Source organism: Candoia aspera, chromosome 2 (assembly GCF_035149785.1).
Source record: "Candoia aspera isolate rCanAsp1 chromosome 2, rCanAsp1.hap2, whole genome shotgun sequence".
Classification (NCBI taxonomy): Eukaryota; Metazoa; Chordata; class Lepidosauria; order Squamata; family Boidae; genus Candoia; species Candoia aspera.
Genome location: NC_086154.1, coordinates 237,213,552 through 237,357,730, shown reverse-complemented (window position 1 = coordinate 237,357,730; position 144,179 = coordinate 237,213,552). Strand labels below are relative to the sequence as shown.

Below are 144,179 nucleotides of genomic sequence, written 5' to 3'. Positions count from 1 at the left end.
TCAAGCTAGAGGCCCTCGGGGATTCCGGAGCTTCAACCAATTTTATTGATGCACAGACCGTACAAGACTTCAACATTCCGACCATAGAATTGCCACATCCTATAGAAGTGGAGACCATTGACGGCCAGCCCCTCAAGGCAGGGCCGATTAGAAGGTTCACAGAACCTGTGCAACTAACAACGGGGGACCACATTGAGTGGATCCAACTTTATGTTACGGCATCACTTAATGTGCCTATAGTCCTGGGCACACCTTGGCTGAAGATCCACAACCCATTGTTGAACTGGACTATGGGAGCAATCTCCTTCCCAGCTAAGGAATGCCAGCACCACAAGATTCAAGCCGCTCTCCTCCCTCCAGCAACCAACGAAGCCATGGAAGCAGGGGGGTCCAGTTGCCAGCCAAGTATGCAGATTTCGCAGACATTTTCAGCGAACAAGAGGCCACAGCACTACCCCCCCATAGGGACTGTGATTGCACCATTGAGTTGATACCAGGAGCCAAGATTCCAGCGAGGAAACAATATCCCATGTCCCCCAAAGAACTAGCCACCTTAAAGGATTACTTGGATTCTAATCTCCAAAAGGGGTTCATCCGACCATCTACTTCCCCAGCGTCTGCTCCTACCTTCTTCGTACCAAAGAAACCTGACCCATTGGCACTGGCAAACCAGGAGGCACGCATGAGATTGGTCCACGATTTCAGTTTTTTAAATAAACTCACAATAAAAGAAAATTATCCCATGCTGTTAATATCTGATCTGCTGGATCGCTTACAGAAAGCACGCATTTTTACAAGGCTGGACCTCAGGAATGCGTACAATCTGATCCGGATGAAAGAGGGGCATGAATATCTGACTGCCATTGACACCAGGTTTGGTAAATTTGAGTACCTTGTTTTGCCCTTTGGCTTGTCTAATGCAGGAGCCATATTTTCCTGATTTATGAATCAAATTTTCTGATTTACTAGATAAGTATCTGGTCATTTATCTAGATGACATATTAATTTTCTCTGAGGATGCTACAACTCATGTAACCCATGTATATAATGTCTTACAAAGACCGAGAGAGAACAAGCTGTTTGCCAAGCTAGAGAAGTGTGCCTTTGATTTAACTGAATTACATTTCCTGGGCTATAAGGTATCAACAGAAGGCATATCCATGGATCCTTCTAAGGTCCAGGCAATTCTCTCTTGGCCACCTCCCCGAAATGTTAAAGAAGTACAAAGATATCTAGGATTTTGCAATTTCTACAGGCGGTTCATAAAAAAATTTAGTGACAGGGCTAGACACCTCACACAGCTTTTGAAGAAAGGATCAAAATTCATTTGGGGGGAGAGGGAGCAAGCAGCATTCCGAGAATTCAAGCAACTCTTTGCATCCCAGCCGCTGTTAAAACACCCTGATCCCACGAAGCAATTCATAATGCATTCAGATGCTTCCGATATTGCCATTGGGGCGGTGTTATTGCAATATACAAACAAGACCGAGAATACATTACTTCCTTGTGCCTTTTTTTCACGCACACTCTCACCAGCAGAGAGAAACTATGATGTTTTTAACAAGGAGTTGCTAGCAATTAAAGCAGCATTCCAAGAGTGGAGGCACTGGCTAGAAGGTGCAGCCTTTCCTGTGAAAGTTTGCACTGATCACAAGAATTTACAGCTTCTACAAAACACCAGATCCCTCACCCCATGCCAAATCAGATGGAGCCAGTTTTTCTCCCGTTTCAATTTTGTTATTTCTTATGTGCCCGGGGCGCAAAACTGCTTGGCAGACACCCTGTCTCGATCCATTCAGGCAACCCCCGCCACTCACCAGGAGGTACAGGCTACTATATTACAACCTCACATCTTTGATCAGTCTATGAGGGGGAACCAAACAGAGATTTTAGCAGCAGGCAGACAAGCAGAAGACCTATTTACAAGAGTCAGAGCTCAGCAGCAACAAGACCTGTATGCCAGGGCCAGGATGGATGACCTCCAGAGGGACCCGCAAGACACTGCCTCACCATTCAATGTGGAGGCAGGAATCCTCTGGCATAGCGGGCGATTATACATTCCCCCCTCATCGAGGGAAGAAGTACTGAGACTGTGTCATGACCACCAAACGGCAGGCCACGGAGGTGTTTTCAAAACTCTCCATAGAGCTCTGAGAGACTACTGGTGGCCTAAGATGACTGCAGACATAAAGGGCTACGTGGCTTCTTGTCATACCTGTAGACGAGTCAAGCCTCTCTCAGGGAAGCCCACAGGACTCTTGCAACCCCTACCCACCCCCAGTCAGCCTTGGGATACAATCTCCATGGATTTCATCACTGATTTACCCCCGGTCCAGGGGCTGACTTCCATACTAGTGGTGGTGGACCTTTTCACAAAAATGGCGCATTTTATTCCGTGCAAGGGCCTCCCATCTGCGCAAGCCACAGCGCAGTTGTTCATGGACCATGTTTTTAGGTATAGAGGCATGGTAAATCACTTGGTGAGTGACAGAGGCCCTCAGTTCACTTCCAGGTTCTGGAGGGCACTTTTCCAGTCATTAGGGGTCCAGATCCACCTATCATCATCGCATCATCCGGCTAGTAACGGGCAAGCTGAGAAAATTAACCAATGGTTACAGCAGTATCTCAGGTGTTACACCACTTATCAGCAAGACAATTGGCCAGCCCTACTCCCCATGGCAGAATTTACATATAATAATTCTGTACAGTCCTCTACCAAGATGACTCCTTTCCAAGCACTCTACGGGGTTAACCCTCGGGTGTTGCCCACCTCCTCCCAGCAGGGAACTGTTCCAGCCACGGCTGATTTTCTTAAAGAGCAACAAGCCGCACAGGAGTTGTTAAAGGAGCAGCTGTCATGTTCCCCGTTGCAAGGCATCCATGCATCACAACGGGGAACATGCCTTTCAGGAAGGAGGAAGGGATAGCCCTAATCCTTTAAGCACTCAACCACCAAAAGCAATCAAGGGACAAAGGAGGTACACCTTTGCCAGAACCAGAAGGGCCATCAAACAGATCGGCGGAACTCCCACACATTACCCCGGGGCATGCACCTGCAATGGATAAGGAAGAGGAGACAGAAGAAACCAGCGGTGATCACCCTAATCACCCATCAGCAGACCGGTATCGCTTCCAGATCGCCCATCAGGGATCCGGATCCAACTCGTGGGACAATAGGGGGTGAAGGGAGACAAGGTCCGCCACGCGGGTATAAACGGGGTACCCCGCTGCCACGCCCGCATTCCCGGCTTTTTGCGCGTATGCACTCTGTATTCAATAAACGGAAATCCTTAGCCCGCCTAAGTGAGTCCGCGTCTTATTGGATAACGAGGCAACCATTACAGCAGCTGAACAGGGCAAAGAGTACTTACAAGAGAGCTGCAGATGCTCACAGACAAGAGGGGTCAGCGATTGCAGTAGGAGACAAAGTGTGGCTCTCTACCAAGTTTTTGACCTCTACCAGACCCTCCAAGAAGTTGGACTCTAAGTTTGTGGGCCCTTTCACTGTGGTACAGCAGATAAATCTAGTGGCTTATCGCTTAAAGCTGCCAGCATCCATGAAAATCCATCCAGTCTTTCACAGAGCCTTGCTAGCCAAGGACCCTCCCCCAAGTGCCTTACGATCGCAACTGCCCCCCCCACCTCTGGTAATTGTGGAGGGGGAGGAGGAATACGAAGTTGAGGAAATTCTGGACTCTAGGAGGAGGGGAAGGGGCATCCAATATTTAATACACTGGAAAGGGTACCCTGAGGAAGAGCGCACGTGGGAGAATGCCAGAGATGTGCATGCACCAACGCTGGTTCATCAATTCCATCAGCTTTTCCCTCACAAACCCAAGCCTCGCACTCTACCAGAGATTCCTCACTTGGCTGAGCAAGCAGAGGAATCCCAAGCAGAGGAGTTTGTAAGTTTGCACCTTCCACCCCTGCCTGAAGCCTTGACACCAGTAACAGAGGAGGGGGAGGGAACCGCAGTCCTCCACCTCGGCATTTCCCAGGGGGGAGGGGGGACGACTCTTCTAATTAACTAGCTATTTTCCAGCAGCAGCCACCTGGGCCAGAAGAGTTATCAGACCTGGAGAGCAGCACTGATTCGTCCTTGGAGGAGTTTTCCTTTGAAGACTTTCCATCGTTGCCCAGTTCCCATGGGAGCTTAGAAGGAGACATAGACTCTTATCAAACCTCTGGAAGGGAGGGGGCAGAAATGGAATGTGAATCTGGAGTGGAGAGTGATGTCATGAGCACTGATGGCAAGCAGGAGGGAGCCTCTATCCAGGGGGGAAAACGCATGCGTAGTACTGAGGAATTAAGCAGCCATTCAAAGAGACACAGATCAGACCCACCTTAACTTTGGGGGTTTATCTGTCTGGGTTTTCCCACGCTTCTTCAGTTTGTTAGGATTCTGTTTTATGTAGCAGTAATAAACACTAGAGACCTACTCCTCGTCTCAGTGTGATTTCTGACTGTTAGGACAGGTGTAGTCTGGCAAGATTCTGTCTATACGTGTAAGCAAAGAAAGAACTGAACTTGGCTGGATTGATTCTATGTCGTTCTTGGGCTAGGCCTGACAGTTGCTGAACTATGATGCTCAGAATCTCTCACCACTGACGGTGCTGGCTAGGGCTGCTAGAGTTATAACTGAGCAACATGTAGAAAGCCACAGGTTCCACACTCCTGTTCAAAGGTGGTAACAGCATTTTCAAATCATCCTGGAAATGAAATTAAAAGCCAAAATGGCTGATACAAAACGGATGCAATATAGTCACATTTTCTGGCAGCCACATTTTGCATCAACTGGAGTTTCTAAGATAGGATCAAGGCAACCCAACCAAAAGACATTGCAACAATCCAGTTCTAAGGTAAGATTATTAAATAATGAGTTACTGTGACTACGTTTTAACACTTTTATATGGGGCCGCCACTAGAACGTTACCTTTACCTAATATAAGGCATTCCTTGTGATCTCTCCAGTAACAGATAGTTTTCAATTTAACTACAGGTAGTCCTCAACCTACAACCATTCATTCAGCGACCATCTGAAATTACAACAGCGCTGAATGGTTATGACCGGTCCTTGGAGTTCCGGCCACCCCAGCACCCCTGCATTCATGTGATCGTGATCTGGGTGCTTGGCAACTGCTTCACACTTACGACTGGTTGCAGCTCCCTGCAATCACATGATCACCATTTGCAACCCTCCCTGCCAGCTTCCCCACAAAGTCAATCAACTGATCAGATTTCTTCCAAGATTCTGTTAATGTAGCCTAACAATAAAGTAGCTCATCTGGTCATGTTTCCTGTCTGGTTTACCTGGGAGGGCTGACACCCGTGTTTCTCACGCACCCTCACACCCTCTTCTCGACCTGTGCCTCTCGTGCACCCCCTCCCCAACTCATGCCTCTTGCGCACCCTCTCATACCTTTGTGCACTGTCCCTGACCCTCCCTGCACCCCCGTGCACTCCCTGGCTCCTGACTGCTGGCCTGGGACTTGCAACTTCCTGCCAACTTTCCCACTGACTTTGGCTGTGGGAAGCAGGCAGGAAGTTGCCTTGCCTAAAAACCATGGGATTCGAGTGATGGCAACCGGGACTGCAGGAATTGCTACTGCTAAGTGATGCGGCGGCTGCGCTTTACAACATTGCTTAGTGATGGAAATTTCAATCCCAACTGCCGTCGTAAGTTGAGGACTACCTGTCCATGGTTAGTGTCAGGCCCAGCCCAAGAATGACATTCAGCAATCCAGCCAAAGTCCAGTTCTTTATTTGCTTACACCGTATAGAGAGAATCTTGCCAGACTAAATCTGTATTTGCTAACCTAGTGGATATACCCTGGGAAATTCTAGGGAGTGGCTATTCTAATTCTCTTCCTCTTTCCATGATCCAGTTCAGGACTGTATTGTCTCTTGTCTTACCCCCCTCCTTGGAATGTGCTTCCTCCTTCCTGAGAACCTGCGGTGTTACTGTAGTCCATCACAGTTAGCAATATCAAATAGCCATTTTTGAATTAGAACTACCCAGGTGACAAGCACCTAGTATTCTCCAGATAGTTTAGACTATATTTCCATAAATCCTAACCCCTTGAACTGACATAGGAATTGTAAGGTGACCAATAAAGTAGATAGCTTCTGCCTTTTAGGATCAACTACCAAGAGTAAAGGAACCAGTAAGCAAGAATAGTATTTTGGCCACATTATGCAAAGACCCATCTCCCTCAAGAAGTCCATAATGCTGGGAAAAGTGGAAGGAAAGAGAAAAAGAGGATGACCAACAGCCATGTGGATGGACTCAATTACAGTGGTGATGGGTGCACTACTAGAAAACCTGAAGGGCCTGGTTGGGGAGAAATCATCCTGAAGAAAGTATCTATGTGCTCACTAGGGCTGACATTGACTTGATTGCACTCAATCAATCAATGTAACAATCAAATAAATCAAGGTATCTGAAGGGTACTAGTTGCTTACACTTCTCTGAATGTGACAATAAAAAAATAAATGAAATGAATTACTATTACCTCTCCAGATAGGCCAATGGTTTCTTCAATTGTTCCACATGGACCACCCAATCCATTCTGCAATCGCTCCAGGAGTTCCAACAAAGCAAAGTTTTTTTTCAATCCCCATACACCAGAATCACCTAGTTTGGGAAAAAAAGATAGAAATCACCACATGTTGTCACTGAAGCAAAGGAAGTCAGAACATTCATCCATAATTATTATCTTCTGATTATTACAGTCCTGTATTTTTATTAATTTAATCAATTTATATGGTCCACATCTTGCAATAGTGACTCTAGCTGGCTAGCATTGGGTTAAAAAGTCAATACAAATGAACAATAATATAAAAACAAATAATGGCAAATGAGGACAACACAAACCATCAATAAATGCACATCAATCTCATGAGTTCAATTAACCTCCTGACCCCCATGCCCAGGAAAACAATGATTTATAGAATGTTTTCTTTCCTTCTGCCCTAATTATCCAATTAATCTATCAATAAAAGTAATTATTCTCCAGAATTTAAAATATTACTCAATTTCTTAAATACTCATAGATAACATTTTAGGTATACAAAGCAACTTCATACTGATTAAGTCTAGCAAGTTTGACATTTGAATTTCAGGCTACATGGATCACATGTATAAAAATGATCACTTTTGTGAAAATTAGTAGTGATTTTAACTACAGGGGAAGCAAGAATAACAACAACATATATGACGGTATTGTTGAAGTAATTAATTTAACTAAAACTCTTCCATGACATTTTAAATGCTAAAAAATATTCCAACTAGCTGTTTATTTATTTAAATGATTTATATAGCCAACCATCTGAGGGGGTTCAAGCCCATGCATAACAGAAGTGGGGACAGTGCATCACTTTGGTATACGCCACAGTTGATGTCCATTTGGTGAGCTGTCTTGAGTTGACTTCCAGTGTTGTCTTCCACAGTCCCACTGAGTTCTTGAGGAAGGTCCTTAGTGTCCTGTGACAGGCATTTACAGATCCATGGGTCTGGCACTGAGTCATAAGCTTTCCTGTAGTCAATCCAGGCTGTGCTCAGATTTGTCTGCCTAGACCTTGAGTCTCAGGCGATTGCTCTATATATGAGCAACTGGTGTGTTGAGCCTCTGGTGTTGTTCCCAATGCCCTTCTGAGCTGTGCTCATGTACTGGCTCATATGGTCCTGTAGCTTAGCAGCTACGATGCCTGATAGGACTTGCCATGTTGTGCGGAGGAAGGTTATTGGCCTTGTGGGGGTCTTTCATGATCAGCACTGTCCTTCTATTCTCTTTTCTTCCTTTAAGTTCAGTTTGTATTAGATTTTACTATTATAATCAAAGTTCTAAATATATAGTATTTCAAAACAACGTCCACTTTGATCAAGTTTATGTGAATTTATTCTGTTGTAGTAACAGATTCCTGCACTGGGCAAGGGGTTGACCAGATGATCTCCAAGGCTCCTTGAAGGACAGAAGGAAGAGCCACTATCAAGGTATCGATCATACCAGTGCAGCTTGAGCCCTTTCCAAGAAACTAATATAAGTAAATGTCTCAGACAGACCCCTTACCTAATTCACGCAAAGATAAAGTGAGGGTGGGGAAGCAAGATTCTGTTACTGTAGCTGTTATAACAGAGTAGTTCTAGACCTGTATGTCATTGTTTTCTTAGTCTGGTCTATAGGGCTGAAAATTCCTTCCAACTTTTACTTCCTCGGATTCTATGCAATTTAGAATGATTTAAGATCCTAGCTGGTTTCAAAACTCGTCATGGGAGGTTACAATTATACACTTACTGATGTAACAGTTGCACGCGATCAGGGGAAAGAGAAGGAATTGTTTGTGTAAAAAAAACATTTATGTAAATCTTAGCTGGGATGATGTAATAGTTGCTGTTGAGACTAGCATGAAAATAAAGAAAATAACAGTTCAATCAATAACGAATTTACTGCATTCCTATCATAAAGAACACTTAAGGCTATTGATGGATGTGAATAACCACTGACGGAGTAGTATTCTGTCTCTAGAACACAGCACGAACAATACTTTAGACATCCTAGAGCTTCTTCCTCTTTCAATTAGACAAATGTATAATTAAAAGAAGTGGTTTTTAAGCAGTTCCCTTCCTTGATAACGAATTAAAATAGAAGCTATTCAGACTGAACAATCTTATCTTTGAAATGAAAACACTGACAACAATCTCTTCTGCTTCACTCTTGCATATATACCCAATTATTTTCCACCTTCTGTTATATAAATACCTTCTGTTTGATAAATACACTATAGTCAATAATCACACCATTTCTTGTTGCATTTGGAATTTCTTCCCATTTTATGATAGCCTCGGTCTTACCAGGATTTTATAGTGCCACTTCAAATAGGACTAAATCACATAATAATTATGACCAATATATATATTTTTTCATAATTAAGAACTTCCAAAGTTTATTTATTCATGTGGTTCCCTTGAGCAAAATATTCTGGCAGCAGCAAAAGTTGCCAAGCCTGATATGCGAAGTGTCAATCAGGCCTTGATTTTCTTTTCTCCATTTTATTCAGCAAGTATTGTAGAATGAAAAATACTGATTTAAATTCTAAGTTGTCTGACAAGTCTGAACAAATGTAATTCTATTTTGGAGCTTGCATGTAGGCAAAATATAAGAATAGCTGCACTGTGCCGGGGTTGGACATGATGGTGTAAATGGTCCCTTCCACATTTGATTCTATAGATATTCCTGACTACTTTTCTCCAGTTCTGTGGAGAAATTGTAAAAAGGTCTCAACTTCCATAGAACCTAGAATATTTTCTGGAAAACTGCAAACAGCTGCCTTGTGGAAGGCCAGGTCGGGTGCACCTCAGTAGTGGGAGGAAGAAGATGGCAAAGGTCAGCTGGGGTGGCATAGCCAGGAGAGGTGGTGGAGTACATGGCGGCCAAAAGGGCAGAAATGGGGGGGGGGAATAGGCAGGTGGGGGAAGTTGAAGCACCCCTGCAGTCATAAGAGCAGGCAGGCTGCTAAGCGCCTGCATTTTGATCACGTTTCTGCGGGGACACTGCAATGGTTGTAACTTAGGGAACCAGGCATAATTACCATTCGTTCAGCACCACTGTAATGTCAAATGATCTCTGAACAAATGGTTGTTAAGCGAGGACTACCTGTACTATTCAAATCTAATTCCCAAGGACAGAAAACTGTCCTTTTTCATGTTATTCATGTATTATTTGTAGTGATTCCATCTTAGAAGAACATTCATAGCACTAACTTGCTATAGAGTCCCCCTTTTAGGGGAAGATGGGTGGTGATAGAAATGTGAATAAATAAATAATGAACTTTAATTTGTCCTTGTTACCAGTTATTTTGCATTATGAAATTCAGCACAAAATACCTAAGATAACCCCGTAAGCAACAAAATTACAAGATCACTATGGATGTTTCTGTAGCAGCAAGGCAAAGCCTGTAGAATTGGAAAGCTAAAAGTCTCAAACCTCCTCATGTATAAGAGACATATAGCTCTCTCATCCATACTGCTTTTCTGGCAAATAAAAATAAAAATGGAAAAAAGTGAAATAATTTCTAGACTGCTAGCCATGTAGCCCAGAGGAATGTGGTTAGAGATTTCAGCTTTTTCTCCCACCACCCCTTTTGGAAGATAATTCAATCTCTCAAGAGATAAGCAAAATCAAACTTTATTAAAAAGAAAATAATGATAATATCAAGTTAAAACTTTTTAAACTTTATCCAAAATGCAAACATTTATAGTGAAGGAAAACAATTACAAAGCTGTTAGACTGTGGGAAACGGCAGCTTGATTAATAAAGGAAAATACAATAGACATAATACTCTGACTAAACCAAGGGAAGACAATGGTCTGTTACAAATCTGGATGATTCTAAGTAGTGGTAGAGCCAATAACTCCACTTGCCTGCATACACTGACAGCCTCTCAGACCCTAAAGTTCAGTAAGCAGAGACATGTGATAAAGATTCAACAATAGAGATCAGAACTCCGTAGATCTGAGAGATTGTCATGAGTAAGGATGGCGAGCAGGGGGCTCCCACCCAGACTGTCAAGCGCATGCGTAGCACTGAGGAACTGTTCAGCCATTCAAAGAGACACAGATCAGGACCGCCTTAACCTTTGGGGTTTATATGGCTGGATTTTTCCCACGCTTCCTCAGTTTGTTAGGATTCTTGTTAAGTACTAGTAATAAATATTAGAGACCAAGTCATTGTCTCAGTGTGTTTCCTGGTAGTCAGGACAGAGATTTGTCAAAAAACAGGCCAATGCCGAGGAGTAAACTGCTGCAGCTGAGTATTGGTGGAGGCTCAGCGTGGATGATTTATTGGCCTAAGTCTCTGAGGGCAGATGCTGAGAACAACTTTCCAAGCCTCAGCTGTGCATAGATTGCTGCACCGTACTTAGAACTCTGGATTCTACCTCACTGGATCTTCTGTCTTTTCCGTTGGATTGCTTGTTTACTGGATTCCTGTACCTGTGACTATGTTCACCGCTGCCATCTTAAGATACTGCTAAAAAGAACACTTTTCCTGTAAAAGCTCTGCCTGTGTTTTGCCTATCACTGGACTGTGGCAGACAATCAGCATGCTATCTTGTTGACTGGTAACCACCAAGGTTGGCACAGAAAACCCCATTTATAGAAAAGGCAATTGGAATCTTTCAATTATTAACTCCTCAGCAACATATATACTAAACACCTTGCAGTTAAGTTCCTGGGTTGGTTGGATTCAGAGAACATATTGGCTGAGGAACAAATTGGATTTAGAAGAGGCCAACCCATCCTTGACCATGGTCTATTTCTACAACATCTGGCAGAAGTGTACACTTCCAAACCACAGGCTTCACTATCTACAGTCTTTAGAGACTTTAAAGCAGCTTTCAATCTAATTTCCAGGCCTAATCTGTGGCACAAATTCCAAAACTTCTCTCTAGAGAGAAGGCTGCTAGTCTATAACCTCTGCAAGAAAAATCAGATGTACAGTGCCTCTCAAGGACACTATACCAACAAGATCTCTGTTAATAATACAGTTATTATACAGTTACAGCTAAGGCTGTATTCTTGTCCTGCTATTAATTACTGTACTATATTAGTGCACTAACTGCTGCAATGAATGACCTAGCAGAGAAATATATTTCAATCCTATTATATACAGATCATGCAGTTATACTTTTCCAGACTCCGAGTGGCCTCAGAAGGCCATTGCATGCATTGGCTGACTACTTACAAATCTCTGGAAATCAACTACAGTAAGATCAAGATGGTAGTCTTAATTAAATGTCCTAAAAGACATACCTGGATGGTTAATAATCATCCTATTGAGCAGATTACGTCATTTAAATATTAATGCATAGTTTTTCATGTCACAACCTCAGGCAGAACGCACAGAAAACATGTAGTACAAAATGCTCAGAGAGCTGCATTTTTCTATATTAAAGGCAATTTATCCCTGCTGCACTCCCAGGATACTCAGCTAAAGATAGACCACAGATGTTATGTGGTGCCCTATATTAGGCCCATATAGTTGCTTTGTTCCTCTAGAAAGAGTTCAGATCAGTTTTCTTAGGAACATACTCCAAGCCCCCTCTTTGTTTCAAATGCAATTCTTCGCAATTTATATGATAAAGTAGTATTGAGACTGATGCTTTATCATATATTTTTACATACTGGACCAAAATATACTTTGTGTAGGCTCTTGTAGGCCTAGCATCTTGGATTCTTTCTGAAATTTTGTTTCGTTCTGACCCAAAGCAATAGGCAAAAAAAAATGGAGCTCCTTGGATTTTCCTTAACCCAACTTGGCACACTTGTATATGAGTATGAAATACAGTTTTGAGGAAAAGGATTAAAGACCCTGATATCAAATTAAATCTGGCATTTCTTCTTAAGGATATACGCCTGATTAGTTCTTTTATCCTCCTTAGACCTGCTAGATACCTCAATCAAATAATAATCCCTAAATATAGGAGGGCATTCTGCTGGCTTGATTAAATACTCTTCCTAGAGTGGATTTAGAAAGGAGATACAAGGGCATCCCATTTGGCTATGGTTTTGCCCATGCAACAAAGGGGCTACTAAAACTGTAAAACATATTATATTGCTCATTTTATGCTGGCACATGCTCAGAGTTGATAACCTCACATTTAAGCAAATTTCCCAGTCACTCTGACCACTTTTATTTACAATTTTTATTGTCAGATATATATTCTCCTGTCACTGTAAATGTAGCAAAATTCTGTTACATCTTGTGTAAAAATGTGGAATCAATTGATTGATATGTCCAATTAATTTCCATATATATGTAACCTACTTTACAGTATTGAGTTTTATTATGGTTATGACCTCAATAAAACTTTTCATTTCATTTCAGAATATAAATATATTTGGAAAATAAAATGCTTAAATAATTATGACTAAACCAATTATGAGAAATTTGCTTATTACTTAATTACTGACCAGAGAGAAGAATTCTTTACTAATTCAATAATTGCAACCTTGCAATTATTTTTTTTAGTATACTAAGATTTCCTAATAGAAAGTGTTCTTGCAATCCAATTTCAACTTATTTCATCTGTGTATGTGTATATATATACACACACACACACATACACACACAATCTGAATAAAATATGAATTCAACTTACTCTTTCACTTTTTTTTTTTAATCCATTCAGTCGTGTCTGATTCTCACAGACTGCTTGGACAAGTCCCTGCAATTTTCTTGGCAAGGTTTTTCAGAAGTGGTTTGCCATTGCCTTCTTCCTTGCACTGAGAGGGAGGGACTGGCCCAAGGTCACCCAGCTGGCTTCATGCCTAAGGCGAGACTAGAACTCCCAGTCTCCTGGTTTCTAGCCTGATGCCTTAATCACCACACCAAACTGGCTCTCACTCTTCCCCTTATTAAATAGCAAAATCTTAGCCATGTATCAAGCTTTAAAAGTATCTTACCCAACTCAGTAACTTGTCGATCAAAAGGACACCGAACTGCTCTGCCATGGAGAGGAAGACGAGTAAGACAGTCATGACAGACAGTATGGCCACATAAAAGAAGTCTGGGAACTTTGTCTCCTTGCAATGAAAATACATCTTCACAGACTCCACATTCCAAAACCTATAATTGACAGAAGAGTAGATTCAGTTATGAATGAGTAAGGATATCTATGTGGTTTAAAACCAAGAAATGCAACTAAGAGTAGAAAATGGAGACATCACCAATTTCCTCTTAGTTTAAATTGCATGATTCAATCTCAGACCACAACAATAATTCTGTACGCCAATCAATCTGGGTGATACAGTTTACACCTCATATCTTAAAGCACATCAGATAAAGTGCCCTTACCAGTGTTCATGTGTTTCCTCAACAACCTTATACTGAGAACCTATATGTCTATTCAGAAGTAATTTTACATGGGGCTTAGTCTCAGGTAGGAGAGTATACACAGGATTGCAACTATAGCCTCAGTTCACTTTTCCCTCAAACCAAGAGAACATCCTGAGACCTCTTTTAAAAAGAGAGAGATAAATCTACTATCCTCTGGAGATATTTAAGTGGAATGATATTCAGGTTTTAAAAGGTTTTATTTCACAAAGGGGAAAAGCTCAATTTATTAAGGGGGTTGACTCTCTTCATGTACTCTTAGTTCAAATGACTTGAGATGAGCACTACAGTATATCTACCACATTTTGGGGGGGGACGGCTTTTTATGCTTTCAAGAACTACATGCCAAGAATAATTCAAACTGAAAAGGGCTGTTGGTGTTACTGTCACCATCACTGCATCTTCCTAAAGAGTTTCTCTCATTTAATTTTTACCCAGCACGTCGCCCAGAAAGCACAGGATCCCTCCCTGGCAACAAGGATACTCATGATTCTCCCCTACTCAATTTATGAAGGACATATAAAAAGTCCTGTGGGAGATTCTCTTACTTTAACAACACTCATTTTACCCAGAAGGGAGAAAGAATGTGAACAAATCAGATTTGAGGGGGGAGGCAGAACAGGGAATCAGGATTGCCCCCCTTTGTTCCAACACCGCCCGCGAGAATCTACCCGGAGAAGGTTGCAATGACTCTCGGGGAATGCTAGTGAAAAGAGAGAAGCGCCGGCGGGGTAAAAGGACGGACCCTCTCGGTTTTCCATCATCAGCCCCTGAAGAAACCAAAATCAAGGACCCGCCCTCTCAGGTTCACTGTCCTCACCTTCACAGCAGGCCCCGCCGAACTTCGGCTGTGCCTGTTCCCGGCGTCCATCCCAGAGCCAGACCCGATTTTGTTTACACTAAGTGCTGCCATCATGGACAAGGAAGAACAACGACCGAGCGAAAGCGGCCCCCGCGCTAGGCCTGCAGCGGAGGTCCCCCTGGAGACGGAGGAGGGATAGGAATGCGCGAAGACGTCACTAACGAGAGCCGGAGGTAAGGCTACTGTAGGGACGTAATTAAAAGGCGTTTAACTTGGGCCTATGGGTTTCTAACCATTGCGCATGTCTGTTTCTTCTCAGTAGGCCACGGAACGCCATAATTAAAAAGTCAAGGTTCACCGGGACTACAACTACCAGAATGCATCATATTGACAGTCCGCGTTGTTCTCGTAGCAGTGTTCCTTGGGCTTACGGAAACGAATCGCACAGCATATCGCAAGACATGTCGGGAATTGTAGTTTCGGAAGAAACTACGGCAATGTCTTCCGGGAAACGCTGCTGACAGGCAGAAGCAGGCGCAATTTTTCGTTTTTTTTAGAGTGGGTGATGCGGCGGGAGCCTACTTCTAATCTTGACTGAAGAAAGGGAAGACCCAGGGTGGCGGGGCTGAGGCAATGGATGTGAACCAGACCAAGCAGGAGCATCTCTTGGCCTTGAAAGGTACTAAGCCTTCGCCTCCTTACTACCATTAAGCTTCTTGCCTCGCCTGGTGCTTCTTGTTCTCTGGTTTTCATCTAGTTAGAGAGAAAGGCCTACGCTTAGTAGAAAAATGTTATCCTACAAATGCGGGATCAGTTTTCCTCTTCTGGGGCAGGGACAGAAGTGATGTGCTTCTTCGCACTTTTTACAATCTCTTATTTGGGGCAGGTGGTGGTGGTGGGAGGGATGATTTGGTAAAAATTGGGAGGCAGCAATGAAAATAAGACAAAACCAGATAACAAAGTAATTCCCTTGTTTTAAAAATTACTTTTAAATTGAAATATCTTAATTAATAAATTGTTAGGGGGTATATATATATTTAATTTATACTTACTAACGTTTTGGGCTCACACTACCTAGGTAACAAATGTATTAATATAGTAATAGTGGAGTGAATGCTATATTAATGTGCTATATTAATATATCACGGCTAATGTGATATATTTTATTAGTTGGTTGTTTATTATTGTATTTCTTTGTTTTACTTTGTTTTTCTCCTTTTAAATTTTGCTGGTAATTGACCAAATAAATATTATTGATTGGGAAGCATGTGGGGCTGCAGTTCATTAAGCCTGTTTCATCCCCTCCCTCCAATTTGATCAGTGGGAAGAATCATGCCTCCTATGTGGCTGTGCATATTCTGCAGATGAGGCAGAAATTGGTTCTTGGCCCTTATTTTCACTTAGTCATACAGGAACAAATCTTATAAAAAGCAGTTATAGTACAGCTAGTTTATGAAAAAAAAGCCAGGTATTTTGTATCATCTTGGTTGGTTCTTCTAATAAAGAAATTATCTAATTAGGGACTTTGGATAAGCAACCCTGAGTAAGGAACTTGATAACTCTGTTCTGTCAAGCAAGAATCAAACACATGCCTTCCACGGAAGGACTTTATTCTCTGACCAAAGCTTTGTACCGGGCTAGAATAATACATGTTAACTTACAGATATTTCCCAGGTTACTACTCTCGAATAAAATAAATTGCTTTCATGGTTTTGAAATGCATAATTATTTATTTATGTTAGCATTACAATAATACATATTATGTGATAATATTAATACTATTACTACAGTAATATAACTAAGCTGTATAATGCAAAAAACAGTGTTAATAATTAGGCAAATACTTTTTTCTTTAAAGTGTTTACATCCTGCAGAGTGTCCTATCCAGAAGGTAGTTTCCTGATGGGAGAACAATATAATTTGTGATGACAAAAAGCTTATTTTGTAGAGCACAAGTATGGAAAAATTAGTTCTTTATTTGAGCTGTGCAGGTACTTCTGTGTCAAATGGAGAACTGGAAAATTGCAAATTAGAGGAAGGAGCTAAGGAGGAGAAAGTGATATGTAACTGATTAAATTTCAGTTGGAGGACTGAATCAAAGGAAAAGCAATACTGTACGCAAGAGCTGTAAATAAAAATTGAATGAATATATATGTGAAAGAATGTGTGTGTGTGTGTGTGTTTGTGTGTGTTTTAATTATATAAAATTCAAATTTGTTCAGTTTTATATAACTCATAATTTTAAGAAGATTGTATCTACTATATTGCAAAAATCAGTTATTTATTGGTTTATTTAAAACCCAGCTAAATGTTAGCTGACTTAGGGAGATCTAAAAAGATAAGCAGGGTCAGACCTGATTAGTTTTTTAGTTAGGGATCACCAGGAAATCCCAAATCTATAGATTAGATTGAGATATTGAAAAAACATCTTGGAAAAAGGCCATGTGTCCATGAAGCCATTAGGCACCGAGTGCACATAATAGTTTTGCCTTTATAAAACATAAATGGTTTATTCAAAATCAACAAATAATCCTATATGATAGACCAGAGTGCTGTTTATCAGTGCCTGAAGGAATACTATAGTATTATAGACAATTGCTGAGAGCCAGTTTGGTCCAGTGGTTAAGGTTCTGGGCTAAAAACCAGGAGTCTGTGAGTTCTAGTCCTGCCTTAGGCATAAAAGCCAGCTGGGTGACCTTGGGCCAGTCACTGTCTCTCAGCCCAGCTTGGTGCAATGTAGACTAGCCTCCTTGTGGTGCACCACGGGGAACATGATTTGTCACGGCTAAATAGTCTACACATCTGGCTGCTGGACCTCACAAGAATTTCCCAGCAAGAAAAAGCAGCATGAACATCTAACTGCTATGCCATACGATTAAAAAAAAAAAAGACAATTGCCAAATATTAGAGGGTAGAAAGTTCTAGGTGTATTCTTTTCATGCATATTTTATATGCGTGGAAGTAAATAACGCAAAAGAAGCTTTTGAAAAATGTTGCTGCTGCTATTTTGATGACTACCCTATCTGATGCAACAGTAATCATTTTTGTGAGCTAATAAGTTTGTGGAGAGAATTTATGGAAAAACAAATTTCTTTAAATGTCCATTCTAAATGCCTATTTTCAAATTAATTTTTATGTGAAGCCATCAGCTTTTGTGACATTGTATTTAAGGCCAGAATCACTTTTTCAGGGTTGTTGCCTCCAAAACCCTTCTGCTCAAAAGCTGAGATATTTGGTACTGAATCATTTGAAACATGGTGCAAACAGATTGTATTTTTTTAATGTGACTCTACTAATAGATTAAAGCAGTCTTCCTTAGTCTGATGTTTTTCAGATGGACTGGAACTACAACTCCCAGAATTCAAAGCCAGCATAAATAGAAAATCTGGGAATTCTCCCAGGCTGGGAGAAAGGTGGCATGGAGAGGACATGTATGGGGAAAATATAAGACATGAAGTTTAGTTTCACACAACATATGAAGCTAAAGTTCAGTCCGGATTAGCATGATATATAAACCCAGCTACTGTATTGCTTTGGTCATCTAGGAAATATCTGAACATTAAAAACAAAATCTGATGCTATAGTTCCATCTCACTTGTTTAATATCTGTATCATAGAAACTCTTGTACTGTGGTTTGAATGACAAATAACAGAACTGGGAAGAAACTGTTAATAATGAAATTTGAAATATAAATAAATAAATAAAACAGGTATTTTTTCCAATGGTATATACTTACTGTAAATTAAATTAGTACAACATTTTCTAACAAAATCTCAGTGAATTTGATGGTAAAGCTGCTAGAATGTCTTATTACTTCTGCTCTAGGTCCTGTTCTGAGCTGCACAGCACATGGGATAAGATTCTTTTAAGCAATAACATCTTGTTTGTTGAGAAGCTCCTGTCCAGAAAACTTTTAAAATAAGACATGGATTCCTATTGTACAAGGATGGAAATGGTTCTGCACTATCGAGCATGGGAAAAGGACCCTGCAGCATTGCAAAAACTTGCAGAAGAAGCCCTGAAGAAATTTCCTAGGCGGCAGCTGCCAGTCTTCATACCCTGGTTTCCAAAAAATTTATGTAAACTGCCTGTTAAACCTAGAAAAGCCCCTCCAGTTATTTCTGTTAGAGAAGTAGAACAAGTGAAACAATATATTGCTGCTTCAGAAACTATTTGCAGCTACTCCTTACGTTATGACTGTACAGAAGGGCTTAAGGAATTTCAACCTAATACAAAAGCTGGACAGACTTTACAAATTGAGCATGGAGAAACTGATTTGGGTAATTTGGAAAAACAATCAGCAGATGGCAGGTACAAGCTGAGGAGAACTTGGAGTGTTTCTCTACCCAACTCTAAACTTAAAGACAGCATTCTTCCTTTATCCCTAGAATTGGAGAGCACTTTAAAAAAATTAAAGCTGCATGCATTCTATAGAGCATGGTGGATAATAGAACCATCCATTTGTAATAATCAAGTTTTGGAAGATATTTGGATAAACCTCAGTGGCATGATCAAACACAATGAACTGCCATCTTGTAATGCTACAATCCAGAGATGTGAAGGCCAGATTTTGATTTTTTGTGATATATTATACTGTGAATATGTTGCAAACAACCTTCGAAAAAAGTTAAATATTAAGGGAAAGATGAATCTACTTGTGCACAAATATGGGATTATACATAGTTTATAATTTTTAGCTAAAGCAAGCAGTAGCCCACTTGGGATTCAATAACCCAGAATGAGCATAAGTGCTGGTGTATATTTTCCAGTCACACTAAACCACCTGCTTGTTGGGAAGAGTGGTTTAGTGTGACTGAAAAATATACACCAGCACATATGCTCATTTTGGTTTATTGAATAAATAAACCAGAATGAGCATATAATATTCAACTAACCATGAATAATAATAATATAGTAACTAACTGAGTCCCCTTTTGGGAGAGATGGGCGGTGATAGAAATTTGAAGAATGAATGAACGAATAAATAACCATGAATAATATTCAACTAACTATGCACAAAGGCTATCTACCAATAGCCTTTGTGCATGGTTAGTAGAATATTAGGCCCAAAGGGATCTCTTTATCCTATTCTCCTATGAAGCTAAAATCTAAATCCTGAATTTTTGTGCAAGCAACAGGCAAGGGATCTTTGTTTAAATATAGTGCTAAATAAACTACAGATGGAGTTTGTGAATTTATTAGCTGTGCCTGCTGGCAGAAAGAGTCAAGCAGAAGTAATCATGAAGCATATGCTGGTATGAACCAGTTTAATACTACATTTGGTGAACCATACTTTCTTATAATATACCAGACTATCTGTGCTAAATGTTTCTAATTAATTCTGTAGGACTAAAATTGCCAATGTTTTGTTTGAGTGCTAGAAATCCTTCTTAGAGTATTTCCTCACATCACCTCTGGATTTAATCTTTGATTGAAGATTTTTTTTTATATATATGGATTCAGTCTATATGGTCAAGTGGAGGTGAAACTTATTTGCAAATGAATTAATTTCTACAAGATAGATTGCACTATAAGTTTTCCAGAGATGTACAATTATTTCAGAAGGTGACATTTGGAAGAATTATTCTGCATGTAAATGTTTATCTTTGTCATTACATCATTAAATTATTTGTGTATAAGTATTAAATAATAAATACAAAGGATATTTGTACCAATATTTCTGATTTTTTAAACATTTCTGTTTGGAATACATTTGATTCTAGGATTGGATTATTATTACTGTTAGGGTGGGTGAGACAGTTGCCTTAGGCAATGGGAGGTGGCAGTAAAGTGACAGAGGACAGAGATGTATGTTGTGAGCTGTGCTTTGAGCTTCCTTGAATGTTCCTTTTTTTGTCCTAATTATTGTTGGAGAGTTTTGACTTCATTTTTATTTATGTTTTAAGTTTTAGAAAGAAGTGCGCCTCAATTTATTGCATGTTGTTATTTTTTCTTTTTCCTTGGGCCAAGCATGTGTTGATCTTTGTTTATAAAATATACAGTGTTTATGTCTAAATGAATACTTTATTGCAATTAGGCTACAAGCTAAAGCACAATATATAACACATATTAATAAATAAAAGGATTGTAATAGAATAATAAGAACTTAGTACTTAGGCTTTAAAAACTTAAGTCAAAATTCACATGACTAATTCACATAAATCCTGCAGAGGTTATAAGAGTGCAATGAGTCTCTGTAGCTGTAAAACAACATTTTGCAACCTAATATATACTTTTGCAGTTTCTGCATGCTAATAGGTACTGAATGTAAAATTCCTTTGGGTAGTCTGGGTAACTTTAATAAAGGCCTTTGCCAAGAGTCAGAATAAAAAAGTCTCAACATAAAACATGGACAGCTGCCTCAGTCTTACCTGAGTTGCAGGGGTGGAGCCTCTAGGGAGCTGGGATGTTACGGCATCTACCCTCTAAAAGTGCTGAGAGTAGAGCATTCAGATGAGCTCAAGAAAATGCCCATCAATACTCGGGATAAGTGAGAATGTAATAGGCTGCATGAAAGCGTACCTGGGTTTCTTTGATAGGTCAATAGATGTTAGAAATTTGGCTTAGGTCATTCTGCGACTCTGTATTCCAAATCCACTGTCAGATTACATTTTGCTTTTACTATCACTGGGAAATGATAATAGGTGAGAGTCTGTAGGAGAGATGTTCACTTGCAGTGCTTTTACTATTTTGACTTATAGTTGTCTGGTGATATTAATGAGGACAGCCCGTTAAGCCTTATACGAGCAAATAAAATAACTAGCCAATCTGGATTTGATTCACTTGAACTTCTAATCTCAGACTCACATTACGGACATATATAGTGGTCAAAAAAAAAAAAAAACCTTAAAAAGACTGATAGTACTGTTACAAGGGATCCACGGTTAGAATAAAAGCCCTAGTTGCGCACTATATAGGTTGTGATGGTTTTTGCTACAAATAATATGATGGCAGCTGGAATATAATTTCCCCCCTGTATCCAGAGAAATCTTCAATTTGCTGAGACATTTTTTAGGTCACAGAACAGGCATGATTGACACGTGCAGCTTTCCTATTAGAGGCTTGAAATACTGTACAACTCCTAAGTATTTGAAACATTTTAACTGCTCTGTGCCATGGTTATTTATGCAGGGTACCTTAAACTACTGTAGCATAATTATTTCAAGACATTTAATACACAGCAAGAAGAATTTGGGCTGCTTATATCTGCTGAATGGAAGTTTATTAAATTAACATGTCTTTTGACTGCTCAATTTGCACTGGATGCACTAGCATCCACTGTAACTCTCAGATTAATAGTTTTATTGGAAAGTTTTTTAGAAAATTCAAAATCTACAGCTTATTTTTATTGATGGCTGAAAAGTAAGACACTATAAGCTGGGTAATGGTAATTTGCAAGAGTTTTAGAATAAAGTGGGAATAGCCTTTTTAAAAGTAATTGTCCTATGTCTTAAAGAATGTCAGATGAGACTAATTCAACAAAATATTCTTTTTCATGTTTATTAGACACCTTAGGTGATGTTTAAGAAGGGTTGGGCATCTACTTTTTTTATACTAGAGATGTATTTGAGGAGACTTTGTCACCTATTATTTGGGCTTGTGTTACAGTAGCTCAGATATCCCAACTATCATTAATACGATTTTGTAAAAAAAAAAAAAGGCTTAAAGATGTTAATGTGATATTGAACCACCTACCCTGAACATGGTATTTATTGGTATTTACTGAGCTTGGAGCATAGCCAAGAAGATGGTTTTGTTTTGTTGGAATGAAACTGGAGTGGTTTGAAGGGAACCTGCTTTTCTAATCTATGGAATATGTAGCCATCGGAATATATATTTACATATTCAGACCCAAAACCGTTTTGGAGAACTTGGAAATGTTCATGTAAGTATGTGATTGAGATCATTATTTGTTGGGACTTCTGCTACAAAACTCAGTAGAAACAAATATTTTTAGTAAGACTGCAGTTCGTACCTTTAACAGTTGTAAAATAAGTAAGTCTTGTTCAGTGAGACTAAATTGACTTTATAAAAGCAAATATAAAGAGTATTTGAAATGAAAACTCATGTAAACAGCAGTTGAACCATTGGATATAAGTTCATCTGCCTAGCATAATTACTTCATCATTTATAATGAGTTCTTCCTCCTTGGCCATTCAATGTGTTACATTCTGTTTTGGCAGAAAATGCTATCAGCTGAAATAATAGTGATTTGTGAATAAAAATATTTGTAGATTTTTCTACAACTGGTCAGATTTTGCTCTATGTATGTACATTTGAGTGAATGAATTATTGACAGTGCTCCAGTATCTGCCCTGAACAAGAAAAGCAATTTCCATGGGATTAGCATTTCTTTGAGCGAAGTGCCTCTGCCAAAGATATTCTAAACAAGTGGCTGGACTGGATTATGAATATAATTGTTATATTATCCATCCCTACAATTAAGAACAAGACTCAATTATCTTCTTCACAGTTTAGAGCCATTAACAAAAATGCCAGGAGCTGCTAGAAATGTTCACCCCAATTTAAACTACATAGTGAGAACTTCTGTAGCATTAATTTAGAGCACTGATTTAGCATTATTGGATTAAAAAAAAAACTTGGCATATGCATGATTTGTCTTATGTTTTCCTAGTCAGTTACATGAATGAATAGCTGCTGCATTTCTAGATGCTTGTACCATATTCAATTTTCTTCCTTCTTCTTGAACTTGATACCAATATTAAGTAGAAACTGAAAACTTGTTAAAATATTATACGTTCTGTATTTTGATCTAACATTTGATTATAGAAATGTTTATTGCTGTTCCTTTGATTATCTCTGTTAAAAAAATATATTGATGTTTTAAGGCATTCTAATTTCCAAGGGATAGGATTTACATAAAAATAAAATTTCCCAAGTCTCATTGTGATGACAGGCATTGAAAGATGACTTAATCAGATGCATATATTAATACAACCATGAATCACAACTAACTCATGATGACTCTGGGTGTTTCTCATCATCAACTTCAGCAAAGAAAGCTGAGAAATATTAGGCTTTCTTAGGGCTTCAATTATACCCCATTTTCCCTATTTACATGATTGTAATCTGGAAACACAGAAGTATGTGAATTATCACAGAGCACATGCCCTGAACTGTGGTATCTGAAGGGTGGCTGCTCCTATATTAACTTATATGAAATTTAAGGTCTTGGACAGAGATCTTGCTATGCTTATTTTTGCCTACTCTGGTAATTGGGAAATGGAACCCTGGTGCCCTAATTGATAGAATGGTATTAACAGTGAAGACAATTTTGTTCTCTCAATTTTTAAGTAATTATGCTGCGTTTTATATTTATGTTAATATTTTCATCATTCATTATTGACTGGCCTTGAATACTATTCTGAAAGATGGAGTTTTTTCAAATAGATTTTTATATAAAAAAATGGGCAACATATTTTCTATAGTCACATACTGTGTGTGTGTGTGTGTGTTTTCCATGCTTATTCTTGGATCTTGTTTATAATTCTTCTATTTAGTTGGTTTTAGAAATTATTTTGAAGGGTGAGAAATGGCCGATGTTAGATAAACACAGTATCCACTTCTCTTCAATTTTCAGAAGATAGTACACATACTTATCTAACCCTAGCCATACTCTATAAAATGCCAAAATAGATAATAACTGATCAGTCTTATATTTAAATTAAGAGTTAAGATTCTTATAATACTTATATACTATATTAAATTGAATTTGCTTTCTAAATTCACAGTAATGAGATTGACCAAGCCTACATTATTCACCAATATTCCAGTGACTTGTGAAGAAAGAGATTTGCCAGGTAAAGTTATCTTTAAAAATAGTTAAAAACTGTTAGTATTAATTGATTAATTATTTTGATTTTTATGCTACCTTAAATTCTGAAAAAGTGGTTTGGTTTTTTTTAAACCAGTAAGTGTCTGAAGTATTCAAATTTTAATTGAAAGGAGGATATATGAAATGTTGAAAAAATCAATTACAAATAATATATTTAATTTAAAGCTTAGAGACTGTAACTAGTAATTCGGTTATATGAGCCATGTTCTCTCTCAATGGCTGGCAACTCAGCATTGATAGGTTCTAGGATACTTGCTTGTGAATGCTGACACTTTATAGAATCCCATTTGAATATTGTCTGTGATGTTCAAGATTTCATTAGATTTTGACAATTGCATGTAGAATCATTGTTTGGTCCTTGTGTGAGAATGCATGAAGATGCTAAAGCAAGAAAAAATTGCTGATTCCCGTTCTGTCTAGATCATATATTTATTTAAAACGCTTATGCCCCATTTTTCAGACACCCTGTTTGGCTTATTGTCTAAAAAGATATAACACAATGGAAAAAGAAAGAAAGGGAAAGAAAACAATGGAGGGGTAAAATGTGTAATAAGACGACTCAGGCAATAATTTTTAATGAGATATTAATAGGCCCACCAGGAATGGTTGTAAGGCAATCAGAAGTTATTAGGCTTCTGAGATAGGATCTTGGCTTTCTCAGGTTTTGCTGGAATATGTGCTGTATGGCATGGGTCCAGGTTACCTAAGGGACTGTCTCCTCCCCATCACATCAGCCCGTCCCACCCGGTCGTGTAGAGAGGGCAAGAGAATTCCATCTGGCCCGCCTCCTGGACCCCGTCTGCAAGAGAATTCCATCTGGTGGGGTCCAGGAGGTGGGCCTTCTCTGCAATAGCACCGGCCCTTTGGAATATCCTTCCCCCGGAAGTGAGATTAGCTCCCTCCCTCCTGGACTTTAGGAAACAGCTAAAGACCTGGTTCTGTAATTAAGCCTGGGACGGGAGGGAGAGTAGCCATTTCTGGGGATGGTTAGTTTCTTAGAAGGACCCAGTTCTGCCTGCAAATCATAAAGAACTTTTAACCATTGAGGTTTTTATTATATTTATTGTATCTGTATTATAGGGTTTTATAGTTCTATATTTTTATCTATCTTTTATTGTAAACCTCCCAGAGTCCCTTTTGGGAGATGGACGGTGATAAATTTGATTAATAAATAAATAGTGGCTGTTACAGTCCTTACACTGTATGTTGTAGATGACTCCTGTTTTTTCCTTCTTGGGCTACTGCATCTTTTGGATTACTTAAGATGTTTTGGAGGGCTTTAGTTGGGTTGTGCGCTACGGTGATGCCCTGTGGTTGTAACAGTCTGTTGGTTGTTTCTGAGATGTTTTTGGTGTATGGTAGTGTTATTCTTTTCATTGCTTGTGTGTTTCATAGCTTCAACACATAAATGATGATGTTATCTAGTTGGGTGATGAGATGCCTGCAAGCAAACAAGGCTCAGAGAGCACCAAGCACTCCACAGTTCAACCCTGAGCTACAGATATTCTCTTCTATTGATATACATATATATAAAAAATCTTTAATTTGCATTCTAAATATAGCTGACCTGACATAAAATTCTGTATTCTTCAGGAGATCTATTTAATCAGTTAATGAAAGATGATCCTTCTACTGTAAAAGGAGCAGAAACATTAATGCTTGGAGAAATGTTGACATTGCCTCAGAATTTTGGGTAAGAATTTGTACGGATATTTAGATTTATTGAGTTAATTATTTTATGGTGTCTGACCACATTTTTGAGAGGCGGAATAACAAAAACTAATTCAAACACTTCTTCTCCCAGACTATACAAAGACTATATGTGTTACTGGCTATTCAATGCAAGAATGTCTGCTTTATTTCTGGTTAATATAAAAAATTATTCTGTTTCCATTCCACTCCCCTTCCCCTCCCTCCTGATCTCTTTCTCTTTTCTTGAGTGTATTATCTTTATCCAAAATAAATATACTCAGTGAGAAGCAACAACAATAACAAGAAACAGGAAGAGAAAAGAAGAAAACGACTGAGAATCATCTAATTCTCTTCATAAAGTAGTCCTCAGGTTATGACCGCAATTGAGACTGGAATTTCTATTGCTAAGCAATGTAAAGTGTGACGTCATGTGACTGCATCACTTAGTGACAGCAATTCCAGCAGTCCCGGTTGCTGTCGTTAAGCGTGGACTGTGAGGGCTGTTAAGCAAGGACCTCATGTGACTGCGACTTCCAACTTCATGCTGGTTTCACCATTAACTTGTTTGTGGAAAGCCAGCAGGAAACATCGGAAATCATGATCATGTGACCACAGCTTGCTGTGATGGCCGGAATTACGAGAACCTGTTGTTAAGTACCATTCGTTCAGTAAGTTCCTTCTCCTTCAATCCCAACAACACAGCTGTGTGTACGTACAATATTCTGTGTATCTGATAAGGTGGAATATGATCCTCTTCTGCAATAATACATTGTTAGGCTTTTAAGGTTCCACTTTTTCTTTGTTACAGTTGCTGCAAAAGAATACAGTAATTGGCTACCTCACCGTAATATGTTGTAGTAGTAAAGATTACAGTTAAGTCATTCATTTTGAGTTTCCATCTGGAATCTGTTGTGCTTGAAGAAGAAGCTGTTAATTCTTTGGATAAACAGTTATAGAATCAAACCAGAAAGATTTTTAATATTCTCATTAAATTAAACTAGTGAAGAAAAAATATATCTAGAAAAAATAGAACCTTTATATTCATTTTTAGTAGTGCAGTGAGACTCCTGAGATACAGTATTCCATCATTGTACATTTGGAAGCATTAGTCAAATGAAGCCTGCTCTTGGATCAGACCAAAAGACCCTGCATCCTGTTTCCCACCGTGGTCAACCAGATGCAGCTTGGAAGTTCAAAGACTATTTATATCATATGGTATGATGGGTATGATATAAATAGCTTTTTCCTTACATTGTTTCCTAGCAACTGGTGTGCATGGGAAAGAGAATGACTAGTGGCTTTATTTTCCATATGTGTTTTTTTTTTTTAACATGTCTGCTACATTTTTACATGAAAATCCGAAACTTCTGCTTTTATTAACTCTTTTTCTTAATTTATCTTCAGTTGGTTTTGTCATACAATATGTTGCTGTAGCTGAAATCTATATAGGCCACCTAGAGCACAGGTTCATACTTCATTACAGGTTTCAGACAGTTTCATCAGTACTATCTGCATTAGCACAGCCTTCCTCAGCTTGCTGTTCTTCAGGTTGTTGGACTACAAATCTCAGAATTCCTAATCAAACACATTATTTGGAAATTCTGTGGCATTGCAGACCAACATATTTGGAGGTTACTGAGCTGGGAGATGTATTACAGTAACTCTGGAAATCTTTCATGGGTGGACTATCTACCAAGTAAACATAATTACATCCACCCGCCCCACCCGGTCATGCAGGGAGGGCATGTTGTGGACCCCATCCGTAAAAGAATTCCATATAGTGGGGTCTCGGAAGCGTGCCTTCTCTGCGATAGCGCCCACCCTTTGGAACATCCTTCCCCCTGAGGTGAGTCAAGCCCCCTCGTTCCTGGACTTTCAAAAAAGACTAAAGACCTGGTTTTGCCAGCAGGCTGGGAACGGGAGGCGGAATAGCCACACCTGGGGATGGCTAGCACCCTACAGTGGTTCTCGATTGACCTATTACGCTCACGGGCTGATAACGAACTCTCAGCCATCTAGATTTCATTCCATTTTTTATTTTTATTGTATTTATCGTATTTATAAATGTTTCTGATTTTAATTTTGTTTTTTATTGTAAACCGCCCAGAGTCCCTCCTTGGGAGGGAGATGGGCGGTGATAAAGTTTGATAAATAACATAAAAATAAATAAAGATGAATCAGAGATAGAGAAAAAAAATAAGTGATTTTAACTTTACCTTCTTCCCCTCCTTCCTCTGTTTGAACAGAAATATATTCTTAGGAGAAACATTTTCCAGCTACATTAGCGTTCATAATGACAGTCACCAAGTTGTAAAAGACATTTTGGTAAAGGTATGTTTCATTCTGTATAGTAGCTCTAATGTTAATACTCTTTTATTTGTAATTTGTAAGTTTATTTTAGTCCACAGATGTGAGAAATTGTAGAGGTGTGCTTCTTCTGTTTTTAAGGAAAAGCTGGAAAATATCTTTGTCTGTACTTTTCTTTCTTTTTAAAAGTGTAATCCACTGAAAGTTTTACTGTGCACAAACCTTTGTGCAATAAAACATGACAGGGACTAATTGGCCTCAATAATGCTTTTATAGCAGATCTTCCCAATACACTCTGTCCAAGATTTTAATTATGTGTTGGCTGCTGTGTAAAATACTAAGAGTTCAGTAATCTTAGTCATCAAATTCAGTTATTGTTGGACTTCGTCTCTATTTTGAATGAGAATTTTCTACTTAGTCAATATCTGGATTTTGAACTTATGTATTATTTAGATTTATGGCCCACCTTTCCTTCATGAGCTCAAGGCAGCATGCTCACCACTCCTTCTGCCCATTTTTCCCCACAACAGTAGGCCTGTGAAATAGGCTTCATTGAGAAAGACAGACAGGCAGACAGACAGACTTGCCCAAAGTCTTCCTGTCTTGGCAGGGAGTTGGACTAGAAGACTTCCAAGGTCCCTTCGAACCTTATGATTCTATGATTCTAAGTCTCTTAGGGAATTTCTGTGGCTGAGAGTGGACTTGAGCCTGGTCTCCCTGGTGTCATTCCAGCACCTTAATCCCTATATCGCACTGGCTCGGACTTAACTATGGCTGACCTAAACGTGTTAGCCAGAATTAATAAGAACTTTGTATGTTATGTCAATTTCGCCATTAAAACAGGGTGGGCAAACTGCAACTCAAGGATCATCTGTGTCCCACATGTCTCCTTTTTGCAGCCCTCAGAATCCTCTCTAATCCTGAATGCTGAAAACAACAACATAATTTCCTGCCATTTTCAAAGCAGTGGGAAATGCATGAAAGCTGTGGTGTAAGCTCTAAAATAGACATACCACAAATAAATATAAAGAAAATGCCACCAACCACCCCACAAACCCAGCCCTGCTGACAGGTGATGGGCCATAGGCCATCCATTTGCAGAGGTTAAGTGCAGCTCTTGCACCAAAAATGCCAGTTCCTTCTTTGAAGCATTAGGCCAGAAAAAGTCAGGTTTAATAATGTAAGTGAGTCATACTTATCTCAGGACCTTGGTCAAATGCAATTGAGTAGGTATTGTTCCATCTGTAAAATGTGAAGATGAGAGTTCCCTTATAAAACTCAAGTACTGCCTTCTGTTGTTCTCTGAGCCAACCTATGACTTTGATACAATGCTATTTATTTCTATGGGTGTCTTCCAAAATTTATGGGTTTGTTTTTTTTTGCTTTTGTTCCTAATTCCAAGGCTGACCTACAGACAAGTTCACAGCGTTTAAACCTTTCAGCCTCTAGTGCTGCAGTGGCAGAACTCAAGCAAGACTGTTGTATTGACGATGTAATCCATCATGAAGTAAAGGAGATAGGGACACACATGTGAGACATTTATTACTTTCTTATATTCATTAGCATGTATCTATTGTTTATACATACATATATACTGTGTGTGTGTGTGTATAATGCATCTATTGTCCATACCCCAAATAGTTAAAATCCATTGAACTATTTGTGTCTTTCAGTTTGGTATGCGCAGTAAGCTATACCACACAGACTGGTGAAAAGATGTACTTCAGAAAGTTCTTCAAGTTCCAGGTATTGAAAATAAAAGCTATGGAGTTGACACTAATTGTCAATAGTATCTCTTTATTCCCCAATCTCTCTTTCCTATTCATGCTCAATGCTCAACATTGCATTGAATGTTTCTAGGGTAAGTCTGGGAGGGGCGAATGTTCATGGTGTATTTAATATTAGGCTTGTCTGCACTAGTTTGTATCAGTCCTAAAATAAACTACACGGAGGAGTGTTTGATGCACATGAGATGGAAGATCCAGAGGGAGATCCAGCAGAGGATGCAAAGATAGAACAAAGATCCATCTTTGTGCTAGTGGCATGCTAAGTAATTTCCATTACTGTGCTATTCACTGTGCAAACCTCATACTCATATGCTACTTTTTTCAAACTAAATCTACATTCTTTGATCACTAGTAAAAAAAGTAAGTGAATACATAACAGAATTAGATTACATTTAATTAAAACTAAAGCTAAATTGCATTCAGTTAATGTTCTCTTCTTTCATATTAAAGAGTCAACTCATTTAAGGCTGGAAAGTGCTACCATCCATTAAGACTTGGTAACACTGAGTTTTAAGAAATCCCTAGATAGTGTAACTGACTCTACAGAAATAATATGTTTTCTGAAGATGATTGAAAACTTCTATCCATATTGGCACTTGTTTCAAGTAAGCCCAGCTTTCTATGAGACAAAAGTTTCATTGAAAGCTGGGCTTACCTGAAATAAGTCTCACCGAACGCGTATCGATAAAAATGCTTAGATCTTTGTATAAATCATAGCTTTTCGAAATTGTAACAGAGTTGGGGACAGCTTGAGCTCTGAGGGAATGCTGAAGAAGGGGGCACTGACAGAAAAAGTCCTTCCCCATTGATCCCTGATAGAACATTCCTTAAATGTAGGGACATGGAGGGAGCTTTCCCTCCCAGGTCTTATTGGGAGAGCAGATACTAATGAGAGAACACAGTCTTGAAGATCCCAGGTCCTGAGCCATATAAGGCTTTAAAGGAGACAATCAGCACCTTGAATTGCACCCAGAAGTCAACTGGTAACTAGTGCAACTCTTGCAGTAGAGGTGTCACATGGAAAGATAATGTAGAACCTGTAGCTATTTGAGCCACTGTGTTCTGGGCCAGCTGTAACTTCCAAATGGTTCTGAAGAGTGTCCCTATGTACAAGAAGTAATAATACTCCAGTCATAAGATGACCAAGGCATGAATGACTGTGAGGAGAGCCTTCTGATCCAGGAAAAGTTGTAGTTGGTACACGAGATGTATTTGTGTGAATTTTGCTCTTTGGCAAGCAGCGATGAATCCAGGAAGACTTCCAAACTGCAAACCAGTTTAGCATGTGGGAGCACAACCCCTTCCATAATTAAACGTGGAAATTCATTGGCCTCAAATGGCTTTCAAACCCACAGCTACACTGTCTTGCTAGAATTGTGTCTGAAACTGTTCCTCCCCATCCAGACTCTCACAGCCTCCAGGCTTCAGGAGACAGCCTCAACAGCATCTCCTGTTTGACTCAGTTATACAGTTGGTCTTAGAAAAACAAAAGCCAGTAAAATTAAGACCAGTGAAGGAACCTAGTAAATCTTCTGTTAGTGTTTATTATTTTTTTCTACAGGTCCTTAAACCACTAGATGTGAAAACTAAATTCTACAATGCTGAGGTAAGTGCAAAATATTGGTACCTTTAAAGTAAAGAAATTTCTCTTAGGCATGGAAAGTGTGGCTTTTAGCCAGATGTCAGGATTTTTCTGTGTGTGTATCTCCTGCTTGAGATAAGCTAATAAGCCCAGCTACTTTTTTTTATTACTGTGTCTTTTTGTCCAGGTTCTGCCTGTACTTAAGTATCTTCTTCCTATCATAAGGATAGTAAGAATGTTTTAAATATGGTTCTTTTTATGGATTAAGCGAATACCAAATAATATCAGAAAACTGAGAAGAAAATCAAACAAAAAGAAAAGTGAAAGGATTGTTTTAAAAGTAATTGAAATAAGTTTCATTTAAAAATACTTACAGCTTACTTCATTTAATCTACTGTGTCAGGTATCCCCAGCCATTTTTGGCCCAATGAGCACATTTTGAATTTTGAGAGCACATCATGCCACTCCCACAATATGACTGGTGTGGTGGCCATGCCCAGTGATAAAATATCAGTTTTGCTGAAGTGGTTCTTCAGCACCCATAGAGAAGGAAATGCAAAAGGTTTGAATGTTGTGCTTTTGAAACACAGCAATCACTGGAATCCTTTTATTAAGGCTTGCTAACTTTTCTTTTATAAATATTACGTATTAGAAGTTCTTGAATTCTTGTGAACTTGGCTAAAAGATTTCAGTCCTGTCTGTGGCGTATAGCCTGACACCTCCAAAGATACTCTTTACCACCTTAGGGGCTTTTTTCCCTGCCTTTTTCAGCACTGGATTTTAGCCCCATTTTAAGAATGCTTCTGTGTTTATACAGATCCAGAAGCATTCTTATAAATAACAAATTAGCTTTGAGGCTAGCACTTTGCTGTGAAGTATGCTAGCTTCCTATTCATTTTTTTACATCAAAGAATCTAAATAATTTAATTTTAATTTAAAGAATCTAAATAATCAACATGGAACCTGAGGGGCATCAAAGGTTCTGTGGCACATTGGAGCCTCTGGGGACCTTGGCATGATGTTGCAAGCACAAAGGATGTGCAAAGTGCCAAAAGGGGAATGTTGATCCTGACAATAATTTTCTGTATGCTGCTTATATAAAATAGCCAACCACTAGGTGCTGTAACAATGGAATGTGTGTTTGAGTAGGAGTATGCGTGGGGGGGGGGGTGTCCCTATTTTTGACTGAGCAAAATAGGTGAGTAAAAGTATTTACTCCCCTACTTTTTCAAGCTAGCCATTTGTAATTGCCATTTTGATTCTAGTGTTATATAGTTATATGTTTTGACATAGGGAAAATATTAAAAGTATATTTTGAAGTAGTCTTGATCAACATTTCTCCTCAAAGGTGGACATGTATTCAGAAATATTCCTTGGAGAAGACTGGTCTTGGCAAACAAGAAATAACATTTTTGTGTTTTTTTTCAACTCCTGCCTGCTCCATAGCACTTGCTGCCTCTCCTTGCTAGGGAAGCCACACGTGCCAAATTAAATCAAAAACACTCCTGATAGGAGACAAAAAATGGGCAGACAGCTATGCTCTTCTGGCATCAGTCCGTTACTTTATTTTCCTAAGTCTTCTGCACAATATTTGCTCAATGAATAGAAGGCTAAATGACAGTCACATATAAACAAACAAAATATACCTCATAAATCTAAAGTAGGTTGGGATATTCAAGGCAGCTTCATGTTTGAATGTGTAATTGAGAGGAAGGTGCATTTTTCAAGTACCTTTTCCCAACAGTGCTTCGTATAACTTTGCACTTGTTGTGTGCATTAAAGATGGAGGTCACCTCTAAACAGATTTGGTTTCCCTTTTTGGAACCTTCCACACTGAGAGAAAATGTGCAAGACTGAACTCTAAAAGAAAAGATACCCAAATACTTCCAGATAGAACCCCTTCTCTGAGCATGTACTAGTTTGCCAGTGCGTTCATTGTACAATTACTGTCTTTACCATTCCACATAATTTCTTCCTTTGTTATACCATTTGCTGGCACAAGTCTTATTTAGAAATCAAATGTCTTATTAGTGGTCCTTTTCATTTTACTGCAGTGTACATTTTTCTCTTACTAATGCTGTCTTGTTTAAAATATACAAAAAAATGCAAAAAGATGCATTTTATTTGAAACATGGTTATCCTCCTCTTTTCTTTAACATTTAACCCTAAATTCTCTAATGTATTTCTTTTTATTTTCCCATTAGAGTGACCTCAGTTCTGTGGTAATTTTTATTTATTATTTATAAATATGTATGTATGCTTGTCTTCTGTTTGTCTTTCTGCCTGTTACTAACATCATTTTGTTTAAATATAATGGAAAAGCAATGTTTGTTATACTGACCCATAAATACTGGCTTTTGTCCTTTTTTTGTTCTGGAATTTAAAAAAAATGTTGGGGACAGGGTGAGGGTGGGGAGAACAAAACTGCTCTCCAAATGCATTAGCTCTTTCCTTGGTATCCATTGTTTAACAACATTCAGTAGTTTTCTCTAGTGCTGATAAAATATTTCAATAACATGCTCTCAAAAACAAATGATTTCCTTTTTTCTGCTTGAACACAGAGCAACACTTGATATTCTCAAGGTACATTGGGCTACTGAAAGATTATATACACAAGGCTGTTGGTGTTACATGGAAGCACACTCAATTTTTAATTGGAAATAAATTATCATTTTAGAGAATGTATGGCTTCATAATTTTTAATTATAGCACTGGAAAATGTGCAGAAACTACCTGAAAATATTCTGAAGCCAAACAGGTATCTGAATAAGAATTTTGCTATTTGATAGTAAGAACTACTGGTCTTACATTGTTCATGGTCCTCCCTCATGATTAACAAAGCAAGAATGAATTAATGCAAAATTATAAAGAAAGTATATGAAATCAAAAGGATTGGGTGGAAAACATTAGCAAGGATACTTCAGCTCACAAAAAGACATGCTAGAATGTTTGCCTTTTTTCCCCCCTCCACTAAAGGTGTTTTCCCTCTCCCCCAGTTACAAAATGTTTTGGACAAACTGAAGCCTGAAAACTACTATGGAACGTATTTCTTAGAGCACTGTGTCAAGTACAAGGTGTTTTTTTTTTTTACAGAATTCTGTTAGCCACCAGTTTCCTTCCTCTTGCAGTTCTTTGAATCCAGCCAAGTATTCAAATTTCCTTTACTGTATGTGTATCACTCGAGTTTTGCAGTATTTGCATGGCCTGAGTGAAAAGGTGTGTTCGTTTTATTTTTTGAGTAGCATGAAGTACATACAGCCCTGCATATCAGCTTGTTTCATATTACATCATGGTTAGATTTCTGTTACCTACTGTTTTGTGAAGACACTGGATGGGAGGAGAGAGCCTAAGATGTATCCCATTTTTCTTTACATGCTTACTCTGCTTTCCAACTCCTGAATGCATATGGCAATGTTTACTATAACATTACTGCAGTGTGATTTTATTTCAAATTTTAATATGTGTGGTGGAATCTACCAAATTTGCTACAAAACATTCTGCTCTAATGGCGTTACTATTGAGATTAATCAATTCTTGCTTCATTATATTCTACCTTGCTTTTTCATTATATTACTTGATCTTGCTTTCTTCCCTCAACTTAGCTATCGCTATTTTTGTAAATAGATTCTTTTTCAAATGTGCTAGAGGGAAATATGGAAAACTCAGAGATTAGCAATGGATTTATGGGATATTCTTGCGGAATGGTACATTTTATGTGGGAGCAATTAAGCTCAGTTGCTTTAAGAAGCAAGATAACTGAATTTTGTCACTGGTGTTTTGCTTGACAAAGGCTGCATTCAAACATAGCTCTACATTTTTAGTACTTTCAGTGACCTCTTGAAGGCTCCCCCGTTCCATGAGTTCTTCCAGTTTGGTTATGAACAGGCCAGACTGGCCACACAAATTGGCCACAGTTTAGTATGCCACACAACTCCTTATTAATCTTAACTATGGATAATAGAGGCAAGCCATAAATAATGGTGTGAAATTAGATTGATTCTCATAAGTGTAGTTAATTTTAAGTATTGCAGGATTCAGAAAAAACAAGGATTGTATCCTTATCTAAAATGGAAGCAAGAGCTCTGAACAATTTCAAGCTGCATCTGAAAGGAAGGAGCTTGCAATCCCAGTATGTCCTGCAATTTTTTTTGATAAAGTTAAACTGCAATTTAGTATTAAAATCCAAACTCAGCCACTTTTTCTTTTCTCTTGATACTGTGACAATACCCTGGGATATTACAGGCTAGAATTTACTGTGTGGTTTGCTGCAACTACTCAACATACTGTTCTGAATAACTTTTTCTATATTAGGACTATATAAATTCTTTGAAAGAGATGTTTTGCAATGCACAGGAGTGCATATGAACCTCTTCTTGTGGAATCCTTGGTGCTCTCTGAGTTTGGTTGTTTGCTTGCAGACGTTTCATTACCTGACTAGGTAACATCATCAGAGCTAGTTCTGGAGTATACATAATTTAATTTGGGGTGTATTAATAAGATAATTTATATTTTACTCTGATATAAACAAAAACAGAATTTCCAAAGCATTCTATGTCTCATGATATAGTTAGTGAAATCTGGAAATCCTACCCCTCTACCACCTTTTTTATAATTCTGAGCTGAGTCAGGTCAACGAAAGAGAATATAAGTAAAAGTATAGAACGTCCTGTCAACCATACAACTCCTTTTCATTTCACTTTTTCAAATTTTAAAACGTAGCTTTTTCATATTGTTCATTTGCTTCAAGGAAAAACAGTGAGTTGCACCTGAGGAGCACCTAGTAGCAGCAATCCAAACTGAGCTATCCAGTTTTTAAAAAATGGTGGAGGAAGAACAGATGTTCATTGCCCAATTATTAAACTATCTCCTAAAAAGTGTTTTTGACAGGCTCATTCACCAGGAAACAAGAAAATGATTGGAATGGATTAATAAAACCTGAGAGCAACCACTGAACGTGTTATCAAAAAAGACTAGCACTGGTGATGTTACCCAGTTGGGTAAAGAAACATCCGCAAGCCAATGACCAAGTTCAGAGAGCACCTGGGACTCCCCGGTTCAACCCTGAGCTACAGATATTCTCTTCTGTTAGAACCTCTTCTTGTTGAATCATTAAAGCAATGTAGACTTTTTACATGTATGCAGAGACAACCAGGAGCATCTTATGAAGCAGTCATGTGAGAGGTGTTCCTGCAGATTTCAAAGGACTTTTTTTTTTAAGGATTTGCTTAGCCATAGAAAATGGTAGTTCCCATTTGCTGGTGGAACTTTCCTTGCATATACTTTGGAGAGCAGGGTATGCATTAGGAGACTTGATCAAGTAGCTATTTTCATCTACCATGCTAGCATCTGTTTGATCTTCAGCAGGTTTTGGTTTCAGCTTGGAAAAGCTAGCATCTTTGTTCTGCTTTGCAGGACTAAGCTCTTGGAGAGAATGAAAACGTCACAAAGTATTATTTTGCTGCTAAGAGAAATCATGCAGTTTACATGCAAACATCCATGAATCTCTGCATACTGATATACAAATTATTATACATTATTTTTAAAATGTTGAATCACTTTTACCAATCACTTAATGATTTATAAATATTTCAACCCTCAAGCAAGATTAATTGTTCTCTATTATTTTTATTACTCTCCTTTCTGTGTCTCTTTAACTTCATGTTTTCTTTTGATATAATTTATTATGTGGATTCCTAATATAAGGAGATGCAGAAGTAAACTATTGCACTAGTGATACCCAGGTACTTTTGCATTCTGTCTGTGAAGAAAATGATCACTCTCAGGCTGATATCCTATGCACATTTACTATGGAGTTGATTTAATTTAAATTAGATCAACTTGAGCTCACACACAAAGGACTGCATCTGCTGCATGGCTTTTTATAGTGTGGCTATGTCCGTAAATCTTTGTGAAAGGTGAGAAGCAGTCTGGGCTCCTTAAAAAAAATTCTTTCAGTCTTGAAACTGGACAACTAATCTTCTCATGCTAAATTAGTAGTGTTAGCATAGAGCCCACTAGCGCCAAATTTATCCATGAAAATAAAAGTAACATCACATGCTTATTGCTGGAAGTCTTAGAGCCAGAAGTAACAGTGAGATAATAAGAAAATTAACCTGTGTGCCAATATTAATATGTAAGAGCATCAAAATAAATTCTAAGGAATAAACCGTAACAGTTAATAGTGATTGTAGCATTTACCAGAGCTTCTGGGAAAGTTGGAGTATTGTCAGAAACAAGAGCAAAGTGCCCCATTAAGAGCCCTATAGTTTTTTTGTATGTGGTCTGATGCATCACTGGCATGGCATGCATACATATGCATTGCAGTCATTTCTCATTTCTTAAACATGCTTTCATTTTTTGACAAATTCTGAATTGATGTGACTGTAGTTCAGTATGCACACCTTAAGGTATTATGGTAAACCAGGATAATGTAAGAAATTATCCCACATCCATTGTTCAGCACAATTCCAGTCGACTAACATTTTTGCTTCTATTGCTCTCCTTTGGGATGAAGACTTTTCTCGCATTTAATTACTGTTACTTTGATTTTCAGGCATGAAACTAACTGCGTATGTGGGTTTAATGTTTTTCAAACATTTAAAATGCTGGAACTTTTCTCAGTTCAAACTTTTAAGCATTTTTTTCTTGTTTTTTCAGACTGATGAAGTGTTTTTGGAAGCTCAGATTCAGAATATCACAAGCTCTCCAATGTTTATGGAGAAGGTATCCTTAGAACCTTCTATTATGTACAATGTGGCAGAATTAAATATAGTCAGCCAAGCTGGGGACAGGTAAGAGACTTGTTTGTAGCCAGTGTTATTTAAGAATGCTGTCTTTACATTCACCTAGAAAGGTGTTTTTAGAAAGCAAAAACATCTGTGTCCAGCTGGAACTGTTTTTACATATAGGCTCTGTGTACTGTGCGTCCCTGGGTAAGGAGTATTGAGTGTAGTTTTGCATCGAATTTTCCATTTCGCCTTTAGATTTCCTTGGTTTCAGCAACTGAAAAGTTGCTGGTTATGAATTAAGAGGATATGAATAACAAATGTTATGGTTGTGATGTGTTGGCACACACTCACATAAGCTTGCAATTGTGAAGAACTTGGATTATAAAAAGTATTGACCTATACATAAAATAGACTGTTATGTAAAAAAACCCAACCCTTTATTTAACTGAAAGCTTTTGCAGGATGAAGAGCCTCTCTCACTGGTAACAGAAATAAAAATGTGCTTTATACACTGTGTGCACAATTATTAGGCAAGTGAGTATTTTGACCATATCATTATTTTTATGCATATTTTCCACCTCCAAGCTGTATAAACCTGAATGTCTATTGGATATAAGCATATCAGGTGATATGTATTTGTGTAATGAGGGAGGGTGTGGCCTAAGGAGATCAACACCCTATATCAAGGTGTGCATAATTATTAGGCAGCTTCTTTTCCTCAGGCAAAATGGGCCAAAAAAGAGATTTAACTGACTCTGAAAAGTCAAAAATTGCAAAAAGTCTTTCAGAGGGATGCAGCACTCTTGAAATTGCTAAGATATTGGGGTGTGACCACAGAACCATCAAATGTTTTGTTGCAAATAGTCAACAGGGTCGCAAGAAACGTGTTAAGAAAAAAAGACGCAAATTAACTGCCAAAGATTTGAGAAGAATCAAACGTGAAGCTACCAGGAACCTATTATCCTCCAGTGCTGTCATATTCCAGAACTGCAACCTACCTGGAGTGCCCAGAAGTACGAGGTGTTCAGTGCTCAGAGACATGGCCAAGGTAAGGAAGGCTGAAACTCGACCACCACTGAACAAGACATGTAAGTTGAAACAGCAACACTGGGCCAAGAAATATCTGAAGACAGATTTTTCAAAGGTTTTATGGACTGATGAGATGAGAGTGACTCTTGACGGACCAGGTGGATGGGCCCGTGGCTGGATCAGTAACGGGCACAGAGCTCCACTTCGACTCAGACACCAGCAAGGTGGAGGTGGGGTACTGGTATGTGCTGGTATGATTAAAGATGAGCTAGTTGGACCTTTTCGGGTTGAAGATGGACTCAAAATCAACTCCCAAACCTACTGCCAGTTTTTAGAAGACACTTTCTTCAAGCAGTGGTACAGGAAAAAGTCTGCATCTTTCAAGACCATGATGTTTATGCAGGACAATGCTCCATCACATGCATCGAAGTACTCCACTGCGTGGCTAGCCAGTAAAGGCCTCAAAGATGAAAGAATAATGACACGGCCCCCTTCCTCACCTGACCTAAACCCTATTGAGAACTTGTGGGCCCTTCTCAAACGGGAGATTTACGGTGAAGGAAAACAGTACACCTCTCTGAACAGTGTCTGGGAGGCTGTGGTTGCTGCTGCACAAAAAGTTGATCGTCAACAGATCAAGAAACTGACGGACTCCATGAATGGAAGGCTTATGACTGTTACTGCAAAGAAGGGTGGCTATATTGGTCACTGATTTTTTCTTTGAAATGTCAGAAATGTTTATTTGTAAATTTTGAGTTGTTTATTATTCTCACTTTAACAGATGAAAATAAACATCTGAGTGAGATGGGGGGATTTTCGTTTTTCATTTAGTTGCACAATAATTCTGCACACTAATAGTTGCCCAATAATTGTGCACACATAGATATGCTCCTAAGAAAGCCAAAACCTCACTTTTACTTTCTTAAATATTCAGGTTTGAGGTTTTATTAACATTTTGGATTGACTGAGAGCACTGTAGTTGTTCAATAATGAAATTCATCCTCAAAAAATACAACTTGCCTAATAATTGTGCACGCAGTGTATTTCTAAGCATTAAGTTTTTTACCTGTGTATGATGTGATACAAACCCTACTATTAGTGCTATTCTTTGGATTACCTCATTCAGAAATAGAATGAACATTATGTCTAAATATTCTGCATGTGTTGACATGTGAGGAAAACTAGTGTTTTAATTTAAAGATTAAATTAAAAAAAAACTTAGCCAGTTTGGTCTTGTGGTTAAGGTGCTGGACTAGAAACCAGGCAACGGTGAGTTCTAGTCCCACCTTAGGCATGAAAGCTGGCTGGGTGACCACGGGCCACTCACTCTCTCTCAGTCCAACTCACCTCACAGGGTTGCTGTTGTGGGGAAAACAGGAGGAGGAAGGAGTATTAGGTATGTTCGCCACCTTGAGTTATTTATAACAATAATAAAGGCGGGATAATAAATAAATAAAATAATCCTTTTTAAAACTCCTTAATTGCCACCACCTTTTTAATTCATAGATTGTAGTACATAACCAAATATAAATATGACAAACAGATTTTTAAAATTTATTATTTATTGGTTAGATCTATATCCTGCCTTTCATTCAGGTGTTCAAGGTAACACATATAGGATAATGTTCCCGCTTCCTGTTTTTTTCTCTTAGCAACAGTTTTGTGAGGTCGGTTGGGCTGAGAGTGACTGGCCCAAAGTCATTCAGTGAGCTTCCACGGCTGGCCTGGAGAACCTGGGTCCCCTCACTCCTACCCAAACATTTAACCACTAAACCACAAGGGCTCCAAATTTAGCTTTGAGTGATCTCTTTTTGTTTTCCCTCTCTTGGTCCCATTTACTTGCTATATTTGGAGTGTGATTCCTAAATGAATTGTCCAGAAGTCCAAATCTTAAGTATAAGCTAAGATGAACTTTTACTTCTCTTCTAGCGTGTCAACATTTGGTACAAGAACATACTTACAACCCCTGGATACGCGCCAGTATTTATATTGTCTGAAACCCAAGCAGGAATTTTCAGAAAAAGCTGGTGTTATTAAAGGTGTAACAGTTATTGGGAAGCTTGACATCGTATGGAAGACAAATTTGGGTGAACGGGGAAGGTTGCAAACTAGCCAACTTCAAAGAATGGCAAGTCCTCTTTTTCACAAAATTCTCTTTAAAGAATACTAAACTACATTTTCTTTATTGTGAATAGAAGGAAAAGAATGAAGAACCTGTCTGCTGACAATTCACACTGAGTTTCATGAATACTTGTACAAGATAAATTAGTGTGTTAAGATTTGTCTGTGATTTTTCAGAAAACTCCTTTGCTTTGTTAGGTATTGCTGGGTGTTTGTTATCTTCAATAACAATTTTCAGAAGTAGCAAAAAGCCAAGTAATATGTGCTTTTTTCATTTGTCATCAGTTGTTAAGTAATTGGAAAGAAAGCATCCTTATGCTTAATTATCTCATGGCTTTCATTACCACAAGATGGCCCTGTAGGATGATGGCCATTTGCTTAAGTGCCTTTAAAAGGGATTGGATAGATTAATGAAACATAGAACTATCAATCGCTAATAGCTTGGATGTCTCGATGGAGCCTCTGTATACAGAATCAATATCAGATGCTAGGAGGCAGCTAGTAGGAGAAAGCCATCACCTTTGTGCCTTGCTTGCAGACTTCCCAGAAACCATTAGGTATCCTAAGATTTCCCAGTCTGCTGAAAACATCATTGAAATAGGAGTATTTTCTGGTCTCATGTAAATGGGAGTACAACACCCTTAAAAAAAATTTAAACTTAATACTATCTTTAAAACATAGTCCACGAGGAATAATAGAAGCTTGAGGATGCCATTAAAACAAGTAGAAAATATAAATATAAACCTTTAAGTATTGTATCGGATGACTCCTTTTGTAAGACTGTATAGCTTGCAACTGGTGACTGATGCACTGAATATCTAGGATTCTATTGTGTAAATGTTGTGGCTTTTAAAATCTCAGGAAGGCTCCTCCTGCTTATACCTAGCCAAAGGAAGGTACTATGGTCTCACAATGACATTTGCAGAGTTAATTTAACTTCTTAGAATTTCATCCACAGTACACTGAAGGTAGACATAGTGTACAAAAGTGTTTCTATTATGCTTTGTTTTTGCTAAGAGTCGAAAATAACTTGATGGCACATAATCATAATCATCAAAAGCTAAGCTTTTAATACTCCTTAGGCTCCAGGTTATGGTGATGTGAGGCTTTCATTGGAGACAATACCTGACACAGTCAGCTTGGAAGAACCTTTTGACATCACTTGTAAAATAACAAACTGCAGGTAATGAAATACTTTCCCCTGCTCTTTCAGGCTTTTGGAACAGGATCCTTATTTTCAGTCAAACGAAAAACTCTGTAGAGATGGTGCACTCAGTATGTTTCTTTTGATCATTGTTTTAGATGTACAGGTAGTCCTCGCTTGACAACCACATTTAGGACCAGCAACTCTGTTACTAAGTGGTGCAGTAGTTAAGTGAGACATCACATGACCACGACTTGCGATTTTACTGCCAGCTTCTCCATTGACTCTGCTGGTTGAAAGCCAGCTGTGAAGCACACAAATGGTGATCATGTGATGGTGCAGGATGCTGTGGCGGTTATAAATGCCCACCGGTGGCCAGTCACCCGAATCTCAATCACGTGACTGCAGGGATGCTGCAACAGTCATAAGTGCAAGGGCTGGTCATAAAGTTACTTTTTCAATACTGTCATAAATTGAACAGTTGCTAAACAGGGCAGTCATTAAGCAAGGACTACCTCTACTAAAATATTAATGTTAATATAGTGTTAGCATACAGCATGACGGAATATATTCTTATTTTCTATTATGATTAAAACTGTTTTGTTGAAGCAACTGGCTCTTAGAAATATTTTTACAAACGTATATGCTGATAATCCTGCCCTTCAGTCATTCAGATTTAGAGTCAGAACAGATTTGATTATTTCAGCAACAATGTTTGAGGCTTATGTATTGATTAGGAAGGATAAAGTTCTGTTCTAGTTTTAATTATTGGCTGGATCCAAGTATCACACTAAACCATGTGATAAATTTGATTTGTAGCATAATTGTGTCTTATTTAACAAACTGCATGATTGTGACTTATTTAACAAACTGCACCAAGTCATTATTTGCTTAACTGTGGTTTGTTTAATAAGCCAGTGGCTGGGCTCAAACACCATACTAAGCTAAAAATAAGCAAACCATATTATGGCTTAGCTTAATGTAAAGGAGGCCTGTATGCGTATTGTTGCAGAGCTTTCCATTATAAGATATGTAGAACTTGGTTTGTACAACCCATTAGACTAAACTAAAATAGAGATGAGATGTTTGTAGTTTAGTGTGCTGTAGGAAAGCCATGTTTTGTGAACCAAGCTTTCATAGATATAATATGCATATGTGACAGTTATATTCTTTTAACAAGACATTAGCATTTGTATGAGCTCAGCCAATGTGTACATTTCTTTAGTACTTCATATTTAAATCAATCAAAATTCAAATTAAAACTTTCTAAAATTCACTGCCTGGTATCATATAAACCAAGCTGGGAATCTCTAGTTCCTCTGCATCCTATCTTTCTTCCATAATTATGCTTTTTTTTTAAAAACCACTTTAAAGGCTCATAACTGAAACACTGTATTTCTGAGGCACAGATGAATGGGTGTGAATTATTAGGCGAGTATTATTTATGGAAGGCCATTATGCGTATGAAAGAGAATCTAGAGGGACTTGCCCAACTGTGAAGTGATCCACAGAAGTCTTCTCAAAATGGTTTGGTGTTTAGATTTAAGTTTTCTATCTCTGCCCCCATATTTGAAACTCAACATCATAGAGTTGTGTCCATAAGATTAATCATGATGTGTACCATCTAAAGTTCCCAGAAAGAAAAACTGGTGAGAAAAGTAGTATAACTGGAGCTATAAAAAAGCTGACATTTGTATTAAATTATATATATATATTTATCTAGCAGTGAAAGGACCATGGATCTGGTTTTGGAAATGTGCAACACTAATTCAATTCACTGGTGTGGCGTGTCTGGAAGACAGCTTGGCAAACTGCATCCTACTTCATCACTACACTTGACACTTACGCTACTATCATCAGTACAGGGACTACAAGTAAGATCTTAAAGTGGCTCTAATTTTAGCCTTATTCTCTCTCACATCACTTTAACCTCTGTGTCTATCCTTTCTTTCCGTTTTAGAGTGTCTCTGGCTTGAGATTAACAGACACCTTTTTGAAAAGAACGTATGAGTATGATGATATTGCTCAAGTCTGCGTCGTTTCTTCAAAATGAAATAAACCTAAGAATTTTTTTTTTAATTCCTTAAGAGTTGCAGACCAATTGCCTGATAACAATCTAATGAAGCCAGACTACATCCAACTGTATTCAAGAGAAAAAAATAATAATGTTCTTATTTAATAATCCTAGAAATGAACGTGGCACTTTTGGAATGTTTAAAAATAGTTGTTAAGAGCCAACCAGTGATATGTATTTTAATCTATTTGGAAATAAAGACTTAGGCAATTGATATAGCTACTTAATTGTATCCTATTTTTGTACAGATAATTTTCTAATACTTGCAGTATGATTTGCAATTCTTGGAGAAATAATTCTGTACATGACAAGGGTGCTATATAATTCCTCCTGGTTTTAATTTGGAAAACAGCAGGATTCTATAAAAGTAGGGATAGATTTATGGGTGATATTTTAAGGTTAAAAGATCAGTGATTCGAGCCTGGCTGCATTTATACAACATGTATTGCATGAATCTAGCTTTTATGGTTTTTACATAGTTTTTCCTTAATGAATGTGAACCCAGGGTTGGGGAAATAGGTGATTTGGAAAACAAATTATTTGGTCTGTGAAAGAAGCAAACATGTGGTTTTGAACGAAGTAAATTCTGAATCAGATTAAACATCCATTTAATCTAGCATTCTCTTTTTCAATAAGCAACCAGATGTCTCTGGGAGTCAATGAGGGCTTGAAAGGCAGTTCCCATTGTTATTTCTTGGATCTGCATATATGCACAGGAAAAGTTTCCATGTGATGCTAACGAAAGGATAACTATGGTTTGCTAAACAAATCAGAATGACTCGTTCATACATAACCCTAAACTGTAATGTAGATTCATATATAGCTCTAACTCAAAAGGAAACAAATCAAACTGGCTTAGGGTTATGCATGAGTAAAGCCGCTGCCTATGAACTAGAAGGCTCCTTGACGAATAGTAATGTATGTGTCCTTTAGGATTGATTAGACATTCTATTGAAAGCTATTTTGTCTGAATTCTTTTCTTCATTCTAGACTGTACATCCTTAGTGTGTCAAACTGGGAGAATCTGTGGTCCTCCAGGTGATTCTGAAATATAATTCTGAGTTACCATAACCTCTGTGGCTAATGGTGAGAGATGTTGGAAGCTAGAGTGCAAAACATCTGAAGGACCACAGCTTCTCTACACCTTACCTAGTTTAATTCAAGTGAGCACATGAATGTTTCCAGTATCTTTAGGCATGGTGAAGTCCTGCTCCATGTTCCTGTTTTGTTTTGTTTTTTTTAACTAGATGAAGTTGGCAGTTTCAAGACCTACGAATCCGTGTATACACACAATCAGAAAAGAAACAGCTGCCAACCTCTTTTTGTCCCTTCAATTGTCAACAAATGAAAATATATTCCAAGACACAAATCACTAGAAAACTTTGATAACTGATTGAATTTTGGGATTACTTGCAACACGTGTATGCTGAGATTCTAATTTAGTGCTTAATTTGATGGGGCTTTGGTTCTGGTATGGTATGGGAACACTTCATGCTTCTGAAAGTATTGTAATACAGTACACAGAATTTGAGGTTACTATGAATTGAAACCTTTACATTGCTACAAGACTCTCTCTCTGCTGAAACAGATTGCTATGATTATTTCTTTGAAAAAGGCATTAGTGTATTTTTCCAAGATGGTTGCAGCTGAAGGAAAGTGCTGGATTCCAATTGAGCAGATTCCTTTTCTCCTCATATTTGACATGGATCATCTCCATCTGTACAATATATGGCGGGTTCACCTGATCGGAGGAATATTTGTTGATAAAGCAGCTCCCTGACTACATGTAGTGATTCAGCTAAAATGAGTGGTTTTATGGAAAACGTTAAAAATTCAGATTTGTACACTGAATAAAGGGTATAAAGAGCTAGGAATAACAAGAAACTTTTATTGTATCAGATTACTGATACTGTTTTCTATGGTGGTTTTTGGTACTTTCCACAATTGTTGGCATTCATTGTGAAAAATGTAACATATGAAATAGAACTAAGGATTTTTATTTTTTATTTTTTTTTACTCAGAACAGCAATCTTTACTTAGGAAACAAGTTTTACTAACCTCAGTTCAACAAGTTGGCTCCAAGACTATCTGCTACTTGATAGCAATGGCTAAATTTCTAAATAGAACATGTAGCTATAAGTGCAAAAGCTTTACAAGTATGGTTATCTCTACAAATAGCCCTGGTTTAAAATAGCTTGAGACAAGAGAATTAATTTCTTCCTGAAATAAAGAATGAAAACACCACAGACAATACTGTATATGAAAACAGCATATTTGTTTTATTAAACTTATTCCAAATAACATAGGATTGACCCATTATCCTTCCATGAAAAATTGCGATAAGTGGAATGTGAATAGTTGTTCTTTAAATGTTACTTTCTGAAATATGCATTCATTTGGCAAATACTCCACTGTGAATATGAAAGTGCTAGTGCTGTGTGACAACATAACTTTATGAATTGGAAAAGACAACGAATCTGGATACACAGGACATTTTAACACATGCTTAAAGAAGGAGTAGCTAAGACAACCATGGAATCTTAGTTTTAGAATTAGACTAGCAACAGTAAGCACTATAGCAGCAATTATTAAATTAGCATTGGAGTATACTTACCAAATGATTTCGTTAGTTACACATAATATAATTTAGAATAGTTTTTAAAGAGTTAATTAACATCTACAAACATATTCTAAATTATTTCTTAGCAGTTCCTCCCACTTTCAGATTATACACTTAATACAGTGAGTTTCATCTGTCCTAGTGCCAAGAAAACTTGTTAAACACAGGTGGGAGAAAACTCTGTGGAAAACTCAGGACAGTTCAGTGGCTCCACGTATATTCAGAATAAATGTCTAACAAACTTGCTTTTTACAAAGAATATCTGATGATGTAAATGGAGCAGATGGCTATCAATGTTCTTCCACCCACTCAAAATTGCAGAATATCCTCCCATGAAAAACTTTCTAAATATAGCATTATACTGTGACACTGGAAGCTTTCTCCTGAACGAACTGATCTATTCCTGCAGAAATGATTTAAGCAATTCTGTTCACATTAAAAAAAAAAGGGGGGGGGAGAAAGGAAAGACAACGGGGGGGGGGGGGGGATCAGATTCATAACAGAGGGATAAAACAGTGATGAACCAAACTATATATATTAGTCAGTGTTTTAGGCAATGTACCAAACGTATGCCATCTCAAATTCTTAAATGGATTTCTAATGAACAGTCAACCTTCCAGGATTATGTAAGCAGGTAGATGACAAGTACAGTTGATACCATGCATATAAAACTATATTAATACAGAACATGGTATCATTTCATAAGAAAGTCATTTAGAGTTTCTATATGCAGATTCTCTCCATTCTATATTCTCTGGAGGTTTCTCTTAACATTCCTTTGCATACCTCTTCTGGGCATTCATTCTAACTTCATCCTTCTACTAATCATCCAAGACAAGTTATTTGGAGGCTCCATTGCTTAATCATACATCTTAACGATGGGATTCACAATTTTCTTCTCCCATTTTCCCCCACCCCCATAGTACAGCAGCTTTGGATGTTAATCCTGTTTATAAAACAATATGAAAGATCAAGCATTCCTCTATATCTTCTTTCAGACCTGGCAGTTAATCAATACCAATCACTCTACAAACTGCTTTGGCTTTAGCTGCCCTCTTACATTATATATGCAGCTTCAAATCTCTAGCCCACTTCCTATAAACACACCTATCCATCTATCTCCACCATCTGCTCACTCGTAGTTTTTCTTTCTCCTGCCATATTATCTCATCCTGAAACAATTCAGCCAGTCAGGCCTATTAGTCCTTTCAACAATTCCAGTAATCAACCATACTTCGTCAAAAGTGAACACTTTACTTTGTTTATTGCCAATTAGACATGCACAATTGTTTATGTATCCCACTGCCTTGTATTGAAGGGCAAGAAACAACCTTACTGAATATAATTTATACACAACCTTTATACAGGAGTGATGGCCCATCAAGTAGTAGTCTTCTATTCCTCTGGCATGCATCAGATGTTATTTTTCAATGCACAGTATGCTGCAAAAAATCCATTCTCTCAAAGAGAATGAAAAATCCACATGCTGTTGCTTATTAATATAAAGATGCTCCCCTGACACAGAGATTTTAATAAGTCAACAGTTCTACTTATAGTCCATGTACAAAGGCATCACTAAACATACATATGTTCAAATCTGTGTGCAATGATCTGTTTCCAACAGACAATAAGGAATACACACAAAGAATTTTCTATCTCATGTCTGAGAAGAATTACAATGGTGATATTTGCTACAAGCTACGATATGCCTTTTGGAATTAGTAGAACAATTATTTTAACTTATGTCTCTTGAATCAAGAGTGCTCTTCAGTGCTACCACTGAAGGATCTGCTTCGAACATGGTTTCGCAGTTGCTCTATCAGCTCTGGGTTTTGCTGCTGGATCTGCTGGGCAAACTGCTGTCCCCTGTACAAAATGTGTATTTTTTAAAACAAAGATCTGTAGATGAAGGCAAGCACTATTGTGTAATACTCAAAGATGTAAGAAACAATAGTATTCAAACAGAAGTTACTGTTTACCCTAAGTGAAAAACACTTAAACATTTGAAAATGCACTCTATCCTAATTTTTATACAATGGAGGTAGTAAGCAATATAAAAAATGGTAGAAACAACAAAGATTAGTCTTTATTTCTGTATTACATGTCAATGTACATTATATTTGGAAAAAAATCTACAAGATTTAGGCTGCGTACACACATTAATTAAGCCATAATGTGTTTGTTGGGCTTTGGCTTAGTTCAGGGTCTAAACTCCACCACTGTGTATGGATTAGATGTGTAATAGAGCGAACAGTGCCTGTTGAACCAGTAATGGTGTTAAAACAAAACATGGTTTAGAACAGTATGTGAACCCAGTCTTGATAAGAATTGCTGAAATCTTTTCAGGAAGTCTAATACATTTTTACTACAAGTAGGATTTGCAACAATATACTGTATCTAATGAATTCTCATATCAATAAATAACTAATAGAATAGGTATTATGGACAACAAGAAGGTAAAAATGTAGCTTGATAGGGACTTGGGTAGGGGTGTGTACAATTCGGCCAAAAGCCAAAAGATGTTTTTGTGCTGGGAATGAGCACACACTGCAGAATTGGCACTGTGTAAACCCATGAAAAGAAATGGTTTCTTTAAGGAAATACATACATCATACATACAACAGGTACATGCCCACACCCAAACCAAAGCATCTTTTCAACTTTGGATCCAAAGGTTAGTATATTACTAGTCTTAGATAAGGATTATGACTAACAATAAATGGAAGTACTTGTGTAAATTAACTGCAGCACTAACGTTTCTCAAGGTATCTTAATGTTTCTTCCCTCCACACAGTCAATTCTTTGATTTGGAAAAATGAAGTGTAACACCATATTATGAGCCAGTTAGTGGTTTAGGCATTAGGCTAGAAACCAGGAGACTGTGAGTTCTAGTCCTGCCTTAAGCACAAATCCAGCTGGGTGACTTTGGGCCAGTCATTCTCTCTCAGCCCTAGGAAGCAGGCAATGGCAAACCACTTCTGAAGTATTGCCAAGAAAACTGCAGGGACTTGTCCAGGCAGTTGCCAGGAGTCAAGACTGACTTGAAGACACCAAACCAAATCAAACCAAACTATATTACTTTTACTTATTGTAATTATGAATCCTTCACTAAATTATTTCCAATATTTTTGGTCATTTTGGCAGCCAGAAATACCTACACAACATCTTGAAACTTCTTAAAACACAACTTTTTCTCAAATGTTAAACCAAATGGATTAAAGTATAAATACTCACGCATGAATTAGGCTTGACAGATCAGTAAGACCACCAACACCTGCAGCAGGACCTCCAATAGCATTTGTCATCATTCCTGACATCCTAAAAGGAACAGATATGACACTGATAGAAATACAGGTTTTCAAATGCATTGTTATTAACTGTCCTGCTGTACAGTTTTTCTTTAACAACTGACTACAAGTAAATGTAAAGCTCTCTATAAGTCTATTTACAAGGAGAATGAGGTATATGAATACAATTTCCTCTTGCATGAATTCAATAAGAACAAGCTTAAGTTTTATAAAGGACAGTTGTCTGTTCACCATGAAGCTTGCTACCACTTCTGATCTCTTCAGGAAGGTGGGGACCAATTATGATGGTCCAGCTCAGATGCCTTATGGATCAAAGTGGTTCTCAAGAGGTTTTTAAGGATTTCCCTAACAATCTGGTGATTAATTTGGCTATCCACTTAGTTGATCTCCAGAATACAGAGTCAACAAGGGTGTTGCGCAAGATTGCCCCCCCCACTCCACACACCTCCCTCTGGCTGCTGATCCAAGGGTGCTCCATGGTTTAAGGAATAGCTCCAGGACATTAAATGACTGAAGAGATTCTACAGCTTCTAGATAGCAAAAAATGAAGAATAAATATGACTGAACACTAGTATGAGCCCAGGTTTGGTCTACACTTTGCTGATAAGGGTGGCAAAATAGTTATTTCTGTGCCCTTATTACATCTGTGCATCTCACAGCTCTGCTTAAATTGACTCACGTGCTGTTGGGGGATGACAGATGAAAAGAACTTCAGGCTGCTGGGACTTGTTTATAAGGCATTTTGCAGATAAAATCACTTGTATTTGCACAGAATTGGACACATAATTAGAGGCAGAATTCAGTGACATGGCTGATGCAATGTCTTGTAAGGTTCTCTGGGACAGTTTTAAGCCTATGGAATCTTCTGTAGCATGAGCTCAGCCACCTGTGAGCAGGATTTCTTATTTAAGCAGACAAGGAAGAAACAGGCAACTGGATGTGAGGGATGGAAAATGCTTCTTTAAGGGAAGGGAAGCCATCCCTTGACTGGGCCTCCAATTGTCCCTTCTACATAAGGCTGAGAATGTGATGAAGATTTGGCTAGAGTGGTGTTTCTCAACCTTGGCAACTTTAAGATGGGTATACTTCAACCCACCTTAAAGTTGCCACGGTTGAAAAACACTGGGCTAGAGAGAAACTGGATGAAGTGGATTTTAAAGATTCCTTTGGGTTTCAGACCTGGGCGTGTGATCAGAACAGCACTGATCATTCTTGTGGATGTCCTGTGGCAGGACCTAGATGGAAGGAGTGCAGTGCCTCTGGTCCTATTAGGCCTTCCAGCAGCATTCAAAACTATTGACAAACCTTGAACAGCAGATGGAGGCTTTGGTCAGGATAAGCTTTTCTCAGCTTCAGTTGATGAGCTTGATGTGACAATTTTTTGACCAGCATAGTCTGACAACAGTCACTCATGCCTCCTTATCATATACTGCTTGAGGCTACCTCTCAAGCCTACCTAGAAGCTGCCACTGATTCAAAATGCAGCTGTCTGCTTGCTAGCCGTTTTAGCAGAGTAATACCTATGCTGCGAGTAATGCTTTGGTTGGCAATAGGCTTATGGAAACAATTCAAAGTGCTGGTGATGACTTATACAGCTTTTTATTGCCCAGGATCTTGCTATCTTCAGGATTTTCTGCTCCAAATAGTCTGAAATCCTGTGCAGTCCATCTAGGGAGGGATGCTTCCAATTTCCTCCCTCCATGATGGGAGAGGGGTGGGGACCGGGAAGCAGACCTTTTCAGTAGCTGTGACTAGCCCTATGGGATAGCATGTCCCCAAAGGTCAGATCGCCCCCCTCCCGTTATCCTTTAGAAATCCTTCTCTGCTGGGCTGTCGAACGCATGTGTTAGCGAGACATGATGGCCGCTATACATTTATCCAGTTGCTGTGTTTTTAAGCGTTATGGTTTTTACAATGGGATGCTGTGTTTACTATTTGTATTTCGTATTAGTATTATGACCCATCTAGAGTCTAAAAGTGTGGTGGGATATAAACCATGTCAGATAAATACATATACTCATTTTATTTGGATTTGGATTTCAGAAATTCGTATGAATACTTCTATATAATTCCTGCTTTGACCCACCAAAGAACTGATTCCACTACCAGATTTTCTTCTTGAGTTCAAAAGCAGAACTACAATCTCTTCCATCTTACCCTAACAAATAGGGAAATCATTACTAGAAAGACAATTGTTCGGTGAAATTTCAGCACTAGGTATGCTTCCTGAAAGTTCTATGTGCTCACCCTAATCCTCTATGCTATGCTTGCTTTGTCACCTCTGTGACAATACAGGTGCTCTGTGTTGATACTTACAGTTGCTGGACTTGAGGATTCTGCATTAAACTTGCTGCCTGAAATAGATGAAATAATGAGCCGCAAGGAAGCCAGTGGTTAGGCAGGGTACTTTCATTGGCCAGTAACACTGTGAGTAATTGTCATACCTGAACTTTCAAAGCCAAACTTTTGGGTGGCGGGGGGGAGGAACAAACGAACAATGAATCAACCTTAACATCTAATGGCTGTGGTGTCTCAGTACTGCCCTGTTTGAGTCTTCTCAAGTGTCGCTCCAAGCTATGAAATGCTTTCCCAGGGAGCATACTCCTCCGTCCTCAGTATTTAGCAAAATATCAAAAAGACTTCTTTTCCACCAGGCTTTTAGCTGTTCAACCAGTTGTAATTGTCCTGGTTTTAGGAGAATTACATTGTCTTAATCGATCTTAGTTGTATTGGTTTGATTGTTGTGTTTTTGTATTTTGCTTTATGGTTGCAAGATGTTTTGAATGAGGAGGAAGACAGGGTTTAAATTTAATCATCGTCATCATCTTAACAAAAAAGGAAAATGTAATGTCAACAAGACTGAGAAATAGTTAGCTAATACGAGAAATGGGGGAACCCAGAAGTAACAACAATAAATTTTAAGTGCACTTACCATGCTAATGAAGGCAGGATTGTTTATCAAACTTGCCATATCAAAACTCAGACCAGTTCCAGTCTGAAAATAAATACATGTAACTGTATGTAAAGAAGCACTGGATAACTAAAACACTTAAACAACCTATTATGCAGGCTATCTTTGGTGCCCCTAGAAGGGCATATGTAACACCTTTGCTCCATGAGCTGCATCGGGTACCAGTCTGCTTCCAGGTCCAATTCAAGGTGTTGGTTATCACCTTTAAAGCCCTACATGGCATGGGGCCAGGCTACCTGAGGGACCACCTCTTCCCCGTTACATCAACCCATCCCACCCAATCATGCAGAGAGGGCATGTTGCAGACCCCGTCGGTAAGAGAATTCCATCTGGCGGGGTCCAGGAGGTGGGCCTTCTCTGCAGTAGCTCCCGCCGTCTGGAACATCTTGCCCTCGGAGGTGAGGTTAGCCCCATTGCTCCTGGCCTTCCGGAGGAATTTGGCTTGGGGCGGGGCGGGGAGTCATCATGTTAGGGGATGGCTAGTGCCCTAGAGCGCTTGTCGCATACAAGGACTGAGTTATTATCTGCCATTTGGACTATTTTTATCTATAATTATTGTTTATTGGTAACTGTGTTAAATATTGTATTTTTATATATTGTAAATTTATTGTATATTTATTGTTTTACTGATTATTATTGTAAATCACCCAGAGTCCCTCTGATGGGAGGAGATAGGCAGTGACAAATTTGATAAATAAAATAAAATAAAATAAATAAATAACTTACAGGACTGGACATGTCTCTTGATTTCTGTTCAGCTATTTTCAAGTTTGATTTGTAAGAGTCATTTTCTGGATCAAGATCCAGTGCCTTTTGGTAACTGTTAATTGCCTCTTGATATTTATTCATTGAAGTCAGAGCCAATCTAATATGAACAAAGGGAGCCAACATGAGGACAATCTGAACAAATATTTGTATTTTTTAAAATCTAATTCACATTCTTTTAAATTAAAAATATAAATACAGTTTAAACTGTAGAGAAAAGAATGGGCTCAAGTCCATTAAAATTATGCCATAAAGTAATAAAAATAATATTTTCCTGGGTCCAGGCCTTTTTGCATCCAAAAGCAGCATTCACTGAGTGTTAAAATTTGTTACTTTATTACAGTATCTAACTCTCTACTGCATACAAGTTTCCCCCCACCTGCCATCCCATCTAGAATTGCTACTCATCCATGCTGAGGTGTTTTGCATGCGAAGTCTATGATCTCAGTAAAGTTACAGGAATTCCCTTAAAAAAGCATGGACCATACATGTAAACTTTTAATGATATCATGTATAATAGTAAATGTGTAGCTAATACTATCACACTACACGTAAGAAGAATTTTATTACACGTTTAGAAAATACGGAGCAGTGTATAATTTCAATTCTGTGTGGCAGGATGCCATGAGAAGTGGCCCTACCATGCAGTTACATGCATACCATACTAACTTTTAATATAGGAAATAGTAAATACGGTAAATAGTATTTCACAAAGAATGTAAAGTTTAGCATTTTTCTCTTTGCAATAAAGCTTCCAGTTGCTTATATATTTGTTGCACAAAATAATTAGCAGGTTCTAGATCCAAATTGACCGTTTTCTTCAGGTTGGGATCAAACATTACTTTTAAGAAGCTCAAATCTTACATATCTTGAAAATAATCAGGGTCAACAGAGAGGATCAATGTAATGGATCAGATGAAAGTAGGCCATCAATTAAAGTTCCCCCTGTTCTTTTGAAGCCACGATATATAAACCATCAAATGTTATCACAAAATATAAGAATACTTATTAATCTACAAACTTGAGAGGCCTCAATGGGCCCTTAACCAAGTGTTGAGAAGGCTCCATAGAAGCACTGTAGGAAACAGTAAAGTAGAGACAATGTGAAAAATATGTCGTAGATACCTTCAGCACATTACTGCAAGAACTACTCCTTCGATAGTCTATTAAAAATCCACATTTAAATGGATTAACACTAACCTCACCTCAGGACATTCTCAATGTCTTGCCATGCAAAAGAATATGTTCTATTAATTCCTTGATTATGCAAAAATCAGTGCTTCAAGTATGAAAAGAAGTCAGACATTTTAAAATCTGTCGTAATTACAGCAACAGTCTTTTGTGTAAAAACAAAAAGAAAACTCTCTTGATCTGGCTTTTGCTGATTCTCCAGTTACGAGAGTTGATTTTGAAGTTGAAAGTAAAAATTATTTTAAAAATGCATTGATTATCACACATGAAATCCTCTGGGACACCACAAGCTTCATAAATACAAAAGATAGAACCTCAAAATTAATTGCTTTGATTTGGAGTTAAAATTATGAGGCATATCAGTTTGAAGTCATGCGGGAACCCAGACAGCCCTTTCATTTTGCGGGTATTAATTTGAGGAGCTTAGAAAATTCAAATTCATCTTTCAGCTACTTGGTGAAGTAAAAACATTCACTAATTTAAGGTGCTGGCAAATATTTTAAATATTTAGAGCTTCTCCCTGTTAGAGGAAATGGTTCAGGCTGCTAGGATGAGCTATATTCCTCCTCTAGCAATTCCAAGGGAGAAACAGAGAAAGAGACAGGCAGAAAGAGAGGAAGAAGAGTACCACAGAGATTAGAAAGGGTGGAGAAAAAGGGAGATCAAGGGAGACAGAGGAGAGAGAAAAGGAACAGCAGTGCCAGAGAAAGAGAAATACGGAGGAGAGAAATGAAAGAGTGTCAAAGAATGAGTTAGCAGCGCTATTTTTCCACTTCTGTTTTTAGTCTCTCTCACCATCAATGCATGGTCTAAGATGTGTGGACTTCAACTCCCGGAATTCCCCAGCCAGAATTCTTAAAGGTGCTAAGGTTGAGAAACACCAGTCTAAGGGAATGTAACAATAAATAGAAACAAGCTGCCCACCTTGGGAATAGGAACTCTGTTAAGAAAGGTAGAAAAAGGTAGAAGTTCCCATTTAGTCGTGTCTGACACTAGGGGGCGGTGCTCATCTCCGTTTCATGGCTGAAGAGCCAGCGTTGTCCAAAGACACTTCCGCAGTCATGTGGCCGGCATAACACATATGGAACGCTGTTACCTTCCCGCCAGAGCAGTATCTATCTATTCGCATTTGCATGCCTTCAAATTGCTACAGTAGGTTGGCAAGAGCTGGGGTGAGTGCAGCAGCTCACTCCGTCACGCAGTGCTCGGATCTCGAACTGCTGAACTTGCAACCTTCCGGTCGACAAGCCCTGTGTCTTATCCACTGAGCCACCACACCCCATTCTGTTAAGAAAACTTCCTTTAATTTGAGATTCAAACAAGTTAATTTGCTTACCCCATTCTTCCATATGCTTTGCTGTATTTTGGATCTATTGCGATTGCTCTCTCACAGTCTTTTATTGCTTCACTGTGATTGTTCAATTTACTTTGAGCAGCAGCTCTACAGTGTGAAAGAAGAGCAAAACTCAAAAAATATAAAGGTCAACAAACTGATCTCCATCTGACAGTCAACCATTAATACAATCAACCTGTTGTCTCACTTAGAAAAAAATGCAGAGTGTTTTCCCCCCCAAATTAAATGGTTTTTGAATAAAAAGAATATTGAGGAAAAAGGTCTACCAGAGTCACTTTCTGTGTTTTGTCAGGAAACACATGTCCATGCTAACATTCATTTAACAAATATTTTTAACACCTTTTGAGCCGTGTTTCTCAAACTTTTTGCTCTCAGGACCCCTTCCCATTTTTAAAAATTATGGAGGACCCCAAAAGAGCTTTTGTTTGTATGGGTTATATTTATCAATTTTATCATATTACAAATTAAAATTGATGCATTCATAGAATATTTATTTATTGAATCACGTAAAAATAACAATATTAAACCATTAGATATTAATATATTTTTCACAAAAAACCCAGTATTTTTTAACAAAAATAATAATGAGAAGTGTGACATTGTTTTAAATTTTTGCAAGTATCTTCAATATCTGGCAAATAATTTTGATTTCTGGGACCCCTTAGGGGGTCTTGGGGGACCCCCAGGGGTCCTCAGACCACACTTTAAGAAACACTGCTCTAGAGTTTGTTTATGTCATATAAAGGGTGCATGACTCCAGAGTGACTCTGGATAGCTTACAATGTAAAAACATTAAAAAATAAATAAAAAACAGGAAACTCTGTATCCAGACAAGACAACCGCCATATATTACAAAAAACACACTGGATGGGCTCAGCAGCCACCCTACCCCAAGGCCTGGGAGAACAGCCAGGTTTTTAAAGACTTCCAGAACAGTATCAGGAGACTATTCCTGAGGGCAGGTGCTGTGACAGAGAAGGTGCACTTCCCGGGTCCTGACAGCATGGTTTAATGCAGTGTTTCACAACCTCATCAATTTTAAGATGTGTGGACTTCAACTCCCAGAATTCCCCAGTCAACATGGTGGCTGGGGAATTCTGGAAGTTGAAGTCCACACATCTTAAAATTGATGACATTGAGAAACACTGGTTTAATGGATGGCACCCAAAACAACCACCTCTGCCTGATCTTACCAGACAGACAGAAACTAGGCAAGGTAGTTGGCCCCCCAGATAGCTTATCTATCAAACAGCAATGACAAATCATTGTTACATCTTGTTGCCAACTCTCTTATGTCCCCTTAAGTCAAACACGTCTTTTCCTGGGATCACACAGTTACTGCACAAGGTCAGGAATAGAAACAGCTTCTTTAAAGAATGCACACACACCCTCCGAAGCATTTTTTCTGCTTCAGAACTGAATAGCTGCACATTCTTGAGCTGAACTTAAACTGACCTAAGATTTGCCCATCTGACTCTAGTAGTTTTCTTGAAAGTTAAGTCCACTGATCTCCACTGGGCCTTAAATTTCAAGTGAGAAGATGGTTTATGAGTGAACATACTTAAAGAAGGGCAATTAATACAGCAGTGAAATTCTAGAAAAGTAGTGACCGAAACAAAAACAAGAGTTTGGCATAACATTCTGGAGAACAATGTTATATGCTAAGAGAAGGATAAATATAATTCAGAAATAAGTATCCAGATGCTTTATATGAACTTCACCTGTTGCAATAGTAGACTGCATTATTTGGATCTAATTCTATAGCCTGGGTGTAACAATCCACAGCAGCTGCGTAATTGTCTTCTTTCATGTGATTATTACCTAAAATAAATCATCATAATAAAATGTTCATGAATAACTGAAACAATGGAATGCTGTTTTGAATAACAGCCTCAGGAGTGCTGTAAAATACACCCCATAAAAGCCTGTTTGGTTACCCTTCATAAATATCTTTTCAGAAACAAATTATTTTGAGCAATGTTACACAAATGGGCACAATTCATACTTCTGTCCTGCAATTTTGTTTGACACAAGATGGCACATTCCTTACAAAACTGGCTGAAATTAATGATCCGATATAGTTCAACAGCTAGAGTATCATAGCTGAAATCAAAAGATTTATACCCAGATGTCACATCATAAATGAATGGCAATTTTGGATATCCTTCAGTCTAAATTGGTCAAGACCTGGTAATCACCTCAGAACACAGGACAAAAACAACAGATTTAAGCTACAGAAAAACAACAGATTTAAGCTACAGAAAGACAGATTCCAGCTGAATGAATCTTCCTAACCACAGAGTAGTTCAACAGCAGAACCAATTACCAAATATCTCAGAGGTGGACTCCCTTTGAATGAAGGCACCAAGGCAGAAGATGGATAACCATCTGTCATAAATGCTTTAATTTGTATTATTGCATTGAGCAGGGAGTTAAACAGGGAGTTACTAATCAGAGTAGTAAAAAAAATAGCTAGTACTTGTAAACAACTTATGTGACCACATTCTTTTGTATGGAAGTCTGAATGATGTTACAAAAATTGAGCTGACAATGATATCAGAAAATGACAAAGGATAGGGAAATAAATGCCTGATTCGTGTAACCAAAAAAACCCAAAACCCAAAACCCTAAGGATTTATACAACATGCTGTAAACCATAGGCTGCAAACCACAAAATCTTTGTTTGCATTATACACTAAATCAAAATTAAGCAAGCCATATTACGGCTAATATGATATGTGAATTCAGTGCAATATACCTTTCCAGCCTTAAGTATAAATAAACATACTACTGTGCTGCACATTTTATGTTCTTGTGTCTTTTTGCTTCTTCCATGGCAGCCAGGAGACATTATATTTAAAGCATTGCATACAAAATCATCTATTAAAGACTAATAGTCTGAACATTTGTGATTCATTCATGAGCTTATCCAGCATTCTGACCAACAAATGAACTACATGATCAGTGGCAGAATGGATTCTTTTTTTCAAATCCTTTTCAGTTTCCTACCTTCATCCTTGAGCTGGTCAGCTTTTTCAAGGTCCTCTGGCAAAGAATCTGAGAGAGGCAGAATCTCATTCTACAGGTATTTTAAAGGAAGACAAATATCATTTTCTCTATCACCTTATTTAGGGTCAGTTATATCACTAACCTTAAACAAGCCACAGGGGGCCTATTCTGCAATGAATATCAATAATGGAATATCAGGAAGAAATCAATGCTATAAAGTAATTTCCTTTTTTTAGCATACAGTATCTCAGAGCAGAGGCACTATCCAAAACAGTATCGTAATCTGGCAGTATTCAAGTCCTCTCTTTCATTCTTGAATTCCATTTACTACTTTAATTTTACAAGCAAGCGCTTGAGTAGACAATGCACCAATCCATGTTGGGCTGCATCATATTCAGGCAGCTCTGAGAATGTCAATTTCCTACTTCTATATGTAAAAGAAATGGATCTGTCTTCTCTTGAAACATCTCTCTCTGTATATATTTTCAGATCTGGATGCAGGAAATATGCAGGGTAAAGCGAGTTTAAATATTAACCAGCAGTGTGCAACTAAGATGTCTGACATCAGAAAGATTGTATTAAGGTACACAAAACTGAATTATAAACATTTTTCTTATTGGTATCTCTAGATGAAATGTACATGTTTCTAATTAAGCTATTTTATCTACAAATGTACAATTATTTTTTGAACAAATCAGGCTCTCAAACCCATTTCAAACCATATTTTTAAATCATGACATGTTCCAAAGCTGTCAGTAACAGTTCTTGATCTGTATGAAATCAAAACCTGTCAGAAATTGCAAAAGGGATGAAGATAAAAGCTGTAAGGCAAGTATAAACCTTTGGGCCAGGCCAAGAAAAATATGATAACATTTTATAAACAAGCTATCCCCTATTATAAGAAGGTCCATTCTTACAATTCCTCGGCAGGAAACTGGAGCTAGAATTATCTATAAAAAGTGTACCCTGTTAAAATTTTGGAATTTCTATATAGATACAATCTTAATTAATTTTTACCTTATGACAGGAATCTGCAAATATTTCTATCAAACGTGAAGGTACTGCAAGACGGGTATCCTCTAGATTAATTTTGAAGACTGTCTCCAAACACTGAATTGCCACTAGAGAGAAATAAATTATTTTATCAATATGTACAAGCTTCACAAATGTCATACAATAATTGTTATCTGATACTAAATCCAAAAATCAATAACCTGGCTTTACCATCCCAATACCCTGAAGGGGATTTAACTTCCATAATGCTCAGCTATTGTAGCTCAACACATCTGGTGGGCATAAACTGGAATAAGGCTGGAAGGTAGGATGGATTGAGCCCTTGTGGGATGTGTTTTTGTCTATGTTTTTATACAGAGCAATCAGATCCCATCTTGTTTTGTTCTGTATTATATTTTATTTATTATTATTATATCTTGAGCTGCCCAGAGTCGGTCTGGAGTTGGGCAGTACCTAAATTGAATTAAGAAATCAGTATCAAATAAGTAATATGGCAGAGAGCTAGAGAAAGAGAAGAGAGACCACACCACCAATTCAGAAGGATGTGAATCTGTGAGAGATCAAAGACTGGTGTCAGTCAATAAATCTTGGCCAACAATGAGAAAAAAAGATCCATAAAGCATTGCCCTCAATCTGCCAATATAGTCTTTGTTAACTTTCAGACTCTCTTCCTTCTTGTTAAAGTTGTTGGGATGTTTATAAATCTCGAACACCCCTCTATGCAGTCATGCATGATGATCTGACATGATTGCTACTTCTTACATGCCTTTAAATGTAATTTTATGCCATTATGTAGCAGCACGTGTTCAGTTACTGCTGATTTATCAAGTTGTCCTAGCTGGCAATGTCTTTCATATTCTTTTAGTCAAGTGTTAATACTACGTTTTATAATTCCAACATACATCTGTCCGCAGCTATAACGTAAGTGATATACTCTGATGATGAAAGTAGATTTCTACCTTTCTTAGGTGATCAAATAATTCCTTGGATCCTTATTGGTTTGTAGATCATTTTAAAGTTGTGTTTCTCCAGAAATTTTTCAATCTGGTCTGTAACCTTCTCAATATAATGGAGAAACATCTTTGTTTCTTTGCCTCTGAAGATGCCAGCCATAGTTGCTGGCAAAATGTCAGGGTACCAAAAAATTAGACTATGGCCTATTAGCCCAGAAGCTCATTACCATTTGACGGATGCTGGCTGTGAAAGCCTGCATCAGTAAATAATATTCTTTCTTATGATCTTAATATGAGGCTAATTCAATAAAACATTTTTTCATGCTTCCTAAACATTTCAAAAAACGTTCAGAAAAAGCTGGCTGGTAACTTAATTATGCTGGATATACAAAAAGGTGAGACTCTAACAGATATGTTATAAGCTTCTGCCACTATTGTCCTATTTTGGTCAAATATCTCTAAGTTTTTAAAAGATGTGGTCTATCTTTAATAAGATTTAACCATGAAGTTGAGTCATATTCTGGAAATTTGAAACAATGCAGAATTTTGTATTTCTCAAACATGAGGTGTACCAAAGATCATTATTTTGTTCCAATGGAAAAATAGCTTCATTTCACATTTAGTCTTGGACTAATAATATGTATTCACACTCTGCTGATGAGCTGGTTCTCAGCTGACATAATGGAAAGACTAATCAATATTACCCTGTGCAGTGAAGATTTAATGATATATTTAAAAACTAAACTTTGAAAACGTATCTTCCCCCATCTTTTTTTCCTCTTTTTATTTTTGGATAAATTGATTTACATTTATTGTTGAGTGGGAATTTTAACTATGATTCTCTCAATTTAGATCAAACTTTCTAAGTCTGCAATGCTATATTAATTTTAAATTTTGGGAAAGAAAACTATTAAGCTTGGAATTATTTTCAAACCTAACCCACTCTATAAAACTGTTTATTATATTTGTTATTTTATAAACACTGCTAACTGAGCAAACAAATGACTATCTTTTTATTTCTTGGATGCTTTCTAACTTCCAGACTCAACATGGAATTAATCGTATTTTTAACAGGCCTATGATATATGCAAAATAAAAAAATATTCTCTTGCCAAAAAGCATTTGACAGAAAAACAACTAAATCACAATATGGCAAGAGAAAAACACCGACCCACATTCATAGTCTCCCCTCACAACATTGCTTAAGACTCATTGCTCATGCTAGGAATGGTTCCCCATTAAATTCTGCATCAGGCAACTCTAAATTGTCATATATATGCATAAGAGAATGTAAAAAAAAAATCACCTGAAAGAAAATTTTGGTAAGCCTTCCTTAGATTATTTACTCTCTGTTGCATCATGTCACCAACCCTTCCTCTTCTGCATGAAATACACTTTTTTCCCCTACCACTTCTCAATAATTTCACTGCTATCTTCTCCATGGTTCTCCTTGATGGTGATCTATTTGGCAGATCTGTTTATCTGCTTTTCTACCTCATTTCCATGGACTATTTCTATGGAACCAACTCCTGTCTGTCTGATTAACCATGTTGTAGTCATCAAGTAATCAGCTACCAAGCTGGTTCTCCTCCCCCAATAAAATAAATAGGGAAGTCATCAAAAGAGAAGTATATGGAAGGAAGGAAGGAAGGAAGGAAGGAAGGAAGGACAGACAGACAGACAGACAGACAGACATATATAGTGCAAAGAAACTTCGTGCTTACTTATGCAGAAATTCCATAACTTTATGGAACTTACTCCTGAGTAAGGGAGTGTAAACTTCAACCTTGGACTTCCACATTTCATTAAGCCATAGTTTCCTTAACTACAGTTTTACTGAACAAGCTAAAATTGATTGGGCTCATACTTTATGTTAAACCAAAATCAAACAGACCACAATGTAGCTTAGCATGATACATGAATCCAGGTTAGTGTAGCTTCAGTTCACACTGATGTTGTGATATATTGCAGAAAACTACAATAGTTTCAGTTATTACACTGGGGTTATGCTAAGCCAATAAAAATTAAATTAAAAAGTGAGGCTGTGTGACTTCTATGAGATATTCAGCAAATTTCTAAGTTATGATAATGGCTAAGAATTTTCCGTCTTCTTACTTACTTATAATCACTAAGGAGTGAAGTATTTTTGCCCTTTTTATAGGGAAGAAATGTTTATCATACCTTTTACATTTTAAACAATATACCAAAACAGACTTTCCTCATTAACTATTTTCCAAAAAGTATCAACATTTTACTGATAACATAAAACATATATATGTTAAGAAAACCTCAAAGCTTTCAAAGTACCTCATTACTTTAATCAACAATACCCCTAAATGTAATTTTATTTGAATATTTTAAAATTAGATTCAATTATCTAGGCTTAGCAGTAAACAAAATTTGTTCAGACATAAGCTTCACAATCTCAATGTCTATATTTCAAAATACCTACAGTCTGGCTGGCAAGAGTAGCTTAGCATATGGTAGAAGAAATAATATATTTAACACATAGGCACATCGTGATCATGCTGTCCATGTATTCATCAGGAATTGAATTTGACAGAAAGAACCCTTAATGATTAAAGTTGTTTTATAATTAAATGAACATAGTTTCATTAAAATGGATGAGATAATAATCTTGCAACTCTGCTAAGCAGGAGATGGTAGCATACAGATGACCTTAGCTGGTCTCAAAAAAATAAGCAGGGTTGGACCTTGTTATTACTCAGAATAGAAACCACTGCAACATCCTAGGGCTGTAGGCTAATCTGGGAAGTAAGAAAAAAACCTGGAAGAAGACAAAGGCAAACTACTTCCATATTATTGCCAAGAAAACTACATGGATGTTTCCATGACTTACATTGGTAAGAAGCACCATGGAAAATCCAAACGATCTTTTTGATCTCCCCCCCTCCCACTTTTTCTACTTTTTTCAGAGTGTCTGAAGTATGAATAAGTACCTAAGGGACTCTGAAGTACAGGTTGAAATTATAATTATGAGATACAATAATAAAGCATTAACACCTCTTAATAGCAATATTTCATTTAGATACCAAGATGCCCCATCTCCACAAACCTTCCAAGCTCTCTTGTTCATCTGAAGTGAAAGTATCCATCTGACTCTGTTCTCTCAGGAAATGGATGATAGCATAAACAAGGTGTTTCACAGAAGACATTTTCAAGTTTAGTGATGCTTTCCTGAATCATAAAAAACAGGACAATCGAAACACAATTAATGCTGAAGAAATACACAGATGTAGGAATTGTATTCTGAAAAAGATTTGTAACCGAGAATCTCTTTCTTGAGGAAAGCTTTCAGTGACTTTTAAAAATCATCTACTCAGTTCTTCCAAAAGGACAAGAACTTTTTAGATATTATTTTACTCCTATTAACCTTAAAGTAGAATAGAAACAGCAATTCAGAGAAAAATGTAATTAAAAATATTGTGCAAATCACTGACCTACTTAACAAATTTTGTTTCCCACCTCTCCATGTTCGACAGTTAGGAGGAGTCTAAAGCAACCATTCTTCTTTCATCCTGGGGATTCTGTTTACAAGTTAACAGACTACTAGAAGTTTCATAACATTCTCTCAGTCCACACAGTTGGATCTGTCCTTTCACATTCCTGCCATCTGTGGGCTGAAGAAGCCAGATCCAATCTGTGCATAAACTGATCTGGCTGCACCTGCTTTCCAGCATGCAATGTTTTCATCTGAAGAAGCAAACACAAACCATGTACTGAGGGTGAAAGAGACTAAAAACAGAAGTGGAACAATAAGCTATTTTGGAGGTGGTTTATAGATCTTGGGAAATTGTAAAATGCTGGCTTTTAAGGACAGCAAAAGTTCCCCTATGTATATATCCTGATGTTTCTTGTATTATAATTGTCAAACTTCTTGTTAGGTATGGACATAAAGTTGGACTCGCCAAACATTAAATCCATAATCAGAAATTTGCTTATGCTAGAATCTTACCAACATTACACAGCTTAGTATAGTTGTTTCATTTCAGACAAGATAAATCATATACACACAAAAGATCTGCCTAGTGCAGAAGAATCAAGCCTAAAGATATGTCTGGTCCAAAATTTAAATCATAAGCCTTTTCCTCCCACTTTTTGAGTCAAGGACATTTTGCTGTTCTCTTCCCAGCCTTGAGATTGGCAATCATCTGCTCAATGTTTACACAACAGTTCTGTCAAGCCTGAGAATCCCTGTTTTACACCTCATCAGCTTCAGCCCTTATACTAATGATCTGCATCACTTCTTTGGTAGTATTAATTAAATAGTCTATTAATTAAAAAATTAAACGAGTTATTTCATAACCTTATTTCTACATTCTACCATATCCTCCCTTCTCTACTGGTTTAAAAATAATATCATAGTTATCAGCTACACTTTAAAGAATGCTTATTTCCTACCTATATTATCCCAGTATCTATCAATGGTTCTTTTCAATGTCTCCGAATATCACTCTTTCAAATGTTTTAATGTCAAGGTTATTATTTGTGGACCTAAACTTGGATTTTGTCCTGATTTGAAATCTGGCACAAAAGTTCGAAGGGCTTTTTTTTTTTATTTGACAAGTCTAATCAATGTATCAAAATCACGCTGGTTTTCTTCCCCCAATTCCCTTCTGGTCCTTGTTTCCTAAATTGTGTTGGCATTAATATCTAAACTTGTCTATTTGAATTTCTGAGTATACACTGTTAACAAACCAGGGCTGAGCACACTTGAGGCTTGCATGATTTGATTTGCTTTTTACTAGAAGCCCCAAATTCATCAAGCATTACCTGGTGTAAAATGCATACATATAAGATGAAAAGGGCCAGACCTCAAAGAATTTAAGCATCAAGAATTTATTTTGAATGCTAGAACTTACATTTTTTCTACCCTCAAATCCACTCTTGGTTATTCCAAGCTTTCTTCCTGGCAATCGCATAATTTGGGGAATATAATTATCAGAAAATTAGCTGTAAACAATCTACTGCCAATCACTCAGAATTCTGTATCTGGGTCCATCTTACTCTGAGACAGACCTAAGTGGTTCCTTCCAATTACAATGTGATGAATCACACCAAAACCCACATATATGGATGGGTAGTGCTGTAATGTAGAATAGCAGAAAGAGGGTAGTTTGAGTGCCCTGCTGGTTGTCTCTGTTTTATTCTGCAGTGCAGTCGGATCATGCCTTTCTTTATGCCACCCACTTGTTTCTGGGTCTGATTCCCTCTCCTTCCTCAGCTTCTTTCTCTTATTCTGAAAATAGGGAAGCACTTTGTGATTTCTCGATCTTTGCCACACTTGGAATGCTCTAAAAAAAAAGTCTTAGTCCAAAATGAACAGGGTTTCCTTTCAAAAGTTTTTTCTCAAACAGAATTTAGCTGTCTGGTTCACAATTCAACTCCTCAGCCACCACATTACCCCAGTTCATATTTACATTCTAGTCAGGCCTCAGGTTCATTGCATATTGGCAATGGGTAGAGAAGGAAAAAAAGGAATTAAATCTACAATAGGAACCCTGTCAGTTCCAAAATTATAGGCTGCCACTGTGTGGACAATATGGATCCAGAATCAGCTCCTTACCTTTACTTGTGACACAGATCGTGCCACTTATTTTTCTCTATCCTACATGTATCCTTGCATTTCTCAAGCTCTACCATTGGCAGTCGTACAAAGTCTGTTCCCTCAAATATCGTCATCCTCCCACCCACCCGTCTTTTCTCTTGCTTGTTCCTTATGCCTGTGACTATCTCCCTGAATACATCATCTTGTTTCCTTCCAAATCCACTCTTTCCTTGACATTTTTGGCCCAATAATCTAGAGAACTTAAGACTGCAATCCTAAACATGCTTACTTGGGAGTAAACCCTATCAAACTCAACAGATTTACTTCTGATTAGAAATTTACAAAATAAACATACATATTTAAAACAAAACAAAACTTATTCTTTCTTTTTGCCTCTGCTTGGGTTCTCCATTATCTCTCCTGCTATATTCAAGAGCTGAATTCATACATTATGTACACGATGACTTGGTGAACAACCCAGACTCAATGGCGATTCATCCATCATGGCACATCATAGCGTGTGTGTATATTTACAATTTTGACTTTGGTTTTTTCATGAACTCAGACACAGAACCAATACAACTCAGCATGTTGCATGAGTCCAGCCAAATGTGGTTTATTGAATAAACCACAGTCAAACAAACCATAGCTGACAGTGTGAATCAGATAAATCTTGCAGGAAGAACTTTTTCTGTAGCTTCTTGACCAAATCCTGATTTGTCTTCCCTCCCTTTAAATATCCTTGCTTTACACTTCTATAAATTGATTAGAGGTTTTGAAAAGGCATGAAGACAAACTAGAAATATCCAAGAAATCACACATAATGTATTCCCATTTGCACATTACACAGAAAGCCACAAGAGCAATCACTAAACTAACAACCAACCATAGTTTTAATTTCATTTGATAACCTAAAACAAACTACTTGGCATTTAACAGTTTGTTTTCAGATATCAAATGCTAAGTGTTTTGCTATATGATGCACAATGTTGCCCTTACATGGATATTTATGCACTAGAAGCTGTACAATCTAAATGTTTAATAAACTTCAGAACTAAAACCATGCACTGCCCTTGCTGGCCCAACACGCTGAACCAAAAGCATATTCTATCACAATGGGTGAACTCATGTGTTTAATTTAACAATACATATGGGAAACAAAAAAATCCATAGACAACCCAAGAAGCCAGGATGATATCACATGCATACTCACAAAAATGACACAAATTAAAAATTCACATCATTTGCACAATGATGTCATAGCGCATTACTTACCACCCCTTTGACCTCCCTGTGGGCACCCATGAAAATGTATTTTTATTTCATTTATATGCAACCCAACTTTTTCAGAGACCTTCAGTTTACAATGAAATCTAGAACACAGTGACCTCAATGCAAACTTGTGATTAGTGGCACACTGCTGAGTCAGAGCTTCATTTACATTCAACATCTCCTCTACGTAGGAGAATTACATAACTTCAAAAAAGTATTTTAGCCCAACTTCCAAGGTTCTCAATTTTCTTAAAACATTTTCCACATTTTATCCTGAAAAATAAGTTTTACATATCTTGAAATTAATGCTGAAAATACTGAAAACGTTTTTGTTGAGATGCCTGAATGATGATTGGATGCTTGCAAGAATGGAAACACAAGCTCTGCCATATAAACATATTTTGCTTTAACAGTGGCATGGCCCACTGGAGGCAGAAGCTGTTGCCACATAGTAATATTAAAGGATATTTTATCTGAACGATGGCACAACCCATTCGAAGATGCGGTGTGATCCAACCATAGCCGTACGCTTTATGGGGTTATATAACTGGCCAATCTGATCTTTGAAATGTCACACCTTGCAGGTGCTTTCGAATTTGGGACCGACACTAGACAATCGGCGGCAGATGGGCAGCTTTAATGGTCTGAGCCCGTAAAATGCGAGCGATCGTATTTTACACGGAAGAAATCCTGCCAGGCAGCACTCGAACGGCCCAAACAGCTCCGCTCGTCCATCTTTTCCATCCCATCCTCTCAATCCTAAAACGCCGCCAGAGCGGGCTCCAGTCCTTGAATCCCCTCAAGGAGGCTAGAGGGGGAAAGATCACGGCCCGGCTGGTGCTGGGCGGGGGCTCAGCAAGGCAAGGACGCCTTGCCTTGATCGCGGCCAGTCACTCAGCAAGGCAAGGACGCCTTGCCTTGATCGCGGCTCCCGAGGACGCACAAACAAACCGGCGACCCAGATGCTGGTTCCACTCGGCGTTAGAAGGTAAAGGCGGCGGCGGCAGCCTCTTGCAGCGCCAGGGCCAGAGCTCCCATTCCGCTGCACAGCGGACAGCATCCACCCACGCCCAGGGTAAGGTAGCGGCAGTCGCTTACCGTGCCAGGCGGAGGTAGGGTAATGGCTGGTCGGGCGGGCGGCTTGCTTTCCTTCGCCGACTCACGCGGGGCGTCCAAGCGCAGCAAACTTCTCCCCGTCGCGGGCTCCCGTGGCGCTGCCGAGCAGAAACGTGAGCGGCGCGCGCCGGAGTCTGTAGAGGGCGCGCGGCGCCGAGCCCAGATCGGCGGAAGTGGCTCCTCCGTTCGTCCAAGTCGCCGGCGAGGGCGTAGAAGTGAGGCTGTTGGCGGCACGTGGGGAGCCGTGCCTGTGCTTGGGGGGAAGAGCGGTGGCGACTGCGAAGGCTGGGGGCGGCTCTCTGTCTTCGGGCCGGTCCGAACGCGGTGCCCCTTCTCCTTTTCCTCGCTCTATGCTGTCCTTGGGCGTTTCTGCGGGCCGAAGCTTGAGCAGGTATTCTGTGCAAGAAACACCCATCTCACGTGCACGGGAATTAGTCGCCCGGAGACAGATCCGGGCGGGATCGCACAGTGTGGTCCTCGAACGACTGCAGTGTGAGATCATCTGCATCTTACCTCAATTCCCTAATGCAATATCTTTTGTTTGCAAAAGGAGAGGCATTAAAGTGGCTAGGCCAGGCTTTTCTGAGGTAGCCGTGTATGAAACCGGTATCTTTCTGTAAATCCCTCTCTGCATGAAATGTCACCTATTACCAAGAAGGTGGACAGTCTTGGCGCCTTTTGAACAGTCCAACCCCTGGATTTTCTCCTCTCAATTAAAATCCGCATAATTTGGGGGAGGGGGCAATCCCCAAACCATAACAATGATTAATGGTGTTATCCTACAGCAAGAATTATAATCTGTCCTTTTTATTCCTCTGAATATATTGATCGGTTTAGCTTTCTGTTAGGTACTGTGTTTGTCAATAGAACTTGAATATTGCTATCAAGCATAAAAAAGCAACCTAGATTTTGCCACAGGAGTTTTGCAGACAATATTGTGCAGCTTCATAATGTTGGATGTGTCCACTTAACATCTCTTGTGACATTATGCAATAAATGGTATGATCGAGATATTCAATTAATTTTAAGAAACACAGTGCTTGCTTCCCTTAAAGTAAACCTTATTTGTATGAAGTTCCACTAAATCCCTGCCTCTCAAGTCAATGTGTATTGCATTGCAATTTGAGGATTGGAGTTGCATGGCATCTGAAGGTATCCAAACTAAACATATTTCTTTTTCAAGCTAGAACAGTATAGTTTATAACACAGTTTTTGATAATCTAGATTCAAATCAGTGACAAAGAATGAAATAGCCAAGAGTAATTGATAAACAAGGTCATTGATTTGGAAAGCTTTTTTCTGAATTGAAGTTGCTTGGCTATGCTTCAGTAGTCATTGTGATGTGTTTACTATATGCTGAAGAGCTTGTAGGTAGAGCAGACATCCTTGTGCTTATTTTTCACAGCTAAAATAGTCACAGGAACAAGTTATCACTGGGAATTATAAGTGGTATATCACTAAGACAATGGTAGAGGTAAAAAAAAGATTAAATAATAGATTGGTATACATATCCAAGCTGTTTTTCAATTCTTTTCTTGATTATATAGTTTTAGTAAATAACATTACTATTTTATTATTGTTTATTTTCTGATGTTATGTAAATATATTGAGAGCTCTTGCACCGAAGTCAAATTCCTTGTATGTCTAATCATACTTGGCCAATGAAGTATTCTATTCTGTTCTGTTCTGTACTATGTGCATATATTTGGTCTATGTGTCTGTGCTTCAGCTTTTTAAGGCTTTAAATTTTATATTGGAATGAAGGTACTTGTTTTGGATATTGGCTGGATTCCTCCAACACAATAAGCCAGATCCAAACTAATCATAGTATGTCTTATTGTAGTGTGGGAAACCAGCCACTGAGTAAATAAGTGTGCCCTTAAAGTACACTGAAAAATCCTGCTTTATTTCAAGAATCCATTTGGATGCTGATAAAAAGTAAAATAACGATCTCCTTCGAATTGACTTCTGCTGGAATTGTGCTGTCTCCATACACACATTCATGTAGATTTCTTGGTCATAATATAGGTCGTTTGCCATTGCCGCCTTCAGGTATGCTGTTTGCCTTTTCAGTTTGTTTCTTATATTTGTATAGTATTTAACCTATATGCAGAGTATATATTAAGGAAAGCTGGATTGGAAGATGAAAGTGGTTCTAAAATTGGAGGTAGAAACATCAATAACCTGTGCTATGTTGATAACACTACTCAGTTGAAAACGCACAGGATCTGCAGGCTCTAGTAATAAAAGTCAAGGAACACAGTGAAAAACTGGGATTGAGATTATATATAAAGATGATCAAACTAACAACAACAGATACAGCGACCATCCTTAGAATTAACAATGAAGATATTGAAGTGGTAGATAGCTTCTGCCTTTTAGGATCAATTCTCATCAGTAAGGAACCAGCAGTCAAAAAATAAGCTGCAAGCTAACACTTGCTGGAGTAGCAATGAAGGCCTTGCAAGATACTCAGAAGGCAGGATGTATACTTGCGAAGATCAAAATTATGCAGGCAGTGGTATTCCCCATGACACTTTATGGTAGTGAAAGTTGGACTTTGAAGAAGTAGGATAGAAAGAATATTGATGCTTTTGATATTTGGTGTTAGAGAAGACTCCTAAGAATACCATGGATAGCCCAGAAAACAAACAAATGGATCATCGAACAATTCAATCAAGGCACAAATTACTAGGGTCAAATTACCATACTTTGGACACATTATGCAAAGATCTAGCTCTCTGGAGAAGTCAGGAATGCTGGGAAGGGCGGAAGGAAAGAGAAAAAGAGATCAATCAGCACAAGGTAGATTACAGCGGTAATGGGTACACCGTTGGAAAACCTGAAGGACCAGGTTGGGGACAGATCCCCCTGGAGAAAATCTGTCTCTGTGGTCACTAAGAGTCAACACCAACTTAACGGCACATGATCAATATCTGTATACCACTGAGTCAGACCAACTCACAATGGTTTATGAGAAGATGAAACCAAAATAAAATTAAAAGAGTAAAACCAAATTAAAAATCCAATAAAACAATAATGATAGGCACTAGATCCAATGAACTTAGCAGTAATAACACTTCAAAGGCCCTATAGAAAAGTTTGATTTTGATGGCCTTTTGGAATAATGCTAAGATCGGTGCCAGTTGGGCATCTTGGGGGAGGTTGTTCCGCAGAGTACTCTCTGAATGTCTCCCATTCAAGTATTGACCCGGTTTAGCTTCAGAGCCCAGACAGAATTTATCAATGATGCCACCTTCACAGATTATATTGATAAAATCTTAGCATAATTTCACCAAGTTTAGATACATCTACATTTGTATAGCAGCAAATTGTTGATAGCTACAAGTCTGGCACATAAATGTCTAATATAGGTATATAATGGGAAAATGTATATATACTCAGAAAATCCTTGAGTATGATGCTTAATTAACATTTTATTTCTACAAAACACATGAACAATATAGTGCCGCTTATTGGGGATGTGCAGAAGTTGCCAATCCTGGAATAGAATGTTGTGGAAAACCTAGGAACAGTCCATTTTTGTCCACAGCATGCTGAACTTCCTCCTGGACTGTGCCATTCTTGCACCTGCTTCTGGTTTGGAAGATCTATTTATGAAAACTGCTGAACCTCCCATGGAATGGTATAGTCCAAGAGGAGGTTTGGCATGTCTGAGTAAATGGGAGCATTCCAATCTTTTATTCCCAGATCAATGGATTTTTCACTGCTTAGTGTCTGGAAAGGTTATTACCATTACATCTTAACAAGTGTATTATTAATCCATATTAATAGTTACTGTTGGAAAATAGCAGTTAGAGACAGAAATAAGTTCTACTATTTCTAATGCTAAATGCATGCATTCATTCATTCATTCATTCATGCAGAAGTGTTTAGCTGGATCTTTTGAAATAAGGAGAACAATAAATATATTTAAGCTTAATTGTAGAAGCAGTTCCATTATTTACTGGGTAACTGTATAACCAAGAGATGCAGAATTTAAGGCAATAATCATTTATCTAACCACATGTACTTATTTACTTCTGAGATTTACTTTTGAGCTGATAAATGTATAAAACTTTTTACATGAAGTCAGTTTGAGTTCTCACATTTCATTAAGCCATTGTGGTTTGAAAATAGAGGTTTATAGTTTAGCATTCTTGTTTGAGCAAACTCTGCTTACCACAGTGTGTGAACCTAGCCAGTCCTGTGAGTACCCTCCAAACCTTTAGTCTTTATAATGAACATCTCAGAAGGATTCTTTGCCTGATTAATGGACAGTAGACAGGAAGAAGACTGTTCCTATGTTTTCCTTTGAAGGCTGAGTTCAAGCTATGTCAGCTTGAAGAATTTATGCCAGACAATTTAGCTCTAAAAGGCTTTTGGTCTCTTACATTGTTATGGGATGTAGTGATAGGCAAAATTTCATTTGTGTCTTATGCTTGCCAGCACTCCAGCATATCATCTGAAGACGAGAACAAAGCCTAGCAGCATTATGTTTCTCTGATGTTGTCAGTATTCCAACAATGACTGTATTCGTTTGGTGTGGTCTTCTAATGGTTAGCAGATAGGGAAATTTTGCTTGGCATTCCACCCCTACTGCATACTTTGCTCGGATGATGTATTTCTGTCTTGCAATTAGAAGAACAGTAATTATACTGTGGAAAAAGAAAAAAGTGCCCCCTGTCAAATATCCGTAGCTGCTTTTTCTTGACCCCAAATAAGGGTTACTTCAAGAGAAATTCTGAAAAGATTTTGTAAAGTATTTCTGATAGGAAGAATTAATAGGTTGAGAGAGAACAAGAGATTGAGAATACAATGAAGAGGACTTTTTAACATCAGAAAATGATATTTTAAAAAGCTTTCTGCCTTCATCCAAGAGCTCCTCGGCCAGAGAATATTAAGAGGTTAGCCTGCAGGATTCCAGTCCCAGAATTGTGTAGTGAAGCTTTAATTGTTCATACACCCAAGTAATCTGGTTCACATTATAAATTAAGCCGTAATGTGATACATTTGGTTTTACTGTAACCTTTCATGTTAACCCAGCAATTATGGTTTGTTAACTATGTTTTATGGGTAAGTGTATTATATGAAGCCAGCTGATTGTTTTATTCAGGGAGAACCCAATCATGACTTAGTGTACTCTCTATCTTAGGCCTGTTGTTGAATTCAGACTTGCGTTATGTGAAATATTTATCTAAGATCTTCCCCTAGCTTCTATTAATTCCCTCTTACTTTTTTTTTCTTCCTAGTGTTTTTCCCACAGGTGCAGGGTCCACTTTTTTCAGATCACCCAAATGTTGTTCCATTGGTCATGACAGGAATTGACTAACCGGCTTGTTGCCCTAGCCTGTTGTTGGGCGCTAAGAGAGAGTGACTGGCCCAAGGTCACCCAGCTGGCTTTCATGCCAAAGCGGGGACTAGAACTCACAGTCTCCTGGTTTCTAGCTTGGAGCTTTAACCCCTAGACCAGACTGATTCAATTATTCCCTCTTACTCCCATTCTTAAATACATTATGTTGAGTTTCAATTTTTGAAAGGTGCCTACTGGTTTTCCCCTCATCTCTGTTTAGCGAATCTGGGAGCTTGATGGATGGGGCACATGGCAAACAATTTTGGGTTCTTGTACATTAGTTTGTTTTGTACAACAAAGAGTTCTTGGTAGAAAAAAAGGAATTAAATGTAGACCATCTGTCCATATGTCAGTTACTGTTCTGTCTTATGGGAAATGTGTGTGTGGCCACATCCCCACAGCTACTTTGCTGTGCTCCCACCCCATTGTAGAGCTGCCACGAAATCATGTCACCCTAAATCATGCTACTGCACATTCTTAACGCACACATGGAATGGATTCTGTGCTGCCCTGCTGTCCTTTAAAAAAAACACCTTGAAATGATGGGTCAGTTGGATGCATATTCATCCTAACTTCACTAGGTGGCAGCAAAGATTGAGAGTGGGTTTTTTAATTGGCTCCCATTTAATGACTGTCCAGATTTGTGCACCCAAGATGCAGAAAGTGAGACAGTACTCTTGAGAGTTTGAGAAAGGGGTTTAGCCATGGAGGGTTACGTGGGAGCTGTAAACAACCCTAAGGACACAATGTGTGGAGGGGAAGCTGGGAGCAGCAGCCACTGGGAAGGGAATTCCCAACTACACAGGCCACAGAATTCAAGAACAAGTCCTTTCAATTGCATGTTCAACTACTGGCATTAAGCCAGGAATGAGCTAGTCAATTTTGGTGCTTTGTAATCTGTAGATCAACAGGTGGACCTTTTCAGTCACTAGATGGCAGAAAAGAGTTAAAGGTTTTTGTATCTCTTGGTTGCCATCTAGCAACCATGATAATTTGCATAGGTGACATGCAGCCACTGGATGTTGTTTTTTTTTAATTATTATGAATTTTATTAAGTTTAAAGAGAAAGATAAAAGCTATGAAAAAACAAAAAAAAACCTACAAAAAAGAAGAAAAACTAAAAAGGTGTGAAAACACAAAAAAAATTTTTTTACAACATCACATAAAGATGTGACTTCTGACTTTTAACAAGGATATACAAAAAATTTCCATAATCAATCTCTTACCCTATATTAAACCAAAATCACATTATTCTGTAAATCATTCCCCTTTAGCACATTATAAAATCACTAAGTAGTTACTCTCTCCCCTTATATTAAAATAAAGAAAAAAAAATCATATAAACCTCCTAAACAACTCCCCCCCAAAAACTAACACTTACTTAATTATTCCCTTCCTACTACTATTCTATACATTTCTGTGTACTATAATAAAAGTCAGACTAAAAAGCACATAAATTGTCTGTCATTATACTAAATAATAAATAGTTTTAATGATCTTAATCTTAATAAACCCAAAAAAGAAAAGCAATTTGAAACAATGACCTAAAATCAAATTCTTAAAACCATCCAAATAAACATTTTTAATACCCTAATAATCTTAATCCATATCCTTAAAAACAAATAACATCAGGCAAACCCTAAAAGTGATCCAGATAAACGGTCTTTAACCCTTATCCCACTTCAAAATAAACCAAAGCATTTGCATATCCTCACAATGTACACAGAGATTTTCTCTTGAAAAAATCAAACAGCCCAACTGCCTCCCTCAAAAATTCCAACTTCTTGAGGATTTCCGGTGGGGATATGGTGGACTGAGCAGCTGTGCCTGCGAGCTCTGCGGGTAGAACTGGCATCATGGCAGTTTTTTTTGGGCACAGGCTGATTTCTCCTGTAGCCCGGAGCCCTTTTCTGGATTAAGGAAAATGCTTGGAATCGAACCATTCATCCTCCGGACGGCGAATTGCAGCCAGGAAATTGTGGACAGCCTGCACGATCAACAGGTAAGACTTCGCCAGGAGGCTGAGATTTCACCATTTCTGAGCCACGCTGCAGCCCTTAAAGTGACAGTAAGTCCAGCCACCCCATTTCTAAAGCACCCAATTTATTTTTATTTATTTTTTAAGTTTTTGTACCCTAAGAGAGGCTTTCTACAATAAGAAGAAGCAGACTCTCTTGGTACTCATCGTTATTTCTGGATTAAATTTTAAAATCTTTTTAAGTTTTGGCTTGTTTTCCCATTCAAAGAATAAGGAGAATTGAGAATAAATAATCGCCTCCCTGTTATTTTTGTACTGAATTTGAAGGATTTAATATTTTCCTATACGTTGAATTTGCTATTTGGAATCTCTAGCCCTCTGTTCACTCTGAGAGCTGTTTGCCAACACACTTTCTCCTGTTTCACTTTCACTTGGAAGTTTTTATTAACTCCTATCTCCGTGAGTCAAGTATCTAGGGGGTGCCATAATCTACTGCCTGAAGCATGGAGGATTTCAAGGAGACTTTTTCAGAGTCCTCTTGTGAGCCTGAGCGGACTTTCAAAGAGATTTTTTGAGATTGCTGTCAGGCTATTCTGCAGAATATTAGGGACATTAGGGAAGATACTATTTCTAAAGTGTGTCATCTGGCTGAAGATGTTATAGAAGAAGAAGATTTTGACAAGGATGGAGATCTTTCCACTGACAGCAAGGCTGAAGTAATGCCAGACAAAGACTACACTTTAGTGTTGAAGGGGTTAAAGCAACAGTCTGAGCTGCAGATTGCAAGGAGAGTTGTTTTTCTGAGGGATTGTTGTGGCTTTCTGAAGGAATGTTATGGGAGAGAAGAGAATCTGCTTTGTGGGAGGTTTTTTTTTTTTTTTGCTGAAAAATCAGCAAAAAAAAAAACTTTGAGGTTTTAAGTTGGGCTGTTTGATTTTTGCAAGAAAAATGCCTTGGGTGTGATAGGGAGATATGTAAATGTCTTAGTATATTTTGAAGTGGGGTAAAAATTTAAGCATGTGTAATTGGATTGATAATGAGGCTATTATGATTTCATTTCTCTTTAATGATTTGGATTAAGACTTACTGGACATTTTAAAGGTTTGTTTCATTTGTAAGATTTATAAGGTATCTATAAGGTATAATATTAATTCCTTGGTTTTAGGTTTCATAGCGTTAAGGTTAGAGGATGCAGTGGTGCTGCAGGTTAAACCGCTGAGCTGCTGAGCTTGCCGATCGGAAGGTCGGCGGTTCAAATCCACGTGACGGGGTGAGCTCCCTTTGCTAGTTCCAGCTCCTGCCAACCTAGCAGTTCGAAAACATGCAAATGTGAGTAGATTAATAGGTGCCGCTTTGGCGGGCAGGTAACGGCATTCCGTATAGTCATGCCGGCCACATGACCACAGAATTGTCTACAGACAAACACCGGCTCTTCAGCTTTGAAACGGAGATGAGCACCACCCCCTAGAATCGGACATGACTGGACTTAATGTCAACGGACATTAAGGGACTTTAATGTCCCTTTAATGTCAAGGGACTTTACCTTTACGTAGCGTTAAGGTTGCTGTAGTATTATTAATTATAAAAGTAGATAATGTATATGTTTTTATAATTTGATTTTTATTATACTGGACAGAAATATAGAATAGTGGCAGGAAGGAAAAAAATATATAAATGTTTTATGGCAGAGGGAAGTTAATATATATATATATATATATATATATATAATTGCATCTTCAGCAAAGGATCGTTACCTTGTCGTGGTGCTGGAGCTTGAGCACCTCAGTGATGCCATGAGCTAAACCGTGAAGGGCCACCCAAGACGGGAAGGTTGTGACAGAGAGGTCAGACTAAATGCGATCCCTGGGGAAGGTAATGGCAACCCACCCCAGTATTCTTGCCATGAAAACTAAATGGATCAGTACAACCAGAGATATGTAGGTATATCATTGGAAGATGAGACCTCCAGGTCGGAAGATGGTCAAAATGCTACTGGGGAGGAACAGAGGATGAGTTCAGCTAGCCCCAGACGTGATGACGCAGCTAGCTCAAAGCCGAAAGGGCGGCTAGCGGCCGACAGTGCTGGTGGTGAACGGTGAATCCGATGTTCTAAGGATCAACACACCACTGGAACCTGGAATGTAAGATCTATGAGCCAGGGCAAATTGGATGTGGTTATTGGTGTGATGTCAAGATTAAAGATAGACATTTTGGGCGTCAGTGAACTGAAATGGACTGGAATGGGCCACTTCACATCAAATGACCACCAGATCTACTACTTTGGACAAGAGGACCACAGAAGAAATGGAGTAGCCTTCGTAATTAATAATAAAGTGGCTAAAGCAGTGCTTGGATACAATCCAAAAAACGATAGAATGATCTCAATTTGAATTCAGGGCAAGCCATCTAACATCACAGTGATCCAGATATACGCCCCAAGCACAGATGCTGAAGAAGCTGAAGTAGAGCAGTTCTGTGAGGATCTGCAGCACCTACTGGACAACACGCCTAAAAGAGATGTTATTTTCATCACGGGAGACTGGAATGCTAAGGTGGGCAGTCAAATGACACCTGGAATTACAGGTAAGCATGGCCTGGGAGAACAAAATGAAGCAGGACATAGGCTGATAGAATTTTGCCAAGACAGCTCACTCTGCATAACAAACACTCTCTTCCAACAACCTAAGAGATGGCTTTATACATGGACTTCACCAGATGGACAACACCGAAATCAGATTGACTACATCCTTTGCAGCCAAAGGTGGCAGACATCTATACAGTCGGTCAAAACAAGACCTGGAGCTGACTGTAGTTCCGATCACGAACTTCTTCTTGCACAATTTAGGATCAGACTAAAGAGATTAGGGAAGACCCACAGATCAGCTAGATATGAGCTCACTAATATTTCTAAGGAATATGCAGTGGAGGCGAAGAATCGATTTAAGGGACTGGACTTATGTCATGTTCACCATTTCAATGTTCTGTTAACATCGTAACGTTTCACATGTCAAACCGTCAATCCGTGTCTTACATGCTTGAACGTTTCCTGGTATTTTCCATTATTGCTGTGTTCTTTATTTTGCTACTTTGGAATGTATGTTTGGGTTTCCTACTCTATTCAAGGTTATTTTCCCAGGCAGGTGTAACGGTTGCTAGCACCTGGGAGGGGGTGGTTGCTAATGAGCGCTCGGGGCGGGACTGGGTTGGAAGCAAGGCTTTTAAGTTTGTATTTGGTGCGCTTTTGCTCATTCTCAGCTTTCTCTGTATTTGCATACTATTCCTTTAATAAATCAGTTATCTTTAAGCCCGGGCTTGTGAGACTGAGTATTTGGGATTAGGCAACCATTACAACTTAGTAGATAGGGTCCCGGAAGAACTCTGGACAGAAGTTCGCAACATTGTTCAGGAGGCGGCAACAAAATACATCCCAAAGAAAGAGAAAACCAAGAAGGCAAAATGGCTGTCTGCTGAGACATTAGAAGTAGCCCAAGAAAGAAGGAAAGCAAAAGGCAACAGTGATAGGGGGAGATATGCCCAATTAAATGCAAAATTCCAGAGGTTAGCCAGAAGAGATAAGGAATTATTTTTAAACAAGCAATGCGCAGAAGTGGAAGAAGACAATAGAATAGGAAGGACAAGAGACCTCTTCCAGAAAATTAGAAACATCGGAGGTAAATTCCAGGCCAAAATGGGTATGATCAAAAACAAAGATGAAAGGACCTAACAGAAGAAGAAGAGATCAAGAAAAGGTGGCAAGAATATACAGAAGACCTGTATAGGAAGGATAACAATATCGGGGATAGCTTTGACGGTGTGGTCAGTGAGCTAGAGCCAGACATCTTGAAGAGTGAGGTTGAGTGGGCCTTAAGAAGCATTGCTAATAACAAGGCAGCAGGAGACGACGGCATCCCAGCTGAACTGTTCAAAATCTTGCAAGATGATGCTGTCAAGGTAATGCATGCTATATGCCAGCAAATTTGGAAAACACAAGAATGGCCATCAGATTGGAAAAAATCAACTTATATCCCCATACCAAAAAAGGGAAACACTAAAGAATGTTCAAACTATCGACCAGTGGCACTCATTTCACATGCCAGTAAGGCAAGGCTCAAGATCCTGCAAGGTAGACTTCAGCAATTCATGGAGCAAGAATTGCCAGATGGACAAGCTGGGTTTAGAAAAGGCAGAGGAACTAGTGACCAAATGGCCAATATCCGCTGGATAATGGAAAAAGCCAGGGAGTTTCAGAAAAACATTTATTTCTGTTTTATTGACTATTCTAAAGCCTTTGACTGTGTGGACCACAACAAATTGTGGCAAGTTCTTAGTGGTATGGGGATACCAAGTCATCTTGTCTGCCTCCTGAAGAATCTGTATAACGACCAAGTAGCAACAGTAAGAACAGACCACGGAACAATGGACTGGTTTAAGATTGAGAAAGGAGTACGGCAGGGCTGTATACTCTCACCCTACCTATTCAATTGGATGCAGAAGACATCATGCGACATGCTGGGCTTGAGGAATCCAAGGCTGGAGTTAAAATCTCTGGAAGAAACATTAACAATCTCAGATATGCAGATGATACCACTTTGATGGCTGAAAGCAAAGAGGAACTGAGGAGCCTTATGATGAAGGTGAAAGAAGAAAGTGCAAAAGCTGGCTTGCAGCTAAACCTGAAAAAAACCACGATTATGGCAACCAGCTTGATTGATAACTGGCAAATAGAGGGAGAAAATGTAGAAGCAGTGAAAGACTTTGTATTTCTAGGTGCGAAGATTACTGCAGATGCTGACTGCAGTCAGGAAATCAGAAGACGCTTAATCCTTGGGAGAAGAGCAATGACAAATCTCGATAAAAGAGTTAAGAGCAGAGACATCACACTGACAACAAAGGTCCGCATAGTTAAAGCAATGGTGTTCCCCATTGTAACATATGGCTGTGAGAGCTGGACCATAAGGAAGGCTGAGCGAAGGAAGATCGATGCTTTTGAACTGTGGTGTTGGAGGAAAATCCTGAGAGTGCCTTGGACTGCAAGAAGATCAAACCAGTCCATACTCCAGGAAATAAAGCCAGACTGCTCACTTGAGGGAATGATATTAAAGGCAAAACTGAAATACTTTGGCCACATAATGAGAAGACAGGACACCCTGGAGAAGATGCTGATGCTAGGGAGAGTGGATGGCAAAAGGAAGAGGGGCCGACCAAGGGCCAGATGGATGGATGATATTCTAGAGGTGATGGATTCGTCCCTGGGGGAGCTGGGGGTGTTGACGACCGACAGGAAGCTCTGGCGTGGGCTGGTCCATGAAGTCACGAAGAGTCGGAAGCGACTAAACGAATAAACAACAACAACAATGAAAAATCGCATGCTACAAACCCCGCCGGTAAAGGAATTCCACCTGGCGGGGTCCAGGAGGTGGGCCTTCTCTGCAGTGGAACCCGCCTTCTGGAATATTTTCCCCCTGGAGGTGAGACAGGCACATTCATTCCCGGACTTCTGGAAGAACCTAAAAACTTGGTTCTGCCGCCTCGCTTGGGGTGGGAGAGGCACCAGTTCATCTTGGGGGTGGCTATTATAGATCTCTCCCCAATAAACAAGATCCACGCTGCTGGATGTTATATTTTATATTTATTTTATTTTTATAGAGTTATTTATATTTTAATTTATGTGTTTTAATTTTGATTGTAAACCGCCCAGAGTCTCCTTTTCAGGGGAGATGGGCATTGATGGAAATTTGAAATATAAATAAATAAATAAATAAATCCCTTTTTATATAAGGGGAAGAAGCAATTGCATTAGTGATTTGTATATGTGGTAATGGAAGGATTTATAGAAGTAATGTGATCTTGGCTTGATATAGAGTAAGGACTGATTATGGAAATAGCTGTATATTCTTGCTGTTGAAAGTCAGAAGTCACTTCTTTATGAAATCTTCAAAATTCTTTTTTCCCATGTTTCCCATTTTTAGTTTTTCTTTTTTTTCTTTTTGTAGTTTTTTTCTTTTTCGTAGTTTTTTTCTTTGTTTCAAACTTAACATTTTTTAAAAAAAAATCCAACTTCTCTTCAGAAAACCTCCCATACATAATGACCCCTTCTTTTTCATAACATTTCACCAAAAAATCAGTTTTACTTATGCTCTCTCTGTTGAATTTCTCCAACTCCACTATCCAGTCTTCATCCAGCATCTCAACAGAAATCCCAATCTCATTCTTAGCAGAAACATTTCTATCACTGTTGAATTCCTCAGTTTCATCCACTGCATCCCCAACCAGATGACACATTTTAAAACTCGTATTTTCCACAATGTCCTGAATGTCTTGTATAAAAACTTGATAGGAGTCAGAAAAGATCTGTTTAAAATCTTGATGGAAGTCAGAAAAAACCTTTTTGAAATCCTCCATGTCTCATGCAGTAGATTATGGCGCCCCCTAGGAGCTTAACCAGCAAAAGTCAAAGATATGAAAAAGTTGCAAAGTACGCTTACACAAAGTGAAAATGAGATAGATGGTTCCCAAGGGAAAGTAGAAACAGAAAGCTGAAGGTTTAAATAAGTCGATTCAGCGTGTAGGAAAATGCTAATATCTTCAAATTTAATATCAAAATAATAACAGGAAGACAATTATTTACTCTCAATCCTCCTTTATATTTGGAAGGGAAATGAATTCCAAAACTTAAAAAAGAATTTTTTTAAAAAAAATAACCCCCAAAATAACGATAAGCACCAAGAGAGCCCACTTCTCCTTGCTGTAGAAAGCCTCTCTTGGGGTATGCATGCTTAAAAATATATATATAAATTTGGTGATTTAGAAACGGGTGGCTGGTCTTGGTGTCCCTTTAAGGCTACAGCGCAGCTTGGAAAATGGTGATGTCTCAGCCTTCCAGCTAGCTCTTACCAGTCCAACACGAAATGCTGTTTGCGATCTTCTGTCTGTAAGCAGCCATCCGGAGGGCAGATGGGGTGATTCCTGGTGTTTTCCTTCATCCAGAGAACACTCCTGGGCTTCAGGAAAACCTGCCTGAGGCTGAAAAAAATTGCCATGTCAGTTCTGCTCGCAGAGCCCACAGGCACAGCTGCTCAGTTTTCCATGTCCCCACCGGAAGTCCTCTTCATAAGTGTTGTTAAAGAGTTGGAGTATGGGAAAACAGCAGCTGCAGAGAAAGGAATTTCCTGTTGTCAGGCTATAGAAGGACAAGAGCCAAGTTCTTCTGATGGCACTTTCTGTTACATGAATTAAGAATGAATGTACTTTCAAGACTTGCACTCTCTAGGTTGACCAGTTCACAACTCATTAAAATAAAAAGTGACAGCAGAAGCTGGGGTTTTGGTTTCCTTTGCAGCCAAAAGAAGATGCAGAGAAGGTGTGGTCCCACAGGAAACCAGTAGAATAGTAGAACTATAAGATTCCTGGTGTGAAGCATGTCATTTCAGGCTGCCTCCTCAATGTCCATCAATGTATCCTATGTTACCTACAATACAACATCTAGAGGAGGATATTAGGGAAAACACCATTTCCAGAGTGTTAAGCCATCCTTGGGCTGACTCAGCTGCAGGAAGACATTGAAAGACCGGCAGAGGCATGTGGATATATGCTCAACAAATGGTTAGTGGGCTGTCCTCATGCTAGGGCAAGGAAGCTATATGGATTTGCTGTAAGTCTTTGTCTTGAGTCTGCTCTATTATATAGGTAGTCGTCGCTTAACAACCATTTGTTTAGTGATGGTTCAGACTTAAGACGGTGCTGGCAAAAACGACTTGTGATCAGTCCTCACATGACCATTGCGCTGTCCCCCTGGTCACATGATCACGATTCGGGTGCTTGGCAACTGGTTCACATTTATGACCATTGCAGTGTCATGTGGTCACATGATCCCCATTTTCTACCTTCCCAGCCAGCTTCTGGCAAGCAAAATCAATGGGGAACCACATGATTCACTTAACAACCACATGGTTCACTTAACGCCCACAGTGATTTGCTTAATGATTGCTGCAAAAAAGGTCGTACAATTGGGTCAGATTCACTTAATGACTGCTTCACTTAGCAACTGAAATTTTGGTCCCAGTTGTGGTCGTTAAGTGAGGACTAGTGTAGCAAGGAATTTGGTTCTAAGACTTTAGAGGTTAGAGCCATGGACTCAGAACACTATGTAGCCCTACATATAGAGCTGCAGAAATGAAAAAGTTTTGTATCACCTGGTATACCTAGGATAGTTCCTTCATGACCTTCTATCCTATTTAGTTCTGTTATAGCTTAAATAGTCATTATTTAGAGTGGGTGTAGAGAGTAAGGAAGTTGACCTTTATGAAGATATGCAGGAGCCATTGCCTAGGCAAAAGAGGCTGAAGCATTTTTTAAGCCCAGAATGTCCAGGTAACATTTGGAAGTGGTTCAGACGGACTCCTCCCTAGTTCACTGGAGGAGGAGGAGGTGGTGGCGGCTGCGGCAGCGGCACAGCACAATCAGACTTGCCAGATTCTGTTAATTATAGCCGATCTTAGTAAAAATAGTTATAGCCTTTCTGTGAAGTTGAATTCCTGGTCTGGTCTACCTAATGGGGATGACAGTGGGACACATCTTTTCTAATTCTGCCAGCTATCCAGTCTTCCACCTAAAATTATTGATGCTACCAGGGCATTCAGAAGATAGACTCTGCCTTTTCTACTTTCATATCTCTCACCCTTTGGGCTTAAAAATAGGCTTCCTATCAAGTTTTTGTTCAGGCAGATTTCTTGCAATATGCTTGTTTCCCTCCATAGACACCAAATTACATCTGTTGTGTGCAGTTGCATGGAATGAATTGATTGCTGTGATTGGAAGAGTTTTCTCTGTCTCTGGCAAAAGAGTTGTCTGCAGGGTGTTGCCATGAGGAGATCCAATGTGTGATATAATGAGAACACTAAAGCTTATAAAAGCAAGGCTTAGTTACTACTACCTTAATCACTGAGCCCTGGGAAATGTAAGCTGGATTCTTTTTTTTTTTATCTTCTTGAAATATCTACTGTCATCTGGTATTGTTGGATGATTTCCCTTTATAAGAAGTAATGGGATATATTTACTTATTACTAATGATTGTAAGAGGCTTACAAAGTCAATACAATGTCAACAACAAAAATATACAAACCCAAACTAAAAACTAAATTCAATAAATATTCAAACCTCATCTTCCACACAGTACCCTTCTTGCACAACCTAAGAAAACATGCCTGTAATTCATCTGCAACCATTCAGTTCCTGAAAGCTCTGCAAAAATGCCACATCTTAACCGTCTTATTCGTTTATTTCTGCTGGTGTTGTTCTACTTTTCTGCTTTACTGCTAGAGGTACGCAGGATCACAGCTCAGGTTGTCCTTGGGATATGACATCAATTTCGTCATTCCTGAGGAATGCAGCCTCCTGCCATTGTGACACAAGCCCTGCCCTTTTTGTATATGTACTGTGACATCACATGCTTGCCCCAAAGGAGTGAAGTTTGCATCCCAGCACTGCTTTCATCATTTTGACAACAGCGAGAAGCTTCTGTGGATGCCCATGACTTACCATGTTGTATGAACCCAACTGCTGTAGTTTATTCAGTAAATGGTGGTTAACCAAAGCATGTATAAACTCAATTATTCTCCCTTTTCCCTAGTTATTATAGTTTCTCCAAATTATTTTTTTTTCAGTTTCATCTATAATTTCTTTTGGATATACTTTCCTAATACCTATTTTTCCTTTTTTATCTTGAATACAATTCCTTAGCAAAATAGTTATTACCCATTAAACACTGATCTCCCTTCAAGGAACAGTTACATCTGTTATCTCTGTTTTCATCTCTGGGCCTTTTTTTAGAGAGCTTCTTGCAGTCTTAATTTATTGTTTTACCATTTTTATTTTAAATTGCAGAGCTAGAAGCCCAAGGATTTTACTCAAAATGACATTAGGAACAGAGATTACCTCATTTCTCAAGGCCTCTTCTTATAGCGCAGCTGACCGAAATTTCCTGAAATGGGATCTGTCACCAGAGCAGATTAGAACAAGAACTGAAGAACTTATCAAGAAAGCAAAGCAAGTTTATGACAGTGTTGGGATACTTGATATGGAAAAAATCACTTATGAAAACACTGTACAGGCTCTAGCAGATTTAGAAGTGGAGTATTCAGGTATGTATGACCTAGCTAGTATCAGTCTCAGTTGCCTTCATAGGAAGGGAATTAATATCTGAGATAGAAAGAGGAAAAGGTTGTGAAATATAATTTTAGAGTAAAGATGCTTGTGGCAAACGATTGGTCTGATCACATATAGCACCAAACAATAATGTGATTTCTTGGGGGGGTGGTGGCATTTTTTAAACTCTTCGATCAGCCTTGAAAATTTGCCTAGAAGTCTAAAGTCACTCTATCTCTGCTTAATCTACCTTGCCTCACAAGGTTGTTACAGTAAAAAAAACAAAGGAGGAACTCATTAGACAGTGCTGGGAACTTCTGGATGAAGGGAAGGAGACAAATAAAAATGGATTTTTATGTTTTAGTGTTACGAAAATTATGTGCTTCATATAAAGCAGTTGGAAATAACTCCCTGCAGGTAGACGTTTTCCCCTTTCCCATGCTTCTGAATTAACAGGGTGCTCAGCGAAAAAACAAATTCCAAACAAATTTCAAAAACCATTTAACATTTTGGAAAGTTGTGTTCCAAGGATGGGAAACTGTTGTTCTCTAGATGTTGTTCAACTACAGTTTACCAGAACCCTAGGCAACATTAGGTGGAGGATATTAGTTTTCTACTATTTCTTTATTCTAGTATTACAGATTTAAAATTAGGTATATAAAATATTAAGTAATTTGTATGGCTTCTTTTACTAAGGGCATTTTTCATAGAATAAAGCCAGTTCCTTTTTATTATTGCTGCTCTTGTTCTTAAAAATACAACTCATTTGTTTATTAAATATGTATTTGATTTGTCTTTATAGCAGCTTGATACCCTGTCTCTGGTATATATCTAATACATGTCTTAGTAACCATATTTTAAAAACTTTAAATGATATATTTGTGATGGGAAAGTCTCTCCCCCCAAACACAAGTAAATTAGTCTCTGGTATTGTCTGGTGTATTTTCTCTGACAGTTTTTGTTTTTGTCTTCTGATAGTGGAAAGAAGCGTATTGGATTTCCCACAACACGTATCCCCTGATAAAGATGTCCGTGCAGCAAGTACCGAAGCGGATAAAAAGCTTTCTCATTTTGATGTTGAGATGAGCATGAGAAAGGATGTGTTCCAAAGGATTGTCCACTTGCAGGTAAATAGAAAGAAAGATTACTGGATGTTTGCAGAACTCTTTATAATGAAAAGCATTGCAAACAGTGTTGATAGTCAGTGCTTTCATCATCTTTGTCAGTCGTTACCTCTTTCAAAATGACAGACGAGACACTATAGTAATACTGTTAAATTCCTCGGAAAGGCACCAAGTTGAAGAACATGATAACATAAGAGCCTTGCAGGATTAGGTGAAAAGTCCACATAAAGCTACATAGTGGCTGCAGAGGTGCATTCTTGAAGTTCATAAGCATGATGGGGGAATGGGAGGAGGGCTCCTAGACTTGATATTTACAGCATACTCTCTGTGATTCAGGAAGTAAGATGAGTCCATCAAAATTCATTGTTAATGGTTCTGGTCTCCATTAACTTGTTCAGGTCCCTTTTTGTACCAACTTCCATAAAGGAAGGAGGATGACATAAATGACTGTGGCTAGAGCTAGTATTCCTAAGAAAGGCCACTGCGGAAATAGGTAAAATTGTCACCAGAATTGGCAAAAGGCACACTCAGTCACTACTGCCATGTGATCATCAAAAGTAGAGTCAGGTTCAGAAACCTTCCAAATTCAAACCCTATCAATGCAATTTCTGAAAAACTGTGGACTCTTCTATAGTAGACTGGATTTCTTAATGCTATTGTGAGTGGGTTCTTTTGGCCATTACTGGAGACACACAGAATGGTTGAGTGGAGGCTTTTTTAGCATTTTACTGTGTTTCAGCATGTGCCCAGTACAAGCCTCTGGCCCACTTTACCCCACTGTCCCTTGTGGGTACAGTTTATTCTAGATAGGCTGAGTTGATTTAACAGCACCCTGTAATGGTATGTGGGAATGACCTTGGGAGACAGGAGGAAGAGCTGCAGCCTAGACAACCGTCATGCAAAAGGTATCTCAGCGCACAGAAGCAGAGGGGGCATGGGAAGCATTTCAGAAGGAGCCTCCCTGGTTTTCCAGACAGTAAAAGGAAAGGAGGGGAGGAATACTTTCAGACTTGCAAGATTCTGTTAATGTAACCTGACAGTAAAGATAGAGTAGTACTCACCGTTGTGCCTCTTGTCTGGAGTACCTCAAAGGGTGAACACACCCTGACCCTTTCAGATAGAATTTGCCAACTTGGCTGGGTAACCAGATCCTTGAGTTACTTGTCCACTTCAGGGGTTCGCACAGTTTTGGCTTGGTTGCCATGGGGTCTCTTGTTTCAGAGCTGGCTGCTTTTAGGCTACAAGGCAGGGTTGTTCTCAAGGTCCAAGATGATCTCTAAGCAGGGCAGTTGCTGAGTTTCAAACTGAGCTCCCAAGCAGTATTTCAGGCAGAGTTGCAGTTGCTTCCAATGGCTCTTGTCTTTGTAGCTGAAATATTTGATCCTGATAAGCCTTGCTGTCTGGTAGCAGTGGTCGTCATTGCTGTTAAAGTCACTCCTTCATTGGCTCTACTTCTGCCATCAGAGCCTTCCTTTGTTTTCTTGATGTTGGCCCACACCCTTCCCCCATAGATAGCTCTCCCTTTAATCCTAATTCTCAGGTGGGGTGAGTGAAACAACCTGTCTGGCTACAGAATAGTCACATCCTAGAAGAGTTCAGCATGTGGCTAGATTAGCCTGCTATGGACACCATTGCATATCTTAAAAGTCTGGGTGTGACCAAATAGCCATCTGGGAATACAGGTAATCCTTGCTTAACCATTTGCTTAGTGATGGTTCGGACTTACGATGACACTGAAAAAACTGACTGGTGATCATCGTGCTGTCCCCATAGTTATGTGATCGCAATTCGGGCGCTTGGCTACCAGTTCACATTTATGACCGTTGTGGCATCCTGCCGTCACGTGATCACCATTTTTGACCTTCTCAGCTGACTTCCAGCAAGCAAAATTAATGGGGAACTGTATGATTCACTTAACCACCACTGCAAAAAATGGTCATAAAACCAGGTTGGATTCACTTAACGACTGAAATTCCTGTCCCAAATGTGGTCATTATGTGAGGATTACCTGTACCGACATGGATACAGGTGAAGTGGGGCTGGCTAGTCAGGCTGTTCTGTAGTAGCTTTCCCAGCTGGCAGGTTCCTTTTTTCCTCTGCAACTTTGGGAAGACCAGGGAGGCACCGTTTGAGCTGGCAGCAGCTTGGCCGTTTCCGTGCAGCCTTTTTAAAGTGCAGAGATGCCATTTCCGCCTGCAGCAGCAGCCCGTATATCATGCCAAGCTGAGCTACTTTTTACAATAATATCAGATAGCTTACTGTCTAGATTCAGTTTGTTTCCCCAATCTGATCCTTTACGTTGATGCTTAGAGCTGTGGTGTATATTTGGTTGGTATACACCTATAAAAGAGAAGTTTGCTTTTCTGTGAGCAGTATATATCATTTCTGCTAATGCACAGATTTGGCCCTCTTCCCCTGATGGGTATGGCCAGCCAATATGCAGCCTCACCAGCAACCTTCCTTGTGAGTGGAATTGAGAAGACCACCACTGCTAAGCCCAAGTAGAAGTGAGGGAGAGGGAAAATGCACCTTTCTGTCTGCTTGCTGCCTGTGGAAAAGTTTTCTTACAGAATCAGACCTTTCACTGTTTGCTTCCAACAAAGGGAGCTTACTTGGGATTGCATCACCTAGGCCTGGGACTTAAAGAATTGCAGATCTGAGGTAGCTGGGGTCAATGCTTCTTTGTTTGCACAGAGCTAGAGATCTGAAGTTGGAAGACCTTGTATGTGCCTGTCATCGTCAGATCCCTCCCTGGTCAGTTTTAGACTGACAGTTCATATAAACGCCTTTAGGGACGGAGGATTATGTACTTAAATGTCCAACCTAAATATCTGGTGGATGACGATAGTTTATTGAATGTGTTTAGGATATTTCCCACGTTGTCTGTTGGTGATAGTGCTCATGTCCTGGTTAACCTGTGGGATGTGGATACAGTTCAGTGTTGCTTCTAAGGGTTACCTTCATAAAGCCAAATTAATCATACTTTTTCTAGGGAGTTGAGTGTGATAAGGCAAAGGGAACTCTTAGGATGGATCAGATTATTTACAGCATGGGACTCATGTCAATGCCCATTTAAATTCCTATTCTGTGGCAGTGGAGGTTGTTAGGAATACTTCTCTACCTCCACTGTGTTGCAGTTGCTTTCCCAAAACTTGCAATATCTTTTTCAACATGCTTAATAGAAAGAGCCAGAACAATTAATGGCATGCTGGCAACAATTTGTATCGTTCTTTATGAACATAATTGATTAGATTTGCCTTGATTTAAACTCCAGCATTGGGATGTAACTTCAGCAATCACTTGTCCTGTAATTTTGGATTCTTTCCAACGTGTGCAGCTCATGAATGTGTGCATGTGGATAAATTAGGGTCATCACCTATTTTTTCAGCTTTCGTCCCTCCTGGCCAATTAAATCAGCCAGAGTGGCACAAGCCCTATAGCTAAAAGAAATAATCATTGTTTCCTTGCAGAAGGGACACATTCCTAACCTTCCTAAAGGAGATGTTTCTCAAATTGGGAGATTTGTACAATTGTAGGCAAGTTGCAAATTTTACATTTCTGGGAAAAATTATTAAGAACATGGCCTTACAGTTCCAAGTGGATCTGAATGATACAGGTAGTCCTCGAGATACGACCACTTGTTCATTGACTGTTCAGAGTTATGATGGTGCTGAACAAGTGGTACTTACGACTTGTCCTTGAAGTTCCAACTGTTGCAGCACCCCCGCAGTCACGTGATCACCATTTGCGGCCTTCCCTGCTGGTTTCCCACAAGCAAAGTCAATGGGGAACCCAGCAGGGAGGGTCGCAAGTCGCTCCTGTAAGCCTCTCCTGCTACTTTTTCTCCCAAGGAGGCCTGCTATGGACTATGAGATCCCAGGGGTCTTGTTCTCTGTAGCACATCTGCACTCTGTAATGCGCATGCACCACTGCAACATCCCCCTGCCCACCCATGGTCCCCGCTGGCCTATCCGTGCTTTGAGCCACCCACCTGCAGCCCCCGCTGGCCAGACCACACAAGACAGAACCGGCCTACCTGTGGCCCCTGCCAGCTCACCTGCATTCTGTAGCACCTGCCCACAGCACCCCATACCTACACATTTCCCCACGCTCCTTGCCTGGGACTCCTGCCTGTTCCTGCTTAACAACCCATGCGATCCTTGGGTTACAACAGCAACCAGGACTGCCAGGATTGCCATCACTATGTGATGCGGTCAGGTGACATTGTGCTTTACGACCACATTGCTTAGTGACAAAATTCCGGTCCTAATTGCCATCGTAGCCGGAGGACTACCTGTACTGATTTTCTGGAAGTATTTCAGTCAAGCTTTCAACAGGACTATGATTCTGAAACAGCTTCAGTTGATGGGTGAATTATTCTGGAAACTGGATGAGGAAACTGCTAGTCTTTCTGGATTGCAGTGTGAACATCTGTGGTATCCTTCTGGATCACCTGGCAGGGGTATTTGGGGCATTAGTATATGGTGGGTCTATCTTTCCTGCCAGGCTGTGCCTGGAAAGTGAAGCTGGGAGATTACTATTTGATCTTAGGCTATAGAGTTCCACGGTGTTATCTTGCTGTCCATACCGTTTAACATAGACTGCATGAAACAACTGGGGGGAGTCATCTTGAGTTTTATGACATCAGTCGCTCAGCTTTGTTGCTCTTTATCATCCAGTTCCAAGGAAGTAATCTGTATCCTTCAGTGCTTCCTAAATTCAGTAATAGGCTAAATAAGGAAAAACTGAAAATCACGTAGACAAGATAGAGGTGCGAGATTCAAGGACTGGATGGGGTTGCACTCCCATTGAAAGAGTAGGTTTGTAATCTGGGAATGCTCCTTTATGCTTTTTTTTAAAAATCCGTTCAATTGTGTCTGATTCTCAATGACTGCGGTTTTCTTGGCAAGATTTTTCAGAAGTGGTTTGCCATTGCCTCCTTCCTAGGGCCGAGAGAGAGTGACTGGCCCAGCTGGCCACCCAGCTGGCTTTGTGCCTCAGGAGGGACTAGAACTCACAGTCTCCCAGTTTCTAGCCTGGTGCCTTAACCACTAGATCAAACTGGCTCTCCCTTTACAATTAGCTGTCACTAAATTCCCTGATGGTGATTCTGGTGAGGAGCACCTTTCCACAGTTATGGTTAGTGAGCCAGCTGTGTCCCAACCTGAGCCAGTCAGATTTGGCAATGGTTATCCATGCTTTGGTTGCCTCCCATCTTAAATGCAACACACTCTGCACGTGGTTACCTTTGAAAACTGTCTGAATTGGCATTTGATGCACAACGAGCCAGCAACACTGTTACCTGTTATAAGGTATACAATTCATATGATGCCCATGCGGAAAAATCTGCACTGGTGGCCAGTAGCTTATTGGGCCCAAGTTAATGTGTTGTTATTGTTCCATAGAGCGCTAAATGGCATAAGGCCTAATTCTTTGCTTATAGTTCTGTGATTTAAAGGTTTAAGTGGAACATAAAATCAAACTGGGAATAAACCAGGGAACCTTATACAAACCACGCAGTCCCGTTTACAGATGCAGTTCCATTCTTTACAGATTTACAGATTACAGTCCCATTCTTGAATTCTCTTAGATGTATGTTTGAGGTCATTATCCTGCTGGAAGATCCATGACCTGCAACTGAGACAGAGCTTTCTAACACTGGGCATTTTGTTTCTCTCCAGCATGCCTTGATAATCTTCTGATTTCATTGTACCCCAGCAGATTCAAGGTTCCCGGTGCCAGAGGCAGTAAAGCAACCGAATAACATTATAGAGCCTCCTCCATGTTTCACAGTAGGCATGGTCTTCTTTTCTTTAGTAGCGTCATTTTTCCTTCTGTGAACATATGGCTGCTGTGACTTAGCAAACAGCTCCAATTTTGTTTTTATTGCCAGAGGGCATTCTCCCAGGGAATGTGGCTTGTCAACATGCATTTTAGCAAACTCCAGACAGCTTTTTTGTGTGTGTCTATATTTTAGAAGTGGGGTCCTCCTGGGTCTTCTACCATGGAGGCCACTTTCAGTGAGACAACGATGGCTGGTGTGACTCAATATTGTTGTACTTTGATCTTGGAGGTTAGTCAGAATCTCTTTTGAAGTTTTCCTTGGTTCTTTCTCCACCATTCAAACTACCCTTCTGTTCAGTCTGGGGTCAGTTTGCCTCTTGCGGCCACAGGGAGGTTGGCTATGGTCCCGTGGACTTTAAACGTTTTGACAATATTAGTGACTGCTCACAGGAACATGAAGCTCTTTGGAAATGGTTTTGTAGTCTTTACCTTTACAATGCTTAGTTATTACCTAAGTCTTCCTTTCCTCCTTTGACAACTCTCTGCTTTTCTTTCTCTTACCTGTGTTCACTGTGCTGTACACAATGACCCAAAATGCCTGAGTGCTTTTCTCCATTCAAATAGGCTGAGTGACTGATTATGAGATTGAAGACCCCTGTGATACTAATTCAAGAAAACAGTTTGCTTGAGAGATCGCTAGAATCCAATAATGTATTTTATCTTCTAAGGGATATCAATAATTACGCCCATGCCGTTTTCATTTGTTTTATTATTTACATAATAAATGTAATGGAATCATACATCAAAAGCAAAGTGTCTGCTCTGTGGATTCTCGAATAAGAATGGTTGATGCCAGTTTCAACTTAATTCACAGCAAACTGGTATTCTTTGGGGAAAAGTGGGGGGATACCAATACTTTTGGCTGCCTCTGTACACTAAGGAGACAGTTGTAGTTAGTAAGCCAACAAGAATCTTACCTTTTTGTTTCAATTTATCTTTAAACTAGATTTTTAAAGCTACCTGATGAACTTCGCTAATGTTGTATGTAAACCCTTTATTCCATGTCTAAGGTTTTCTATAAAATCTACTCATCTTTGGTTACACAAAAGGACAGCCAATTAAATGGCTTCTTCAAGTCTTGATGACAGCTGAATTACTTTTGTGACACATTTCTTCGCTGTTCATTGGAGCATTGTTTTTCCCTTTTATATGAATAAACAATGCTCAGCCAGGAAGTCTGTCTCTAAAATTGATGGTTTTCAATAGGAGACACTCAGTGTTGCCCTGCAACTTGATTCCTTTTTTGCTGATGAGCAGAAAAGAAACATCCAGCTTGCACAGCGAATGAATTCAGCCTCTCTTTGTTGAATGAAGGTCCTGCTCAGAGAGAGTGCTTCCACTGAGTTCATGTGATTCTTGGTGCCACAGTGCATTCCATTTCTGAACTCTGTTATGTCTCAAAACTTTTAAAAATCTTGAGGTTGTAAAGAAGAGAAAAGAATGGAGAAAAGTCCTTCTACCTACTACCTTCCACCAACGTTTCTCCATATTTGTAGAATGATACAGAGGTATCATTCGCACATCACTTTAAGCCTTGATGCAGTACACAAAAACTACAATAGAAATATATTCTACCCAGTATGGCTTAGAGTTATGTATGAATACAATCCAAGAAGCAGGCAAGAGTTCAAAACCTGAAGAAGACCTGAATATAACCTTGGTATAATTCCTTGCTTAGCACACATCTTCTGTATCAGTCCTTCCATATTCTGAACTGTACCATCACATCTTCACCAAAAAGCACATTCACTGAGAATTGCAGCATGATGCTGTTATACACAGAACAAGCCTAAATATATATTGGAGGTGGAAATTCTCTCAAATGGGGGTGAATTTAGGTTGTCAGATATCCACATAAAGAGCATCATTGTATAAAAAAGAGTAAAGAAATAGTTCCAAAAACTGGGTGTATGCGTTTGTGTGTAAACATTTGTTGAAGGTAGCCTGTTAGTTTCAATTTTCATTAAGCTTTCCAGGGTTGGTAGTTGGCCAGGATCTTCCTGAAAAGAAACCCCCCTCCCACCTTCAAAGCTGCAGAGAAGCAACACTCCTGACATGCTATGGTTGGAAATAGTTTTAACTCCTCTACCCCCCAACCAATTTTATTCCCAGATCCATTGTTAGGAGAAGAATGCAGTATTTCTCTGCTGAGATGAATAATGTTCTGCCTTTGTCTACCCCAACCAAGACTGACTGGGTTCACACAGCATGCTAAATAACCACTTTAAACCATAGTTTGTTTACTAAACCATAGAAAAAATGGTTCTTCTTCTTGCTCTGAACTGTGTCTTACTCAACAAGAGTGTCACAAAATACATGCAATCCTAAGCCAGTTAACATCTTACAGTATATAAGTATCTTTATTACATACTATATCTTATAGTATATAATAGTAGTACGAAGGGAATAATTAAGTAATTGTTATTTTGGGGGGGTAGTTGATTAGGTGACTTATATTTTTTCTTTTCTTTTAATATAAGGGGAGGGAGCAATGGTATTTAGTGATTTTTATAATGTGCTAAGGGGTTGATTTATAGAAATAATGTGATTTTGGTTTAATATAGAGTAAGGGATTGATTATGGAAAATTATTGTATATCCTTGATGTTTAAAGTCAGAAAGTCACTTATTTTTGTAATCCCTTTAAAAAAAATTTCTTTTGTGTTTTCACACTTTTTTTAGTTCTTTTTTTTGTAGTTTTTTATTTATCTGTATCTTTTATCTTTTTCTGAAACTTAATAAAATTCTTTAAAAAATAGAAGCTGTTTTAATACTAGGATGCATAACCTAAATGCTTTATGCCCAATATTAACTTTTTTGGGAAAGGAGCACCTAATCCAATTTGAGAAATGTAAGGAATTCAGAGGAGAAGGGATTTGTTCTGCCAGAACTGTTTTTTGCTGGTGAACAGGCACACATCACTGGATATACAATTCACAGTATGAAATTATTCTGATATCAGGCAAAAGATTAATGTTTTATTTAGAAATACAACTCATACATTAATACTGAACTTTGAATATGATAGTAAATGTTACTGTTTTTTTACATTTCAGCAAATGTGTAACACTGAGACTTTAAGACCTGAAGCTAAAAGATACTTAGAAAAGTCAATAAAAATGGGGGAAAGGAATGGGCTTCATCTTCCTACAGAAGTCCAGAATGTAAGTGTAGCATAATTCAGTACTTTTAAAAAAGAGAAAAATCATATTTGTCCAAAAGTATAACATGTATATTCAGTGTCAGTTTAATCAGTCTTACAAATACACATTGAAATCCTATGCAAAGTCCCCTTGCTTTCCTGCTCATTCTAAGATTGCAACCTGTGTAGGATAAAAGTGATAAGGACTATTTCAAATTTTATAGTCTAACTGTACTTTAAGTCTTCTGTTTTATATTCTTTTGAATTTAATCTTTCTAAACTGTATGCATCTCATAAAAGACTTACCTAGAAGGTATGGTAAGAATATTTTGCCAGGAAACCCTTGATATTTTCATATCTGATTGGGTGTGTGTTTAATTATTAAATTTGCATATTTGTTTCATATCTTCTTAGTTTATTTGAACTGTGTATACAATACTAGCAATAATTTCCTTTGAGTATATGTACAACCAACAGCAGAAATTAACTTAAGACTCAACGGTGTAAATTTAAAGAATAGTATACAATATTCATTAAGTTAAAACTAATTAACCAGCTCCCTTAGCAAGATTCATGACTAATTGGAGATTTGAAGTTGAGTCTCCCAATTCTGTAGTGTTAAACATGGCACTACACTTTTTTCATTAGCTAATTGCTCCCTTTCATTATTAACAGCTTTCTACTTCTGTAATACATAGTCAAGATAATTTACTAAAATGGTAACTCTATGACATGTGAAAATGCCAATAGACATTGGGTGATATTAAGGTCTGTTCATCCACTCATGAAATGGCATCCATCAATGAGCAAGTCTCTTCTTTTGCAGACCTCTTCCCAAATCTGTTCTGGAACCAGGGGAGTAGGCTTTATAGCAGATTTTTATAGGCATATTGGAAATCTGTAGAAGTGTGAGACTTCTTTCCAATATTTCCAAGCTCTGTAGAATCTCTGCCCCATACTCTGAAGCTAGCTAACAGCAGGAACCTCAAGGAGTCAACACTGATAAACTGCTTTATTGCAGAGAAGAAAAAAATGATATATATCCATAAGATCCACCTATTGCATAGCATAGGTATCAAGCCTTGTATGTAGGTGACCCCTCAGGATATAAATCCTTGCCTTTTCCTTTTGGCCACTCTTTTTCCCGCATTTGCATTTTTCCCATGTTTGCTTAATAGTTCTGTCTGGGCTGAGAATCACAATTTCCAGCCTCTCCAACTTCTGCCCTTATGAAATGGGAAAATCTGTTGGATGACCAGAAGTTTGCTTCTTGCTTGAAGCTGGATGTAACCTATTACCTTAAATATGAAAGTATGGATAAATTAGGAAATATTTAATTTAAATGTGTTTCTTTTAGTTGAAGGCATACTATGTTGACATATGTCAAAATGGTGGACTTAAAATATATGAAGGGAATTAAAAGAATACTAGGATTTTCATATCAAAATTTATCATACTTCTTTATCTGCCTTACCCAGTTATGGTGCCACAGTTCAAAAAAAATGCTTAAAAGATGGTACATTCCTTGAGTCATAAAAGGTGCATATTCTTGTTCCATTTAAACTGTGTGCCAAAGATGGGAACAGAACCATAGGAATGAATAGAGCTGGACTTTGCCCTTAAAAGCAAAACAGTGGAAGGAGGTTCTTCACAAAACATGTTAGTGTGAGGAAAGCACCTCTCTTTGAAACATTAAAGCAGTTGTGTCCTGTAGGAGGCTCATGGCAGCTGCTTCATAGACTGTTTTGTGTTCATGCAGAAAATTAGGGACAGCACACTTTGAAAAGCACTTATTTTGAATGTTCTGCACAGCTCCTTTGATGTAACATTTTGCTTTTTATATATGAATTGAAATTAAGGAAATCAAGACAATTAAGCAGAAACTGAGTGAATTATGTATAGATTTCAGCAAAAATCTCAATGAAGACAACATGTTTCTGATATTTTCTCAAAGTGAACTTCGTGAGTATATTTGCTATTTATGAGATATATCTATATTTTGATGATAATACCTTCATTATTTATTTGTTTATTTAAATTTTTGCCTCGCCTTTATTATTTTTATAAATAACTCAAGGCAGCGAACATACCTGATATTCCTTCCTCCTCCTATTTTCTCCACAACAACAACTCTGTGAGCTGAGTTGGGCTGAGAGAGAGTGAGTAAGCTCTATAATACCAGAAGGTTTTTATGATATATTGAACATTGTTTCATATGCTGATTGGCCTTAATCTTTTGGTGTGATTTTCCCTTCATTTGTATTAACCTTTCATTTTTCCATAACTCTCTCTGTTTTTTTTTTTTCCACGGGTCTTGGCTACTTGTTCCTGTGTTCTCAACAATATTCTCCCCAATTTTAAAATTTTTACTATTTAAATCCAGAAAATAAATTCCTGTTTCAATTTCTATCGTTATCACAACAGTGCATTTAAATATATACTTAAATCTTTGCTCTTCTTGAAGAATAGGCTAAGCATGACTGCTTTAATATGGGCAGTTACTGATAAAACGATTGTTTAGTTATTTGAATGTATAGGCAATTAACATATATTTCAGAGGTAAAGTTCCTTAAATGCCTTTTAACAGTAGAAATAACTTGGCCACCAAACATTCAAAATAGTGTTTGATGATGATGATTAAAAGACATGTCTGAAAAAAAGCATCCTTATATTTAATCCTGCAATGAAATGTGTTTCTCAGGTGCCCTGCCTGATGATTTTATCAGTAGTTTAGAGAAGATTGAAGCAGACAGGTACAAAGTTACCTTAAAATATCCCCACTATTTTCCTGTTATGAAGAAGTGCAGTGTTCCAGAAACCAGACGAAAAATGGAAGCTTCTTTTAACAGCAGATGCAGAGAGGTATGAAAAGTTTGTCCCATTCATAATGGAGCAAGATAAAATATAGGGACTGTAGTGACAAAGCTAGATATGTGAAGGGCTATGGCTAAATTCAGAAGCATATGCTTTTTAAGTAGAATGTTCCAGATTCATGTCCTGGCATCTCCATTTCAAAGGCACTCTCAAAGATGGTGGAGCAGAAAAAGTTATTCAAATATCATGTATCAATATTATATAAAATAATATATACTTCCTAAAAAGGTAAAGGTAAAGGTTTCCCTTGACGTAAAGTCCAGTCGTGTCCGAATCTAGGGGGCGGTGCTCATCTCCGTTTCTAAGCCTTGGAGCCGGCGTTGTCCGTAAGGACCCGTCCGTGGTCATGTGGCCAGCATGACGACACGGAACGCCGTTACCTTCCCGCCGAAGCGGTACCTATTGATCTACTCACATTTGCATGTTTTCGAACTGCTAGGTGAGCAGGAGCTGGGACTAGCAACGGGAGCTCACCCCGCCGCGCGGTTTCGAACCACTGACCTTCCGATCGGCAGCTCAGCGGTTTAACCCGCAGCGCCACCGCGTCCCTTATACTTCCTATACTGTAATAAATAGCATCATATATAATTACATGTTCAGATAGGTGAAATCTTAAAAATTATAACATAAAGATGAAACAAATCAGGAGAGTACAATTAATTGGGCCTAACTTTATTTAATTTATTAATATAATTATAAGGTTGTAATTTTGAGGTCTCAGAGAAAATTTTAGAAATCTTATTATTACTTGGATTGGCCATTCCAAGGTTGGGGAGAAACTCCAATCTCAGAGAGTGAAATTTAGTATCAAATTACCCTTCTTGATTTCTTACCAGCTTCTGAAGATGTATCTTAATGGTTTTTGAAACTGTTATGCTAGAAACAGCAAAAAAAGAAGGACGAGATAGGATGAGAGGACCTGTGGATTTGAAGCCTCCTAAGCTTTGTTTTCTCTGCTGCATCAGCTACACCAGCACACTATTTTGATCAATGTCCTGGATGGGTCTACATTAAATTCTTACCTTATTATCTATTATAAACAATGGAAGATAAATGTTTCTTCCCTTCAAAAAAGACAATGCAAGGAAGTTCTGCCTACTTTCAATTCTGCTATGCCAGTCTGTCACAAGCACAACATAGAAAATATCAGCAATTCTGTAGTTGGAATAAAGAAAACAGCAATGTAGTCTAAAAATATGAAAACACAATAGTGAGTTTCAGCTATTTCCATCCTGTACCAGAGCAGTTAGCTTTTGTTAATTTAATTACAAATATGAAAATGCTTAAATTGACAGAAGTATTACAGACTGAGACTTTGGGGCAGGATGAGATAAAGCCCCTTTAAATAAAATACAAGTGTTCAAAATAGATGAATTCTAAAGTCATGTGAATTCTTGGGTGTGAAAGGTACCAATATGGCTTACTCATGCTTTGCACATTTTTTACTAATTAGTTCTGCCTGTAATTGAGTGGTTTTATTTCCAGAAGCAAAGTTTCATAAACATCACTGCTGATATATTTAATTACATTTCTCATATAAGCAGTCAAAGGTATTTTATACTAGCCTTCCCAACCTGATTCCTCCTAGATATGTTGGAACTAAAATTCTCAGAAGGCTGAACGTAACTGAATATAAATCCAAGGAATTAATTACAGGCTGAGGAATGAATGAGTAAAACAGATGGGTACTTTTGCTTGGAAAAGATACATTGTTAAAGCAGTTATGTCACAAGAAAATTATGTTATTAGTTGTCATGTTTTACATTTTTAATGTGATATATTGACCATTCTAAAAATTCCAGGATATCATAACATTTCCAGGAACTGAGTAACATAATCAACCTAATACAAATGACAAGCAAGACTAATTGATACCCACTTCATAGTGAATCTGTTAGATTTATTTCTGTGATGGTATGTGGGAAAGACCTTGGAAGACTGGGCCAAGAGAGGCTTCCAAGGGAATGGTGAGATAAGATACAGCATAGCCTACAGCTGGATAGTGGGAGGGGCAAGAGGCTCAGAAGAGACCCTCCTTAGTTTCTTGGGCTGTAAAGGAGGCAGGGGGGGAGATGTACTTTCAGACTTGGAAGATTGATGTCGGCCTCCCAGGGTAAACCAGATAGGAATCACAACCAGATGAGCTAATTCTACTTTATTGTAAAGCTACATTGACAGAATCTTGCAAGTCTGAAAGTACGTCTCTCCCCCCATCTCCTTTATAGCCCAAGAAACTAGGGAGGGTCCCTTCTGAACCTCTTGCCCCATCCACTATCCAGTTGTGGGCTGTGCTGTCTCTTATCTGTTTCCTTGGCAGCGTCTCTTGGCCCAGTCTCCCAAGGTCTTTCCCACATACCACCACAATTTCCTCTCTCTTCAGAAAACTTGTTTACTATCAAATGCTAAAGTGGACACTGTACTTTTTATATATGTGCTTAAACCGTTTCCAGAATAATGTATGTATTCATGTAAGTGAATGAGTTGCTTTGTATTAAGTTAAGCCATCTTGTTCAATATTATCCTGCTACACTTGAGTCATTTTACTAGAGATGCCAGAATTGGAACTGAAACCTTTGGTATACAATCCAGACACTCTACTATTGGTCTGAGGATCCTCCCTTAATAGTACAAAAATACATTATAAATTCTTTGTCATAAAATATAATGGAACTTAAAAGTTTTTAAAAGCATGTTGCTGTTTCAGAGGAGAATGAAGCTTATGTGAACAGTTATTGCAGTTTTAAATTACATAACATAGTTTGTAACATACTTTGGTTTATGTTATTTATATTGTATTTAATGGCTGAAAACAACTTTATTTTCCTAGGAAAATGCTGTCATTCTTCAACAGCTTCTTCCTTTGAGGGCAAAACTAGCAGAGCTTCTGGGGTATAGCACACATGCTGATTTTGTTCTTGAAGTGAACACTGCAAAGATAACAGAAAATGTGACAGCATTCTTAGGTCAGTTTTTATTTAAACATGTCAAATATTATGCAGAGTAATTTAAGTCATAGTAAAATATTTATGGTGAAAATGAGCTAGAGCACTTTGCCAGGAACAGGATGAATCTGAAGTATTTTTTATTTTTAAAAAATTAGTAGTAATTTTGTGTTCATTTAGAGATTACAAAATAATAATTACGATAATAGTATTGTATGAAATTTAAAGAATGATTCAAAATCTGTCTAACTCATTATTTCTAATTTGTTAACTAGAACAATCCAAGCTGCCAGAACATAAAGTTAATATTCCTGAATCTTACAGATTATAAAACTTTCCAGTTTTATATCATTTAGATTATAGAATTCCATTAACATGGTTCTAAAATAGATAATTTGAATAGAATAAAATCTTATCAAGGACACATAATTTCAATTGGTGTGGTCCAGTTGATCTGTAATATTTGGACCACGGTGAATTATTTTGCTTGAAACTACACTCACTATTTTTTCAGTGAAATTGCTTCTGCAATACCTCCAATACTAGCCTTTAATTATGGAGGAATTAGTCAAATATTAAAACATTTACTGCTTTTATCAGCCAATATCACTCACGTAGAAAGCCCGATACTCATAATGCTAAGATATAATTTGATCTGTTTGTTGAGTATGATAAACAGACCAAATCAGAAAACATGATTTCACAATCTGACCTTACGGCCTTTCCCTACTTGCACCTTAACTGCAGCACAAATATCTTTTCTCTGCTGCAACCCTACAGTGTTGTTTTCATCTTGTCTCTAAGCCCATGAAAGAGGCAGACTAAAGTTGACCTTAGCTGTACCAGTATTAATAGTGAGTGTAGCTTCATTTTTCCTCTTTTTCCAACACTCTCATAGGGAGGCCCCAAAGTGGGTAAAATCTACGAGGCTTTATAACTCTTTACCATGTGGTAAGGTAGGTGACTGCAGTGACTAATCATGGAGACAATTGAGGCGGAAAAGGGATCAGCAATGGGTTAGAGCAGCAGATTTCATGCTGGTATAATTTTCTGCTGACTCAAGGATACCACTTAAAGACAGTAGTAGGGAAAAGCTATTAGTGTTGTGTTAGTTTAGTGTACATTGGATCATATTATCAGGTAATTGTTTTTGGTTTTGTTTCTGTTTAATACATACTGGGTTGTTTCCAGGATTTTTCACATTAGCAACTTCCTAATGAAAAGTCCACTCAGGCATTTAGGATAGTCTGATGGGAAGACAGAGGTGACATTGGCTGATTCCCCTTCCTTCCTCTGGGCTGTGTCAGGCGCTGCCTACTACTGAGTAAGACACAGACACTAATTTAGGGAAAATCAGGTTCTGGTTTATTTCAGCATAGTGCATAGCTAGAAAAAGCTGAGAGTGAAGGGAGCGCGCCAGTACGGGATTTAAATAGCCCACGCCGGTCAGCGCTCCCCCCACCTCGGGTTGTGTCATCCCCCCAAGCCCTGTATGCTTCGTTGCCGGTAGGTAGGGGTCGCGGGGCCCCTGCTGGTGCCCCGGGCTTCTCTCGTAATCGTCTTCCTCCTCCGGCCGGTGATTACTTTCAGCTGGGCGATATCCTTTGCGTTCCTGCTGATAGCTCCAGGCGTGCCTCGCGTTCCGCCCTGTCTTTGTCGCTCTTTCTTCCTCCTTGCGTTCTTTTGACTGGATTTTCCGGCCGAGGTCGTTCCCTTCTCCTCGGGGTCTGTGTCTGTTGTTGTGCGTCGCTTTGCTTATCTTTTAATCCCTTGCTCTTGTTTCCGTGGTATTGTTATAAGTGCCGTTGTGCTGACGCGTTCAGCTCAACGGTGCTCATGACATACTGCCCCCCTTTCGAATGGTAGCCCCCCCCCCCCCGGCATTCAGGTTTTTTCAGGGAGAGCTGTAAAAAAAAAATTTTTTTTTTTGTATTTCCCGCCAGAGTGCTTTCTCCCCTCCCCTTGCTCCGCCCTCTACGCGTTTCCATTTTTTGGGTGTGTTCCAAGTGCGCATGCCTCGACCACACCCTGCTCGTTCTTGCTCAGTTCTTCGTCAGAGGAGGCGTGACTGGTCGGGTGCTGTTTCAACTCCAGGTAGGATCCTTATCTTTTTGTTTTGTTGATTGTTTTGTTTTTTGTTGTTCGCCGTGTTGTCATGTGTGCATCCTGGCTATTTGCCCTCTGGCGATGCACATATGACCAATCTCCCCTCCCCAATGGGCCCGGTGAGGGTGGGGGGAGGATGAGTCTCAGGGGGGAGGAGGCCTACTCAAGTCGCAGGCTTGGGGGGTCCCTTCCCCTGGGGGCGACGCGGGCGGGGGGGGGAGGCCCGAGGGGGGAAATGTGTCCTAAGGGGCCGGTTCGGCTGGGCACCCCTTTGGTTTGTCGGGGTACGTCGTGTGGAATGCTCGGGTCAGGTCCGGTGCCTTAACGTGTTGAGCCGCCACCCATTCTGGGTGGGGGAAGTGTTTCCATTTTACTAAATAGTGTAGTGTGCCCCGTTGTCGGCAGGAATCGAGTATTTCTTTTACCTCAAAATGTTGTTGGCCGTTGATCATCACTGGGGGGGGGGGGCAGAGGCGTGCTTGGGTGCCATCGGGAGGTGGTTGCTGGTTTCAGGAGGCTGCTGTGGAATACCGGGTGGAGTCTTCTTAGATTGTGCGGCAGGTCCAGGCGTACTGCCACCGGGTTCACTAGTTGTGTTACTCGAAGCGGCCCAATATACTTAGGCCCCAGTTTCTTCGAGGGTTGAGGTGATTTTATGAATTTGGTGGAGAGGTAGACCATATCCCCTACCTGGAATGTCGGCTGCTGGCGCCGGTGCTTGTCGGCCTGTTCTTTGTAGGCGGACTGTGCTTCCTTCAGCGCTGCTGTGATTACTGGCCATGATTCTGCTATCTTCCGTCCCCAGTCGCCTGCGCCCACTTGGGGTCCCGGGGGTTGCGGTAGCTCCGGTATGGGTACGAACTTGCACCCGGAGACTACTTCGAACGGGGTTTTCCCTGTACTCGTGTGAATGGCGTTATTGTAGGCGACTTCTGCAAACAGAAGCGGGTCGACCCAGTCGTCTTGGTGGTAATTGCTATATGAATGTAGGAATTGTTCTAGTGTGGCATTGAGGATCTCCGTGGCTCTGTCCGTCTGGGGATGCCAGGCTGTGGATAGGGCTTGTTGGGTCCCAATTAGTTTTAGAAAAGCCCGCCAAAATTTCGAGGTGAATTGTGTGCCCCTGTCGGTCACCACGCATACAGGACATCCGTGTAACCTGTACACATGTACGAGGAAAAGTTTAGCCAGCTGCTGGGCGGACGGGACTGATGCGCAGGGGATGAAGTGCGCCTGTTTAGAAAAGTAGTCTTTCACCACCCAAATGGTTGTTTTCTTCTGGCTGGGTGGTAGATCTACTATGAGATTTCCTCCCATGGTCGGGAGGGCTCCGCCACCATTTGTAGTAGTCCCGGAGGCTTTCCCGGTGCCCGTTTGGCCATTGCGCATATCGGGCAGGATGCTACGTAGGCCTTAACATCCCGTCTCAATGCAGGCCACCAGAACTGTTGTGTTAGGTGCAGGGTCTTTAGAAACCCGAAGTGTCCCGCTTGTTTGCTGTCGTGTGATCTGCGCAGGATCGCCTGGTGCTGTGAATCCGGGACATATATTCTGCCTTCCCCCCATGCTAAGTCTTGCTCTATTGTCACCTTGTCGAGGTTTGCTAGTAGCCAGGGGTCGGTTTTGAGGGCGGCGGCGAGGTCCGCGCGTATCCCTCCTGGCAGTCGTGGGTGGCGCCGTCTGTTCGCTGGTTGGCTTGCCGTCGGTTGAGACGTGGGGTTGAGCTGTTTCTGGGCGCTGCTCCGGGTGGTCACTGCCATTCCCAGCTGGGAGGCGGATAGCACCATCCCAATCATATCTGGGACGGGCTCTTTGTCTTGGGGCAGTCGGGAGAGGGCGTCAGCCAGGAAGTTCTTTTTGCCCGGTATGAACTTCAGTTGGAAATTAAAGCGGCTGAAGAATTGGGCCCATCTGACCTGTTTTGGGCTGAGGCGTCTGGGCGTCCGGAGGGCCTCGAGGTTCCGGTGGTCTGTCCAGACCTCTAATGGTTGGGTGGCCCCTTCCAGTAGATGCCTCCATGTTTCTAGCGCCGATTTTACCGCGAACGCCTCCTTCTCCCATACGTGCCATCGCCTTTCCATCTCTGAGAATTTCCTTGACAGGTAGGCGCATGGTTTCAGGATTCCTGCAGGGTCCTTTTGGAGCAGTATGGCCCCCAGGGAGAAGTCTGAGGCCTCGGCTTGGACCACGAACGGCTGTTCCGGGTCCGGATGTGCGAGAATTGGCTCCGTTGTGAACAGCGCTTTCAGTCTGTTGAACGCTGTCTGACATGCAGGAGTCCAATTTAGTACTGTCCCTGGGTTCTTGGCTCGCCGTGTGTCCCCAACCCCTTTAGTTTTGAGGAGGTCTGTTAGGGGGAGGGCTATCTCCGCGAACCCCCGTGCGAATGACCTGTAGAAGTTCGCGAAGCCGAGGAAGCTTTGAAGTTGGCGCCTGTTACGTGGGCGTTCCCAATTCACCACTGCCTCGACTTTTGCAGGGTCCATTTCTATGCCCTCGCCGGAGATTCGGTACCCCAGATTTTTCCAGCGACTTCAGGGAGACAGTGGAAGTCACCTCCTCTATCCAGTCATTAAAAAAGGTACAATTGGATGAGAAGCTTTCTGAAAAAGGAAGGAAATCTTCTATCTGAGAATCAAACACTGAAGTCTACAGCTATGAATGGAATGTTTTATAACATAAGAACTCTGATGGAACATGCTAAAAGTTACCTGGTTTAGCATCCCATAACTAGGACATGAGAATAGTAATTCTCTCTCAGTTTTGAATGTAATCTGAAATGGAATGTAACAAGCACTCAAAGTAATTGTTTAATTTCTGTTTTGCAGATGATCTAAGTAACAAGCTGAAACTTTTGGGTGAGGAAGAGAGGGCGTTCATTTTAAATCTGAAGAAAAAGGAGTGTGAAGAAATAGGTGTTGAATATGACGGAAAGATTAACGCATGGGATCTTCATTATTACACAAATCAGACAGAAGAGCTCAAATATTCGGTAGACCAAGAAAAGCTGAAGGAGTATTTTCCTATTGAAGCAGTCACAGAAGGCTTGCTGAAAATTTACCAGCAGCTGTTGGGACTTGTATTTGAACAAGTGGAAGATGCTCATGTTTGGCATGAGAGCATTACACTTTACACAGTAAAGGACAGTTCAACAGGAGAAATTCTGGGCCAGTTCTATTTAGACCTGTACCCAAGGTAACACCATTTTTAAAAATTACATTTATGTCTTCCCCTTTATCCAAGGACCTCTTGTAGTAGACATGATTTGGCTCTATGACTGTATTCTTACAATAGCCCTGTAGGGTTAGACTGGAAGATGGAGACTGGTGCAAGGTCATCCAATGAGAATCAGTGAAGATTTGAACCAAGGTTTTTACTGTATAAGCCAACATTCCTCCACTGTTTTTTTTTCATCTCTCCAACAATATGTCTCTGGGCGATAGTAGTCTTCTGAAGAACACCTAGTTATGATACAGCTTAGGTATTACATCACACTGCTTCTGTTGATTATGATAAATAACGTAAGTTTAATACTGTCAGGCATTTGACAGCTGCCTGACTGGTGATGACGCAGACGACAGAATACGCCCTTATCTTCACCACCCTTTATACATAATTTTTCCATCCACCTTCCCATCATTTGTAAACATTCGACCAAGGTACACAAATTCATCTATTTATTTGCCCTTTATTGATACTGAAATATATTTACAGACATTCACTCTATTTTCTTTGTCAAAATAGTTACCTTGGTCTTTAATACATTAATTTTCAGATCCACACTTCTTGCTGCATCATACTGACTTACCTTTGCTTCAGACCATTCACTGAGCATTCCATTTATTCTCACGCTTCCTTTATTTCCATCATATCCCATTCTTATTGCATTAAGCAACCAACCTTTAACTCCGTATTCATACAGAACATTCCATAATTCAAAGAGATTATCATATTTCCTGTAATCAACAAACATGCAGTGAATCTTCTTTCTCACTTTCATACATTTTTAGTGACCTGTTGAACAGCAAAACTCTGGTCTGTACATCCCTTGTTCAGCACAGAGTTGCACTGCACTTCTCAAATTTTGCTTGTCATCTCTCATACCTTTTCAATCAGAATTCTGCCAAACACTTCCCAGGCTGGTTTCAGCTAATCCCTCTGTAGTTCTTGCTGATGGTTGGGTGGCTCCCTCGAGTAGGTGTCGCCATGTTTCTAGCGCCGATTTTACCGCGAAGGCTTCTTTCTCCCAGACGTGCCATCGCCTTTCTGTCTCGGAAAACTTCCTCGACAGGTAGGCGCATGGTTTCAGGAGTCCCGTGGGGTCCTTTTGGAGTAGGATGGCCCCCAGGGAGAAGTCTGAGGCGTCGGCTTGGACCACGAACGGCCGTTCTGGGTCCGGGTGCGCGAGGATTGGCTCCGTGGTGAACAGCGCTTTCAGCTTGTTGAATGCGGTCTGGCACGCAGGAGTCCAATTCAATACTGTGCCCGGGTTCTTGGCGCGTCGGGTGTCCCCCACCCCTTTGGTTTTGAGGAGGTCCGTTAGGGGGAGGGCTATCTCTGCGAACCCCCGGGCGAATGACCTGTAAAAATTCGCGAAGCCGAGGAAGCTCTGGAGTTGGCGTCTGTTGCGGGGGCGCTCCCAGTTTAGCACCACCTCGACTTTTGCGGGGTCCATTTCTATGCCTTCCCCGGAGATTCGGTACCCCAGGTAGTCTAGGCGCGCTTTATGAAATTCGCACTTTGTAGGTTTGGCATAGAGCTGTGCCCTTCTGAGCTTGTCGAGGACTTGCCTGACTAGGGTCACATGTTCCTCGTGCGTTTTAGTGTAGATAAGGACGTCGTCTATGTAGACAAGGACCCCTTTGAACAGGTGTTCATGCAGTACCTCATTGATGAGCTGCATAAACACCCCAGGGGCCCCCGCGAGTCCGAACGGCAGCACTTTGTACTGGAAGGCGCCTAGGGGGCAGTTGAACGCAGTCTTCCATTCGTCCCCCTCCCTGATTCGGATGCGATAGTACGCCTCGCGAAGGTCCAATTTGGAAAAGACTTTGCCCGTGGACAGGTGGGCGAGCATGTCCTTCACCAGGTGTAAGGGGTATTTGTTGGACAGGGAAGCCGCGTTTAGGCCCCGGTAGTCGGTGCAGAGCCGTAGGGTGCCGTCTTTCTTCTCCCGGAATAAGACGGGGGCTCCGACCGGTGAGCATGCTGGCTCTATGAATCCCCTGTCTAGGTTTTTATCGATGAACTCCCGGAGGGTTGCCATCTCCTTCGGGGTCATCGAGTAGATCTTCGGTCTAGGTAAGGGGACGTCGGGCAGCAGGTCGATCCGGCAATCCGTCTTGCGGTGGGGGGGTAGTTGGTCAGCTTCCGCCTCTCCGAAGACCTCGGAGAAGTCGGCGTATTGTTCCGGTAGGTCTGCTATGGTAGTGGCGTTGTCCTGTGTAGTCGCCTCCGCTCGTCCCACAGTGGGGTTGGTTCTGCCCGCTGGAACTGGTGCCCGATACTCGCCGTCGCCAAATGTGAAGGTGCGGGTCTCCCAGTTGATGCGCGGGTTGTTTGTCGCGAGCCATGGCATTTCCAGGACTGCAATGGGCCGTCCGATGTGAGTGACGACGAACGATGTGCGTTCGGTGTGAGTGCCCATTTGCAGGGTGACTGGCTCGGTTTGCATCGTAGCTGGTTTCCCTCCCGCTGTAGAGCCGTCCAGCTGGTGGAATGCCAACGGCGTGGGGAGGGGGAAGCAGCGGAGGTCGAGTTTGGCGACTAAGTCGGGGTGGATGAGGTTTTTTGAGCACCCCGGGTCCACTAGTGCCGCGGCCGTGGTGGCTCCGTTGCCGGCAGAGAGTTTAATTGCCGCCATTATTACGGAGCTTTCGCCGTTCCGTCGAGGTGGTCCGCGCTGTTGTCCCACCGCCTGCCTCGCAACGCGTTTCAGGGCAGGCGGGGAGCTTTTCCCGCCGGCTGGTCTGGGTCTACGTTGTCCTCTTCCCCCCAGTAGGCGTCCCAGCCTTCCTCTGGTGTCGCTGTGGCTACGGTCATTTGGCGGTGAGGGGGCGGCACCGGGTTAGGTGGTTTGGGGCTAATTTTCGGGGTGGGTTTAGGCGCACTGGTCGGCAGTCGGTTGGCGAAGCAATCTGCCGTCTTGTGCCCTAGTTTTCCACACCTCCTGCAGGGCCCCCGATTAAATTTCTTCTTTGGGTATGTGGGGCCGGCCGTCCCCACGTGTGGTGCGGGTACCTTTTTGCAGGTATAGTTCGTGTCTTCCGTGGTTGTCATGAGGAAGGTGCGGTGCGCGTGTTCGGCTTTCCCCGCGAGGTGGATCCACCCGTGTAGCATTTCTGGGTCGTCGCGGTAGAGGGCCCATTGGAGTACGTCGCAATTGAGCCCCCTTTTGAACATTTCCAGCAGGGTGGTCTCGGACCAGTCGCTGACCTTCCCCGCGAGGGCTTTGAACTCAAGGGCGTAGTCTGGGACAGTGCGTGTGCCCTGTTTAAGTCTTTGGAGTGCGCTTTTCGCCCTCACTTTGGCTAGTGGGTCTTCGAAGTAGTTTTTCATCTCATTGATGAAGGCGGGGAAGTTGGCGAGGGCGGGGGAGCTGGACTCGTACAGTTGGACGTACCAGTCCGCCGCCCTGTCTTGTAATTTGATCGCCACGGCGGCGATTTTGTCCGCTTCGGAGTCGTAGGAGTGTCCGTGCCTCCCCATGAACTCCCTGGCGTTCGTTATAAAGAACGACAGTTTCGTGGGGTTCCCATCAAAGAAGATGGGGAAGTCCTTTGGGGCCCGGGCGTTTTGCGCGGCCCTTCCTCTCGCTTCCCGGCCTGTGGTGTCGTCCGCCTGGGCCGTCTGCTGACCTTCATTTGGCCCGTGGGGGTGCGGTGCTTCGCTCGGGGTGTGGGCCTGTGCGGGGACGTCGTTGGGCGGCGCGGGGGGCATGAGCGACTGAAGCATGGTCCGGAGTTCCTCCAGTTGGGTCCGCATGGCCGCGAGTTCAGCTCGTGCTTCCTCGTCCACGGTCCGCGCCTCCGCTGGGGCCGGTTCCGTCGGTGTGTTGGCGGGGGTGGGTTGCCGGCGGGGTTCAATCTCCCTCTGCCGTTGGTCCGCTTCCTCCGCCGTCTGCTGGGTGTCTCCATCGTCCTCCGTGCTGACCGCCGTTGGGCTGTCGCTCCACGCCCGTTGCTGGGGTGCGATGTGGGGCGCGGGGTCCTCCGCTGGTTTCGGAAGGTATGTTGCTCCCTCCCGCGGTCGGGTTGCCTCCGTCGCCATCTCCCCTTGGGGTTGGAGCTGAGGCTCGGGTCGGGTCGGGTGGGCGTCCATGGCTCCGGGAGTCCGCGGTGCCTCTGGCCTCGGTCGGTCCTCCTCTGTTTCTCGCCGTGCGGCTCGCCCTCCTTGTCCGCGTCGCTCCGGCTTCATTTTTCTGGTCTTCTCGCCGTCTATTCCTCCCGCGGCTCGTTGTCGTCCAGTGGGGCTCGGCGAGGCTGAGTTTATGACTCTCAGCTTTATGTCATGCGCTGCCTACCTCTGAATAATGCTCAGACACTGGTTCGGTGGAACAGGCTCTGGTTTATTCACAGCGCAGGTACAGCATCGGAAAAAAGCTGAGAGTGACAGGAGCGCGCCGGTGCGGGGTTTAAATACCCCGCGCCGGTCAGCGCCCCCTCACTCGTGGTCACGTCACCCCCCTTTGTCCAATACGTTGACTTGCCGGTGGGTGAGAGGTTGCGAGGCCCCGCTGGCGTTCTGGGATCGCCCATCATCGGTTTCTCTATTCCTCCGGTGATTGCTGTCAGCTGGGCGATCTCCGTTGTATTAGCGCTAATGGCTTGGGTGTGCTCCGCGATCCGTTTAGCTATTGTTTCTTGACCTTCAGTCGTTGTGAGTTGATGGCTACTTATCTTGAGCCCCTTCCCCTGTTTCCTTGCTATTGTCATGTGTGCCATTGCGCTGATGACTTCAGCTCAACGGCACTCATGACACCAGATCACAGGAAGTAACTATTTCACTCTATTCTATCCTGGTTAGATCTAACTTGGAATACAATGTCCAGTTCTGGGCACCACAGTTCAGAAAGACAGGGACAAATTTTGGTAAGTTCAGGGGGGGCTACTAAGATGATGAGTGGGCTTGAAACCAAGCCCTGCAAGGAACAGTTGAATGATCTCGCTATGTGGTGATCTACAAAAGAGACAACTGAAGTAACATGTCTCTGTTTTCCCACAGGCAGAATCAGAACTAGTGGGTTAAAACTACAGACTAGATGTCAGGAGGAACTTCCAGACTGTACAAGCTATTAGCCAGTGGTACAGGCTACCACATTAACTGCTGAGTTCCCTTGATGTTTAAACAGAGGCTGGATGGTCATTTACCAGAGATGTTCCAGAGGATCTATACTGAGCCTTGATTAGATGATTTCTAAGGTTCCTTCCAACTCTGTGATTGTATATGGCAGAATTTTATCGTTTCTGTCAGACCTGCATTTTAGCTTAAATCTAGATTTGCATTTCTGTGCATGTATTCATTCTCTCCACAACATCAGATTCCCATCATTTAGAAACATTACGTTCTCTCCCTTTCTCCTAGTTGCACAAACATACAACATATCTATTCTCCTTTCTTTGCTGAATTCATGTTCTTTCCCATGTATTCCTTTCACTTTCCAAGTCACAGCCTTTCATATAGCATGGTTATCTCCAGACAGACCCACAGATACTGATTTCCACTGGCCTTGGTGGCTGTGGTCACTTGAAACACAATGCTTTCTAGTGAAAGAAGGAACAAATAGACTAGGTTACCAGACTTAATAATTTCTGTGTACATGCAGCATTCCCTGCTAATGGTATGGAGAGTACTGGTTTATTTTATTACATTTGGCTAATATGCCAGAAGTGCAAGCAAACCTGTTTTACTCCAAGCATGCTCACTCTGTTCTGTGCAAGCTAGGATCTGCCATCTAAGCCAACATACAGTGGCCCGTATCCCACCAAAGAGGAGGTGCTTCAACTGAATTTGTACCCTCATGATACTAATACCAAATACTGAAATCCCAGGCAGATTTAATTTACTTCTTTAAAAAATTAAGGCTGCACTCCTATACATGATTACTTGAGAGTAAGCCCGCTGAAAGTGCAAGTTACCTCTGAGTAAACATAAATGCAATTGCATTGTAGCCTTCATAAGCTTCATCTTTTTAAAAAGGCTTGGTGAAATTGCTTGATAGAGGAAGAGAAGGAGAGAAACCAAAAGGCTGCTATAATTCATGCCATTCCTTGAATACAGTCACCAATTTCACAAAAGGAGTCATTTCCAGAGTGTTATTATAGTTGACATTCATCCATTTAGAAATGGAATATTTTAACACAGCTTTATGCTATATATGCTACTGAAATCTATTCAAGAAAAAGGCTACAGTTAAAGATGATTATAACTGCCAATGAGCATTGCTGAAATTAGGTTGTTTTCATGTTTGCAACTTGCTTTTATGGTATACAATCCAAAAACTAAGGTGTGTTCAAGCCTTTGGAGAAGGAAGCTAAATAGTGTGAGAAAGGGGGATAGCAATGTTGTTTTTGCAAAAAAAAGAGGTTATTTCTACAATAGAAAAGAACTTGCTTTTTCAGTAACTTGCCAACTGAAGCTTGCTTTCTAGTAGCTAGGCTTGCTTGTCAGTATATTGAGGATGTGGGATATGTGGTTAAGGGAAACAGGAGACTTTCTCCATAAGGGCAGGTATAAAGGAAATAAGCTGCCTAACCAATGCTGAAAATATGCTCAAAACCAGTTCTAGCGAACTTTGTGGTCCGACAAGACCCTGACCTACTTACTCCAAGGGGGCTAGCTGCCTTATAAGGAAAAGAATAAATAGGGAACTGGGGGAGGTAAAAAGTGAGGAATGGGAGATATAAACAAAGGCGGGACTTCCTGCAAAATCTAAGGCATCTCGGATAGGATGTGAACTCCTAAGTACCTATCCAATGGGGAACAGGAGGAGGGATTTCACCGGCCGGGGTAGGGAATAAAACTGCATGCTTTGTGTGAAGGGGTGTGCCTATTTCGGCTAGGCACCCGTCCTTGCAAGAACGTTAATAAAACCTTTTTGCTGCTTCTCAAGACTGTCAAATTTATTCCGTGAGTACGATTCTCACAATAGGCACTCAGGCAAGTGTCATATCTGAATCTCCTCAAGCAACCCCACTGGCTGAGGGACCTGTTTTGTTGCTTATTCTTTCCCCATTATGAAAACAAATAAGTGAGGAGTGAAAAAGAAAAGATCAAGAGACCTAACTTGCCTTGAGTACCGTCCATATATCTAAATTAAGACAATCCAAATCATTTTAGTTTTTTCTGTTGAGTGCATTATTCCTGTGGGAATAATACTTTTGTTGATTGAGGGCTGCATGCTAGTGAGTGCTTCATTTAATAGTGGTGTGCAAAATGTTTCACTTCAAGCTTGAAAGACTCATTTCAGATTCAGAGTGCTGAGTTCAGAGTTTGAAATGGCTCTTGCAACTATTCTAGATGGGTCCCAAATTAAAAAAACAAAAACAAAAACAACCTTGAAACACTTTTGGTATGAGTGGAAATGGTATTAGAACATTTGTGGTAAGACTGGAACAGTTGCTTCTGGATTTTGCACAACCTTACTCTTGAGCCATTCATTTGCTCCCCCTGGCTCCTTCCCTCCATCTCTTTCTCTTCCACCATCCACCTCATTCTCTCTCCCTCTTTCGCTTTACTCAGTTGCTTGTTGAAGCTCTAAACTGACTGCATCTGAATTTTTGAAAGACTGCTAGTTGCCCATCCTGATGTTTCAAGTTTATTTTCCATTCAGTAAAATTATATAAACATGTTTACTTGGAGTTTAGTGGGACTTTCTCTGAATTAAATGTGCACTGGATTGCAGCATTCAGCAAAAGAACTAGGAAGATCTAATAGTATTATGTGTATCTACAAGGCATATATTAATAAGAAATCCCTAATTTTAAATAATACACTTGTGCATATTTGAAAACTATTGGAAATGCTTTGGACCTCATGCAAGCACAGCAGCACTCGGCCATTTTTCTGGCTTCTGCATGAGCTGAAAAAAGATGCTGCTGCTTTAAGAAGCTGCATCTTCTTTCAGACTCATATGGAAGTCTGAAAAACAATAGACTGTTTTATTGACTATCAATAAAGATACATGTGAGATGCAAAACACTTCTTCTGGATCATATACATCCCTATCAAATATTCTTAAAGGAGAAGGATGGCTACCTTTCAGTTTAGAAGAAAAATGTAAAATTATAATTTGGTAATTGGAAGCAAATTTCTTAGGCTTCTGTGGGTTCTCATCTCCTCTTTTCAGCCTTTCTCCTTCAGCTGGTTCTTTTTTTACCTACCATATTTTAATAGGTTCATAGTGGGTAATTATGAATAGTTCTAATTTCCATGCCCTGTTTTTTTTTTTTAAACTGCTTTAACTTTACTTTGCTAATATAGATCACATGGCAATTTATGGTTAGAAAACCTAAGTGATTGAGAAGGAAATCTGCAGTACTTTCTTTTTCTTTCTGCACTGATAGCTTTGCTCTTGTTTAATGAAAGTTAGTGGGACAGTTCATGCTTGACCAGGTAGAAAACAAATTCATCCACATTTTTTGAAAGGCATTTAACTCTTCCCTGAAAGAGATTTTAAAAAGAGATTATGCTTTCAGAGGCAGTAGACAGAAGGTAAAAGGATTCTATAATTAAGCTCCAGAAAGGATGGTGTGGGATAATATAACTTTTCTATGGATTCAACTTGGTTCAATGCATTGTTGGCTGAGGAATTCTGGGAGTTCAAGTCCACACATCTTAAAGTTGCCAAGTTTGAAAAACACTAGTTTAATGCAATTGTGATAGTCAAAAATATTGTGAGATGGAGTGATACCATTACTGTCCTTACTTCACAGTTCCAAAGGCTTGCTAGAAGGAAAAGCTAATGCTTCAAGCAAGAGGGTAACTCTTGTATAATTGCTATGACTTAATATAGCTTACAGCTGAACCATCTCACAAAAGCATCCAGTTTTTTTTTCTCTCTCAAGAAGAGTTGTACTGAATTTTTGAAAAGGAAACTCTTTAGTATTAAGATTTTTTAAAAGATACAATATATACATCTGACTATTATGATGATAGAACCAGAAAAGCAAGGTTGTTAGGAACTTTAGACAAATGTATTGTTCCTGATTATTCCAGAAAAGGATGAGTCTTTTATATATATAAAAAATTCCCTTCTCACCTCTATGGGTGATATGTGTCTTCCTCAACCTCGGGTCCTCTACCAGAGGCCTGGGAGTTTGAGGGTTCTGCACAGCATCTTAGCTGTTCCTAGCGCTGCTGTCTTCTGAAAAGAGAGCTCTGATGTTTTTCCTGGGATCTGTTGGAGCCACTCTCCCAGCTTAGGAGTCACAGCCTCGAGTGCTCCTACCACCACTGGGACCATTTTGGCCTTCACTTTCCACAACCTCTCTAGTTCCTCTTTTAGGCCCTGGTACTTCTCCAAGACAGAGTATCTCTTATCTCTCTCAAGACTAGACAGATAGATAATCAGTAAGAAGTGCCAAACAATTCACTTTCTTTCTTCGTGATGTTTTTCTAAAATATGGTTTTGCTCTAATTTATTTTATTACTCAGAGAAGGGAAGTATGGGCATGCTGCATGCTTTGGTCTCCAGCCTGGCTGCCTTCTTTCTGATGGCAGCAGAATGATGTCAGTAGCAGCTCTAGTAACCAATTTCACAAAGCCAACCCTGGATCGCCCATCACTGCTGCAGCATAATGAGGTGAAAACTTACTTCCATGAGTTTGGGCATGTAATGCACCAGATATGTGCTCAGGTGAGTAGTTGCCTTATTCTGAAGTTCTTCTGTTATGGTTATGTGGCTTCTGTGCTTAAAGGAAACAAGTGATGAAGAATTGCATGGCAAATTTCTTCATTTGAAATATAATTAAAATAGGTCCTTTAACCCCGATTTCATAAAAGTTTGCTAGAGACTTTAGCAAAGACACTAACTGAATTTACACATTGTGGTGAGCTATAGTTTGCTTAACAATGTTTACTGAATCCATCATTTGCTCAGTTCTTGCAAGCTAAGCTGTAAACTTGGGTTCCTCAACTGTGGTGGTCCCCAATGTGCTAAGCCACAAGCAAACATTATAATTTAATTTGTGAACCTACGTACTGTTACTTGGGAGATTAAACCTGCTTGCACATTTGCTTACTGTATTCAGCCATTCAGAGTCAGTCCCGTTTGTGCAGTACTTGTAGAGTCCAGTCTTGATCCTGATTCATTAATATTTTAGAATGTTAAACTGGACCAGCTTGAATATTGTCTAAATAGTCTGGTTTGGGCTTGTGAATTGGCTCACATAGCCAATGTGCATTGAACAGAATTGTCCAGTCAGTTCCCAGAAAGTAAGTAGTGATTGAGCAATTTTGGTTCATACATGTGAGTCACAGGTCACGGACACAACATGTTTAGGAATGTGCTCCAAAGGGGTTGTCAGAAGTTTTAGAAGTTTAAACAGATGCCTTAAACATAATATATGTCATCCACTTTGCTGCTTCAGCCCATTTAAAACTTTACCATGTCCCCCAGATGGCTGACATTATTGTCCCCATCCATTCTGAGGACTGCCAAAAGGATGCTGGTGGGCTACATGGTAGTCCCCAGGCTACACATTTTGTGGCTGATACAGAATATATTCATCTCATCTCATTCATTCCAAATGACTTCAGGTGAGTTACAGAGGGTTAAGAAAATTACAATAGAAAATAATATATCTATAAAAATACACTGCACTGGGGACAAGTAACTCTCATGACACAATCTAAAACAAGTCCATGCAACATTCTGAGGGAAGAACCAGGTTTTCAAGGCTTTCTTAAAGGGTGGCAAGACTGGGGCCATCTGTATCTCAAGGGGATGCTGTTCCATAGGGCAGGCATGGTATCAGAGAAGGCACGTCTCCTGACTCCCATGAGATGGCATTGTTTAACTGATGGGGGACTGGACAGTGCTGACCCACTGTGGAACAGGCAGCGACAATAGAATGCGGATGGCTCTGCAAATATCTAAGCTCTGTAAATTTGCTATATCTCTTTTCAGGAATTGCCTGAACCATTCCAAAATACTGAAACTTTGGGAAAGAGCATTGAATGTTTATTTTTCAAGCTATGCTACAATTCAAAGTTTTCTCATTTACATTTGCTGGTATATATTTTTATTGTTTATATTTGTTGTCATCTTTCATAGACTGATTTTGCTAGGTTTAGTGGAACTAATGTGGAAACAGATTTTGTAGAAGTACCTTCACAAATGTTTGAAAACTGGGTTTGGGAAAAAGAACCCCTACAACAAATGTCCAGACACTATAAAGATGGAAGTCGGGTCCCTGATGATCTCCTTGAGAAGCTGGTTGCTTCTAGGCTAGCCAACACAGGTATTTTCCTGATTTTTAGTTAATTTGATTTTGATAGGTTTAAGAAAGAATTGTTGATGTAATTTGAGTCAAGCAAAATAATAAAGAATATATTTGTAAGATTTATTAAAAATCTGACATTAAAAAAATTAAGGAAAGCATCCCCTCCCATAAAGGAAAAAAGATTGAAGCCCACTTGGAGAAAATACCAGCAATTTGTATGCAGTTTGTTTACTAGTATTTAAATGAGTTTATTTGTAAAGGAAATCTAAGAAACCTGTCCTGAATCATCTAAAGATTAAATCTCCCTCAAGCTGAAGTCAACTTGGATATTTCTATGTTGCTTCTTTGGTAGCAATATGGAAGTAGTTTGCCGTTCCTTAATTTTTTTCTTCCCAGGCTAGTGTATATCTTGGATTTTCCTGGTGGTCTCCCATCCAAATACTAACCCAGTCCAGGCTAGCTTAGCTTTTTAAAGACCAGTCAAGATTAGTTAACTGCATGCTGTCATCTGTTGTGACTTGCATTATACTGAGATAGTAAAACAGGTTAATGAGTACTGAGCTCAACACTGAATCCCAAAGAAATGTTTAACTTGGAATCATAGAAAGCTATACTGAAACAGAACTTTGTTTCACCTACTTCAGAATGATCAAAGATAACTAGTAGCACTTCTGATAGCACTTCTCCTGGGCTACAGGCAAGATTCTCTGCTAACCTTACCTTGAGATGCTAGATATTGAACCCAGACCAGTTCTCATGGGTACAGCTATATAAACAAAGCCTGCAGATAGTCCTTTTTGTGTTCTTATTTATCTAGGTCTTCTGACTCTTCGTCAGATTGTTTTGAGCAAGGTTGATCAGTCTCTTCATACACAATCTTCTGCTGATCCTGCTGAAGAATATGCCAAATTCTGTGAAGAAATTTTGGGCGTACCTGCAACCCCTGGTATGGAAATTCAAAACTTTTATTTATCTGTTGTCAGTATTTTATCAAGAGGGGTGTGTGTGTGTGTATGTGTGAATAAATACATAGTGGCATTCTTTTTTAAAAATAAGAACGCTTATAAAATATTTTAGATTGAGATTTCAGATGAAAGTGTTTAAGCTTAAGGCATATTTGGATTCAGTTCAATGAGCTTCAAGCCACAGATCACAGAGGGGACTATATTTCTGTTTAAGCAGAACAGATCCAAATTAATGTGGCTGCCTTTCAGCATATTAGTAGCAGAAGTACATGGCATTCTCATCAATACCTATACTGATTCTAGCCAGTCTGGAACATACTAAGCACTTCAGTGAAGTAATCAAACATCTTCAGATTGTTCTCTGATGTTTTGTTTATTTTACATAAGCTATACAGAATTATTACTTCTTTTAAGGTACAAATATGCCAGCTACCTTTGGTCATTTGGCAAGTGGATATGATGGCCAGTATTATGGGTACCTGTGGAGTGAAGTGTTCTCTGTGGATATTTTTTACAGTTGCTTTAAATGTGAAGGGATAATGAATCCCAAGGTAAGGAAACTTGTTTTATTCTTTGTTATCTTTTCCCCCCCACCTGTTCCTACTAAGTATAGGAGGACAATAGAATAGCAGAAAGGAATTAACAAAACTTATTTTGTCCATCTTCAAAGTTGAATCTGGCTTGTTCAATATAAAATAGCTAAAGCAAATCTTGGCATTTTTATTATATGTAAATGCAGCCATGCATTTTTCTGCTATGTTTGTGCCACTAGGCTTGCTTTTATAACAAATAGTAAAATTTATATTGAGATACTTTAATATTTGATGAAAATGTAATATGCTTTACTATTTATGTTGCTTTAATTGTGAGAGCTGCTCAGTCCCGATGAAGTAATTTGTTAAATATTTATCTATAGTTCCTGTAAGGCCTTAGTAATACTAATAAAATGTCTTTATTAGACTTTTAGCTTCTTTAAAAACCAAGTATGTACAATACCAAATGGAAAATAATTGAAACAGGGCTTAAATTTTTAGATGAACAGACAGATGAGAAAGAGAAAATGTTGAAGAAAAATAATGGAGATAAAAATAGACAGATCTCAAAAGATTTCTTGAAGAGCAGGAAGGACTGGGTCCTACTAATATATGAGGCAGTCAGTGAATTCTAGTACTGCCAGAAAAACAGATGGTGTCATGGAGAATTAGATCTAATTTTTGATTTAGCTAAACGATTGATACCAGAGGAAGTCTGCGCTTACAAATAGTATGTGGAGATAAACAAGGAGCATTAGTGTGCAAGCACTTAAAAGAAAACCATAAGGGTTAAAAATAATTTAATGAATTATGAATGCTATCAAACAAACAAAACAAGGAGTAACAAGGTCATATTTATGAGTAAAACTATACAGCTAGTTTTCAAAAAGCCTTAGTATCAACGATATATTGGAAAACCAGTAAAAGGGCTCTTACGATAATCTCATGACTTACTTCATGCCCAGCTGTCTTCATGCAGCTTGAGTATTCATTTTTCCAATTACGTGGAACCTTATCTCTATCAGCAATAGATGCCTTTAGGAATGTTCAGGACTGACGTGAAAATTCTCTGTAAAAGTAGGTTAGTCCGCAGAGGAAGGTAGATAATAGCAAAATACTGGGTGAAAGCAATGCCCAAGGTTTGGGTGAATGGAAGAATGCTTTCAGATATGTATATAGAATGTGGAATGATACAGGGAATGCAATGGAGAAAAAAACTATGGACAAATTATCAAGAAAAAAACAAAACCCCTTAGCTTCCCTATGATGCCCCTTTTCATGAAAGACTATCATAGAGTTACTGGGTAGCAAAGCCCAGCTCTTGAATCCGTGAGTTAGTATGGTTGTCTACACTAATAAGTCTATATCTTAGCTACTGATACTTCAACATAGGTAATCATGCTAATGTGTGGGTTTCTGGGGTGGATTCAACCACGTGCCCAGCATCAAGGACAGGGCCAGGTACATGTAATCTTGTAATGCTTTGTTCTTGCACATAACATGTCAGGGTTAAAACATTCAGCTGGCAAAAATGGAAAAATCTACTCTGCCAACAGCAGATAATAATCTGCCTGTGGTGAAGCAGGGCCTGGTCTATGAAATTTTATACTACAATCAATCTGTTAGTTTTTAAGGTACCATAGATGGTTTTGTTTTTGTTTTTTATTACAACAATCCATGACTATGAAAACATGCTAAAAGAAAACAACCTTATGAAAGGATTATAGAAACACAAAGCATACTCCCATAATTGTGCAACAGAGAACCCTGTGGAAGTAGAGGCAGGGATGGACTGACTGACTGCCAGGTAAATGTTTATAATAAGCGGTCAGAATTGATATCTGCACACTGTAAACTCTGCTAAGAGCAGATTACCATTATAAAGTTTGGCCACAAAATGAGACTTTGATTTTAAAAAAAAATCATGTGTTCCTCAGGCAGCCCATTGATCTTCTTTGTCAGTACAAGATGTTTTTAAAAGACTTTCTTGTCACATGGAAACTTATGAGCATGGGAGACTTCATCACATCCATGTCAGTCACATTGTGGAATGATATTATGGATTGCAGTGGAAAAAACAGCTTGTGGCAACACAAATATAATCATGTCTGCTACAATCCAGAGCTACGAACCGTTTCCATGCTGGGCAGGTTTCCTTTTTTTTTTTTTTTTTTTTTTTGTGCATTTAGAAAGTTCATATAAACATGAAATGTTAACCTACTCATTTTATTTTTATTGTTTTAGGCTGGAATGAAATACAAAAATCTTATCTTGAAGCCTGGAGGCTCATTAGATGGGATGGACATGCTCCAAAATTTTTTAGGTCGTAAGCCAAACCAAAAAGCATTTTTATTGAGTAAAGGATTATGTACTTAGTAAAACCATGAGTTCTTTGGCATCAGATGTCACCTAGAAGACCGTCTTAAAATACTATCATGAAAAGTTAAAAAAACACAAGACACTTTGCTAGGGAAGGTCTACTTGGGAGTTTTAAATGTTTTTATTACAAGGTTTCAAAATTATAATTCTCATTTTCATTTCAAAATTCATACAGAATCATGGTGTGGTATTTTTTTACTTGTTAGCAAATTATTTGTACATTGTACTGAATCATAAGAAAATGGTTGTAATTTTACAGGGTAGGTGTGTTAAATAGAAGAGCCATAACATTAAGCTTTTTGTAAATTTTTAGATTTGAATAATAAAATAATCACTACATTTCAGCAAATTATATCAACACATTTTTATCCTCTTTTTGAACTCTACTGAGCTTTACCCCATTGTCCTGAAGGACTTATCAAATCCTGACGTACTTGATTATTTTCATGGAACAGTAGACACAGGGGCTCAGATTCACAGAAAAGACTCTCAAAATTATGTCATCAGAAATACAGAATCCAAGGATATTGCTCTAAAGCAAAGGTGGTAGGAGGAGAAATGGAGGATGCTTTTTCAAGAGTTGAAACTGGGTTCAGTTTCCAAGCCTGGGATATTTTCCTTTCACACACTGCTATTACAATGTAAAGAAATTCCTTTTTGCTGTGATACATGTTCCTCATGGGAAGTGAAGCCAGCCTATCTAATGTTCTTTGTCAGTTTGCCAAGAACTCACTGTAGCCAATCCCCTGCTTTTCTATACCTTTGTTATGGACTTTTTTACTTAGAACAGTGTTTCTCAGCCTTGGCAACTTTAAGACGTGTGGCCTTCTCCCCATGGCTGGATGGGGAATTCTGGGAGTCGAAGGCCACACGTCTTAAAGTTGCCAAGGCTGAGAAACACTGACTTAGAAGGTAGGCTGTAGAACTGTGGAAGAATGAACTGTCCTGAAATAGAAAAATTTTACGTGTGATTGTCATGGGCAGAGTTTTTTCTCTGTGCTGGTCTGGCTGTCAGCTGTCCTAAGTGCTTGCAGAGAATCAAGAGGAGGGAGAGTGTAAAATTCCTTAGAATCACATACAAGCTGGCACTTAGGTTTCAAAAGAACTATAAAAGAAGCCACAGCAGGTAGTCAGAAAAAGGGGATGTGGCACAGAGAGGGCCAGATGATTCAAGGCCAGGGAGAAGAACCAGGAAGGAGCCTGATGCAGCTGAAACCAAAGAAGAACTGGCAAAAAGAGCCAGCAGAAAGAAAACATAGCTCTGGGCTCTAGGCAGTGGCAGAGCAAACTCCATGTGGTTCATGTGCTAGATAACTGGGCAAGGGAGTGTTAAAGAGAGAAGCATAATCACAGTGTAAAAAGCTGGTTTTTTGAGAAAGAAGGAAGTAGATTGGTTACAGTTAATGAAATTATATTAGCCTTGAGATACCACCTCAGAGTTGAAGACATGCTGAATTTAGCTGTGAAGAAGTAATAAAATGGGATGTGTTCATAATTAGAAAGTATTTTCTATTCAACCCCTTGCCTGCCTAAATTAAAGAGTCTCTCTGTCCATGATAAAGTGGTTACGTGTGATCCTGGGCATACTTATTGTTTACATTTGGGCAAATGCATATCCATCTGATGAATATTAACCTTGCAGTTAATCTTTTTAAGTGTCCCAACCTCTATTAAAGCATTTAATAAAAATTTTCTTTCTTAAATTTAAATAAGATTCCACAGGAGGGAAGCCTTTCTCTGAAGAGAATGTATTTGGGCTAGAGGGATAGCAGAGAAAAAGATGCTGATAGAAAATGGATGGTGCTCATATTTGGAGAAGATTAGTTGTTTTTGCTAAATAAATACAACAGGTTTGAATGAAATGCTTGCATTGATTGTGATCACAAGAATAATCCCTTAAAAACAAATTACATTACTCAAGATCATTTTGAGCATCAGCTGAAATGATAAAGCAGGTTAATGTGATTTTTAAATTATTTTAATTATTTCCCAAAGAGTTTAATTTAATGTAAAGAATAGTCTTGATGTAAATTCAGTGCTGCCTTAATTGTATAGGAGATCCCATACCAGATGAGCTATGTGCTTTATCTGCCTTGTTTGTTGTTTCATTAACAGATCCAACCCAGCTGATAGAAAAGCTGCAAAACTTTTTTTTCTCTTAACCATTAAAAGTAAATACCACAGTAGTTAAATGTTTTTTTAGGAATTAAAGTGCAAGAGGTGGGTCATTTCTCATTACAGCCAAATAAATGTAGACAAATAATGAGCAAGCATTCCTCTTCAATAGATTTTTTTTTCCTGTCTCCTCCCTTCCTCCCTTATCCACTGTTTTTAAATAATCTAGCCTGAAGAAGCATTCCAAGGCACTTAACAACTTACTTGTTTTTCTAAATAAATAATGTTATGCTTTCTCCGGGTTAATTATTATTCCTGAGATTTTTCTCCATTAGGTACTTGGACAAGAAAAAATGATTTAGGCATTGCTTCCCCATCCCATTCTCTAGTTGTTTTATATTGTCTATATTATTGGACCTATCCTGTGGATGTAGAGTAGGTAGCATCAGTTCTAACCCTTTAAACACATCTACAAAGTCTTGTGTACAAGATTATATTTTAGCCATTCCTTTTTAGGGCTGCTTGGCAGATAGAAACATATAAACATTGAACTGAAAGTCCAATCTTTTCTCCAATGCAGGAATCCAGTTACATGGGGCTGTCTAGCTTCTGCTTGAATATATGCATAGACGGAAAACTCACAACTTCTGTAAGTTGGTTCAACTGCTTGAACCACTTGGGCTGTTAGGAAGTTCTTCATGATGTTCAAATGAACTCCACATTCTGTGTAACTAAAACACATTTTCAGTGTCCTCCAAGACACATTATTGGGTGCAACAGGACTTCAGGTACAAGAAAAGTCCTATCGTATCACCCCCTGAATCTTTTATTGAGGTTAAGTGTACCCAGTTCCTTCAATTTCTCTTAACTGTCAGAACATCATTATTGCCCTTCTCATCTCTCAAAGTGTGGTGACCAGAATTAAAGTTCTCCAGATGAGGTCTGATCTACTTAACATGCTTTGGAAATGATATATTAGTGCAGCTTAAAATTGCATTTATCTGTTTCACAGCACTGTCATCCTGCTGACCCACATCTAGTTTGTGATTAACCACAATTCCCAGATCTTTTTTAAAAGAACTGTCTCCAGGATTATACCCATGCATTTGACTTGACTTTCTTAAATACAGAAAATCTATCTGAGTTAAACGTCATTATGTTATTCTCTGCTCAATTTTCTGATGGATCAAGATGATTCTAAATTGTATTTCTGGTGGCACCAGCTAAATATGTTAATTGCATCTGTTTCTGTGCCTTCTGAAATACAGAATCTGTTCTTGAGTTGACTGTTGGGACACTCTTTGGTTTTAAAAGTCCCATTGACTTCCTACATCTGAGCATCCTTCTAGAGTTTTATATACATGCATATATGCCATGTCTTGTACAGTTTCCTGAATGCCAAGGTGTGACCTAGTTTTCCCAACATCTATGCCATCATGGACACTTCTCAAGTTTAATTAAGAAAAGGCAAATTAAAATATGAATACCCAGGTGACAGTCTTGCTGTGTGTCTTGGGACTTGCTGAGGTTAATACATGCAAAAGGCCCTGGGTTCAGCCTCTGCCATGTCCAGGCAGTGCTGGAAAGAAAACTCCATCTGGAGATCTAGAGTCCTGCTGCTTGACAGTCCTGAAGTAGATAGACTAGTGATCCAACTTAATATAGCTTGTGTTTGCCCAGTGGCCATACTTGTATGAAATACTGAGTTTTATGATCAGAGCTTAGGGAATACTGCAAGCAAACTGATGAAGCACCTCATGGTCACAAAAATTCCTCGCAATAGAACTAAAGAAAACAAATACCACAATTGGAGATTAATCATATATTTCCCTCAAGTAATTATTCCTTCTATAGCAATGTAATTAAAATTACTTGCAAAATTTTGAACTGCTTTCAACAGAGTGGTTAGATGTCACTAATGAAGCAGCCGTTCCTTTAAATTTTCCTTTCCTTGAAAAATAACAGCCAAGAAGCTCAGCAGGATGTCTTGAGAGAGAAAGCTTGTGAGAAAGAGACCCAGGCAGAAAGAAGAACCTTTTGCCAAGCAACATTAGAAGGGAGAACTATTTCTGGAGAAGTGCCAGGGAGCAATTCATAGCCAGGAGTGCAGTTTCATTTTCTAGCCAATTTTGTCCCACTCAATTATAGCCTGCTGAAGAGCTCCGACAGGGCCCCAAAACAGAAGGAATGAGCCAGGACAAATTGTTATGGCAAGTGAAATTTATAAACCACCAACAAACCATGTATTCTACTTGTAATTTCTCAGAAGGCAAGCCATGCGTTCCTATGGCAAAACCAGCCATTCAAACCACAGGCTAAAAGAATTGTGGCTTAGTAGTGCATGTGTATATGGCCAGTTACTGTTTTAGGTCACTATATGACAGTGTTTCTCAACCTTGGCAAGTCTAAGATGTATGGACTTCAACTCCCAGAATTCCCCTGCTAGCATGTGCTGGCTAGGGAATTCTGGGAGTTGAAGTCCACACATCTTAAACTTGCCAAGGTTGAGAAACACTGCTATATGCACACTCAGGATATTTTCTTGTTTTTAATTGTTTTTCCCACTGTTCTCATTCCTAAACCTTGCAGTCTTTCTCAGTCCCATTTTAGATTTCTCATGAATGAATAATATGATGAAATGATGGGCAAATAGTGTTCTACTAAAGCACATAAAGAGTTAATTGGAGACTACCTAATGAGGGAAGAAAGCAGAAATAAAAGATGTTGAAGGACAGATTAAGAAAGGAGAGAGACATTTGAGGGAGGGAAAAGACAGAAAATTGCTAATATAGAGAGAAGAAAAGAAAGATGCTGCCAGTCCCAGGAACAAACTTTGCTGATGTACCTTTTTAAAGAGAAATTACACATCCTTTATTGTATGTTCAATTTTATTGTTTAATAAAGTTTCAATTCTTCATAATAGTCTGGTCCTCTGAATTTGTCAGAGATAGGAATCATTTTGGGAGAAGGTGGCACTTAGATTTTAAACTATATTTGTCTCCGAAATAAACTTGTGGCACTTCTGGCCAAATCCAGTTTTGCCACAGTTTGTTGCATTCAATTCATTGTATTATTTGGTATCTATAGCTTGTGGGGCAGGGGCAACTGGGAAGAGGTCCCATCTGCATGCTTAGGGAAGCTACTGTAGGTTTGTGGTACTGGATGAAGGAAAGCTTAGGAATTTTATTTTCCTTTGGAGACTCTTTCAGAGGTAGGGAAGTGAAGTCCTCCGAGCATTTGTCACCCGTGGCCATCCTGGCTACCTCTTTTAGGAACGTATGGTAGATTTAATATTCTCCACATCTTCTAGCTTTGCTTTGAAGAAAGTTGGAAAAATAACTAATGCTTATTTTAGGCCAGGGTTCCGTGGCATCCTAGGGTTCTGCAAGAGGTCACTAGGGGTTCCCTGGGAGATCACGATTTATTTAAAAAATTATTTCAAATTCGGGCAACTTCACATTAAAGAGGTAAGTGTCATTCTTTATTTTTAGTTTAAGAACACAATGCGTGTATATATATGTGTGTGTGTGTGTGTGTGTGTATATATGTGTATATATATATGTATATGTATATATGCCTACACATGAAACAAATATAATAATTTTGTAAACTTCTGGCCTATATTTGAGCCTGCAGGGGCTCACCCAGGCCTGAAAAACATTTTAAGCGTTCGTCCAGGGTCAAAATTTGAGAAAGCCTGTTTTAAGCTGACTGTAATGGCACTAATTAAAGATTATATCGTTTTAGAAATTTATTTGTTCGTTTGTTTATTGCTCTGGCTTTTTCTCATTATTATCCTACAAATAATTTATTTGCACATTGAACAATTAATGTTTGTATTCTTACAAGAATGTTGCAACTAAGTCCTAGTGTCTCTGGAACATTTCTAAAAGACTAGGAAAAAAATTATCTATTTTACAAATATCTATTTCATTTATTATATGTCATATAATAATATATTGTATGATGTAATGTGTAGCCTTTGGATAACATGAGGGTCTTAAGTTACTGGCTCTCCATATATTTCTGTTTCTTGTTTTCTGGTTGTTTTCTTTAACAGTAACTGCATGGTGATGGTTTTATCTCATCTTTGGGGACCTATTCCTGAGTTGTGTTGCATTATATAAAACAAATTGCAGCTGGAACTTTCAGCATGAAGGGGTTACAGATAATAGTGATGTCTAAAAACTTGGTAGTCAACAATTGTTATGAGCTTGAAGTTCAGTCCTTATTTTAAAATAAGTCCTGTGTTTCAGTACTACTAATCATAGTCCCCTAAAAGCCGGGGGCGGGGGAGGATGCAAAAGAAACTGAATAGAAAGGGCTTTTTATCACAAGATTAATAGGATAATACAACAACTTCACAGGGACGCGGTGGCGCTGCGGGTTAAACCGCTGAGCTGTCGATCGGAAGGTCGGCGGTTCGAAACCGCGCGGCGGGGTGAGCTCCCGTTGTTAATCCCAGCTCCTGCACACCAAGCAGTTCGAAAACATGCAAATGTGAGTAGATTAATTGGTACTGCTTCGGCGGGAAGGTAACGGCGTTCCGTGAGTCATGCTGGCCACATGACCTGGAAGTGTCCTATGGACAACGCCGGCTCCAAGGCTTAGAAACGGAGATGAGCACCGCCCCCTAGAGTCGGACTCGACTGGACTTTACGTCAAGGGAAACCTTTACCTTTACCTTACAACAACTTCACAAGATACGTTATCCAGAGGCCACTCTTAACTTCCTGGATTTGGCCAGCCTGCCCTGCCTGCTGAGTTGGTAGGGTTGGCTCCATTCCAGCATGAACTAAACAGGTTTTGCTGCCCTGGATGAGGGTGGGAAGGAAAAAAGGGACATAGTTGTCTTCCAGCCTAACTCCAGAGTCGGAAGGAGAATCCTCATGGATCCATCCAACACTCAAAATACTAGCCAAAAGTTGTATAAAAACTGAAATGGTGTGATTAACATACAACTTAATTGTACTAAGAACAAATAAATGGGAAACCTTAATAGTTTGGGTGGGCTCTGTTCAGATCCACTATTCTTAAAATCTAGGAATGGACTAGAATGAAAACTGCAAACCTCAGGTTCCCCTACCCTTAAACATAACCTTCCATGGAGTCACTTTGCTGTCTCTGTCAATGAGAAACTACATGGGGGAACCTGGGAAGTGCAGGAAGGCATCACCATGCCATATTAAATGGACCCCTCCCAGCAGTTCAGATCATGCTTTGTGCACATGGACTTTGTAGGATTCCTCACATGACACAGATGACAACTTGCTACTCTCCTTACCAACATATGGCTGGGTTTCTCATTTATTTATTAAATTTCTTTGCCACCCATCTCGCGTACGACGACTTAGGGCAGCTTACAAATAGTAAAAATAGCGATCACTAAAACCGTTCAATATAAGTACCTAAAAATGTAAATACATACAGTATACAAAATATACAATATAAAATACAAAATTCCAGAAGGGAAGATCTTAACCTTGGCACCCTCACAGGGCCAACCATACCCATGAATTACTATCCTCCCTCCCATCCCAGGCCAGGTGGCATAGCCATATTTTTACTTCCTTCCGGAAGGCCGGGAGAGTGGGGGCCTACCTTACCTCCGGGGGTAGCATGTTCCAAAGGGCGGGTGCTATGGCAGAGAAGGCTCTCTTCCTGGGCCCCGCCAATCGGCAATCCCTTATGGACAGGGTCCATAACATGCCCTGTCTGCATGACTGGGTGGGATGAGTCGATGTAACAGGTGAGGTGGTCCCTCAGGTAACCTGGCCGCATACCATGTATGGTTTTAAAGGTGATAACCAACACCTTGAATTGGACCCAGAAGCAAACCAGCACCCAGTGAAGCTCACGCAGCAACAGTGTTATATGTGCCCTTCTAGGGGCTCCTAAGACTGCTTGCGCTGCAGCATTTTGCACCAGCTGTAGCTTCTGGATACTCTTCAAGGGTAGCCCCATGTAGAGCACACTGCAGTAGTCTATGTGGGAGATGACTGGGGCATGGGTGACCATTCGGAGGGACTCCCAATCCAGGAAAGGGTGTAGCTGGCGCACAACATGAAGTTGTGCAAAGGATCCCCTAGCCACAATTGCCATCTGCTCTTCGAGCAGGAGTTGTGAGTTCAGGAGAACCCCCAAGTTCTGCACCAGGTCGGTCTGGGGCAGTGCAACCCCATCCAGAACCAAAGATGGTAAGCTCCTGGATACCTAATCATTTTTACAGTCTTCCCATCCAGGATAAGGGAAGCTATTGCTTCCTGCCACACTGTCAGCCCTTCTAGGGCTCCTAGATCAGACTAGGAAACCAAAATCACATAGGCCAGTACTACTTTTATTGTAAGATTATACTAATGGAATCTTGCGAGTCTGAATGTGCCTCCCCCCTCCCTCCCTTTATCTTCATGTGAACTAGGGAGGTGCTTGTCTGAGACATTTACACGTGCTATATTCCTGCCTTGGACTCAGGTTTCTTTTATCTGACCAACCTTGGCAGCGGCTCTTCCTCCTGTCCCTCAAGGCCATTCCCTCTGCCCTCTACATACACTTCAGTGTGGGGGGTGGGGTTCTTTTCTTTTTCTTTTCTACTAGAAATCAAATGCCTAGAGAGACCGTTTTCATAGGGCTGCTCTAGGACTTGGTCTCAATTGATATGTTGGTATGGACAATAACTTCTGAGGTGATGAGTTCACCTAACAGGGTGGAGAGGGGAGTCAGAGCTGGTGGAGTCAAATTAACAAGGTCAGTTAATGCTGCTCCTTCCCATTATGTTATGTGAACAAGGCTTTTGTAATAAGCTTCTTGTAGTCTTACATTTTTCCTCTTCTTCACAAGAGTAGGGTAAAGTATATTAGTGAAGTCAGGAATACAGTATTAAATAAAATTAATTAACTTAATCTCTATAGAAATCTCATTTATTTTGCTTGGAACATCTGATAAGTTTGCAAATTCGAGGTCAAATCAGTTAGAGCACATGCCCAGACCAGATCCCTAGATTCCAGAAACAACGCACATTCGCATCAAAGAGTCGGTCAAATATATGCCACTCAACATTTTCTACTAATAGATATACTTGTGTCTATTCAGTGTCTGCAGATAAATGTCAGCTATTTTCTTTGTCAACATGCAACCATCAACCCTCTCTCAAGAGGGTCAAAACAATGATACATGTATCCTGTGTAGTCAGTGCACTAAAAAGAAAGAAAAAGGTTTTGTAAGAGTAGAGAGAAACAAGCTACTTACTAGCATATTATAAGAAAGTCTTTGTTGTCAATGTGTTTTTTTTACATACATAAAAAACACCATAGCGTGGTGATCCCCACTGTCAGGGAGGGATTTTGTTAGCAGTCAGCTGGTGCAGCTTTCCTGTGTATCTACCGGCATTGGGCAGCTCAATCTCTTTCTGAATGTTCCTTTGCTTTTCAGAATCATTCTCATTCTCATTAGAAGAATCTTTGATTTGTAATTCAGTGCAATAATCTGCACAGTGCGTGGAGCACAATGTACTTTGGGTTGTCTTCAGAAAATTGTTCCCTAATGCTCCTTTTTTCCTCCTGAAAAACCCATTCTCCCATTCTACCCTAATCCAAGGAAACACAAGTTTTCCAACCTTCCACATTTTTGGCAAACGGTGCTAAGGGTGCACCATCATTTTAGGCCAAGGGTCACATTTGCGTGTAACTGGCAGGCTAGCTTCCAAGGAGTTAGTAAGGCCAGGAAAAAGAATTTTAATTTAATTAAAACAAGTTATTACATGCAACTGATATGAATAATCCCATATATGCAGTATTTTTCATCTACTGTCAAATTAAAAATTGGAGCTTGGAGCAATTTTTGGAAGGTTTTCAGGAAACATAGGTAATCCTAGAACTGCTGGTTGGATGTTGCTGCATTATGCTAATTTTGCTATATTGGAGCTTTTATCCCTCCATATCAATAGTAAGCAAGTTGATTGGTTACTGTAGTTGAAGAGCATGATGCAAAAAGGAGTAGGCAGGTTACTGGACTGAAAGTGTAATGGTATGTGACCATGGGGGACAGGTGGAAGAGACGCAGACTAGACGATGGTCAGACAAACGGCAGCTGAGTGGGGGTGTGGCAAATATTTCAGAAGGTACCCTCCCTTGTTTCTTGGACTATAAAGAGAGCCAGTTTGGTCTAGTGGTTGAAGGCAACGGGCTAGAAACCAGGAGACTGAGAGTTCTAGTCCCGCCTTAGGCACGAAAGCCGGCTGGGTGACCTTGGGCCAGTCACTCTCTCTCAGCCCAACTCACCTCACAGGGTGGTGGTGGTTGTGGGGAAAATAGGAGGAAGAAGGAATATTAGGTATGTTTGCTGCCTTGAGTTATTTATAAAAATAATAAAGGTGGGATAGTAAATAAATAAAGGCAAGGGGGGAGAGATGTACCTTGTTCAGAAACTTTAGTAAAAGGCCATCTGCTTCAAGAATCATTATTAGGCATTTCTCTCAGAAAATTCATGTTGCATGATGATGTCGTTCTATAACAGGATTTTGTCACAGACTAATATTTGTGTTTTTGAAATGTCAAAACAGTGCAGACACACATGCACACAGTTGTAGACAGACTGCTTGAGTGACCACATTATATAGCCAGCATTTAATTTTGTGTGGCAAACAGTGAAAATGTGTTAAACCCATTGTTGGTGAAATAAAAGATAATAAGGTCAGCAAGAAGTAGTGTCATACCTTCAGGATGCTAAGTTCTTTCTCACAACATAGGTAACTGCTGTTTACTGTTGTCCATTTAGTCCAGGTTCTCTGCTTGGATTGACCAATTCTTTGGGGTCTTTCCTATCCCCTACATTAGGTTTTCCTCACTTTATGCAAATTCACTTTATACAATTGACCATATTCATTCAAGAATGCACTTTATGAAAAAAAAAAAACCATTATTCTATTCGTGCCAGCATAGTCAATGTGCATCAAAGGTCTGGAAACATGCCACAACATCCTCCCACCAAACCCCATTCTGCTCTCACTCGTGTATTTACTTTAATATTGTGCAGTTGTTCTAGCTGGGCATCCTGTCACCCAGTTATTTCCGTACCTGCAATAGCTACTTCTGTTACTAGGGGGTCAAAATGCCAATCAACATCTTATCCAGCCCCCTTACTCAAAATGAAACACTAGAAACAAAGGTGGACATATTACATCATGCTGGAGCTGGTGAAGGATCTTTAGCCATAGGACCCTGGTGCTGGGTTGAACCTAGGACATTCTGCACTTACTTTCCCAGTGAGCTCTTGAGCTCTTGTTCCTTTCTCTTCTCAGTAGCTTGGAAAAATAATGTATTATCCACTGGTATGTCATCTGCCTTTTTCACATTTTGGAGCAAGTGACCATTTCTGTCCTGGAAAATGCTGGCATTTATTAACATTGAATCATGTGTGGTAAATACAAGAGAGCTGTTCGGAATATCAGAAAAGTTTATTTTGCACATGTATGACCATTTGTGCCATTTGACAATGAATGATGAGACTGAAACTGAACTTGTTACTACTGAATGTGTCCAGTCACATTGATATTGTCAATTTAGAGAGACAGATATAAACAAAAATTGCTGCAAGGTTCTGAGCGTTAACTGACATTAACCTTCACAGGTGACTAAAGGTCTGTGTGTAAATATTACACTTTGATTATTGCTGCTAGTTATAAATAGGATCCAGCTTTAGGCATGTGCTCTTGGCTTGGCAGAACCTTATGTACATCAATCAGAAATCCTGAAACTTTATTTTGACAGGGTGAGCTCCCGTTGCTAGTCCCAGCTCCTGCTGACCTAGCAGTTTGAAAACATGCAAATGTGAGTAGATTAATAGGTACCGCTTCAGCGGGCAGGTAACGGCGTTCCGTGTAGTCATGCCAGCCACACGACCACACAAGTGTCTACGGACAAACGCCGGCTCTTCGGCTTTGAAACGGAGATGAGCACCGCCCCCTAGAGTCGGACATGACTGGACTTAATGTCAAGGGAAACCTTTACCTTTATGTATAGTTTACTGTACAATGTCTTCAGTGGAACTGCCTCATAACTCTGTTCACATAATCACCTTGAAGTCACCTCAGGTGACACAGTGTATATAATTACATGAGATGCCCTTATTTCCACTTTAAACATGTGAGCCAACCAGACGCTTACGATTAGGGTGGCCCAGGAATTATAAAAAATTAATTAAAAGTATTATTGACTTTGTGGGAAGTTGTTGCAACTTTCTGTAGATGTAAATTTCCCAGGTTCAGAATGGGACATGGTTGTGAAATGCCACATATGGCATCACCACACCTTTTTTTTTTAATCTGTTCAATTGTGTCTGATTCTTGGAGACTGCCTGGACAAATCCCTGCAGTTTACTTGGCAAGGTTTTTCAGAAGTGGTTTGCCATTGCCTCCTTCTTAGGGCTGACAGAGAGTGACTGGCCCAAGGTCACCCAGCTGGCTTTGTGCCTAAGGCAGGACTAGAACTCACGGTCTCCCGGTTTCTAGCCTGGTGCTTTAACTGCTACACCATGCTGGCTCTCAACCACACATGTAATGAACAAGTATTTACTCCAGAATTCTATTAAAAGGAGGCAACAATTACATAGGATATCTTCAGAGCATGTGTCATGTTCGCCGTTCCAATGTCTCTGAGACATCGTAACGTTTCTCATGTCATTAATTGGATACGTGTTTCATCTTTCATGGGAGGATGGGTGTACTTATCTCTTGGCTTGGCTTTGGAATGTTTTCCTCTTATCTGTTATGTTCAAGGTTAGTTTCCCAGGCTAGCAGGTCTGACGTTTGCTAGCACCTGGACCGGGCGGGGCTGCTGCAACGGGGGCGGGACACGCACGCACTGGAGGAGTCTTAAGTTTGTATTTGGCGCGCTTTTGCTCATTCTCAGCTTTCTCTGTATTTGTCCTAAGTTCCCTAATAAATCAGATTTCATTTAAGCACTTCTTGTGAGTCTGAGTATTTGGGCTGGGCAATCATTACAGCATGGTACTTAAGGAGCACATTTACTTTTCTACATACAGAGAACTTGGTAGAAAATAGCCAACATACTTTAAATCAAGACACTTCTGATGGATGACAATGACCTATCAGATTTCAGCATGACAGATATGGATATTTTACATAATTTTCTACTTTCTGTCAGATACCTTCAAAATCTGACCAATAAAATTGTAAGTTTATTAAAAATTTAAAATTGATTGAAGATAATATCCATTCTCTTGCAAATTTGCAGCCATTGTCCTCATGATAAAAAAAAAAATCTGCAGTGTTAAAAGTAAAAGCTAACGCCTTAATCAGGAATAGGCTTCTTGGCAGTAATGTTGCCTGTGCCAAGCCAAGTCAATTTAATAAATTATTAGGCATATAATTTTTACCTTGCTGCTAAAATTGCTTCCCCTCCTCTGCTTTTAATGTAATTTGTCATCTCATTAAAGGAATGGGATTGCAGCAAAAATTCTTCACGTACAAATGTCTGTTGGCTCATTTACATTAAAATCTGTATGACTTTTTAGCTAAAAGGATTTTGAGAGATGGGATTTGCAGATGTAGTGTGTGTATGTGTGTGTTATAATAAACAATTAGAGAAGAAATGGCAGATAAATGTTCTAGCTAGCAGGAAATTAAAACTAGTAATGCAACAGGACAGCTACAGTTCAGAATGTAAATGTATTTTCACAGTGGGAAAAAACCCAGGATGGGAACGAGAAAATAAATTGCCTTAGTGTTGGTGTGGCTACAAAGAAAACACTTTTCTGCATCCCAGCAAAACATAGTTCAGATGTTTCTGAGTTGCAGAGAACCTTCATGGGAGATCTCAAAAGGCAAACAATCATATATAGATATTCGGACTACTATAGCAACAAAAATCCAGATGATCCCAAGATAGGGGCAAAAAGGTCATGGAGACGTTGCTCAGCCTATGATACACGTCTTCATCGGCTATATAAATTAGGATGTCAAAGATATAATGCTTTGTGCTAAAGACTGATTCCTCTGGAAAGAGACTAACAGAGTATAGCTTTTTGTCTTTGACGTTTAGTTAATTTGCCTATACACGAGGCTTTGCCAGTAACTAAATAATTGCAAGTCTTCATTGGTTTGCAGTTTATTTAAAGAAGTCTAAATAGTAAAAAGTATATTGGATTTTAAAACTAACTCTTAATTAAGATTACAGTGGGGCCCTGTTTTCTGGATATAATTAAAGAAAACCTTGGTCATTTTAAAACTTGGGACAGAACTCCTGAGAATGCAGGGAAAACACTATATAAGGAGCATGGACCTTCATACTTCCAACAGCCTCTGAACCTCCAAGAAGGTGGAGCAGTCCAGGAACCCTGAAGCAGAGGAACATTTTTGTTTCAGGTAGTTGTCTTTGGTAGAAATAGGTAAACTATTTAGCTAGGAATGTTTTGTTAAGTTTCATTTTTATTTCTTTTTACAGCTAAATCAAGATGTTCATATTTCTCAGTATTAGGTAGAGAGTTATGTGCAATTTCAGCTTTTATTCATTCTTGAGGCTCAGCACAAAGATGCTATTTATATGTATAATGGTTTGGTTTTGAAAATACAAGTACTAAATTTCATCTCCATATGTCTGACCTGTCATAAATATCATCAACTCTTTCTGTTCTAAATATAACTTAGAACCAGCTGATTTGGGAAGCTTTGTGTACTCTGTGGGGAAGGGCAAGAGCTGAGTAACAGAGAGCATGTTGTAAGATACCAATGACTCATTCTATGCCCTTTACAACTAAATGGATATGAGATAACAGGGCTGAGAGAATGCTACTTGAATATACTGGATCAAATGGACTTGGCTCTGGACCTCTTAGGTCATCAACACTAAAAAGAAATGTCTTCATTTTCTCACTATTTAACATACATGTATGGCCCATGATCCAGTCACTCTTTGGAGAACTGAATGCAGTCTGAGGGCCAAATTCAAAACAGCTCTGGGTGACATGAAGGAGTGGAGTTTTGGAGAGGGAAAACCCACCTCGGAACAGAAGTCATGTCCTTTGGTAGCCCTTCTTTTGAACAACATGAGGAAAACATGTGGTAACTCTCCTTCTCCCTCTGTACAGTTTCCTTACCGAAGGTGGAAGCAAGCACGAAGAAGCAGAATGCACTAGGGAGACTATTCATTATTTGATACATTTATTTAACACTTCTTTTTTATAGAACTCAAAACAGCATGCACAGGATTTGCACCAGATTCAGACTGCTTGGATATTGCTGTATGACATACTTTTTACAGTTGTTGTAAATAAGAAAAAAATGAGAAAAAATGAGACCAGTTTGGTGTAGTGGTTAGGGCACCAGGCTAGAAACCAGGACCTTGAATTTTAGTCCCACCTTAGGCACAAAGCCAGCTGGGAGACCTTGGGCCAGTCACTCTCTCTCAGCCCTGGGAAGCAGGCAATGGCAAACCACTTCTGAAATCTTGTCAAGAAAACTGATTCAAAGGGATGGATGGATGGATGGATGGATGGATAGATAAATAATTAATAAAAATGGGTCATTCCTAAGCATGCACTCCTAGCCTCCATGCAGAGAAATCAGTGATACAAATCTGAAAATAAATGCTTTGTTCTGGTTCACTTGCACTTGCATGGAGGGGGAGTAGTGGAAAATACATTAGCCAGATTGACTCATTTTGCTGCCAAAATGTCAGCAGTCCGAAGAAAACAAATACAGCAGGAATCTAGGACACTTCCTTTCACTATGTAAAACAATTATACAGAGGTAATATATGTGTTTGTGTGACTCTTTCTATTGGTATAGTGCTGCTGTGCACTATGGATTGTTTTGTTTTGAAGTACAGTTTTGCATGCCAGCCTTATGATCTCAGCTGAATTACTGGTACACAGAATGGTACTATTTCTCCCTCCCTTTAATCACAACTGATAAACAAGATCCCGTCTGACTCAGTGGCCTTGGAACAAATAGAGGAAAAGTTGTGATGTATTACATTAGACTGGGATAAATGAGACTGAAGATCTTCCAGAGATAAAGGAAACATTCCACTGGACTTGGTACTCTCTCCCTTCCGACACTGTAAAAATACTGTGCTGCAAAACTCCGTTCCACACTTATTTTTTCCCCTTAAGAATTGCATGTACATTACCAACACTGGCTACCAGATGTTGTGAACTTTGTCTGACATTAAGTTGGCATGCCTGGTTAGAGTTTAGTCATGGTGGAATTTAAGTTTTTTTTTCCCGTGCAGATCCTGACAGCCTCAAGGCACTGGTTAATGCTTTTAATGGCACTTCCAACTCAGCCTGGGTTAGCTATGAATGAGTGTCACTAGTTTGTTTGTTTATTAATTTACATGGTTTAGAAATCACTCAACTCCAAATGACTCTGGGAGAGTTACACTTTAAAAACAAGAGACCATAAAATGAGTAGATTATACACGTCCAAAGAAGAAACCATACAAACAAACACAAAATCCTACAGGCGCACAACCACCACCTTATCTGAAGGCCGGGAAAACGGTCAAGTTCTCAATGCTTTCCTGAACTTGGGAACAATATAGCTACCTCGCTACAAACCACTAGATCAGTGTTTCTCAATCTCATTGACTTTAAGATCTGTAGACCAACTCCCAGTTGAAGCTGAAGTCCATACATCTTAAAGTTGATGAGGTTGAGAAACACTGCAATAGATTATCTTTCCTAGCAATTTCTTAAAGATGATAAATATCAGAGGTCAGAGCATCTAGCCCAGTAGCACCCCACATTGGAGCAACCATGGGCTTGAGCCCTACCCCACCATGACTACAGACTGGAACTGCCCATTCAGGTAGAAGCAGAACCATGGTAAAATGGTGCCAGCTCCCAACCCTGTTACTTCCCTTGATTTTAGATCTGTAGTTCTCTTGCTGCACCTTAAATTGCATTTATCATTTTTTTTGCAGCCACATCACAATGTTCACATTTACATACAACTACTATACTAAAAATTATTTCTGCAGTACTATTAACAAGCCAGATAGTCCCCCCATCCTATGCCCGTGTGTTTGATATCTATACCATAAATGAAGAACTTTGCACTTGGCTCTGTTCAGTGTTAATTCTGTTAGCTTCAGCCCATTTCTTTTACCTCTCAAGATAATTTTGAGTTCTCTTGGCTTTCTAAAATATTAGCTACTGTATGTTACACAATTTTGAGCCATTGCAGATTTGATAAGTGTTTTCTCTATCTTTTCAACCAAGTCAATAATAAAAAGGTTGAAGAATTTAGGGCCTAGGATGAACCCTGGAGTTTCCTGATCAACTCCTTCTTCCAGTTTGATAAGGAACCATGGATTAGTCCTTTTGAGTACTCTGAACCACTGAACCATCACGCTAAGCAAACCACGCTTTAACTACTGTAGCTTGGTAATCAGAATGTTGTAAATTAATCTGTCAAATGTGTCACTGAAACTGAAGTATATTACATTAATCTGGCAAAGATTTATTCTTGATAATCCATGCTAAAGTTCTGATAATTATTACACTGTGGTTCCTGGATCATCCCCCCCCACCCCACTTTTGAAGCCAGGAGAAACATTCACTCTTTCTAATCAGGTGGCATTCCAACAGTCATCCAGGATTTCTCAAAGCTTTCTAAACCTCAAGAGGGCTTTTTGGGGGGAGTGGGGGACGGGGTGAGGAATTGTTTGTTGGTTGGCTGGTTATACCAGGTACTGTCATGAGTAAGGATGGCGAGCAGGGGGCTCCCACCCAGACTGTCAAGCACATGCGTAGCACTGAGGAACTGTTCAGCCATTCAAAGAGACACAGATCGGGACCGCCTTAACCCTTGGGGGTTATATGTCTGGGTTTTTCCCACGCTGCTTCAGTTTGTTAGGATTCTTGTTAAGTACTAGTAATAAATATTAGAGACCAGTTCATTGTCTCAGTGTGTTTCCTGGTAGTTAGGACAGGTACTTTAGTTAACTCATGTCTCATGGTCTAGTCTTCTTGGTGTTTTATGTTTTGAAGAGCTTTTGTTTTGTTTTGTTTTTAATAAGAATTTAGGAGGTAGCTATATAAGGTTGGTTAAAATAAAATAAAATACGGAAATTGTTAAGAGGTTTTCTCTTAGGAAAAAAATTCTGAATGACTCGACAGCTGTTCAGAGGAATTCCAGAATAACTAAATCCCCCATACTGAAGCAAGAAAAATATGATTTCTTTTATAGGATCACATAACACATTGAGTTTTGAGGCTGGCCTTTATTAGCAGGAGTTGAGCATCTGCTTCTTATATTTGGTGACTGTACAAGCCAAATTTCCTGAAAGTGCTGTATAATACCATGCAGCAGTTTTTGCAGAGTGGCAGAAAGTAAGTGGAAATTATAAACCCTACTGGAGCATAATATATGGATCAGATCTTATTGGTATAAAACTGGTTTACATAATACAAATTCTGTGCAGATTGCCACCAGTTATCTAGAAGGGAATATCAGAATCCAAAAGAATGCTATGGTTGGAGACTAAAATAGTTGGACCTGGTTCTTGTGCTGGTAGAGCACACTTTCTTTGAGGCAATTTCAAAGCAATTTTTTCTCTTAGTGCCGAACAGTAGGGTGTGCTATGCAGACTCAGCATATGTGATTTTATATTTGAAAAATAATAACTGGCATACCAATATAATAGGGATCTTCATAAATAAGTAGAAATATATTTTAAATTTGGCAAAATGTCACATTGTTCAAACACTGCATTGCTAAAAAATATTCATGTGATATTGGTTTGGTTTGGTTGGTTGATTTGATTTGATTTGATTTGATTTGATTTATATGGCTGCCCATTTCACATATATTACTCTGGGTGGTGCACAACTTTAAAATACAAGTTTGATAGCTAAAAAATGGTTTGGGAACTAAATTATCTTTCTATAAAACAAGCAGTACTATGATCCTGCATGCCTCTTGGGGATCATTGCTAAAATATCCCTGTTGGGATATTCTAGGGGAAGTGATGCCCGTGTTGCAAGGGAGAAAATTGTTTTTTTAAAAAATACAGCTGATAAAGTAAGCTATGTCATTATTAGAGAGAGACGTATTCCCGAATACAAACCATATTCCAGGTTTGTATTAGATACTACTTTAAAACATAATGTAGAACGAAAGTATAAGTTGCGCATAGGAGTATGGGGTATATGTATTTTCAAAGCAAACAAAAATAAAATGACCCATCAACATAAATTCCAGTAAATCCACTTCGAGGACACTTTTGTTTTATTGTAGTTGTGTAGAATTGGCCTGTAGTACCATTTAGTTCACTATCCTTTTATTAGATTAATGGCCCTGTAGTGCAATTCATGCTGCAGGCTAAAAGTGGATGTGTTTGGTTTGGAAAATACTTCTCAAACTACAGTAATATTCAGTCGGGTAACCTGCTTGTTTCCCATTCCAGGTGCCCAAATACCCTGGTCAGTTGGATAAAGAAGCTTGTTATTTCTTAGCTGCTCTGCAGAACCATCTCAAATGCAGGGAAAAACATTTTTTCAGGCAGCCTAAGAAGTTAGAATTTACTTTTTAATTTTTGCAAGAGGATGTCAATATCTTCCTCGAGGTTAACTTCTGATGACTACATAGGCATAGCCATGTTATTTCCTGGGCAATCACGCAGAAGTTGTTTGTCACTGTTTCTTCCAGGTGTTTTTTTTTCCTTCTCCATTTAATCTGCAGCCCTGAGATATCCTGGTAGTCTCCCATTATCCATTCTGCTTAGCTTTTTCAAGAACAGTTAAGGTTGGTTGGATGTTACCACCTCCTGCAGCTCTCAGAAGATACTCCCTTCTTCATTACAGGTACCCCCAAATCTTTCTGGATTTCTCTATGGTTTTAATTGCAAGAGAAAGGCTGGGGGGGAAGGTTGTTCGAAGTGGGAAGCTGTACGTCATCCTGATTTTTTGTCCCCCACAGTGGGCAAACTTTCAGAAAAGGAATGGGTCTGTTATTGCAAGAAAGTCAGTCTCTGCAGTGCATTAGAAGCACAGCACTGTAGCTTAGTGATGTCCAAAGGATGTTTCCCCTAATAAAGGAAGCTCTATTGATGCATAATAGGC

The 144,179-nt window shown here is 39.5% G+C and overlaps 5 protein-coding genes across 8 annotated transcripts in view; 3 read left to right on the top strand and 2 right to left on the bottom strand.

The window, feature by feature from the left end:
• The window catches only part of TRIM23 (tripartite motif containing 23), a 25,881-nt gene extending 10,987 nt beyond the window's left edge, over positions 1-14,894 (bottom strand). The window contains exons 1-3 of the mRNA XM_063295592.1: positions 14,713-14,894; positions 13,463-13,625; positions 6,513-6,634 (exon numbers count right to left, since the gene is read on the bottom strand). Coding sequence (XP_063151662.1) covers positions 6,513-6,634; positions 13,463-13,625; positions 14,713-14,808 — 381 coding nt within the window. The 5' untranslated portion in view covers positions 14,809-14,894. The remainder of the gene's footprint in view (positions 1-6,512; positions 6,635-13,462; positions 13,626-14,712) is intronic.
• Positions 14,895-15,251: 357 nt separating this feature from the next.
• TRAPPC13 (trafficking protein particle complex subunit 13) lies at positions 15,252-45,229 on the top strand. 4 transcript variants are annotated; one of them, XM_063295595.1, is made up of 13 exons: positions 15,252-15,373; positions 24,448-24,516; positions 26,145-26,244; positions 28,490-28,574; positions 29,953-30,080; positions 30,224-30,296; positions 31,899-31,943; positions 34,124-34,141; positions 38,577-38,710; positions 41,606-41,804; positions 42,880-42,980; positions 44,668-44,815; positions 44,902-45,229. In XM_063295595.1, the coding sequence occupies exons 1-13, from the start codon at positions 15,328-15,330 to the stop codon at positions 44,992-44,994; spliced, it is 1,239 nt and encodes a 412-aa protein (XP_063151665.1). In that variant the 5' UTR covers positions 15,252-15,327; the 3' UTR covers positions 44,995-45,229. The 4 variants fall into 4 exon arrangements, with proteins under 4 accessions (XP_063151665.1, XP_063151664.1, XP_063151667.1 ...); XM_063295594.1 differs by having other exon boundaries at positions 44,665-44,815; XM_063295597.1 differs by lacking the exon at positions 34,124-34,141.
• Positions 15,291-19,472, top strand: SHLD3 (shieldin complex subunit 3). The gene is made up of 2 exons (XM_063295601.1): positions 15,291-15,373; positions 18,521-19,472. Exon 2 carries the CDS (start codon positions 18,621-18,623, stop codon positions 19,383-19,385), a length of 765 nt encoding a protein of 254 aa, XP_063151671.1. The 5' UTR covers positions 15,291-15,373; positions 18,521-18,620; the 3' UTR covers positions 19,386-19,472.
• A 3,216-nt stretch (positions 45,230-48,445) lies between the features above and the next one.
• SGTB (small glutamine rich tetratricopeptide repeat co-chaperone beta) lies at positions 48,446-70,289 on the bottom strand. Its single transcript, XM_063295598.1, has 11 exons — positions 70,140-70,289; positions 65,277-65,398; positions 61,251-61,354; positions 60,234-60,303; positions 58,946-59,045; positions 57,207-57,311; positions 54,641-54,779; positions 53,876-53,938; positions 53,260-53,297; positions 50,870-50,953; positions 48,446-49,501 (listed from the first exon to the last, which is right to left on the bottom strand). Exons 2-11 carry the CDS (start codon positions 65,374-65,376, stop codon positions 49,390-49,392), a joined length of 915 nt encoding a protein of 304 aa, XP_063151668.1. The 5' UTR covers positions 65,377-65,398; positions 70,140-70,289; the 3' UTR covers positions 48,446-49,389.
• A 139-nt stretch (positions 70,290-70,428) lies between these two features.
• Positions 70,429-124,335, top strand: NLN (neurolysin). Its single transcript, XM_063295593.1, has 13 exons — positions 70,429-70,548; positions 87,371-87,627; positions 88,610-88,758; positions 97,655-97,762; positions 99,600-99,702; positions 100,442-100,602; positions 103,442-103,577; positions 108,491-108,857; positions 118,317-118,518; positions 119,938-120,124; positions 120,924-121,052; positions 121,486-121,622; positions 123,849-124,335. Exons 1-13 carry the CDS (start codon positions 70,508-70,510, stop codon positions 123,978-123,980), a joined length of 2,109 nt encoding a protein of 702 aa, XP_063151663.1. The 5' UTR covers positions 70,429-70,507; the 3' UTR covers positions 123,981-124,335.
• The last annotated feature ends 19,844 nt before the right edge of the window (positions 124,336-144,179 follow it).

Coding starts and splice junctions, on each gene's coding strand:
- SGTB (XM_063295598.1), bottom strand. CDS start 65,376: ATGTCTTCTGTGAAACACCTTGTTTATGCTATCATCCATTTCCTGAGA. Junction 60,304..61,250: donor TTGCAGATTCCTGTCATAAG/GTAAAAATTAAT, acceptor AAATACCTGTAG/AATGAGATTCTGCCTCTCTC. Junction 53,298..53,875: donor ATCCTGCCTTCATTAGCATG/GTAAGTGCACTT, acceptor CATCTATTTCAG/GCAGCAAGTTTAATGCAGAA.
- TRAPPC13 (XM_063295594.1), top strand. CDS start 15,328: ATGGATGTGAACCAGACCAAGCAGGAGCATCTCTTGGCCTTGAAAG. Junction 30,297..31,898: donor GAAAGTTCTTCAAGTTCCAG/GTATTGAAAATA, acceptor TTTTTTCTACAG/GTCCTTAAACCACTAGATGT. Junction 41,805..42,879: donor CTAGCCAACTTCAAAGAATG/GCAAGTCCTCTT, acceptor AATACTCCTTAG/GCTCCAGGTTATGGTGATGT.
- NLN (XM_063295593.1), top strand. CDS start 70,508: ATGCTGTCCTTGGGCGTTTCTGCGGGCCGAAGCTTGAGCAG. Junction 108,858..118,316: donor TATTTAGACCTGTACCCAAG/GTAACACCATTT, acceptor TTTATTACTCAG/AGAAGGGAAGTATGGGCATG. Junction 118,519..119,937: donor TGCACCAGATATGTGCTCAG/GTGAGTAGTTGC, acceptor CATCTTTCATAG/ACTGATTTTGCTAGGTTTAG.
- SHLD3 (XM_063295601.1), top strand. CDS start 18,621: ATGGATTCCTATTGTACAAGGATGGAAATGGTTCTGCACTATCGAGCA.